At 34.1% G+C, this 144,179-nt stretch overlaps 2 protein-coding genes across 2 annotated transcripts; both read left to right on the forward strand.

The window, feature by feature from the left end:
- Positions 1 to 7,761: 7,761 nt before the first annotated feature.
- Positions 7,762 to 66,747, forward strand: LOC131056275 (borneol dehydrogenase, mitochondrial-like). The gene is made up of 2 exons (XM_057990624.2): positions 7,762 to 8,271; positions 66,022 to 66,747. Exons 1-2 carry the CDS (start codon positions 7,762 to 7,764, stop codon positions 66,745 to 66,747), a joined length of 1,236 nt encoding a protein of 411 aa, XP_057846607.2.
- Positions 66,748 to 109,822: 43,075 nt separating this feature from the next.
- On the forward strand, positions 109,823 to 111,097 carry LOC131056293 (short-chain dehydrogenase reductase 2a). The gene is made up of 2 exons (XM_057990642.2): positions 109,823 to 109,986; positions 110,182 to 111,097. Exons 1-2 carry the CDS (start codon positions 109,949 to 109,951, stop codon positions 110,957 to 110,959), a joined length of 816 nt encoding a protein of 271 aa, XP_057846625.1. The 5' UTR covers positions 109,823 to 109,948; the 3' UTR covers positions 110,960 to 111,097.
- The last annotated feature ends 33,082 nt before the right edge of the window (positions 111,098 to 144,179 follow it).

Below are 144,179 nucleotides of genomic sequence, written 5' to 3' on the forward strand. Positions count from 1 at the left end.
TTAGCGATGGATTCATGGATAGCCCAATGCCATAGAATGACTCCACACATGGGGAATACTATAAAAACCTTCTCTTGCATGGTTACCAAGGTTGGAGTCTTTGTTTTGTAAGATCAACAATCTGAAACTACTCATTTTTGGACCGTTTGACATCATTTTAGCTTAATTTACTCATATTGTGAATACAAAAGGATTGAATCCATTGATCCAATAATTAATTGATTTTATTTAGTGTTTTTTAGAGTTGTTGGTTTCAGTTCAAGCTTTTTAGTTGGGTTTTATTAGTTTTTTCTTGGTTTTGTTTGCAAATAAACAATTTTGGCTTGTAAATAGCATTTTTGAGTAAAATGGTTCCATGAATTCCCTCTGTGCTACCATCACAACTTGATGGGGCATCGAAGGAAACCACTTGTATAGTGTACATATATAGGGACAAGTTATGGAGATGAAGTTTGATATGATTGTCACCTTGTTCTAGGCGAGTCCAGGAGAAACCCGACTAGAGGAGACGGGGTGAATTTGGAGTGCAAAGTGCAGGGGTGGATGCAAGACCATAATATAACCTTTTGGATGGGTCCATGAAGTTCATACAGAGTTTCCAATGCAAGGATAATCCTTGACAACACCATTTGATGCCCAAACACAAACTTGACCAGTCACTGCCAGTTAGGAGGCCCAGAAACCCTTCAAAACTCTCATTTTTGGGTTGGGGCATTGTACCGTGGGTTGAGAGACCAAAACTACCTAAATTACTTGGGGATAGGTGTATCATTAAACAATATCAAACCTTGTTTTAGATTCTTTTGGACCGTTTTCCTCCAAGCCCTAGAAAACTGTATTTTCAAGGCCTAATTGGGGCTCATTCCTTGCAACCCTTTTCTAGGAAAAATGGTGAAATCACTAAGGAAGGAAATGAAAGAAAACTTCAATTAGACCCAAAAGGTATTTAAAATATGTTAGAATCCACATCCACACCTCTGCATCAACTCACAATAGTAGGAGGTCAAATTGAAAAGTTGAACCCAAGACAACCATAATGAGCACATGGGAAACATTGTAAATTGGTAGGGTTCCTAGATAAACACTTGAAGAAAACACCTTGAAATTGAGAAGAAGCAAGACCAAGAAGAGATTGAGAAGGAATTGGAGGTCTTAGAGCATAGCTAGGCCTGGAGAGTTGGTGGAATTCTGAAACACCAACTAGGTGAAGTGTGAGCATGCTAGATGAACCCCATCAATCCTCCTACGAGGTTACTCCTAATAGGGTATTGTGCTTCTAACAAGGCATATTTTTTAATCCTTTAACTAGATTATTCCTATCTAGAATTAGTTCTTAATAGGACTTATTGTAAAAATATAATAGGCTTTTCATCCTAAGAGGGAGAAATTCAGAAGTGTTCAGATAGCTATCCTTGTGAGTCCCATCTCACCATGATTTTTACCTATTTGGGTTTTCCACATATAAACATTTGTGTTAAGTGGTGAATTATTTTGTAGTTGTGACTTTACTTGTTGATATAGTTAATTGCTGATAAGGCATCTTAAGTAAAATCATTGTAGATGAATATATTGAGTTGATTAAGGATTGTTGATGTTTACATAGATGTTGAAGTTGTTTACTGTTAAAGTTGTGATAATAATTAAACTAGTTGATATCAAGTATTCTTATGACTATTGATCTTGACTGAGATATGTTTACTTTGTTTGACTGAGTTTGAGTTTGGAAACTTTGTTTCACTTTTTCTATATTCTAATTCACCCCCCCCCCTTCATAGTATTCTACCAGATACTTATTATTTCATCATACCATCTCAGATCCTCTTAATCTAAAAGCCTAACAACTTGAGAAAAATATCTTATAGATCATGATGAAGAAAGAAGATCTGAAGTTTAACAAAGATTACTACAGAATATGGAGTGATAGGATGAAGATTTACATTAAGAGTCTTGGTAGTCAATATTGGGAGCATATAGAAAATAAGTACACTACACCTATTGTACCCCTGACTGATGATCAAAAGAAAGAACAACAAGAAAATCACTAGGCATTACAAGCTATTATCAGTTCCCTATCTGATGTTGAATATGTAGATGTTCATGGTCTTGAAACTACATATTAAGTATGGAAGAAACTAGAAGATATCTATAGTTGTGATGAGCATGTCAATATTGCTAAAGAAGAGAGTCTAAGAGGAAAGTTTGATGACATGAGAATGTCTGAAGGTGAGAACATCCAACAGTATGGTCAAAGGATTAAAGAGATAGTTGATGAGATAAAGAGTGCAGGAGGGAAAGTGGAAGATCCCACAGTAATTAATAAAGTACTAAGAACTCTACTATAGGTCTACACTATCTAAGTTGTAGCTATTCAGGAGCTGAAATCCATTGATAAGAAAAAGGTAACTCTTGACTCTATTATTAGAAAACCTATTTCTTTTGAACTAAATGGCTATGATGGTAGTGTACAGAAATCAGAATCTGCATTAGAGCTTCTATCTCTAACACATCTATGAGAAGAAGTAGAGAAAGCGGCCATAACTATGAACCTAGATCCAGTAGAGATGTTGAAGATGATGACGGATTAGTGGATCTTGAAGCATTGCTGGCAAAATGACTTCCTAGAGGCACCATTAAATATAAAGGTAAGCTACCTTTAAAATGTTTTGCATGCAACAAGATTGGTCATATAGCAGAAAATTTCCCTAACGGTGAAAATGAATACAAGAGAGACAAATTTAAGAAGTACAAGGGTACAGGTAAGAGAGATTGTCTTATAGCTATTGATAGTAGTATTACTAATGAAGAATCTAATGATGATGATGGTGCAGATATTGTGTTTGTATCAATTATGTAAGAAATATCAAATCAGAAGGCACTAGTATCCAAAATGGATAACGCGGATGATTGGATCATTGATAGTGGTTGTTCACATCACATGCCCGGTGATCAGAGAAAATTTCTTTTCCTAAAACAATTTCATGGCCGTGTTGTCATATTGGGAAATGACACACCCTGTATGGTGAAAGGCAAAGGATTTATTTCTCTTAATGGGAAAAGCAATGCTGATGATGTCTACGGGGTTGAAGGCCTAAAGCACAACTTAATGATAGAGGATAGCCACTAGAATTTAGAAATGGTATATGCAAAATCTTTGACAACAAAGGAGAATTGACTGCAACTGATAAACAGACCAAAGGTAATTTGTTTCCTCTCAATTCTAAAGTTAGCAACTATTTGATTTCAAAGATGGGTGAAAGATGGCTTTGGCATATGAGATTTTGTCATATTAATTTTGACAATATTATTAAAGTAAGAAAGTCTAAGACTATAAGAGGTATGCCTCAGCTAGACAAACCAGTTAATGCTCTTTGTAAGGAATGTCAACTAGGAAAGATAACTTCTTCAACTTTCAAGAGAAAGTCCTTCTCAGCAGAGCACTTATTAGGTTTGGTTCATATAGATCTATGTGGACCAATAAGAACAAGAAGCATTCAAGGTGATAGATACTTTATGATCTTCATTGATGATTTTTCAAGGATGATGTGGGTCACATTCTTGAAGGATAAAAATGAAGGTTTTGGAAAATTCAAGGCATTCGAAGCCTTAGCTGGGAAAGAGAGTGGCAAAAATATTAAATGTCTGAGAACAGATCAAGGTGGTGAATTCACTTCTACAAAGTTCACTAAATATTGTTATGATAATGCTATCAAGTGGCAGCTTTCTGCAATATAGACACCACAGTAGAATGGTATAACAGAGAGAAACAACCAGTTAGTGGTTGAAGCTACTAAAACTATGCTGATACAAGGAGGTGTATCAAATTTTTTTTGTAAAGAAGCTGTAAGTATAGCTATGCACACAATGAACTAAGTTCTGGTAAAAAGAGGTAAGGACAAGACCCCATATGAGTACTAGTATGGGAGATCACGTGATGTTAGCTATTTTTAAATATTTGGAAGCAAATGTTTTATCAAAAGAGGTGATTACATAAGAAAGTTTGAAGCTAAGAGTGATGAAGGCATATTCCTTGGCTTTTCCACCAAGAGTAAGGCCTATAAATGATTCAAAAACTGAACACAACAAATTGTTGAAAATGTTGATGTTCGTGTAGATGAATGTCCTAAAATTTCAGAAGGAATCAATTCTAAAAAAAAGGATGAAGATCCTTTTATTTTCTTTTATAATGTGAAACTGTTAAATCAGAAACTGGCAAAGCAAATCCTAATGAAGTTGTTCAACCGGAACAAACAAATTCAGAGGAAGATGAAAATGATGAAGCTAAACCTGAAGAGAATGATCATGTTTTACCTAGGTGTGTGAGACTGATTCATAGCCCTGAATAGATAATTTGGGATAAGGATGCAGGTGTTCAAACTAGAAGGAGACTAAGAGAGTACTCTTCTATGATCTCTACCTTTAAACCTAGAAGTGCTAAAGAGGCATTTGGTGATGATCATTGGGTGAAAGCTATGGAGGAGGAGTTGGATCAAATTGAGAAGAACAACACTTGGACCCCGATACCCCGACTGACAAGTAAGAATGTTATAGGCACTAAATGGGTGTTCAAAAACAAATTAAATGAAAATGGTGTTGTGATTCAGAATAAGGAAAGATTAGTATGCAAAGATTATGCGTAAGAAGAAGGAGAAGATTATGGAGAAACTTTTGCACCAGTAGAAATACTAGAAGGTGTCAGAACATTGCTTGCATTTGCAGCTTATAAAAAGTTCAAGGTATACCAGATGGATGTAAAGTCTGCATTTTTAAATGGGATACTAGAAGAAGAGGTTTATATATAGCAGTATGATGGTTATGCATTGACAAATAAGGAAGACATGGTATGCAAATTGCATAAAGACTTGTATGGATTAAAGCAGGCACCTAGAGCATGGTATGAATGGATTCATACTCATTTGATGAAGATAGGCTTTGCTAGAATCAGTGATGACATCAACATTTATCTTAAGTCTGAAGGAGTTGATATACTGGTCAATGAAGTATTTGAAGATGACATTATATTTGGAGGTAATGATGACATGAATAATTGTTTTGCAGATGAAATGAAGAATGAATTTGAGATGTCATTAGTAGGTGCAATAAAAAATTTCATAGGCTTACAGATACAACACATGAAAAATAGTATTTTCATTACTCAATCCAAGTATGTGAAAGAGGTTTTGAAGACTTTCGGTATGAGTGACTGTAAACTAGTTGGAACCCCAATGGTTACAAGTTGTAAATTGTCCGAGGAAGATGCATCTAAGTCTGTAGATGAAAAGGAATACAGGTCAATGATTGGTAAATTACACTATGTTGTTCACAGTTTATAGGATATTGCCAATGCAGTTGGTATTGTTTCTAGATTTTAGAAGAACCCTAAGGAAGCACATCTGATGGAAACCAAGAGAATTTTGAGATATCTGAAAGATACTATGGACTATGGATTATGGTATCCATATGGCAGAAATTTTGATCTGAAAGCATACACAAATTTTGATTGGATAGGAAACATTGATGACCGGAAGATTTCTACCGATTGAACATTCTTTTTAGGAGGAAGGCTAGTCTCTTAGAGTAGTAAAAAGTAGAGTTGCACTTCACAATCTACTGCCGAAGATGAGTATGTAGTAGCTTATATGAATTTCACACAAGCTATGTGGATGAGGCGCATTTTGGAAGGTTTGAAGATGGAAATCTCTGAACCTATAAAGTTTTTTTGTGATAGTACAAGTGGAATAAATATTTCCAAAAATCTTGTTTTGCATGCAAGGACTAAGCACATTGAATTGAAATATCACTTCTTGAGGGAAAAATTTTGAAGTAAAGATGTTATCCTGGAGCATGTTTCTACCAAGGAGAAGCTTGTAGATATCTTTACCAAACCTCTTCCTAAGACCACTTTCGAGTATCTTAGAAGTCAATTGGGGCTTGTCCCTCTTCATGAATTTAGTTGAGCATGATGTTGATTGCATCAGTCCTTGATTTACTTGCAGAATCTAACATGGATTGATGAAGGAGTGGATGTATTCCATAGGGGGAGCATCAACATCACAGGGAGAGAAGAATTACATGTTTTACTTTCACTTTGGCATTGTTGTCAAAGGGGGAGAATAATTATGTGATTTGGGAGAAGAATTATGTGTCTGGTTAAGTGAACTAGCGATAGGTTGAAGACAAACAGAGCAAGGTGAACATTTGATAATGTAAACCAAGATTCCTATTTACCAATCTCAACATCAATCAAAGGCATTGATATTTGTATTGCCATCAATGCCAAAGGTGGATATTATTGGCATTCGAAGATTATTGGTATTTTGCAGAGAGAGTGCACTAATGATATGTTGTCATTGATGTCAATTGAACCGGTAATGGTATTCATGATATTGTTGATATTGTTGATTTTGATATGGGCTAGTAACTAGTATAAGAGCTTTGTCGAACATGTTGTAAATCGGTGAACCGGTATAAAGGGTTAAACCTTTCTATGTAATGTAACCAGTAAAACCCTATCAGCTGTTAAACACTAACTGACCAAGTTTGTCGGTTTATTATCTGATAAGTGGTAAAAAATTGTCATGTTTATTCTTGTCTAGGGAAGGAGCAAGAAGGAGCAAAGTGGATTGCATTTAATGCACAATGTGTGATGAGTTACAAAGTCTGATGAAGTGGTGATCATGGAGCAGTTGAAATTGTCTTGAAGAATGTGAAGAGATTGTCATGATTTTTAACAGTCAAGATTGTACCAACTTGTTTGTAATCTCGATAATAAGAATTAGGTTTTTTTTGTGTTATCGAGCTAATTGATTTCTATTTAAGGTCAATGAAGTTGTTTGTAAAGGTTGTGGCAAGGTTGGTAGAAAACCTGTTCAATGTGTAGTTGCCAAACCAGTTAATGGATCTGCACTTTGAGTGAAGGTAGATTGAAGGTTATAGAAGGATCTGATCAAGAAAAAGTAGTGCTATGCAGACACATCAACAAAACTATTGTTTTCTAACCATTACAGTAGAAGTTAAATCCCTTAACTCGGTGAGCTCTAACAAGCTTGGTTACTAATTAAATTTTCTAACAAGGTGATCCATTACTCCTAACAAGGTATTGTGCTTCTAACAAGGCCTATTTGTAAATCCTTTAAGAGAGTGATTCCTAACTAGAATTAGTTCTTAAGAGGACTTATTGTAAAGCTCTAATAGGCTTTGACTCCTAATAGGATGAAATTCAGAAGAGTTCAGATAGCTATCCTTGTGAGTCCCATCTCAACGTGGTTGTGACCTATTTGGGTTTTCCATGTATAAACATTTCTATCAAGTGGTGAGTGCTTTTGTGGTTGTGATTACTTGTTTATATGGTTAATCCCTAACAAGGCATGTTAATTAAAAGCATTGAAGATGAATATGTTGAGTTATGATTAAGCATTGTTGATGTTTACATAGATGTTGAAGGTGTTTACTGTTAAAGTTGTCATAACAGTTAAACTGGTTGATGTCAAGTATCCATATGAGTATTAATCTTGACTGAGATATGTTTACTTTGTTTGACTGATTTTGAGTTTGGGAACTTTGTTTCAGTTTTTTTATATACTGATTCACCCCCCCCCCCCAACTCTTAGTATTCTACCAGATACTTATTCTTTCACCATCAGTTTCGGCCTCTATCTTAAAAAGTTAGGCTTGTGTGCAAACTAAGTTGGCTGATGTGAAGTCACATAAGGAAAATATAGCAAAACTGGGACAAATGATGTAGGACAATCCCCGACGGCTAGTATGAAGGAGATGGAAAATTATAATCTTATTGATAATTCTCCCCTTGTTGCATCTAGCCAGCAACAACTCCAAACTAGCAACAGTGATAGTGATCAAGCTCTACAAAATCTATTGGAAGATGTTAAATCCCTTCAAAATAAAATTGCAACGAAGTTTGCAGCTTCTCTTTCCTTAGATTTTATTAAGGTCGGTGAATTTGGGGTGACTAAGGGTGAGAATATTCCCCCTCAGCCAGCCGATCCAAATGCCTCTAGTGATTTGGGCAAGAAAGGCATCACCACTGACTTGGAAGAAGGAGAAATTGATTCCTCTACCTCAAAATCGGAAGAAGATTTTGAACCAGTTGCCAACCTTATAATGGATAATACTGCAAAAAGTTTTGGGAAGACTGCTTCATATATTAATGAACCAAACTTTAAACTAAAGGGAAAAAGGAGGCGCAAATCAAGGAAAGCAATGTTGAAAATCGCAAGTGTGGCTAATGGGCAGTCCAAACATAATTTAGGGAAGGTGACCCCCCTTCCCCAGGATCAATGGGGCTCCTATCCTAGAATATCAGAAGCCTTAATGCCCTTGACAAATGGCACTTAACTAAGTACTAGATTGATGAGATTGAGGGAGATATTTGGGTATTATAGGAAACTAAATGGAGTCAGTCTGAGATGGAAAAAATGAAAGCATAGAAATAATTGAAAGGCCTATTGAGCCAATTCGAGGGGGCCTCTGGTGGTATGGGTATAATTTGGAATCCTATAAATGTTAAAATCACACTCCTTGGAGAAGATAAATATTGGCAACATTGTTTGGACACTAGTTTATGCAAAAATGGGAGTTTCAATATCTTTAATGTCTATGAACCTTCTACTGCCAATTACAAATGAGAGCTTTGGGCACTTTTATAAAAAAGATTCCAAAATATTTCTAAGGGAAGCTGTGTGTTTGTAGGTGACTTCAATGCTATCCTGGCAGGTAATGAAAATAAGGGTGGTATTCAAAGGATTGGTACAATTCATAAAGACTTCTAGGAATTTATGGAAATGAATTAGCTATTGGATGTTGCTCCTAAGAATGGTACCTTCACATGGACAAATAGGAGAACTGAATTCACTAACATTGTAGAACATCTAGACCAGTTTCTGGTGGCCGGTGATTGGCTAGAACAAAATATTATTCTCGAATCAACTATTCTTCCCCTTGTAGGATCATATCATTTTCCTATTTGTGTAAATGTGTCTATAGGACAATCTGAGGGTGGCAAACCTTTCCAGTTTGAGATGATGTGGTTTAGAGTGTCAGAACTACATGAATTGATAACAACATGGTGGAATGAGCCAGGACTAGGAAACAACTCAAGGTTGTTCATACTAAATAAGAAGATCAAGTATATTAAGATTAAAATTAAAGAGTGGAATTTGAGTAAATTCCAAAACATCCATAAGGAGAAACTCAAGGTCATGGCAGAGCTGGATGAAATAACCAATTTTGTTATAAACTCAAGCATGGATGAAGAACTTTTCAAAAGGGAGAGCTCTCTTAAGATTAAACTAAATGAAATTCTTTAGCGTGAAGAAGTTCACTAGAGGCAGCAATATAGGGAACTTTGGCTCGAGGATGGGGATAGAAATATAAGTTCTTCCATAGATCGGCTATTGCCAACCGAAACAGGAACAAAATATCGAAGATTGTAAGGCCGGATGGTAGTATTGCCAGGGACTATGATGATATTGCCTAGGAAGCTATAAAATATTTTGAATCTCTAATGAATGGTAAATGCCAAAGTGATCAGAAAATAAGAAACAAAATTTTAGACTCAATCCCTTCAATAGTCACTGAAAGACACAATAAAGAGCTCTTCAAACCTATTGACTTAGAAGAAGTCGGGAATGTTACCTTTTAGCTGAATCCAGATAAGACTCTAGGCCCTGTTGGTTTTCTTGCAGCCTTCTTCCAGCATTTTTGGGACATTATTGCCCAAGACCTACTCCTAGTGATAGAAGAATCCAAAAAAATAATGACTATACTAGGAGATATTAATCACACCTTTCTGGCATTAGTTCCAAAAAAGAAGAAACCTCAGCAAATGGGTGATTTTAGGACAATTTCATTATGTAATTCAGTCTACAAAACAATAACAAAGATCATTGCCAACATACTGAAACCTCTTATAAACCATATTATTTTAGATGAGTAGAGTGGCTTTGCCCCTCGATGCTCTATTGTTGAAGGCATCATCACTTCTCATGAAACACTCAACATTGCAAGTTAAACTAAAGATTCTTGCATGATTTTAAAGTTGGATATTCTGAAAGCATATGATATGGTCGACAAGGATTTTCTTGTATAAGTATTTAGGAAATTTGGCTTCTATAATGAATGGATCACATGGGTCAAGAATTGTTTATCAACACCCAAATTCTCAGTTTTGGTTAATGGTTCATCTCATGGTTTCTTCCCTACAACAAGAGGTATTCACCAAGGGGATCCTATGTCACCATTTTTGTTCATAATTATGGCTGAAGCCTTAGGTCAGTTGATTAAATCTCTTCACCATAATGGTCGTTGGTTGAGAGTCAATGTGGCTATAGGAGTTGAACATCAAACCCCCTTGCAATTTGTTGATGATGCTATTATGTCTGGAGTCTTTAGTAGAAGAGAGGCAATGACTATAAATACTTACCTAGATGACTATTGTAAGGCATCAGGGCAAAAAATCAATTGGAACAAGTCAAGTATTCTTTATCAACACTTTGCTGAATATGCAAGGTGTCCTATCAAGGATCCTCAATTTAAGAGTTGCAAACTTTCCAGGTAAATTCCTTGGGACTCCTCTTTTCATTGGAAGTAATAAGATTTTCTATTGGATGCAACTTATTGAGAAATGTAAATCTAGGCTTGAAAATTGCCTATTAAAAAATAAGTCAACCAAAGGGAAATTTCCCCTAATTGCCTATTAAAAAATAAGTCAACCAAAAAATGTTACGGGTGCTAGAATTCGACAGATTTCTATTATGATTTTGGCTATGGGAGAAAACTTGGTATGGGAAAATTGTAGAGGTGGTAATCAGAAGTGGGCAAGAATTCTAAAACACAAATATCTGGACTCACTTGAGCCTAAAAGGATTCTCATAGTTATCAGCCCACCTAGGGGTTCGACCATTTGGAATTTACTAGAATGCAGAGAAATCATAAGCGATCGGGTCACTTGGGATGTTAGAAGTGGGAGGAATGCATCCTTTTGGATGGATTCTTGGAATAGTGAAGAAGCCTTGTGTTGTAACCCCCCTCTTCAATCTATAATGATAGAAACATGTTGTCTTTGGGGTCACAAAGTTTGTAATTATGGTCATTAAGTTAAGGAGAATGATATTGGTAGATGGGTGTGGAATTTCTAGACCCCTTGAACTTAGTCCAAAATTAGAAAGACATTTTTGCCGGTATTCTAAGGAATCAAATCATTCATCCATCCCCAGATGAGGACATCATTAGTTGGTGTGGCTTTTCTGATGGTAAGTACAAGGTATGTTTTGGCTATAAATTGAAAGAAGATGTTGTAGATAAGAAGGATTGGCTAGTTAATCTATTTTGGTACAAACATCTACTTCCTAAAGCAGGTTCCTTTGCTTGGATGGCTTTCCAAAGGAAGAATCTAACTGGTGAAAGACTCTTTAAATTGGGTATTAATGGGCCTAGTAGATGTGTATTATGTCGAAATAATGAGGAGACAATTGATCACCTTCTGCTACATTGAAAATTCTCTAGCAACTATTGGTGGCATTTGATGGGAAAGTTAAATCTTGCATGCCCTTTTCCAAAAGTTTTGGATTATTGGTTTCTACTATGGCCTAAATCAAAATGAAAGGAATTATATGGGGACTTATTTGTCATCTTTCCCTCACTGCTGATTTGGGAAATTTGGAAAGAGAGGAATCGAAGAATTTTCTAGGATAAGGGCTAGATTGCCCTCTGTGGGAAAATTGAAAATCAGCTGGTTGAGCTCCTGAATGAATCAGCTAAGTCCAAATCGCTAAAAAGGAATCTATATATTGACTGGGATTGGAAGTTAAAGTTTACATTTCCAAATTTTACCATCCCCCCACGTTTTGGAAGTGGAAACCCTGAGATACCGGCTAATCCAAGATTGGATGTTAAATGGGAAGTCTGAGATTCAGGGTGGCTTAAGATTAATTTTGATGGTGCCTCTATAGGGAATCCAGGGCAGAGTGGAATTGGATATATTATTATATATTTTGAAGGCATTTGTATTAAGGAATTCTTTGAAGATATCAGTATGGCCACTAACAATGAGGCTGAAGTCCGAGTGACTTTAAGAGGTTTACAATTGGGGACTGAGTTAGGGATAAAAAGAATCCATCTAGAGGGTGATTCATTAAATGTTATCAATATTGTTCGTAGTAACCAAACCCCTAGTTTGCATCTTAACCAATGGCTTCGACTGATTGTTGATTTGTTAGAGACCGTTGAAGAATTTTGGATTAGCCATATATATAGAGAAGGTAATATGGAAGCAGACAAACTATCTAAGATGGCAATTCTAGATGGAGACCTTGATCCTGGGCATATGAATAGGGCATAGCTAAATTTTGATTATGGTAGTTAATATGGTTCAAGTGTTGCAACCTATCTTGGTAGAAGAATGAACCAACTTTCTTTCCCTGATGGTATTTGTTTCTATTAGTTTGTAGTACTTACGAGGAGATGAACTCTTACCAGGTGTGGGATTCTTTGATTGTTGTTTCCTTCTAGCTTCTACTGGTAGGGGTATCCCCTCGGCTACACAGTCTCTACCGGTTGGCAATGTTGTCAGTTGCATAGGTCTCTTGCATTTGTCTCTTATCAATATTTATTACAGTTCTGGTAATATGATCTTACTCGGGTCATTTACTCCAGTGCCGGTGTAGATGCTATCAGAAAGATAATCTAGCAAATTTTTTGAGCGTCTGCAATCAGTTCTCTCCTCAAGTCATCCTTTGTAGATGGAGGCCTTGATCCGGGACATACAACTAGGGCACAACTAAATTTTGATTAGGGAATTTATTATGGTTTAAGTGTTGCAACCTATCTTGGTCTAAGAATGAACTAGATTTGTTTCCTTGATGGTCTTGGTTTATACCATATTGTAGTACTTATTAGGAGATGAATTCTTAACTGGTGTGGGCTTTTCTATCTCCTATTGGTAGGGGTATCCTCCCTAGTTGTGAGGTCTACCAGTTGACTATGCTATTGGTTACATGGGTCTCTTGCATTTGTCTCCTACTGGTATTTTTAATGGTTATGGTAATATGCTTTTACCAGGGTCATTAACTCCAATACCGGTGTAGATGTTGTTAGAAAGATAATATAATGTTCATAATTACTTTTAGATATGATAAGGTCAGATGACAACAGACATCAAAGAGGAAATCAATTGCGAATAAAGGTGGCATGCTTAAGATGCAGTTTGTTTGTGTGAAGTAATTTGGCACAGTTTAGTCAGGTCTTCTAGTTCCTCAACCTTTATGAGTTGTCAAGATAAATTAAGGAAGGCCTGCTTATTTCAAACACATCAAACTCTTCCCCTTCCTTTCTCTGTTGTTATACGATGGATACACCGATATTGTTGGAGGCAACCTATCGTGAGATGGTGTTTCTAGGCAAAATTTCTTATAAGTGCTTGCAATCGGTTCTTTCTTCAAGTCATCCTTTGATTCTGCACTGCATAAAAATAATTTTGGGGAAGGAATTATTAAATGCATACCATAGATATAGAGCCAATGCAGACATTTTGGTTTTCTTTCTAGTGATGTTGCTCTACATGGGGACTAGTAAGCAAAGGGTGAAGATGCTCACTCAAATGGTGTTCAAGCACCTCTTCCTTGGGGAAATTGATGCCGTACTGGATAATGTTGACGGAAATCTTAGAATTTCCTTTCCCCAAAAATAATTATATGAGATTGGGAAATGGTGTTGAGGTGAGGAAAGAGGTGATAGTAACCTCTCTTGATTTAAATGCCTTTGAGGCCTCCTGGCCTAACATTAACAAAAATATTTAGTTCCTTTTCAAGGTTGTCGGAATACTGCCCAGATTCACGGTTGCTTAGAGAAGAACCTATATTCAAGATGAAGTGTTTTCAAGCAAAGGAGACACTGGTATTTTGGCCAACGATGGCATAGAAGATGGAAACTCTTGGGGTCTTGGTCATGGAGAAGAGTGGATTCCAGATGATTTCTGCCACCCCTGGGAAAAGGCAGAATTGATGAATCATGCTGGTGGTGGAAATGATTGCCTGATAATATTGGATGCTAATACTGCTCTTGCACTAGGTGACGATGCCCCAACTTCAAGCTCTAAATAATCTTGAAAGGTTTTGACCTCCTCGACTCTATGTGTTGGTTCTCTTTGTAATTCCATTTCTCAAGTTCTTGTACAGTTAAGTAGATTGTAGACCTATGGCCAAATTAGGCATAGTAACAGCCATCATTTTGTTCTCCTCTGGCTGATTTTGTTTAGTTGGTGGCTGCTAGCCGTGGAACTCTAGAAATGTAGGATTCTTGCCAGCTCAGTTGGTTTTTTGGTCATTGTTTGGAGCAATGGTAGGGGGTTTTCTTCTTGGTTCTTTCCCCCTATGGCTCTTTCTAAACCAAGTTTGTATTTTTCAAATTTTGATTAATACAAGGGTGCTTCCCCTCTACAGTTATTAATCTATTAAAAAAAACAAGTAAGGAGATTAATATTACATGATCAAGAACTGAAATATATACATACATTTCTATATATATATATATATAACAAGCCTCTTTCAAAAAGTTGCACAAACCCAAAGATTATTAATAAGGGGACATTATAGTACAAGTAGTATTAAAGAAGGTAGAGAGAGAAACAACTTGGGAACCTCTAAACATTTTCTAGGGGATTGCTCAATAGTCCTCAAAAATCAAAAGCCTACATGGATAATTGATATTAGTCATAGTCTACATTGAGAAGTAAATTCATTTCAAAAGACATAAAAGAAACCTACATGTTCATATATGAAAATGAAGCTTATCATTAAATATAAACTACCACTAAGTAATATATATCACCTAAATTATATGTGTCAATTTGCCATAGTGCTAGAGCTGTGTATATTAGCCACCTATTTTGGTATTGTTATTATGTGCTCAAGGATAAAGGCCTCTATTTCGACTAGAAATCAACACTATGGTGAGACTAACACACAACTTAGTCACATGTTTTATACTATATTTTACATTTAATGGTTGTGATTGAATAACATGTCACTAACACGTGGTAGGATTTGTCTATTCTTGAGCCTTGTTATTGACTAACTCCAACTCCAACACCAAGTGTCTTTGCTAGCCCAACAAGCCTTGTTATTGTAAATTGCATCATGTGTTATCCTTTGGCTTTACCGTTGTTAGCTACATCAAATCACAAATTGTACATGATCAATGATCTGAGAGGTTGTGTCTCTTCTAGCTCCAAAGTAGACAAATTGTATAGATTGAGTACGCCATGTTAGACAAAAGCATCCATCAAATACAAAACCTACGATTAAAAAGTTGCCACAAACATGGGGTGTTAGTCCCCCCATACTAATTTTGGCAGCCACAATAGAGGCATCCCATTGTGAGACTAGCTTGAGTTTCACGTTAGACATTTCTCTGACAAATGTACCAAGTTCTTGAGTTTGTTGCCTCTTCTTTATTAGGACCCGGAGGCAATTGAGAAGGGGGGTGAATTAGTTGTCTATTAATTTCAATCCAAATATACTTTAACCAAAATTGATACTTAATACCGGTAAACTAAACTTAATGTTGGTAAACAGATTAACAGTTAATAACAGTACCGGTGAAACTTAATGCATGAAACAAAAAGAGAAACAATATCCACAACACATAACATAGAGATTTGTATGTGGAAACCCTATAAGGGGAAAACCCATGGTGGGAAACCCTACCCATAATCAAATGATACTACTACAAATAGTATGTTTATACAAATGGGGTCTGCCCATGCAGATAGGCCAACTGCCTAGAGCTCACTACTTAATCACAAAATGAGAGTCACACTAACTACAATTGGATGATTAAATCCAATGATAATGTACTTCTCAAAGTAGCATCTCTAATGGTAGATTCAGTATCAGTTAAGCTCTGATTGTCTTCTTCAAACCTTCCTTGAATCTTTAAATGATGTTTGTGTAAGTAGTTTTTCTTATATTTGTATATATTGATCACAACCTTATATTACCTTTTTTCCTTCTCCTATTACCAATTTCACAATTGAGATCTTACATATATACCAAAACCTAAGACCAAATGTGTAGGTCAGCTTACTAAGAAGAACATAATAAAATCTATTACAAGTAAGTCAAGATGTGATGCATCATGTTGTCTCAACAACAATATTAATTGATTAAACCATCTCAATAACGCGTCATGCTGATATAGAATAGATAACCCTTGTCAATCCATAGCCTAGACCCATTTGCTGATAAACAACAAATATGTCAACCCGATTAGACCAATAACCAAATCTTCAAAAACCAAGTGTCTGAACCATGTCTTCGACATAACCAAGTGATCTCCAGATGATAACAAGTCATCCTCAGTGTTGGTGAACAATATAACCTGCCAGTGAACCAGATATCGGTGACTGTACATAAGTGACTGAGTCTTGTCAGTGAACAAAACCAAAGATCTCCAGAAGGATAACTATTGATAAGTGTTGACATCAATGACAAAACCAATGCAACATATCCATAACACCAACATTCTTCCTATCGGGATGTCATCTCAATGCGATTCCTTCATTCACAAGCTTTTAATGTGCATGTTATGCATAATAAATCTCCAGTAACCACGAAGCATGCCACGACCATCCTCTGGCATGTCCAAATAATTTAGAATGGGCCCAGAGGAGTGAAACTGATAACTTGACACCAACTCCACATCACATATCGTGGATTTGAGTGCTACGACAAGTTGGCATGGTATGCATGTCTTGAAAATGTATGTCGATGCATGTCATTGGTATGATAGGGCCACTATCGAGCCACAAAACACATAGCTATTAGGTATCTCCCACATTTATTTGCATATATGTTTATTCTGTAGTTTTTGAGTGATATTAGGTGTGTCCAACTTGTGTCAGATATCCCTATTTTGGCTTCAAAATGCAATTATACCAATGATATGCATCAACATACATGGGACACATCTATTTAGGCTCCAAACCGAACCTATCTTACCAATGACATTCATCATCATACATGTCCACAAATAAATATATATTCAAATACATGTAGCAAGCACCTAATAGCTACATGAAAGAGAAAGTGATGTAAAATGTTCTACTTGAAATCGAGCTTCTTTTACTTAGTGTTGACCTCATTTAAATGTTATGGTTTGCCTTTTGATACAAACAAACTTCTAAAAATCAAGTTGTTGACTGGTTGATGCAACCATTCCTTGACTACGCATCACCTACTCTTGTTTAGGAGTTGATTTGTTGTTTGTTGATAATTAGGAGTTGATTTGTTTTTCATTTGAAGATAGGAAACATGGCGTCCTTTTTATCTACCTAATGTAGAAAAAGGAAGACTAATGCGTGAATGAAAACATTATTGTTGAATGACTCCTTGTTGAAGCGGCTCGTGTCTATTTTGGCTCATTGTTGAAGGGGGATTTATGGGATTGCAATTTTTATGTTGTCCTGCGACTTGGGTTATGTTGAAATCCGCCTCTATAAGTTGTATTTTTCCTATTTCTCTTTAGGTTTTGTTTAAAATCATCAGGTTTTTAATTGTTTGTTTTAGTTTCTTGTTTTCCTCTATATGTATGCTAAATAGCTTCAGCCTATGTTGAATATTTGCCTATTTTAGCACCAGAATAGATGCATACCATCGCGTTAGGGTTAGATACCGCCAAGGTTAATTTTTCTTGTTTTGATCTAATGAGAAACTGAGAATAATGGAAACAAAGCATAATGTTTTCATAGTTTCTTTTGTCTGTGCTTTATTCTGTCTTTTTCCTTTGTATTGCAGAGGACATGTTTATTGAATTGGAGTGTCAGAGAATCATTTGCATCACCTTTAATATATATATGTGTGTGTGTGTGTGTGTTTTTGTCTATGTCTATGTGCGTGTGTGTGTATGTGTATTGCTTCATATTGACATATATATGTATCTATACTAACACACACCAAACTGCAAACAAACAATGCAAGCCCTAATCATTTTAAACAAAATCCAAACATACTTCATGCCCACCATGACATAGAAAAAAGAAAATCCACAAAATCCACCCTCAACAATGAGTCTTCAACAATCAAGCCTTCAACAATTGGGCACCCTTCAACAATTAGCCAGAATATATGCAGCCTGCCAAACCCCTATATATGTGTCTATATGAAGCAATACACACACACACACACCAGTGGTTGTTTATTTTTTTGGATTTTAATATTCCTGTATAAGAACAAGCATTTCATATTTAATAGATCAGCTCACTATGGAAAACTAACACATATAGCTATGGAAATATACATACCTTTAAAATCTTTTAGATCTTCTTCACTCCACCAACCCACAAATAGTGAACCTTGGTATCTTGACATGACCATGCTGCAAAATGATACCTTATTTTCATAGGAAGAACACAAAATGACATAGGAAATAAATAAAAAAATATTGAATTTCTTAGGGTTTCAAATTAATGCAACCATGTAAGCATCCAACCAAATCATTGTCCCCTTCACACCTCCCAAGGGCACATTCACAACCGCTTCTACGATACAAAAATGATAAGAAAATTTAAAATTGAAAACAAAGGGTTGAGGAAGGACTCATAAAACTATCATTATCTATTAGGGTTTGAATTTACCGATGCTACCATAACCGTACACAACAATCTTCAAATGTCCCACCCACCTGTGTACTATGATACCTCATCCTTGCACATGAAAAAACCCACATTTTAATAGGTGATAACAATATACCCATACAACTCATGTTATGCATGCGATCAGCTTTTTTCCTCCCCTTCGGAGCCACATATATTTTGACAATGCATACCTATAACTCTAATGGAATCATAGCTCCTTTTCTCAGTGATTCAACCAGGGACATTCTGATGCGATGATCGACATCGATTTCTTCAAATATTTTCCCGTCCATTGCATTCTGCATGGAGCTCCCATATAAAATATATCCAAAATTTTTGCAAAATCAATTTTTCATTCAAAATTAATTTTTTGTTTTGAAAATTGTGCCCATAACACGTGACCGTCCATGTTAGTCAAATTATGGATGCAATAAAGCTAGTTACCAAAAATGTAAACTATGTGGATAGTGGTATGTTAACTACCTCAGCCGATGTAACTACTGCATTACCGTGACATCATCTAGGAAAATGTTAACTATGAGAAATCTTTTCCATCAAATGTAAAAAGGCATCATCTAGGTCACCACCACGGAAAATAGATCTATGTCATCTGTGGGCCCTAGGAACGTTAGTCTCATGGAAATTTAGTACTTGATTGGTATGCCTTCGGCATCATGTAGAGGCATGTTGTTTTGGAGCTAGAATAGCTACATCCCTATTCTAGTTCTATGATGATAGTATTGTACAGACGATATGCATCTACTTGCATGCATATTCATATCTACTTGTGGAAAAAATACCATCCTCTTGCATGATGTTGATGATGCCATGAGACACATGTTCTGGGACCCACTAGTGACATGGAGGCATGTAACTATTCTGGTTCCAAAAATGCAACTATTGTGCTACAAATCTGAGTAATACGATAGTTATACATTGTTGATTTCATAAAGAATGACTGCAACTTTTTTGGAACAATCAAAAACATACGTTTATCAACCCTATTTTGGAGCCAAAATAGCTACGTCCCGACTACATGAGACTAAATTTGAAATGGTAGGTATAAACCAAATAAAAATGTTCCATAACTTGATAGCTTGAATCTTTTTGAAAAATTTTGAGCGGCAGGTGAGAGAGAGCCGAAAGGTCGAGGGCTCTAGTTGAAACACACACCTAGAATCATTGCATCCTTAAAAAAATTGAAATGTCAAGTGTAAAGCAAAAAAAAAGGCTGAATAACCCGACAGCTCAAAAATTTTCACAAATTTCCATGTGGCAGGAGAGAGTGCAATAAAATGTCAAGGGTTCTAGTTAAAACATGCAGTGAGGGAGCCAAAAGGCTCAGCTAATAGAACAACCTCCTACCCACCACCTAGGCCCTATGGTTTGCAATCAATACTAGCAAGCAATAATATCTCACAACCATTAAAAATAATACTTCTACTCAAGGTATTATATTCCCTTTCTAAGTTCTTTAAGTGCAATGATAAATAGATCACATTAGAGCCAACAAATTTGTACACCTAGAGTATGGTCCTTTTCCAAGTTGTTGAGATAAAAATAAAAATGCTTTCAAATTTGAGGATAGTTCTTGCAAGGTTACTGCTCCAAAGTGTTCATATAAAAAGCGAATAGAGTTTTATGGCCTATTTAGAGAGACTTAAGATGGACTACTAGCAATATTTCTTCTTTAAGTAAGCTAATGTTTTGTATGAGGATGAACATAAAGTAGAGGCCTAGGAACTGACAATTATAGCTTGTGTAGGTGTCAAAATATATAAGACAAGAAAGTAAAAATATTAAAAAAGTGGAATTTAGTGAGTTCATTACTTTTCTATTAGATCTAATAAATTATGTTCATAAATACTCTTTCTAACATTACTACTATACATATTATAGTTTTGGGGTTAGGAACTATACAATTGATAAATGATTGTATTGATTATTTTCTCTATGCTCCTAAGATTTATACCAATACACTCTATATATAATAGAATTTTAATACTAGGGATGGGCGAAATGAATTATTTCTCCCCACATGATTTAGTTATTACAAAACTACAACATCCTTAAACATTATTTCTTTAGGAAAAGTTTGCCATGGATCTAGATTGTATAGATCTCATACGTTTTAGTCTTCTTGTGGATCATCACAAGTCACTCATTACTCATCACCCATGTCTATTATTTGAGAAGACTTTGGGATGAGAGATTTGGACACCTCAATTATACATATCTCTCATAGTCTAATGCATAGGATATGGTACTTGCACTTTTTAAGGTTTTAGTCATAGAGGGAATTTTTTATAATGGTGTTCTTGGAAAATATTATCGAGGATTCTTCCCTAAGGGAAAGGTGTTGGCAACAATGCAACAAACTAAAGGGGGAGGGGGGAGATGAATTGGTTTGTTCAAAAACTTACTGCAACTTACACCACAAATCAGATCTAATAATTAAAAGTTAAAGCATGAAACCATACCACATCAATAACACACATAACACTAAGATTTTTGACATGAAAAACTTGGTTAAGGGAAAAACCATGGTGTGAACCTACCCAACATGAGATAATACCCTATTAGGAGTAAGTGAAATATTGCAATGGGTAATGCACATGCATTTAGGCACACTACCTATAGATCACTGCTCAAAACAAGAAACCCAAAAGGGCTACAACCCTTAAGGAAGGCTCACTTCCTTAAAGGAAGTGTCACTTACTTACAAAAGCATTTGGATTACATTCAAAGAATCATGAACTGATGAAATAGAATCTTCACATTCTAAGCTCACTGTCGGATCTTCTCTGCAACAAACTTCTTCACACAAATTTTCATATCTTCAATGCTATTGACTGATTAATAAAATATTTGCACATAGCATACATCACACAATGATTGCAATGCTTATTTATACAATTCATCAACCTATCTTTCAAGATAGGCTCACCACATGTTACCTATAACAAAAATATAATCACACACACTAGAACAAAAACAATATCAGCTAAGGCATAGTCTGGACATAAAAAACCACCACAAATATGAAACATCTCTAAGAATAATGCCTCAATCACTCGTAACACAATACAAGATCATGAATGAAGAACATTGAAGTAGAAAAGAAAAAGATTCAATAACAAATACAATGATCAATACAGACCACCAATATGCATAGCACACGATCTAGAAACATTCACAAGTAATGTGAATCACACCACAACAAATCTCTTACTAGAATCATCATCATCTCTCTACCGAAGCTCAAGAGAAGCAACACAAGAAACTATCAATCTCAAAGATTTGTTTGTGGATTTTAAAATCATGAACCAATCAAATTGGAGACACACATCAACGTCTAGAACACTTCCCACACATCCATAACTAAGGATATTACAAATCTAAAGCAATACACATAGTTTTACCAAACACTATCAATACTGAACAACTAAAAAAATAACTGTAATACTGGATCTCACAACGTGATCAAATTTCCATTCAGACATATGAAAATTATCCTAAATAGACTAGAGATAAGTATCTCAAAATGAGTTATTCTGCATCAACTCATCAATAAAATACATGGGATAACCCAACTCAATCAATCTGATTGCAACAATGAAATATTGAGACGAATATGTTGACATCAATGGCAACACATCCAAGAATCTCCCCCTTTGGCATTGATGGCAACATATTAATATGAGAAACAATAAATGGAATGAAATAATAAAATACCAATAATCTCCTCCTTTAATCAAATACTCAAATCTAAGCTCACCCCAAATTGCTTCAGGGTTTTTCACATGCTTCTCTCCTCTTTGACATCAATGAAAATGGAATAGGAATCGGGATTCTCTCCCCGTTTGAATTATCTTCACAAATCTATACATCTAAATCATACCACTGAACACCAACACTGACTACTTGTTGGAAGTAGGTCAGCATCCCTTGCAGGGATTCACGACATGGCTTAACAACCTCCTATGGATTCTATGAGTCTAGTGGTTATATTGGGCATTGATAGGTTGGTCTTTTGGTGCACCAAGAAACCCTAGCTTGTAACGAGTGGTATAAGAGCTTGTTCACAATTTCGAATCACACAGGCTGTAGCGAGTAACATTGGGAGGGGGATTGTTGGCAATGGGCCAGTAGCCCTGGTAGGGATTCACGACATGGTTTAATAGCCTCCTGTGGATTCTATAAGTCTAGTGGTTGTATCGGGAATGGACAGGTTGATATTTGGGTGCAACGACAACCATATCTTGTAACACTACTCCCTCTGATTAGCACCCTCACTCATCAATTGGGATCACAAGATATCTCTATGAAGTTCACCAAACTGATGCAAATGCATGCATCTTAGTTCTCAGCTGGAGGGACAATCACCGCTATCTTCTACCAGAGATACTCAAAAGTATCTTTAGATAGAGGCTTTGTAAATATATTTGCAATCTATTCTTTTGTGGATACATAATTGAATCTAACTTCTTTCTCATTCACCTTCTCTCCCAAGAAATGAAACTTGATTGATATATGCTTATTCTTAGAATACAGTACCAAATTATTTGAAACATTGATAGAACTTGAATTATTGGAGTATATGTAATAGGCTCATCATGACCAACTCCTATATCCTTCAACATTTTCTTCATCCAAATTACCCAAGTACAATTGCTAGCAATGACAATGTATTCAGTCTCTGCAGTAGATAAATAGATACTATTGTGCTTATTACTTGCCCAAGAAACCAAATTCTTAGCCAAAAAGAATACACCACTAGTTGTACTCTTCTGATCATCAACATCACCTTCCCAATCAGCATCTGTAAAGCACTCAAAGTAAAGCCATCATTCTTAAGATACTATAAAGTGGAAAATTGAAGTAGTCACCAGTTACAAGGGACCTCAAAGAGATCAATTTGGACTGGTCATCAAGAGTAAACATAACGGAAACACAAAGATATGGTGGAGGAAAGGTAGAATAGATCATTTTATTTCATGAAAACTAACTACAACCAAGCGGCAACAACCGGGTTATAGAAACCGGCTCATAAGCCTGCTAAAGCATGCTCAAAGTACAAAAGATGTCATAATTAGAGCCTGCAATCTTAAGATCTATCTTCTATGCTTAGTCTAGATACTTGATTGTTACTTTATAATGATTAATACAATGATTTATACAATCCAAGGGATGAAAACCCAAAGAACCAGACCTAGTATGTAAAATAAATAAGTTCGGCCTCTACCAAGAGATTCCTCTGGAAAATACAAAGGATGAAGTGTAGAGCAGGGGAAAAGGTCAACCACATGCCAAGGAACATCGGAATCAATGCTCATGTGTCCATATGGTATGAAAGGAGACTGGTAGATCACAAATGCAAATAGGTCCAGATAACCAGTAGTAGGAAACTGTCAACTGATAATAGGAAACTGTCATGGAAACCGATAGTGATAACTTGCCAGAAAATTATCCAAATGGTTTGTTGTTTGCGAATAAGGAAGATGATCAAGTCTTCAAGTAGAATCAACCTCTACAAAATCTAGTTAGAGAATCCAAGACACATAGAAAGACATACCAAAACTGCAAACAAAAAGAAAAATAGAAAGGAAAATATTTTTGGTTGATGCAAGATTGCTTTGAACCAGGAATGCTCCTGCATAAAAAATTTGAGGCTTAGAAAATTTTCTAGTGACATGGAAGGGGGAAATCACTAAGACAATTTTCAATTGGAGAACTATACATTCAAAAGAGGGGATGAATCTACTAGATCCAATCCTAAATGATGCAAGGATTGAATACTAAGTAGATTGTTTGTGTTTGGAATGTGTTTGACCCTATTTTGTGAGTTGAATAGGTAAAGTGCTAGGATTGAAGACAACATAGGCTAAAATAGTGAGCTACAAATTCGGGATTCAGTCTTGTATCTAGATCTGAGAAGTTTGAGACTATTCAGAGGTGCTCTATAAAATCTACGAAAAACTGCAAGGACTCTGTGTCTAGACCAGGTTGCCCTCCCATCAGTCCTCCTAACTTTATGTCCATCGAAAATGGTTTTCTATCTCAGAAAATAAAGCTTAGTTCTAGAAGTATAGTTGGACACATGTTTTCTACACATAAAAAGAAGAAAAAAATGGGTTGGGAATAGGGGTTTTCCTAAGTCAAACCTCAGTTTGGAATCAATCCTGAAAGAAATATTGCAAATGCTTAAAATAAATGATGGAAAGGTATACCTTCAGATTTGCAATGGATGATGATGTTGCTTTGGTTCTTAGATGTAATCATATATGTATGAAATGACATGAAAATGACAAAACCCTAACACACATACATGATTACAAATGAATGATGTAATGGTGCTCCAATGGATAGATGAAGAATGTGCAGCCTTCAAGAATGCTAAATCATGAAGAGGGAAAGACCTCCATATATACTTGTCGATCATCATTTTTTTAATTTTTTGACATAGGCTGACATGGGGAAGTAATTTTCTGCTCAAATTTGACATAGGGCATAGGTACCAAAATAGTTCCTAATTAGGGAAGACCAAGGCGTGGTGTTGTGGTCCTAGTGGGGACTAGGGTGTGGTGCCCTAGTCCTTCCCTAATTTAGGCTGAGGATAAGGGGCTATGCAACTTGTAAGATTAGAAAATGAAGTTTTGTTTCCTAGGAGTGAAATTTTAAAACATTACATTTATCCCCACATTAGTGGGTGTATAATCCTACGCAAATACTAATAGTAAAGTAGAAGTAAAGAGGTAAGGATGAGGAATGCAGAGAAATTTTGCATGGAGTGTAGGATGTCACTAATTTTGAGGAAGTAAACCCCCAATCTTCTAGGATCTTAACTCACTCAAGCTTATGCAAGGGCACACAAAACAAGCCAACCTTAACCCAGTCAGACATATGCAAGGGCACACAAAAAAAGACAAACAAAAAGATAAATAAAGACAAATAAAGACAAAAATAAAAGCGAAGTCAAAGACACAAAGGCACACAAGACCCAAAAGTGAAAGACCAAAAACAAGACCTCAATTCAACTAGCCAAAGAAACCTCAATATCAAATATCTGAACAGCTAATATCATTCTTGAAAATACCATCTCATGAGCACAAATGAGCACATAAAAGAGAAAAGAAAGCATCATCCATGAACTATCAATAGAAAAACTATGAGTTCATGAGAGGAAGAAGAGAAAGAGAATGAATACACACTAGATGTGTTTATCTGGGTGATCCATGAGAAGAATTATGAGAGCTCGAGCATGGACAACTCGCCCCCAGATGTTTTTATCTAGGTGGTCCATGGGGAGAAAGGGACATGGAAAACTTTCTCCAAGATGTATTTATCTAGATGATCTATGGGGAGAAAAGGACATCAACAACTCATCGCTACATGTTTTTATCTAGGTGATCCATGTGAGGATGAGAGTAAGAATAGTCTAGTTGTGTTTAGCTAGTTCAACCCATCCTTGTGTGTATGTGCAAGTGATGTTTTATATGAACTGTATATCCATGTAAGAATCTTTTCTCTTTCTTTGAGTGTGCTTCAACCTATTTAAGACATGTATTGTAAATAAAATTGCCAAGAGGTGATTGTGTATGCAAATGTGAACATGCCAAGTGGCAAAGATACATGCCTCATTTTGAGGCCATCTCGTTTGAGACTCCTATTTTTAGTAATGTGTAACCCCATATACACCATATATAAAAAGTTACATTTGGTTTCAAGTGTGAAGAAGACCACTTTAAGAGTATTTAATCTAGTTTTGAGAATGGATGCCCCGTTTAAGACATGCCAAAATAATGTGCAATAACATAATACAATATGGTACAAAGGGAGCAATGTGGGTGGCCCCCCTTAAGATATCAACATAGTTTTATGTTGATGTCTTAAAGAATATAGAGACAATGATACCTTACCTTCAACACCAAGGAGATATCCTTTATTCATTAATAACTTAAATCCATGATAGAGAGGGAATTCTCTTCAAGAAAGGATAAGATAGTTGAAAAACAGGTATCTTACAACAAGTGTAAAGGGGATCCTTGGAGGAGAAGATATCTTTTCTCAAATACATCTACCCTCAAGAAGATCTATCTTGAACAAACATAACATATTCTACAAGAAAGAAGGGAAGCAAAATAAGAATTCATACCTTTGTCCTATTACTAGGTGAATGGGATTCTCGATGAAGGATGACACACTTTTTACCTAATGTGAGGGGTAAATTTATGATAGGTATATATTTCCATGTGAAGAAGAGGTTGTATCCAAGGACTTATACCTCTTGTATAAGAGATAATCCTTGGGAAAAAAACAAATCCACATGAGGAATGACACCAAATCGTGAACAAACATCACTCTACAAAGGAAAAAGTAGATCCTTAGAGAGGAGAGAGAGAGGAGGAGAAATCAACCATTTCTCCCTAGTGTAAGGACAATTAGAAGAATTACAAAAAATTATAAGGAGAGATTAGTCATAAGAAAAATTCATAATAAACTCACATGAATGAATATTCAATGCAAGAAAAGACATTTGTATATACGAAATAAATCTCAAAAGAAGTGGTAATATTCAGAGAGAGAGAGAGAAAGAGAGAGAGAAATCACATATTCCCCTAAGGAGGGATTATTCATAAGAGACATACCATTGAAAGAAAGGATATCAACACATTAAAAATGCAACCCCTAAAGGAAATATTGATATATTATATAGAAAGAGAAGGTGAAAAATCCATCCTTGCTCCCCAAGCAAGAGGACAAACAGGAAAATTGCGCATGTTCTAGAGAGAGGTTATTCACAAGAGATGTGTCATTTCAAACAAATAATAGGTCCTAACCAAGGAAAAAATATGTGGTCGCATGAAGGATAGCTGTATGCAAGAAATAACATCAATTTCTGAATAATGCAATCACAAAGAAAATACCAAAACTTATAGGAAGACGAGAGAAGGGATAAATCATGTTGCTACACCAAGATATATGATTTTAAAGAAACACCGCCTATAATGATAAAGAGCCCCCAATTAAGTTAACTTATTACATCATAGAGTGAGGAGAAACATGAGGGTGAAAGGAGTGCTAAGACATTACCTTTTCACCTAGAAAGAGAGCAAGATCTGTTGAAAGACATATACAAGCATGATCATATTTTTCTTGAACAAATTCCTTAAATGCTTTACACTTTTAAAGAGAATGAGAATAAAAATTATGAAAAGGACAATTTAAATTACATTTCTTATGATTATAATTGTAATTAGGTGTGATGAAAGGAAAATAAATATTCTTATCATACTTCAGTCTCCAAAAGATTCAAGTTGCTAATATTTCTCGATCATTAATAGATGTAGGTTTATTATTTTGAAATCTAGGACAAGAGTTGTTATTAGAAGAGGAAGCATTTTCATCCATGATTTTAACTTTACCACTATCGATAAGTTATTTTGTTGAATTTTATAAATCAGGACAATCATCGGTATGGTGATCAAAGGTTTGATGAAATGAACAAAAATGGTTTTTTGAAGAAGAATCTCTTTTGAAAGAACTAATGGCTTGTTTCCTTGCAAGATGATTTCTCTAGTCTTGAATCCTATAGTTATTTGTGTAGGAGGGTTTATAGGGACTCGAATTCCTTGTTAAAATTTTCCATGCCCTTCTCCTCTAAAACATTGTTTTGATATTATGTTAAAGCCACTCATGTAAGGATATTTTAATTGGGAAGGTGAGGGAACAATATAATAAATTTATTTGAAATTTGTGGTGTAAGGATATTTAGAAGGAATGAAAGGATTGGTAGATGAAGAAATAATATATTGTAGAGGAATATTTTCCTTTCTTTCATCATGCATATCCTCTTTCGCAAATTGGGAATGAAGATCCTTATCATCTAAGGTCTCATATTTTCTTAATGTTATATGGGGAGAGAGATCATGAATAAATTGTATGACATCATATTATATACAAAAACTTTGACTTTTAAGATAGGCTTTAGTAGAATAAGGAGGATCTAAAGATATGGAAACACCAATATTTATATCTTTCCCACTTACGCAATGGTATGTGTATTAGAAGATGGGGCCATGTTTCTCGTCTATTCTTCCTCTCCATTAGAGAGATCACTAATAGGATTATTATCTATTTCTTGATTCACATTACATACCTTAAGGGAGGTACAAGTATTAGGTTTCTCATCGTCATCTCTAGGATTAGAATCTATAGAAGCTTTTAGGTGATCTACATATAAAATACATTTACCCAAAAACATTACCATAACACAACGTACATGATAAATGTGAGCTTTGAGATCTCACCTATGAAAAGGAACCAACATGGAAATCAAAACATTACAATATGTCCAAGTGCTATGAATGAAAATAAGTAACATGAAATAAAAGAGATGTACATAAAAAGCAATGTAATCAAATGTGAAATAGCAAATAGGTCAAGTCCATTAGTTGCCATGATGAATTTTATAATTTCAATCCAAGCAACTTATTTGAAAATAAATTAGGATTTTTAAAACCACTTAATTAAATTAAATTGATGAGATTCAAATTCAATTTTTTTTTTAATTTTGAAAAATGTGAAATGAAAATTTAAAAATGACAATTTGAAAGTTGAGATTTGGAAATCGGAATTTGAATAATTCAAAATTTTAGAAAAAATGGTTATTCAATTTTTGAAAAATTATGAAACCTCCTAGGACATTGGAATTTATAATTACGGCCTTGAAAATTACCTCTTAATTGAAATTTAAAATTAGCCACGAGAATATTTCACTTTAATCAATAAAAATTTAATTTTAAAATTAGGGCTTTGTTAAATAACCTCTTAATTTTCAAAATTTAAACTTGAAATTGTCCACAAGAGAATTAAATTTATAATAATAATCTTGTAGAAAGAACCACTTAATTTAAATTTTAAATTGAAAATAGATCTAAGATTGGAATTTGGAATTTGAAAAATTTAAAAATGCACACTTGAGATTAATTTAAATTTAGAAATTTGGGATTGTTTAATTAACCACTTAGTTTTAAACTTTAAATTTAAAATTGAAATTTGATCCAAGGTTGCAATTTTAAATTTGAATTTTAAATTATTAGTCCTTTGAACTTTTCGCACGTCAAAAAGGGTTTTTCCATCTCTATAAATAAATATTAATTTTAGAAGTATAGCTACGCACCCGTTTCCTGCATACAGAAAGAAGAAGAAAGGGGTTGGGAATAGGGGTTTGCCTAAGTCAAACTGTGATTTGGAGTCAACCTTGAAGGAAATACTGCAAATGCTTGAAATAAATGATGGAAAGGTATACCTTTAGACCTACAATAGATAATGATAATACTTTTCTTATTAGATGTAATCAAATATATTGTATGAAATGGCATGAACATGACAAAACCCAAACACACACATTCTTGCAAATGAATGATGTATTGTTGCTCCAATGGGTAGATGAAGAATATGTATTCTTGAGGAATGCTAAATGATGATTGCTTGAATTCTAAGTGCTTGAATGTAGTTTCCTTGCCTTCTCCACCTTGTCATGCTCTCACATTATGATTTTATTTTATACCAAATAAGAGGGTATGACCTCCTTATGTACTTGTTTGTCATCACTTATTTAAATTTATGACATTGGCTGACATGGGGAAGTAATTTCCCACTCAAATTTGAGATACTAGGGACCAAAATAGGTCCTAATTAGGGAGGACTAAGGCATGGAACCATGGTCCTAACCTAATTTAGGATAGGGAAAAGGGGCTAAGCAAGTTGCAAGTTAAAAAAATGAAGTTTGGTTACATAGGGGAAGCATAAATGTGCCCCGATCAAGCATGGGGATAAGACCAGTAAGCTGAGGGCCCAAAATATGGTCAAAATTGCATTGGGTGCAATTTTAGGAGGCTACAGATATGGTAAACAAAAATCATCTATCCTTTTCAAAAAAGTGAATATCCTTTTCAGAACAGTAACATGAGATTCCCTAGGATCAGCATGAAATCTAGCAACAAGACATACAACATTCATTATATCAGGGCTATTATAAATTAAATACAACAATCCAAGAATCATAGATCTATATCTAGTCGGATTTTCTTTCAAGGAATCATCTTCTTTTGTCAACTTTCATCTAGTCACCATTCGTGTACCAATTGGCTTTGATACATCCAAATCAAATTTCTTCAATAGTTCCTTCACATACTTGGATTGAGATGTGAAGATAGCATTATCCGATTGAGTAATTTGAAATCCCCAAAATAATTTCATTTCACCAATCATAGACATCTCAAAATCATTTTGCAACTCTTCAGCAAATTTCTTACACAAAATGTTATTCTGATTAATCTAGAAATAAAAATTACTGTCAGTAGTGTCTTTAATTAATTAGAGATTCATCAAATACTTATCCAATCTAGCATACTAGGCTATTAGTGCTTTCTTCAATCTATACAATGCTTCCTTCAGCCAAAAGACATGTCCTTTTCATCTATCAACTGAAATCCATCTGGTTACTCAATGTAGACTTCTTCTTCCAATTCACCATTAAGAAAGGCTGATTTGACATCCATCTGATTAACCTTAAAATATTTATAAGAAACTTATGCAAGAAATAATCTAACATCTTCAATTCTAGATATCAGAGCAAAAATCTCCTCATAATTATTACCTATCATCTATGAATATCACTTACAAACAAGTATAACTTTGTTCCTAACAAGTTTACCCTGTTCATTAAACTTATTCTAGAATACCAATTTCTAGTTCTAATTACATTCTTATCCTTAGGTCCAGGAACAAGAATACATATATTATTCTTTTCAATATGATTTAGTTCTTCTTCCATTTCTTTACCCCAATTTTCATCTTTACATGCTTCATCAACATCTTTGGGTTCAATCTTAGAAATGAAGAAAATTTATTCAACAAGTCTTCTTCGAGTCATCACACCTTTATTCTTATAACCTATGATCTAATTCTATAAATGATTCAACCTCACATACCTTAGAGTTTTAGGATTTTCTTGAATTTCATATTCCTAAACTCTTTCTTTTACACTAGCTCCTGCACCTTCTCTTTGATTTTCTAGCTCTTCTAGATGAATCTAAACTTGGTTCTAGGATCGCACTTGCTTTCCTTTATTTGAACTATCATCCTAATAATCAGAGTCATATCAACAAGATCTGATATGTCTTACGCTACTTTCATCAACCTTCACATTAGTACTTTCAACTATCTTTTTCACTCTTTTATTGTAACACCGATAGGCCTTCCTTCTAGTAGAATAACCAAAAAATATTCCTTCATCACATCTAACATCACACTTCCCTAGATCTTCATCTCTTTTAATATAGTATTTACTTCTAAATATTATTTAGTATCTAATAGTAGGAGCAAGACCAAACCATTAATCATAGGGAGTCTTATGAGAATCGCCTTTGGTATGCACCCAGTTAAGAGAAAATATTGCAGTACACTTACAACTTCTCTCCAATACACATGCAGAAAATTTCCTTCAATCATCATGGTTCTAGTAGATTTTGAATTGTTATATTCTTCCTCTCCACAACATTGTTTTTTTGTGGTGTCATAGGTGTAGATAATTGTCTCTTAACTCTATGCTCTTCACAATATGCATTAAGCTCACTAGAAGTGAATTATCCACTTTTATCAGATCTCAGACACTTCAGATTCAATCCAATCTCAATCATGGATTTGAAAATACTGAATTTCTCCAATGCTTTAGAATTATGCCTTAAGAAAGTAACCCACATCATCCTTGAATAATCATCAATCAACAACATAAAATACCTGTCATCGTGCAAGCTTCTCACTCTAGAAGGACCACACATAAATATGCACAAGATCACACAATCCATTATAACTATACTATTTTCTCTTATAATTAACTCTTATATGCTTCCCTAATCGACATTCCTTACATATTGGATTAGAAGACTGCATTAACTAAGGTAGATCTCTTACTACTTGAGTAGAACTTATCTTAACCATGCAATAAAAGTTTACATGACACATTCTTCTATGCCATAGCCAACTTTCATGAATCTGAGTAATCAAATAAGTTTTACCACCAACATTCAAGTGAAAGATATTACCTGGAGTCTTTGTAGCGAATGCAATCTCAATTTCAGAGCTATTCAAGATCTTACATTTGCCTTTTTTGAATTGCAAGTTATATCCCTTATCAACCATCTGACCAACACTCAAAAGGTCATCAGTCAAGCCTTGTTATTTTGCATTTGGATCAATTGAGGTGGCATCCATCTCAAGGTTAACCACCATGGTATCAACAGGAAAGGACTATCTTTTTCCCCTTGTTCTGGAGTGGGTGACTCTGACAGAATTTGTCTCTTCTTTGATTTGCATTGTCTTTTCTCTTTGTCCTCCTTTTACCTATTTCTGTGAACCTGTAGCACAAGATAGGACAAGAGAATTAGATATCAAGACCTTAGTGGGTGAGGTCAAGTCTTTCTTTGAGCTTTTTCTCAACCTTTTCTTTTTAAGTCACTTCTCTATTCATCGAATGACCAAGATTGTCCTAGTTTGAATCTATTCCTCCTCATATTTCCTCTATTTAATCTTTGGTATTAATCCTTGCTGCCTATCATGAATAAATTTGGGATCAAGAAAATCACTTTCATCATCAACTATGTTTGCAGTGTTTATCTTCAGGCCACAATCCCTAATTTGTTGCACTATGAGTCTTAGGTGAGCTCTTTTTCAGACTTCATACTCATCCACACAATCTGCCCAAAAGTCTTCTAGATCAAGTACATGTCAAAAATTATCCCTAAATGTAAAGTGTGTCATTGCAAATCCTTTAGTATCAAACTCAGTGTGGGGAAAATACAACTAAAAGTTGAACCTTTTGAACTCCAATTCCAAATTCAAAGCATATGAAACACTGTTACAAGTGTAATATGTTAGTTCAATGGGAAAGAAACCCATGTTTGGTGTTATTCCCCATATTTCTTATCTATATGAGCAAGTTGCATGCAAATTTCAATTAACACTTGCCTGTCAAAGACATATCTTGGTAATTTGTAGGGTTCTCCTTCATAACCACTAACCCTCAAATAAGTGAACTTGGAGAACTAAATACAGAAGCTACCATATATATTTATAAATTGCATATCTTCTTCAGTTAATCTCTTATGAATATCTCCTTTCAACTCAAATACTAACTTGCCAATAAAAATATTATGAACCTTGTAGCAATTTTCAGTGACCCTATGTTGTTGCAAATGTGGGTGATATTCATGTATCCTCATATCATTCTACCAAATTTCATGATATAGACCTACCCATTGACGGGTGCAGGCTAAACAATATATAAGGTAAGAGGACATATGAGATTTTTTATTTCCAAAACAACTCAAACCCTCATGCATTCTTTCTCTAATTAACACTGCCCAATCTATGTATCACTTTTCACCAAAAATGACTTGAATAAAGAAATACATCCAATCCTCCCAATAAAAGGCTATCTAATTTCCTCGCATTCTATGTAATAAGATGACTATATCCTTTACTTCCTGAATCAGATGCTCTTGGGTAAATGGGCTTGGAAATCTTGAAACTCCCTTTTAAAATTTCAACAACCAATTTCTTGCAATGACACTCCTATAACATGACTTCTTAGAGAAAAGTCCTTGCGACTTGCATACCATCCAGTCTTTATATTATTCATTCTCTGGTATTTTCATTATGGCAGAAATAACCTCCCAACTTATTGTAAGAAAAACCTTACCCTCTGCGTCTCTTATCCACCTTTCTACAAGATCATATTTGCTCATACATTCCAAAACTACTTCTAGACATGACACAACTGGAGGAAATGTTGCAGCTTCTACCAACCCACTATCTGATTTTTTCTGCATCAAAGGGGAATTAGCAGAATTATGTACTCTTTCATGGAATTCCTCTAAGTCTACTAACAATAGATAAGTATCTTCTATGTCAGGTAGGGAACTAACTAACCAAGACTTCTAGTCTATTTGAGGCACTTTCGATCTCATTTTAGCTTTACAATTAGGAAATGCACATCAGGAATAATTGACTAAACCGATTGAAAATATCAAATAACACTTTCAATTTATGAAAACCAACGAGAAAAGAGGAATAACTTGAGCTCACCTTTCATGTAGAACTAAGAATTTACAGAGTCGAGGGCAAGAAATGCTGCCTGTGCTAATCTTCTACTTACCAAATTGGGTAAATAATAAAGGCAAGTAGCTTGTTTTAAATAAAATAGATCTTAGGGATTGGCTTGAAATATCAGTCGCATGATTAGTCATGATTTGAATACTGCATACTCATTCGTGCCAAATCATGCCAAAAAGATCAAATTCTGATAGTTTATTAATAACAAGTCTTTTCTCCTCCATATACTTTACTTGAAATGATTACTTGGAGTGATTATTCCTAAGTACAAATTTTCATCACAATTCATTTTCTTGAGGTTCACCTTTTAAATTCAGAATATTCCCTATATGTTGACACTTGTCCACTTTATCTCCAAAATCACCAATCCTCGGATGTTGAACCTTGAACCTTGAACCTTTTGAGAAGAAGTTCAAAGTTTCAAGTTCAAAAAGCATAAGTACAAAACACACGAACATGCCTAAGCTTACCCTTTACAAAACATGACTTACACAAGACTTGTTTACATATGTTGAACCTTGAACCTTGAACCACTCTAAAGGTTCAGGGTTCAAATTCAATGAACTATGACCACCAAGACCTTAAGAGCCTTATTAAAAACAAAGTCGTTATACCACATACCATACTGGAATTTGAACCTAGAACTCTATAGCGATTCAAGAGAAGGGTTCAATTCAATAAAAATTGTAAAGGGGAAAACTTTAGAAGACATAAAAAAAGACTTCATATAAGCATGGACTAATAGTGACTGAACTAGAGTTGTTGCAAAAAGCTGATTTATACGGTGGCAAAATTAGGCCGAGCATTAGATGGAGGAGAAGAATTAGACAAAAAACTAGAATTTGGGATCTCAAGAAAATATTTAGCTGATGAATCTACTGAAAAGTCGACTGCTGAATTTGTTGTATTTGCTAAATTTTTTGTTGTCCTTGATCTCATCTGTTATGGTCATAATTCAGTATGCTCAATACGATCCTCAATTTGTCTTGTGTGATACTTTCTCATATGTTGTTAATACCTATTTTGCACATAAAACTAGAAAATAGAATCACTAGGTACTTAGAAAAATAACCTCAAAAGGTTGTAATACTGTTGTCAATACCAAAACAACAAAAAATGGAACTTTTTTGAGCTATAATGGCTCATATATGGCCCACCAGATGTGCTAAAAATTGGTGGCATGAAGGATTGCACCCATGATGCTAAGTGTGAAATAAATCAATCCTATAAAACATGGAAATACCTTTGAGGCTATGGGTTGCTCAAGTTGAAGGTTAATCTTAAGAGACCAAGCCATCTTCCTATCTTGATGGATCTCCTACAATTAACTTCTTATGAGAAAAAGGTAAAATGTCTTGCATGTGATGAAAAACCCATCCTAATGGAGGCGATACACCAAAATGATGCAATTATCCTTGTTGTCCTAAAAATATAAACAACTGCAACAAAGACCAAAATTTATTTCACAAATCAAATAAGATCATGAAATTTATAAACATTTCATGCGAAGCTTCAAAGTTATCCAATTTCTACATGTAGGAAAAGTGATTTTTCACAACACATGCAAAGAGTTGGAAACCAAATGAACACAACCCCCAACTTAAATTTACAATGAAATCTTCGTATTTGTGCAAAGCATAAATGAGACCAAAAAAAGGGATTTTAAATTAAATCACAATAACTCTATCAAATTATTCAAATGACAATGGAAAAAATAAGAATAATTGACAAGGAAACTGAATCTCTATATTGCAAATTGAAAATAATATCTATTACAATGTTGAAAACTAAAAAGGTGATGAGATACAATACTTTTTCTTCTATGTGTGTAGCATAAAAGAAAGAACCAGAGGGGAAAAAGAAGGAGAGAGTGAATAATAGAACCCATCATGTCCATCTCCTTCAAAATCCCTAATAGAAAAATCTATGTGAGAAAAATCCTTGGGGGAATTTTAAAAAATCTGCCACTGATACTACACGTAAAAGAACTCCCACTACCAAATACAAAAGTGCCAATCTCACCTAAAATAGCTCCACTAAAAATGAAAAATTGCGAGTGGAAAACATATGCATATCTATGTGCGAAAAATAGCTCTGAAAAAATAAAATCCCCCTCCTAAAAATAGAAGTCCAAGATGCCAAAAATAGTTGATAACTTAAAAATTCCCTCCTTTTGTAATTTTGCATGTTGCTCTGCCAAATATAGCTCTTGAACTGAAAAATAAACTCCTTGTCTAAAAATAGCATGGTGTGATGAGCTCCTTTCTTTTATAGTTAGATTAATTTATTTAAACATTTTAAATCTAAAACAATAAGTTTAATTATTTAAATTGCTAAATTAAATTATTTATTTCTCTTTTGATTAATATTAGAATTTAATATAAATATATTAAGATATTTATAACAGATATATCTTTAATAAATTTATATTAATTATAATTTAAAATTTATCTCAAAGAAATAATAAGTGCTCTTATTATAACTTAATATATATTAATTTAAGTTTTTGCTTTTATTATAACTTAAACCTTAATTAATATATATTAATTTAAGTTTTTGTTTTTATTAGAAATTAAACCTTAATTAATATATATTAGATTATAATTTACAATAATTCAAAGAAAGAAAAAGAACATGTTGTTCTTTTAGCCCTCATACTTACGAGATTCACCATGCTAGGTCTAATGATATGCATCGTTGAGACCTCAGGCATACATTACATGTATTATTTGTTTCTATAAAACAAATATAAAGCCCATTTTAGGGCATGTAATAAAAAGAAGACTGAACCCTAAATATCATTATTTACATCACTTTGTTTTGTGGAAATAACTCTGTCGCCATGCATGTGTGCCTTCTCTCCTACTTTGGAGCTCAAAACAAGGGCTTGAACATAGTCTTCTTTTGAACAAATTACTTCATCTGGTCGGGTATGTGGTGCTTTATCATTTCCTCTTCTTATCTCTTTGCAGAAGGATCAAATGCAGAAAACTTGTCTTGAGCGATGCATGTATTAGGGTTTTCAAATATATATATGTGCTTTCTTCTGGGAAGTGCCTCTTTGAATATTTCTAACCGTTTCCATTAATGGTTGTAATTTTTATGCATTTATCGCCCACGTCATTGATATTACTCTTCATTGATGCATTGGCTTGGCTGGTAACAATATCTCTATCTTCCTGCTCTCGGACATATATGAATATATTTACATATTTGATATGGTGTTTTGCCATCACTAGGGCTTCTTGATACCGTTATACCCAGATTTGGGTCTGCTTATAGGAACTTTAATCCATCTCAGATTACTCTTATCTAAGATTACTCTTAGCTTGAAATATGAAAATTACTGTCAAAAACCCCTCTCTCGGGTTGCACTGGGGTTTTTGGATGATATATTTTCTATGATGTTTAGTGTATCACTTCGATAATCATATGGATGTTGTAGCTTATTACTTTTTAATGCATATGATACGTCATATCTCTACCATGAACTCAGTATCAAATATTTCGTTCTCTTCTTTATACTATGACTACCAGATGATAGTTTGTTTTTGAAAGTAGTAGAGGACTACGATAGCTCTATTCATGATACTGGGGACATTTTGATATTTTTGTTGCTTTGTCCCTTTAAAATGGCTCTCTGAAAGCTTTATCACAGTTTGTTTTTTGATTGAGAACTCGTCACTGTAGCTGCATTCCCTATTTCTTTGACTGATGACTATATCTGGAAAAGATTCACTGTGATTTGCATTAATTGCTCTCATGTCTTTGACACTGGGTCTTGATGTTGGAAGTGGAGACACTCTGAGAGGGGGGGGGTGAATCAGAGTGTAACAATTTTAACAAGAACTCCTTCTCAACTTGGCAATTTTGTTTCACAATAAGCACAGATGAATGAAAGTTTGAAAGACTGAACAAATGAGACTTAACACCTTGATATAACACTTTTAACGAAGCAAGAATAAGACTAACTGAAAAACTTGATTCATGCTTTTCAGAAAATAAAATGTTATAGAGTCTTTTTATAAAAACATTAAACATCTAAATGAGTATTGCAAAGATTGCATCACATAAATTCAACAAAACTGAGTATGAAATAAAAAGAGCTAAAGACATGAAGTATCAGAGCATAAACCAGTAAGACAGACTGAGACAAGACAAGGCACATAACAACTTGATTTTCATGAGTGGAAAACCCTCCTGGGGTAGAAAAACCACTCGGTAAGATTCCTTATATTATTTCAAAGAGCACCAACTCAGTACACAAAATTTAGAAGCCACAAAGCCTCAAGGAGCACCAACCCCTCTCTCTTATCCAATAGAAACATTCCAACTCAAGCTACAGTCACTGGTAATTTTATGATTGCTTTTAGTTCTGCAGTCACAAAACCATCAGTGATTGGAGCGAGTATATATTACCAATCTGTACAAATAATTCTCTCTGAATGATTTTTGCAACAATATTCTTCATGTCTTTGTAACACAGATAGAGAATAATAACATCCTTTTAAAGAAATTAAACACTATCAGAGAGAGAACTCAATCTCTGAATCAACAAAATAATTTCAACCATTATAGCCTCATGTACTCTGCAACAAAATAGAGTAATACTCTAGAACCCTTCGACTATGAAAAAAAACTCTAATAATCTTTTGTTATACACAGAGCACTTTGTTTTATTTTTCAACAAAATCTTTGTTTTTCCCCTTATTCACTCAGCACGCCATGTATTTCAACACATTCTGTTTTTAAACTGTTCTCTTCCAAAAAAAAACATCTTCAAGAATAACCCTCATATAGGGTTACCAAACCCTTACGGGAATTTGCAAACTAAAAAAAAATAACCGATTAACTATGCAACGAAAAGAGAAGCTGAGTGATAAAGACATTACTCTGTATTGATCTAAACAAACTAAAGATGCTTGAATTTCCCAAATTTGAAAACCAAAAAAAATAAGGCTAAATCTGTTTCATTATTTCCATTTTCCATGACTGAAAAAAAAACCCCAGATTCGAAATACCTGAATCTTTTTAAGCAGTTGAACAAGAATATTACCTGTAATGCGCAACCTCATTGATAACTGAAAAGAAACTAACCAGAAATCCATTTAGCTCACTGTTAAGTCCACCCTTGCATCATTCTTCCCAACCAAACAAACTAACTCGAGCTTCTTTGCTACAGCGGCAGCTGCATCTCTCATGGCATCTAGGGTTTGAGATGGACTTCAACCAACAATAAACTTGTTCAAAACAAATGAAACAAAGTGATGCTTCCAAAAACTTTTAATATGTCGATCACATAGAGTATTCCAAGTATATGCTACTAGACCGTAGATATATTAAACACAATATTAACCAAAGATACTGTTCGTTAAATGCCAAGTCAGCGTTATTCACTATATCTGTGTCACCAGCCTGGCCCGAGAGAAAGGCTTTTTAAAAATATAACAAGTCAGCTTAATTCAATGTATCCGTGTCACCAGCCTAGCCCGAGAGAAAGGCTTTTTAAGAATATAACCACATGCTTAATACACTCGCCTCAAAATATGAAATTTAAGCAACACAACTTCTCCCTTTTTATTTTCTTGTCATCGAGGACAAAAGTATCAAAGAGCAACACTTGATTGTACTAATAAGTATAGACTATTTTAATGCTCTTGGATCTGTTATTCCCTGAGGCTCTACTTGTGTTTACTGTATCAGGTATCTCTAACAAGTGTTTTGGTCTCTATGGGTGTGAATATATGGTTACTCACATTATGACTTGTAAACTGTGATCTTCTTACTGTCTTTTGAACCATTTTTTGCAAATCTCGAGTATACAACAACCTTTGGTTATTAACATTGGATACACTGGTTTCTTTGTGACTTCTTATGCCACTTTTCATTGGTTAGGATTTAGACCGTATATTTCTCTCTGAGAAGGTTCAAATGATAGTATGATTTCCCTAAGATTATTGATGCTCTATACCCTGCATGATATAAAATTATAGCATCCTTATTACTTTGTTTTTTCATTTTCATTATAAAACATTCATACTACGAAATATGAAGCTGAAGGGTTTATACATGAAATTGAGATCACTAATCCACTGTGGGGTACATGACTACAACTACTTTGTGAGACCATGAAAAGGCTCTTGTATTGAACTGCAACATCGTATTGTAGTTTCAATCATACCTTTATACACTAACTGTAGTCGCTCTATTATGATATATGTTCTTTTAATTAACTGATGTCTATGAGTGTACTTTATTAACAAAGGACTTTGTGATCATGAGTCTCTCAATTCATCTCTTCACTGTTGACACTCCTTATTGATAGTCTATAAACATTTATATCCTCTACAAGAAGGACTTCTCTGTTATCAAATCTTTGTCTCCAAAGGTTTTGATGATTGTCTTTTTATTGTACTTTATGTATCCTTTGTCCTTGAATATGGTGATCTATGTCCTGATGTCCCAACTTGTCACTGCTTTTCTGCAAGTATTTGGCATTTTGTCATTCTATTTTATGGCTCTTATCAATTGTACAACTAGTATGATGTTAGTCCAATAAACCTTTGTGCTCATTCTCTGTTCAAACTCTAAAAATGTCTATTAGATGTGACTGTTAGAAGTCTATTATATTATTGCTCTGTTATGTCAACAAGGCTCATCTTTTCCTGAAGATGATTGTGTTTGTTCTCTTGATCATTAGAATATGTATTTGACTATGATAGTGGCTGATCTAGGGCATTATATCATTGTATTTCATTGTGGTATTCCCTCTTCACAGTCATGCATTGTATCCTCTTTAAGAACCCTCTTGTGATGATCACTATCATAACTATTTTCTTGTATTCTTTTTCCATTTCTATCTTTTGCATGCAAAGGAGCTATCAATGAAACTCTTTAGTTCTACTTTCTGTTTATTGCAGTCTGCTTTATTTGGGACTATCAAAGACTTGACTCTTAGAACTCAATGCCATTGGGGAACATTAGAATCTTTATCTTCTATTATTCATTAGGAATTCTACAAGGATCTCCATATTTCCTCTATCTTTGTTCTTGATATTTTCCTTCTATATCTCAGAGTTACTGCTTGTTCTTATTACATAATGTCATTGTCTTCTTGGCTTAATGCTTACCCTCATGGTAGTGAGATATCATTTCATCATGTCGTGTCTTCTCTAATCTTTCAAAAAAATGAAAGTATCCTTTACTGTGAAAATATGTCATGTTAGGTCACTGTCTTAAGCCTATATTCACTTTCACAAATTTCTCGTGCCAGGGTGAATCTATTGTGTTATGGTTGTGTGTTACATTTTATGAGCATGTTTACATATTCTTAAGATACTAGGCATAGTACCAATATATTTGTACAAGGATCTCATGCATCATTGAATGTCAAAATATGGGAACATGGATACAACTATGTCTCATATATTTTATAGTTGATTAGTGTAACCCTATGAGTAGTGAAAGGTATGCTGAGCTCCACCCCTTTAGGAGCCCATTCCAACCCACATACATGATGAATAAGAAATGAAAACTTATATCTGCACATGAAACAAACAAGTTCGATAAAAACATTTTTCATGCAGACTTCTCATGGTATCATATCTGCATGATTTTTCTTCTATTGTGAATATTATATAGTAGTGTAGGCACACTAGGAGTAGCATTATGTGTGTAGGAGTGAAAGGTATAACCTGAAACTCTAACAAAATCTTTGTCTCTCTCTTTTAGGTCATCACATGGAGCGAACAATGGGATTCTTGGATCAATGAAGTTAATTAGAAGAATCTTCTTTAGAACTCATCAACCTATCTAGGCAATGGTGGGTTCTTTCTTTTCCTTCTCCATACATTCTTCTATTTCTTTTGTGTTTACATTTCTATGATCAATGAGATCTTTTTTCAAATATTCCCATAGCTTGTGTGGAATCTTGTAAATAGTTTGTTTTCATAAATAAAGATGTTTTTTATGCAATATTAAATAGGAATTCTCTTATTTTGTTTAAACAATTGCACATCTGAAAATGAATACTTTGTATAACATACATGGTTATTTATGAATGCAATTAGAAATTTGAATATTTCCACATCTCTCCAATGCAATCTTCTATTACTACATTCAAATTCTTGCATATCTTGAAACAAACTTTTGACTTTCAAACCATGATGTAAAGATGGAGAAACTGAAAAAAATTATGTACCTCGTTCAACTACAATGTATAAGGCCTGTAACAGTTCATGGATGTAGCATCGTAAATTGTACGCACTCGCTAGGGTGGTACAATTTCACACCTAGTTTAGCACCCGCCTTAGTGCATTTTGAATTTTCCATTGCATTTCTCCTTAAGCACTTAATTAATCAAATTAATTAGGTCTAAGGTCCTATTTCATCATTCTCTACATCATAAAGTTGGGCCCTTTCACTAAAGCATGCCCTTCGCATTTTATTCCTCCAATACATCACTTAATCAAAAACCCTAATTAAGTCCTATTTCGAACTTGGGGGCTTGGTTTTGGGGTCAAAACATCTCGAAATCACCTGTAACTTCGGGATTCTCTCTAAAATCATCATATCCGACAGCCCTGAAAATTTGGTGAAAAGTTGTTGGGACTGTGGCTCCCGGAGTGCACATGGTCCCGGACATTTTTCCCAAAATTTTGGGAGTACGATCCAATCATAAAATAAAGCTTAACCCCAAGAAATTGGCGGGATATTCAATCTCTAGGTCGGCCAAAAGATGAATTTACGATCTAGGGTTTCCTACATAAGAGCTCTCTTTCTTCATTTGAAGGGATCCGATTTTTATTTTTAGGAACTTCATATGCAGCGAAAGAGAAGATCTTTGAAGACTTCAACAACATTCAACATCCTTCTATCAAGCATCTATCAAATTCATTCATCCACTTAGGGCTTGGAAGACATTAAAGAACAATAGGAGATTACCGACTGAAGATTAGCTTGTACTCCTCCCTTGAGGGTTGGGTATGGTTTCATATTGTTTTCATGTCTTTACATAAGCTTCAATACATCATTTATTCATGCTTTAGATCACATTGCATCTTGATTTAGAGCATTTACATTATCATTTACAAGCAATTAGGGTTTACTTTCTAGGTTGCTCTAGTTTGCTTTCTTGCATTTTTGGACCTTGCACACACACTAGGTCTGCACACACACAATACATTTTACAAAACAACTTGGCTATTCATGGAGGTGGAAATCACCAAAGTGGGGGTTTGACTAAGGCAAAACCCTATATAGCCGCCCATCCCCCCTTTTTCAGATATCATTGCAGGTTTTGGGATTCGGACGATGCTACGGGATATAGATCCGGAGAGAGAAGATCGAGACAGCACTCTGTGTCAAGTTGCAGAGCAGAAGACTGGGACAGGGGTGCTGGGCGCCCTGGTCCTGCCAGGATAGGGGCGCTGGGCGCCCTGGTCCCTGGGACAGAGGCGCTGGGCGCCCTGGTCCTTCGGACAGACAGCTTACAGACAGCTTCCCGACAGTGTTTTAGAGTGCGAAACAGCAGTTTCCGGTGCAGTTTCAAGACAGTGGCACCCGTGCCTCCATCCTGAACATTTTCAGTCTGATTTTGACTCTAGGTACACATCTGCATTCTTATTTCATCCTTGTATTTACAGCTGTTCATTGTTCAATCTCAATTTTGCAATCTTGTTATTAGTTCATACTTGCATTTTGGGATTAGGTTTTGAACTTGCATTACTTGATCTTACAATTTCAACAAGGGAATAGATATCCTAATAGATATCCCGTGGCTCTCTCTTTCACCAAAAGAAGTAGCCAATTGTGTGATATCTCTAGGCTCTTTCGTATTCCGTAATGTGTGTCAAAAGGTAGGATTAGGGCATGTTAACCTAGTCTCGCTTTTTCCCCTACACAATGGAATATAGGTGTGATACAACTTTGGTAACATATACCAGGCTTCAAATTCAAGGGGCATCACTTCTCAAGAATTTACTATCTCTAATTGAGGGGTACAAGAGAGGTTACTTCGGCATGCATGTATCACAACTCCTAAGTCAACAAATAGAGGGATTTTGGTCTCTAAACGTGAGAGGTTTTAGTCAAGGCATCCATTCGAGTGGGAATAGATCCGGCAAATTTAATCATCATTATGTCATTCCAGAACCCATTGCTTACAACTTCTGTTGCAAACACAATTATTTAGATTGATTTGGAAGAGTTTGGCCTTAGCCCATCACCAGTTTGGGTCATTCCCTCTCACCAATGCATATGCAAAGTACCAGGCAAATTGGGAGGAAGGACCACTTCTATGGGTAAAAACACAAAAGAAAAATGAAAGAACACATGACAGACATTGATTGTTTAACCTTTAGCAAATGAAATGTTCATTGATCCATTTGCATCCTAATTAAGACTAGATGAGATTAATTCCATCCTGAATTGAAAAGAATTTGATCAATTTGAGCCATTATTAAATGCAATTTGTTGTTCATAATAAACCATTTGCATGCATGAAATATGACATTTTTTGTTCTTTGATCGAAATCCTAATTAAGACTATGTGACAATTGTAGGATTCATTCAAATGTCCAAATTAGGCTATGTGAAATTTTGGTGTTCATTAAAACCTCCTAATAGGCTATGTGAAAAATTGTTGTTCATTAAAACCTCCTAATTAGTCTATGTGAAAAATTATTGTTCATTAAAACCCCCTAATTAGGCTATGTGAAAAATTGTTGTTCATTGAAACCTCTTAATTAGGCTATGTGAAATTTTTTCTTCCATTGCATGTTAAGAAATCCTACATGAATCATTGTTTATGAGTCATAAAAGCTACATGCAACAAAAGATACTCATATAAAACCTACATGCAAAAAAATATACTCATATAAAACCTACATGCAACAACAAATTAGTCCAAAAACCTACATGCAACAATGGATTAGTGCAAAAAAAATTGCATGCAACAGTAGATTAGTGAAAAAACCTGCATGCAATAATAGACTAGTGAAAGAAAACTGCATGCAATAATAGATTAGCACATAAAACCTGCATACAAATAGATTCAAAGAATTGTTAGACTTTTCATGTTCACGTCGGGTTCACCAAAAAATGTAACTAGGAATTCAGAATAAAGCATTCAAAGCATACAATTAGGAAACCACAAACCTAAAAGATTCTGAAAATAACTCCTAATTCAATCAATGAATGTATGAAGACAAACACAATCAAATTAAAGCAAACCAATGGAGATGTCTGCTTCATGTGATTCCATTATTCTTCTTTCTCCTTCAAATGGATGTGGCTCTCACCTACAAAGAAAGTGTGTTAATAACAAGATAATGATGAAATGGTAGAAAATTGGAAGTGTAAGGATACTACAAGTGTGGTTCAAAATCCATGACAAAATGGCTCAATTCATAGAAAAATTGAGGATTTATTGGATGGCTAAGATTGAAAATATTTTTGGTTAGATGGACGGACCCTATTGAGTGCACAACAAAGGTGTCATCTTTCCATAATTAAAAAATATTAAATATCTTCATTCAAAAAGATAAATAGAAAAATAAAAAATAAAATTTCCTCTCACAAAAAGAAGATTTTTGAAGATGCATACCTCATTTTTTAATTTAAAAATTAAGATTAATGAGATATTGTATGAAAAGATTAAATAATTTAAAATCTCTATATAAGAAGATAAGACGGAAGAATAAAAAATTAAGAAGAGAAGGAAATATCCTCTCATGAGAGGATAAATAGATATGATTAATTATGTCCTCAAAAAACAAATAAATTTGAATTAATAAATAAAATTTATTAATTTTTATTTTGGAGGAGCATAAATATGATAAATTAATAAAAATGATTTATTAATTTATTGCTCTTATGAATTAGTTAATTAAATAAAATAAATTTATTTAAGTAATAGAATAAATAAGTTGTTAAATTTATTTATTTAGAATTTGGAAGAATTTTTAATAAAAGGGGTTTAATTAAAGACACTATATGTTAAAAAATAAGAGACAAAGTATTGACCATTTTGTTAGTGTCTACAATTATATGATGGTCTTTAACAAATAACCATATTTGGACTAACCAATTTTACTTTATCTTTCAAAACCAACAAAACATCCATAAACCACACCTTTTAGGTTTTGTAACTAACGTTTTAAATTTAAAATCACGTGTGATGTAAATCAATGATTATTTCCAATAATTTTGTTACAAGATTCTGAGTTATTAAGATAATTTGTTTATCCTCGTGGGAAGCGCTTTATTGACTTTAAAAGTTAAACGCTATCATGGTCTGCAATAAACAACATTTTTTTGTTTATTGATATCCTTAATATAAACTAAAGCCAAAACTATACAACTTTTAATATAAATAGCATAGACATGTTTAACATGATTCGCATCTATATGCATATTTGTCCACTTGGTGGAGGGTTTAATAATGATCTCAGGGTTTAATAAAGACTTTGTTTTGGGTTATTTTTTTAATTGTTATTATTATGAGTATGATAGTTTTTACAGATTTGATATTTACATGATGATGGATAATAAGGACATGGTTATCTATATATATATATATATATATATATATATATAGTGTTGTAGAAAGTGATTACGTTTGTTGTGCATGTTAATTGTTGAAATCAATTAATCTATCTAATATCTACATTATGACTAAGTTAATGTTTAAAAAAACATCAAAGACATTGATCTTTTTTATTAAACTTTTCATTGGCAATCAATGTCTTAGGGTTGGTGTTAAAAAAATATTTCAGGAGGTCAATTCAAAGTATTTAGAATGCTAGTTGATCAATAAAGATCAAATTATTTGCATCTACTTAAATGTATAATTTAATAATCTAAAAAAATAGAAAAGTCTTAAAATTTAAGTAATTTGGTCACACCAATTTTACATTGATTCAGATCTAGACTATCAATGAATCAATGTACCCTTACTCATTTGTTTTTAATCAAACAAAAAATATTACTCTAAATTACATAATCTAATATTATAAAATCTAATCTAAATTAAAATAAATTGATGTATGGGCTCTTGGCCTATTTGTGGAGTTGAAACATTCTTAATAGGCCTACAAGTGATCAAGTCTTACAAAGTCCATGGCTCCTACATATGATATTTCTTTGAGAATGAATTATTTTTCTAATATTACAAATTCAAATCTAAATTAAAATAATTTGATGTCAATGAGCCCTTGGCCTTTTTGTGAACTTGAAATATTCTTAATAAACCTACAAGTGATCAAATCTTGATAAATCCAAGACTCCTATATCATCTTAAAAAAAAATTAATAAAAAATATATATGTTCACAATTATATAAGCTTACAAACAAAATAAATCAAATTGAACTATAAAAACCAAAAGTAAATATACAATAACAAAAGGTCAAAAGGACAAGATGTTCTCTATTATCGTGCAAAATATAATACATTATATAGCTTTAAGTAATTTGTACCTATCCTCCAAGCATCTTAGACCTCTTGATAATTTTAGATGTTGTTTAGCTTCACTAAAAAAATGTTCATAGGATACATGTCAGCTATAAAGCCGGCTCTCGGAAAGCTAACACTAAAGGGTATTTTCTAGCTCAAGAACATGTCTACAGGAGACGTTGCAGCTGCTCTCCGGAGAAGGGTTTTTCCTTTATTCTCTTTTTAAGATTCTTCACGCTTGTAATGTTCTGATAAGAAAATATTGTCTTCTGTATACCTTAGGATGTTTTTTAGTCAACATATATACTGATTTTACACTCATAAACATCTCTGTATTTCTGTGAATGCCAAATTTTCATTCTAACATAGGAACATAAAAAATAGAGATTGGGAACTCTCATGAACTCATGGTATATTTATAACAAAAATGTACGTGCTAAATGAAGACTGGAAGGCAAGGTTGCAATAATTATAGGCAGATCGAAGGGCATTGCGAATAATTCAGAAAGAGACACACTTTTCATCAGAAAGCGAGAAAGGCGTTCACATTCAATTGTCAACACAATAAGAATGCTACAAGATAATTAGAATAAATGCAAATCTCACAAACTTAAACCTTGAGCATTTCAATTCAATGTAAAACCTATTTCACCAAGCATATTCAATATAGCATAAATGTTGATCGATACTCGCTCATGCCTCACTGGCCAAGGGGACCAAAATCATTTAAACTTATTTAAAAAAAAATGTACCACTAATTCTCTTAAACAATCAATTCAGAGACTTATGAAGAACTGACATTGAAGTAAAATATTGTGTACACAAGCATACATCCCAATAGAGATTGCTCTATCATTCAAACGCACAGATTTGAAGATCATACAAAATATATCATTCCATTCATATATCAAATGTCTACACTAGAATTCAAAGAAGATTAAGTCTTCTCATTCAAATCAAAGCTTTTTTTGGACCCTCAACAAAGCTTTCTTAATTACATTCATAGGCTCTAGGCCAATAGTTCATTCGAAAATAACCCTCAACTCTTAAACTCTACCCTAGAGTTAAAAAGAAACTATTTTCTTTGAAATGGATAAAACTTAAATGAACAATGACCATGGACAGGATGACAACTTATCCATAAAACGATCAAGACCCCATCGTGGAAGAAGAGATTACTAATTTGTCCTATTTTATCGTGGCACCACACACATTTCGCCACTCCAGATGCATTGTTGACAAATTCACGATAACCTGATAGTGCAGGATTCCAATGTGTAGGATGCACTGCTTCCAAACTTTTTTGTCCATGTTCACCTGCATAAATTTCATTTTATGCACTTCTAAGTGATCGAAGCAAACTGCTAACATTGATTCTATCCTTGCCACTTTCGAAAAGTCATCTATAGTTAGAGACTTCATCTCCTTAACAAGATGCACCCTTTCTTTAAATTTTTTGACCATATCCATTGTTGGTTCAATCGTTTGTCCATCCTCCTTCAATATTTGTATGTCGATACATTTTAGATCTTTTTGCATCGTATCAATTAGTTATTTTAATCCTTTTAGTAACTTGGTAGTTTCTTCATGACCCCTTTAATGATAGAATTTCTCCATTCAAAATTCTTTCTTGAAACATACAGCACATTGTCATGCAAGTTTTCCACCAGCTTCTCAGTTAGAAATTTCATAACACCAAATTTTTGCACATCATTCATCTGCAGCACAACTTCTACCCATTAGTTCTTTCTTTTTCCCTTGCGGTAGCTTCCAATTCCAGCTCTTTACTCATAGTTATAGCATTATCATATACCTTGATTAGGCTAGAAATATAGTTTGTGCCCTGGTGCACTATAGAATCAAGCCACTCATCAAAAACTTCAGCTATCAAGCAGTTTCTCTGGACTTGATCTAACAGTTTTTGATTCACTGGTGATTTAGGATCAAAGGACAATGTCATATGTGTTAGGGGCTGAGGACTTGGGTGATGTATGGCATTATTATACTTTGCCATCTGGGTAACAACTTGTTTCAACTCTCGTTTATCCTTCTCATCTTTCCAAGTCCTGGATATCATTCTCTTTGTAGAGGATTCTAAATGTTTAGCATCTATAGCCCTTGAAGCAACTCCCAGGCTGATCTTCTCAATAATAAATTCATTCGCAGTGGATTTTTTTGGATCTCTATCGTAGATGGGCTTACCTACTTCCGCTACCCAGTGGTCTATTTCATCATCAAGTTCCATCATTTGCTATTTTTTGAGCTTCATGGGTTTAGATATTTTCCCAAGGCACTGTTTTGAGCTTCATGGGTTTAGATATTTTCCCAAGGCACTTACTTACCATATCCTCCATGGGAATTGTAATAGGAACAATACTACATTTCTTTCCAATTGAAGCTCCAAGTCATCGAGAATTGCTGGAAGTTTCTTTAGGTGATGAAGGTGTGTGAGCATCAGGTTGGTTGACAAAAATTAATGCTCATGGGATGTGGATCTTCTTCAGGTTCTTTGCCTGCATCTGTATCCTGCACTGAAGGGTTGTTTAACACTTGTTGATCCATGATCACTTGGGTTTCTTTGCCTTAATCCAATTCCACAACAATTTGATTCGCCATTGGTTCTCTTTTTTTCTTTTTGCTCCTTGAGTGAGTAACTTGAACTATTGAAGAACTCTGTGGGGACCTCTTTTATCTTCTGGTTTGAACCTCTCCAATAATAGACCTTGTATCACCTGCAACATCAACAATTTTGTTAGAGGAGGAAGTGGGAATTTGTGTTGTAGCAAGTGGACCAACTATTAATTCATGAGTGACAATCGGCTCCTTTCTAAAATTTTGATCTCTTAACCACTTCTCTGTTCTTCTTATGACATTGAAGGATTTGGCTTGAATATTTTCCTTTTCTCTTCTATCCCAGTCAATTTCAGGAATAGGCTATCCTTGAACCCTTTCATTGAATTTCGGATCCAATACATCTTCCCCTTCCTCTTCTTGTTCTCCAGACACATTAATGGACAACCTGATTGTAACAATGTACTGCAAATTAAATCTTGACCACAATCGCCTCCTCACTTCAAATTCATCACACCAATTCTCCCAATTTTCTTCTAACTGCGATTCATGGAAGAAATGGTCATCAACATTTAGATGTTCTACAGCCTATCCCCCACTATCAAATTTACGTCTAGCAATATAGGGCTGCACATTCATTTTCTTGAACTCTAATTCTAGGTTCAAGGCATCAGATACAGATTTACAACTATACTATCCAAGTTCAATCGGGAAAGAAACACCCGATTTACCCTTAGTCCCTAACCTTTTGTCAATTTAGGCTAATTGTATGCAAACTTCAATAAGCACATAACTGTCAAAGGCATACCTGTGCAATTTGAATGGTTCACCTTCAAAGGCCCCACTCTAATGTAAGTAAACTTGGGAAACTAGATAAAGTAGCTTCCATATATACTAACCATCTCCATGGCCTTGACTAACATTCTCTTATTTATGTCTCCCTATAGTTTATAGGCAAGCCTTCCTGTAAAGACATCATTCCATCTTGAGAAATTTTTTATATGTCTATGTTGTTGTAGGTAAGGTTAATAATCATAAACCTTCATGTCGTCCACCCAAGGCTCATTATGAAACCCTAGCCATTCTCCGGTACAAGCCAATATATAAAATAAATATGAGAACATGTAAAAACTAGACATTGTAACATAGTTGCTCAAACCCTCATGGAGTCTTTCGCCAATAACCTACACCCAGTCAAGGTATTTCTCACCAGCTAACAACAGCTGAATATAGAAGTACATCCAATCCTCCCAATAGAAAAAGTGTGAGTCCCCTTTGAGTCTGTTTAACAAAATTATAATATCTCGCACTGTTGTGATGAAATGTTCTCTGGTAAGAAAGAGGCTTGGGTAACCAAGACCCCCCTTTCTGAATCTTTTGAAGCCAATTCCTTGCAATGACGCTTCTATATGTCCTTTTTTCTCAAATAAAAATGCATATGAGGTTCCAATTGACCAGTCTTTGTAAGAATCTTTATGAGGGATTCCCATTGTAGCCATCATCATTTTTGTCTTAATTTCCACTACAAATTCACCACCGCTGGTCCTAATGCACCTGCTATCAGCATCATATCTATTCATACATGTTATTACTAGATGTAGACAAGGAGCAACAGTTGGGAAAGCAACAACTTCAATTAGGCAACTTCTAACTATTATTTCCATCATCGAATCTGCCCTAAGGTTTTTAGCTCTTTCTAAGAAATCTCCTAAGTCATCTTGGGCCAAAGAAGTATCACCCAACTCTGGAAGTATACTAACTAGGCATGACGTGTGACCAAGATTTGGAAGAGTCAGCCTTATAACGACTGCTTTTACATTTATCAAACAGTTCCTAATTAGGACATAAATCTATACCAAAACAAAGAATTTTCTACACTGACTGACTTTCTGAGCTAGTAACACAACGAAGGGAAATTATAAAAAATCACTTGTTGCCACCATGAAATCTATGAAAACCTCGGAAGTATGGTGTTGAAATTACCTTCGGCGTCTTTCACGCCTTCAACAATAACAACTACTACTTGCTCGATTTGAGAATTCACATGTTAAGAAGCGAAAAAAAAACTAAGTAACATCTACACACGCCTCATAATAATTCATCTAAACATGTGAGATAACCAAAAATTTAATGGGAACGTAACAAATTTCTTATTTACACATCAACTCCACACAAACCATTTACGTTTTCATGATTTCTTTCTGAATTTAGAATTTTAAATTATAAGATGGTAAGAATATTTCTTTTTCCCCGCCACCTTTAGTTTTATTAATTTCCTCAGGGCCAAACTTGGAATGAACCTTTGATCTTTTAACCATCTCGCAAGGAGTTCAATGGTTCAAGTTCAATTCAGAGAAAACAAAAGAACTCTCAACTTGCAGCTCAACACAACACCGGGAATGAGCGAAGTCCCTTAACAAAAATAAAGAAAGTCTTTGAACCTTGAACCGATTTAGAAATGGATCAAAGTTCAAGTTGAAGAACAACTTAACATGATCATGCTCACTCGCTTAATAACACTGTAAAGCCATGATCCACGTAAAGGCACCAGATGAACTTTGAACCTTCAACCTATACATAGGTTTAATGGGGTAGAAAAGGTGAAGCATAAAGGAACAAAAGGTGCATGATTAAAGACAGATCAAACCGAATGAGGGAAACAAAATTTGTGAGATTTTTCCAAGATCAAGAGGCAATGGAAAGAACAAATAAGAGAGACAAAATTTATGATAGGAATAAACTGTATTCTATCAAGATGAAAATACTCATCAACTCGATCATTAAGCATTACATACAATGAATATGAGCCTGCTTATATAGGCAAGGCTATATGGATATGTGAGCACACAAACATGACATGTGGCTCAATAAGAAACAAGGGTAGGTACGAAATAGGTGTGGGTAGGTAGGAGAAACAATAAAACATTCCACATGAGGTGGATCACCCACTGGATGTGGAGTGTAACAACAAGATAAGTCCACAAAAGGTAGAAATTCTCCTACACACACTGTCCCAAGTGTCTCATACCCAAACTACTATGGAATGCATTTCCTAAGTAAAATTAAGTAAGGTGTAATAATATCCAAGATGAATAATTATTTACAACAACATCCCCCCTTAAGTGAAACTTAGGGGAATGCACTTAAGTCTACACTGCAACTAAGCAATACCAGATGGGTCCCAACTACAAGGCCATGTTAGGTACCCATGTACAAATGCAAATGCATGCAAACCAATGCAATGAAATCACTCACAAATCGGGGAAAGAGAGAAAAACCCAATGGGAAAAAACCCTCCCCCAAAAGAGAGATGAAAACTAGATACAAAGAAATCTCATAGAAGTGTGCGAGGAGCAAAACCCCATGTGAGGAAAAAGTCCCCCCCCCCCATATGAGAGAAGAAGAAGAGAGACTAGGAAGCCCCCCCTCAATGTGGAATCTGCACCAATGATAGAAGCTCGAAGATGAATGAAGAAACTGCTCCATGAATGTTGAACCACGTTCCTCCCCTTAGGAAGAAACAAAACCAAAGGTCGATCTAAAAAGTCTCCCCAATCATGAAGGGAAGATGAAGCAAAAATACTCTTGATGAAATGAATATCTGAAAACTACTCAAGTGTCCCCATGTCGATGCTAAAAGGTACCCCCTCCAAAGGTGGTAAATTGTGCCACACTGCTGAAAAAGGAACTCCATTATCTAGTGGAGATGAATGTAGAACAATATCCAAAGACTCATATGTCTCCTCAAAAGATAAAGAGACCCCTCCAAGTGTTGTACAAAAGTATCCACAATCATGTCAACCTCTAAAGTTTGATCATGTAGAGAATGCCCAAGAGGGTCAGAGTGATCCCTCGCAATAATCAAAGAAGGTTCATCTTCATCAAAGAGAATATGAATGTCATCAATTGTCTCCTAGATCTGCAATGTAGGAGACCACAAACAAACCTACAATGTCTGTCAAGTAGGCATCCTAATCAACTGAAGCTAGAAGACATTAAAAATCCTGCTGCACTGAATCACAAGAAGGCAAAATTGTCGCACTAGCTACATCATCAAGTGCAATAGGTGGTGTGATATCAAGAGAAGGAGATGAAATGCAAGGCTCAAGAATGGGGTCACAAGTGACAATCCCCAAGTTCAAGTGCCCAATGTGATCCTCAAAATCTAAATCATCAACATAGGAAGTATCAACCTCATCAATAGGACCAAAATATAAAAAAGAGTACAACCAAGATGCATGATCAACCACCCCAGTCGCAATGATAGCTCCATTCTCCAAGTCTCTAATGATAACTGAATTAGGTGTGAACTCCACAGTTTTCCAAGTTGCCCCATGTGTGATTTGATAAATGGAAAGAAGATTGTTTGTCAAGTGGGGTACACACAACACATCATTAAAGGAGTTCTCCCCAATGGAAATAGATACTTTCCCAATCACATCCATGTATGTATGACTGCCCATCAAAATCTTCAGCATGTGAGGCTCAAATGTAGAAAACATAGACTGCAAAGATGCCATATGATGAGAAGCCCCTAAATCTAGAAGCCATCTCCCTAAATCATGATTTGTAGTAGCATAAAGAGCTTGTCCCTTTCCTTTATTTGTCCCAAAAGTATGATCCATTCCTTTATCCTTGGAAGATGAAGCCGATGTAGACATTCTAGAAGGTAGGTTGATTTTCTTCTTCTCAAGAAGATTCTTCAACTCATCAATATACTTCTTGTAACAATGATGCTCGTCATGTCCTGACTTCTTGCAATATCCACAAAAAATATTGTCCTTATATGATTTCCTCTTAGGTGAGAATGGAAAATCACCTTGTTGTGGAGAGGAAGATTGTGCTCCATCTTGATGTGGTTTTGACTTAGGTTGCTTTTGATTCTTGCCTCTTCCTTGATTTCTTTGATTCCCATTATTAGCCACCAAAGCTTGTGACTTTAAATATTTGAGAATCCCCATCATGGTCAACTTAGATTGCTCAAGTATCAACATCTCCATGAATGAATCAAATGAGGGAGAAGAGTATGAGGAACCTGTTGGCATTATGTGAACTGGTATGAAGACATGATGACATTGTATGTTGTCATTAATGTCAATATGTTGAAGAGGAGAGAACTGGTATATGTGAGAACCGGTATGTTACCAAGAACCGGTATATGTGAGAATTGGTATAACACTATGAACCGGTATTTGTGCCAAAGTGAAGTGGTGTGTTTTCTTAAGGTGAACTGGCATGTGGTTATGGGAACCGGCACATGGAAGCTTTGTATGACTACCGGTTGGTAGTCTCAACTTCAGGGTTTTCGGTTGAAGTGCCTCAAGCCTATGTGACTCAATCAGTGACTTTGTGTGATGAGTTAGCATTGTAACAAAGAACAGATCATGTTGCCACATCAGCTTTGTGCATGTGAAGGATCTTGGATGAAGGAGATTGTCCCTATCTACCTTGGGAATGTGCAAAGTCTTTAAATGGTGATAACATGTGATGGGTTATCAGCCGCCATGAAATCGGTGGGAAAAAAATGATGGAGAACATCTTGAGATTGGCTCAAGACTGTTGCATTTAATGCAATGTACTCAATGGTCAGGATTGAATCATTTGAATTGCTTAACCTAACAGGTTTAGGGTTTAAGGTTTAAGCTACCAACCTATCTGTTTCCTATAAGGTCGATGTCGTGTTTCTTTCTGAGGTTGTTGGCAAAAGTTGTGTGTGCATATCCAAGAGAAGAGATATGTGATTCTTGCCAAACTAGAAGAGAGAAGTGATACCTGTAGAGTGTAAGTGCAGAAGGTGAAGAGGAGGTAAAGTGGATCTGCATTGGCAATTAGTGCTACTACCAGATCATTGTAATACCTATTGATCTCTAACCACTTCAATAGTTGGGAAATCCCTTAATAGGGTAGCTTTAACCGGCTTACTGTAAATCCTTTAACAAGGTGACTCAAAACCATTGAGTTCTTGAAATCCTCTAACAAGGTAACCTTTAATAGGGTTTAACCCTTAACCGGGTATTCTAGCCATCCCTTAACCAGGTGATCCCTAACAGGATCGGTTCCTAACAGAACCTATTGTATTAGTCTTTAAATGGACAAGGTTCCTAATAGAGCGGACTTCTAAAGAGTTCAAAACAGCTTGTGGGTATTCATCCCCATCGTTGTTTTTCCCTATTGGGTTTCCACATGAAAAATATGTGTGTTATATGTGATGTCTTTTTCATGTGATGCTATGTTGTTTTCTATCAAGCGATGAATCATGTTGATCGAGCTGTTTATATATATATATATTTATATCTTTTATGATAGATTACCTTCTCATGCACTAGGGTGAAATGAAATGAAGTATTAGATTGTATGAGAAGATAAGTGTCAACCGGTTTATGATTGTCTCAGTTATTCTAGGTTTTGCCAATTGTACTTTGTTTGAGAACCGATATTATTGTTTGTCTGCCTAAGCATAGTGTCTGCCGACAAACCAGTTTAAGATAGAGGCTTTTGTCTGTACTGATTCACCCCCACCCCCCCCCCTCTTAGTACCTATTTGGTACTATCCATTCATCATTGAGTTATCAATTGGTATCAGAGCATGCTTAAGGTTATCTATCTTATAATCTTAACCGCTTGAGGTAAAGATCTCAGTCTAATGATGAAGAGGGAAGGTCCAAAGTTTAGCAGAGAAAATTTCAGTATATGGAAAGACAGAATGAAGATATACATCAGAAGCATGGGTGCTCAACACTGGAGCTATGTTGAGAATACCTATGTTGCCCCTACCGATACTCTCACCAATGAATAAAAGAGAGAGATGCAGGAGAATGGGCAAGTCATGGAAGCCCTAATTAGTAGTTTATCTAACATTGAGTTCATTGATGTCCAAGATAAGGTAAATCCCAAAGAGGTATGGGATACTCTTGAAAATATCTATGGCAGTGATGAGCATGTAAAACAATCTAAGGAAGGAATCTTTAGAGGTAAGTTTGAAGACATGTGGATGGTTGAAGGTGAGACCATTCAACAATATGGAATAAGAATCAAAACTATTGTTGGAGATATCAAGAGTGCAGGTGGTAAAATGGAAGATTCCACTATGGTAAGCAAAGTCCTGAGATCCTTATTACCAGTCTATGCAATAAGGGTTGCTGCTATTCAGGAGTTGAGATCAATAGATAAGACTAAGGTATCCCTAGACTCCATCATTACAAAGTTGACAACCTATGAGCTAACTAGTTTTGATGGCAGTGTTCAAAAGATTGAATCAGCTTTTAAAGCTTCTGTTGTACCATCCAGAAAAGGAAAAGAAGCTAGCACCAGTGGTAAACCAAGACAGAGCAGAGAAATGGATGATGAGGAGATTCTGGTGGCATTTGAAGCTCTTCTTGCCAGGAAACTCCCTAAAGGAACCGGCAAATACAGAGGTAAGCTCCCTTTAAAATGCTTTTCTTGCAACCGGATAGGACATATAGTTGTAAACTATCCTAATGGTGACAATAAGGATAAACCAGAAAGATTCAATAAATTCAAAGGAGGAAACCGAAGAAACTGCTTTGTGGTAGTTGATGAAGGTGTCATAGATGAGGAATCATAAGATGAAGAAAATGAAGATATTGTGTTTGTTGTTGGCAAGGAATATGTGTTAGACAAGAAGGCTCTTGTCTCCTGGTTTGATAATTCCAATGAGTGGATTATTGACAGTGGCTATTCTCGCCACATGACTTGTGACCGGAGAAAGTTTCTATCCTTGGAAGAGTACGATGGTGGTGTGGTTCGCTTTGGCAATGATGCACCATGTATGGTCAAAGGCAGAGGGTCCATCTCTCTGAATGGAAAGAGTAGTGCTGACAATATGTATTGGGTTGATGGTCTCAGACACAACCTTCTGAGTGTTGCCTAGCTGAATGATAGTGGTCTCACTCTGGAATTCAAGAATGGAGTTTGTAGAATCAAAGGAAAGAGTGGTGAATTGGTGGCCACCGGCATGCAGACCAAAGTTAATCTATTTCAGCTGAACGCAAATATAAGTACACGTCTTATGGTTAAATTTGATGATAGTTGGATATGGCATAGGAGAATCTGCCATGTAAACTTTGATAATATTGTGAAGGCCAGTAAGATCAAGGTAGTTAGAGGGTTGTCGATGCTAAGAAAACTGGATAATACCTTGTGCAGAGAGTGTCAATTGGGGAAAATATCTTCCTCAACCCTTAAAGGTAAACCTTCCACTGCTAACAATTTGCTTGATCTTGTGCATACTGATTTGTGTGGTCTTATGAAAACTAGGAGTGTGCAGGGTGATAGGTACTTCATGATTCTCACTGATGACTGCTCAAGAATGATGTGGGTCACATTTTTGAAAGATAAGTCTAAAGCTTTTGTTAAAGTTCAAAGCTTTCAGAGCATTAGTGGAGAAGGAAAGTGGTAAAAGGATCAAGTGCCTGAGAACTGATCAAGGAGGGGAATTCACTTCCGGTGAATTCAACAGGTACTCTGAAGATCATGGCATCAAGAGGCAACTGTCTACCCCCCAAACTCCACAGCAGAATGGCCTAACAGAGAGGAATAACCGGACTGTGGTTGAAGCGGCTAGAAGTATGTTGATTCAAGGAAAGGTAGCTCACACCTTTTGGAGAGAAGCGATGAGCAGTGCAGTCTACACAATGAACCAGGTACTCATTAAGAAAGGCAAGGATTAAACTCCTTATGATTATTGGACTGGTAAGACACCTGTGGTTAGCTACTTTAGAGTGTTTGGTAGCAAATGTTACATCAAGAGGAGCGAACACCAGAGCAAATTTGATGCGAAATGTGATGAGGGAATATTCCTAGGGTATTCCACCAAGAGAAAAGCTCTCAAGTGTTTCAACAATAGGACTCAGAGAATTATGGAAAGCATCAATGTAAGAGTTGATGAAACCTCTGAGAAAACTGAGGAAACCGGCAGTGAGCAAGTGGTAAATGAGCCGGTTGTCAGTCAACCAAGTACCAGTAACAATGTTCCTACACTGGTAGATGTAGATGTTGATATTGATGGAGATGAGGATGAAGAAGAAAAGAAAGAGGAATCTATCAAGACCATTCCTCGGTATGTCAAGCTAAATCATGATCCTAAGCAGATCATAGGAGATAAGGATGTAGGAATTCTTACAAGAAGGAAGATCAGAGAAAACTCATGTATGATCTCTAAATTTGAGCCTAATCATTCAAAGAGGCACATAAAGATGAAGACTAGATCAAGGCAATGGAAGAGGAACTTGACCAAATAGAGAAGAATGGTACATGGTCTCTGGTACCCAGACCGGAGCATAAAAATGTCATTGGTACCAAATGGGTTTTTAGAAATAAGCTAAATGAGGATGGCATAGTGATTAGAGACAAAGCCAGACTAATGTGCAAAGGATATGCCCAAGAAGAAGGAAAAGACTATGGAAAAACCTTTGCTCCTGTAGCCAGATTGGAAGTAGTTTGTATGCTTCTTGCATATGTAGCTTTTAAAAGATTCAAAGTATATCAAATGGATGTAAAATCTATATTCCTAAATGGTGTACTTGAAGAGGAAGTGTATATAGAGCAACCGGATGGGTTTTCCCTATCTGAAGATAGTGACATGGTGTGTAGGCTACATAATGCCTTATATGGTCTAAAACAGGTACTTAGAGCATGGTATGAATGCCTACACTCCCATCTTGTGAAGATTGGATTTGAGAGAACAAGTGAAGATAGCAATATCTACTTGAATTCTGAAGGAGATCAGATCCTGATCTATGAGGTATTTGTTGATGACATTATTTTTGGTGGAGATGACAAGATGAGTCATGAGTTTGTAGATGAGATGAAGAAAGAGTTTGAGACATCACTCATAGGGGACATTAAGTTTTTCATTGGACTATAGATCCAGCAGATGAAAGATGGAATCTTTATCACCCAGTCCAAGTATGTCAAAGAGGTGTTGAAGACCTTTGGCATGGAAGATAGCAAACCGGTTGGTACACCGATGGCGACCAGTTGTAAACTATCCAAAGAGGATGACTCGGCATTGATTGATGAGAAGGAATACATATCAATGACTGGTAAGTTGCATTATGTAGTGCATAGCAGACTAGATATTGCACATGCAGTTGGCATTACTGTAAGGTTCTAGAAAAGTCCATGAGAATCCCACTTGGTAGCGGTCAAGGGGATTCTTAGATATCTAAAGGGAACTATTGACTATGGGTTATGGTATCCATACAATAATGATTTTAACCTGAAAGTGTGGATTCTTTCTTGGTGGTAGACTGGTCTCATGGATGAGTAAGAAGTAGAGTTGTATCTGTCAATCTACAACGGAAGCAGAGTATGTTGCAACTTTCATGAACTGCACTTAGACAATTTGGATGAAGCATGTATTAAATGGCTTCAAAGTTCCTGTATCTGAACCGGTAAGTATATTTTGTGACAATACTAGTGCAATTAACATCTCCAAGAATCCAGTTTTGCATTCTAGAACCAAGCACTTTGAGCTTAAGTATCATTTCTTGAGGGAAAAGGTTTAGCACAAAGAGATTACACTGGAACATGTTTCTAGTAAGGAGCAGTTAGCAGACATACTCACCAAGCCTCTCCCAAAGGCTACATTTATGTACTTAAGAGGTGAATTAGGGCTGCTGCCCCTTCAGGAAGTAAACTAAAGGTATATGCTCCACATCAGTCAAGTATTGCATAGTCAAATTTTTTTTGGATTGATGTGTTGAAGGATGATACTCCTCAGGGGGAGCAGCATAATGGAATAGGGAAGCTTGTGCCTCAACTTTGGCATTGTTGTCAAAGGGGGAGAAGAAGAGAAGCAGAGAAGATATTTGTAGAAATTAAGAGAGATGATGTGAAGTGGAGAGATATCTTTGTATATTGCCATCAATGCCAAAGGGGGAGATTTTTGGCATTATGTGAACCGGTATGAAGACATGATGACATTGTATGTTATCATTGATGTCAATATGTTGAAGAGGAGAGAACTGATATATGTGAGAACTGATATAACACTGTGAAACGGTATTTGTGCCAAAGTGAAGCGGTGTGTTTTCTTAAGGTGAACCAACATGTGGTTATGGGAACTAGCACATGGAAGCTTTGTATGACTACCGATTGGTAGTCTCAACTTTAGGGTTTCTAGTTGAAGTGCCTCAAGCTTATGTGACTCAATTGGTGACTTTGTGTGATGAGTTAGCATTGTAACGAAGAACAAATCATGTTGCCATGTCATCTTTGTGCGCGTGAAGGATCTTGCATGAAGGAGATTGTCCCTATCTACCTTGGGAATGTGCAAAGTCTATAAACGATGATAACGTGTGATGGGTTATCAGCCGCCATGAAATCGATTTAAAACGAATGATGGAGAACGTCTTGAGATTGGTTCAAGACTATTGCATTTAATGCAAAGTGCTCAATGGTCAGGATTGAACCGTTTGAATTGCTTAACCTAACAGGTTTAAGGTTTAGGGTTTAAGCTACTGACCTATCTGTTTCCTATAAGGTCGATGTTGTGTTTCTTTTTGAGGTTGTTGGCAAAAGTTGTGTGTGCATATCCAAGAGAAGAGATATGTGATTTTTGCCAGACCAGATGAGAGAAGTGATACCTGCAGAGTGTAAGTGCAGAAGGTGAAGAGGAGCTAAAGCAGATCTGCATTGGCATTGAGTGCTGCTACCAGACCATTGTAATACTTGTTGATCTCTAACCACTTCAACATTTGGGAAATCCCTCAACAGGGTAGCTTTAACTGGCTTACTATAAATCCTTTAACAGGGTGACTCAAAACCATTGGGTTCTTGAAATCCTCTAACAAGGTAACCTTTAACAGGGTTTAACCCTTAACTGGGTATTCTAGCCATCCCTTAATTGGGTGATCCCTAACAAGATTGGTTCCTAACAGAACCTATTGTATTAGTCCTTAGCTAGACAAGGCTCCTAACAGAGCGGACTTCTAAAGAGTTCAAAACAACTTGTGGGTATTCATCCCCATCGTGGTTTTTTTCAGTTGGGTTTCTATGTGAAAAATATGTGTGTCATATGTGATGTCTTTTTCATGTGATGCTATGTTGTTTTCTTTCAAGCGGTGAATCATGTTGATCTAGCTGTTTATATATATATCTTTTATGATAGATTACCTGCTCATGCACTAGGGTGAAATGAAATGAAATATTAGATTGTATGAGAAGATAAGTGTCAACCAGTTTATGCTTGTCTTAGTTATTCTGGGTTTTGCCAGTTGTACTTTCTTTGAGAACCGGTATTACTATTTGTCTGCCTAAGCACAGTGTCTGCTGACAGACCAGTTTAAGATTGAGGCTTTTGTCTATATTGATTCACCCCCCCCCCCTCTCAATACCTATTTGGTACTATCCGTTCATCATTGAGTTATCAGAACCTTGAGCTAACCTATGGGTGTGAAAGCTAGATACAAAGGCTGGATACTCTGAAGGAAGCTTGTCCAACAAGTTATAAACCGATTGAGCATCTTTTTTGTTAACTCCACAATACTTTAGCTTTGGTCTTATCTCATTTGTTTTTGTGACATAATCCTAGATTGTATCAAAATCTTTGGGATCCAAAATTGTGAGTTCACTATCAAGCTTGTAGCCTTTAATCTCATCAACTTGACCATACAATTTCTGAAAAATATCCCAAGCCTCTTTAATTGTAGTACACTTATCAATGTGAAAAATGAGGTCATCTGATACATACTTTCTAAGAGTTCCAAGTGCCATAGCATTCTTAGTAAGCCATTCAATTTGAGCATTAGGATTAGCCTTAGGATCGGGTGGTGCTATAATAGTTTCATTTACATAATAAATGAATCATTTTTCCATTATTTTACTCCATGCCTTAATCTTTCATGATGCATAATTATGATGAGTTAAAAGTGGAAATTTAGGAGAACCCATAGCACAAAAATGAAAAAAAACACAAGATAGGGAGAGGCACAATCACACAATACACCCCCCCAAAATACTCAATCAAGAAACCCCCCCCTAAAATGGTGATTTAGCACTTTATACTTAGTGCAAATACAATGGGCCACTTGAAAAACAAGGCAAAGTGGACTTCTGATTTCAATTTACAACTTCTGAAAATTAGATATAAGAGACTTCAACAAATACTGCTAGTGATCACTACAAACTAATGGCAGATTATGAAAGTAGACAAAAAATTATGCACTCTAAAAGAAAATGGCACTTGAAAAGGAGTCCATATGAGCCCAAATGAAGCCTCCAAAGTTGTAAAAAATAGGATTTCATGATTTCCGAAACACCTATATCCGCAAAATAGAAAACTCCTGCACCACTATATAGATCACAAAATTCTACCTCAAAACTAAATAAATTGCTTGAAAAATGGAGTCCAGATGAGTGAGATATCACTATTTGAAAATTTACTGCAAAATTATAATTTCTGGAAAATTTCCGCCGCAGCTTCAAACTTCAAATGCCTCTAGATTTGGCCTTCGAAGTCTGATTTGGATGAAACATAAGGCAAAATTGACTTTCTTGGACTTCCCCAATCCATTGGTAACCCCATATTTGACCCAACAAGCTCCAATAAAAACCTGCAATAGAAAGATCCAAAATGCAAACCCCAAATTTCTCTCAATTGGCAAACCAATGACACTCTAATGGCTCTGATACCATGTGAGATTTTGTCAAGATCAAGAGGCAATGGAAAGAACAAATAAGAGAGACAAAATATATGATAGGAATAAAGTGTATTCTATCAAGATGAAAATACTGAACAATTGGATCATTAAGTGTTACATACAATGAATATGAGTCTGCTTATATAGGCAAGGCTATATGGATATGTGAGCACACAAACATGACATGTGGCTCAATAAGAAACAAGGGTAGGTAGGAAATAGGTGTGGGTAGGTAGGAGAAACAATAAAATATTTCACATGAGGTGGATCACCCACTAAATGTGGAGTGTAACAACAAGATAAGTCCACAAAAGGTGGAAATTCTCCTACACACACTATCCCAATGTGGCACAAACACCCAAGTGTCTCATACCCAAACTACTATGGAATGCATTTCCTAAGTAAAATTAAGTAAGGTGTAATAATATCCAAGATGAATAATCATTTACACCAACAAAATTAAATACACATTATTTTGTTCAAAATAAATAATGGGGTAACAATTGATAAGTAATCATATAAATTTCTAAAAAGATCAATTCGAAGACGAGATCTTTTATCTAAATTAGGTGATATGATAATAAAGATGATCATGTGAAGAAAAATAGATCTAAACGTACTTAATATGCAAATTTATAATCTAGACTATTGGGTCCCAACAATTTGAAATTGATTTAAATCTAGACTATTGATTAATCAATATGTCCTTATTGAATTGTTCATAATTAAACAAAAATAGATTATTATAAAATATATAATCAAATATTACAAAATGTAATCTAAAAATTAAAAAGAACTCTATATCTATCTCAAATTACAAAAGAAAAAAAACAAAGCAGCTTATGCAAAGCAGTACTCAATACAATATTGACAACATCACATGAAAAACAAAAACTAACTCGATGGCAATCCACCAATGGGAAAAACAAAAATCTCTATCTATAGTAGATAAGGATGGGTAGCCGATGAGCATGAAATTAGAAACTATTGCACCAGCACTACTTTGCAAGAGAACAAACTAGGTTTTCTAGGTTTAGAGAGATTGGCTCCTTCTTGTCGCGTTCAACAAACAGTCCAAGAATAAACAAATTTATGCGAGAACCTTTACATAATTTGTACATATCATCTCAGAGCTTGCGATCCTTTTAGATGCTGCTAGGCTTCACTAAAAAAGGGTCATAGGTTACATGTCCCCTATAATGCCGGCTCTTGGAAAGCGAATACTTGAGAGGTTTCTTTCCTTTCTAACTTTAAACATTGTTCAGGGTTTTAACGAGCTGATATAAAAATGTTTTCTACATGCCTTCAAGTTCATTAATCATCATATATTCTGATTTTACTTTCATAAACATCTCTGTTTGGCTGTCAATGCCAAATTTTAATAATATCATAGGCACATAGAAACAGAGACGAGAAACTATCATGAACAATTTTTTTTCGAGGTCTATTTAGAAATAATATTGTATTTGTTAAATGCAGACTACAAGACAACGTTGCAATAATCACAGGCGGATCGGGCGGCATTGGGGGAGGCTGCTGTTCGGGTATTTGCAAATCATGGAGCCAAAGTCATTATTGCAGACATTGCAGATGAGGCTGATCTGAAAACCGCTGAATCCCTTTCTTCCTCAGCGACATATATCCACTGTGATGTGACAAAAGAGAAAGACGTAAGTGCAGCAGTGGATTTGGCCATGGAAAAGCACGGAAAGCTTGACATAATGTATAACAACGCAGGAGCTCTGAAAGTCGAGAAAGCAAGCGTGGGAGAGTATGATATGGAGGATTTCGATCGAGTGATGAACACAAATGTAAAAGGAGTAATGCATGGAATTAAGCATGTGGCTTGCGTTATGATCCCTAAGAGAAAGGGCAGCATTATCTCAACGGCTAGTGTTGCAGGAATAGTAGGAGCAGCTAGTCCTTACTCCTACACAGCCTCCAAACATGCCATTGTTGGGCTGACTAAGAATGGTGCAGCAGAGTTGGGGAAATGTGGTATACGAGTGAATTATGTTTCCCCTGCTTTAGTTGCCACAGATCTGGTACTGAATTATGCGGGAATGACTCCTTCACCAGAGGCAAAGGCCCAGTTGGAGGCCGCGGCTCAGATGATAGTGCCCTTAAAGGAAGCCATTCTTAAAGCAGAGGATATTGCAATGGCTGCTTTGTATCTGGCCAGTGATGAATCCAAATATGTGAATGGTCACAACATAGTGGTAGACGGGGGGTAACAGTTGCAAACAACAGTTGGGGATTGTATTAGATAACATTAAATTTCCTTTTAACTGTTAGAATCGAGAAGTTATGATGGGAAATCTGCAAGAGAAGTTGTAAACCTAAAGTTATAGTTCTGTAACTTCTCAAATCAATGAATAAGTCCTATTGAATTTTTCAAATCAATCTCAAATATCTTTGTACAATATATTATTAAAAAAAGTCGATGACAGAATTGTACATCATGAAACTCTAGGTTGATGTAAATAACAAAGAGAAAGTTGTATTGTACTTTTGGATTCAAGTGTATAGTCTTTATGTGGATTCAAAAAGAAAGTTCAAAGAGTGAAGTTAAAATATAACATACAAAAATTAAGTAGTTAAAATAATAGATATAAGCAGGTTGTTTAATTATCATCAATAGACTCTAAGCCAATGTATTTTTCAATTTCTTAAAATGATACTATTCTACTAAGCAACTTTTTGTAGACGAACATTTTTACTCTACAAGAGTAACATATGGACATTAAAGTTAATTGTTGGGATGAACATTTTATTGTTGGAATACGAATTTAATTTAGATATTAATAGAGTTTAGTAATTGTGTATTTTAATTTTTTATTGGAAGCTTTTGAGTCGTGTCATTAAATATAATATTTAGGATTTAAATTTGATGTTTAAATATGTTCATATTTAGGAATATTTTGTCATAAAAATATCAAAATTTAAAGAAGACTATATTGTACAAAAGAACATATTTGAATAGACTCAAAAATTATATAAGATTATTCGTATCTATATTTATTTTTCATATAATTCTATTTATAGTAAAATGTTGAAATATTCTAAGAGCAACTTTGAATAAAAATATTTTCCATCAAACAATTGTTTGATAAACATAGTTAAGTTTCAAATTTAGTTTATTCATCAACATGTTCTATTGAAATGTCATTAAAATATTAGACCTACATTTGTGCACTTAAGTCATTTTTTTGGTGCATCCATGTTATTGGGATTATGCAAGTCCCAATGTGTAACAATTCTTTATTTAATATTTTGTCTATTTTATAGTTTGTTTACTATGTCATATGTCGAACTTCATAATTAGGTGTGTAAATATATTTTTAAAATAATATCTTGTGATAAAAAATATGTAAGAGCATTTATGACAAAAATTATGCGAGAGATATAAATACATAAGAACATGATTGTAAGATGTGACAAAATAGACTATAAATTTTGGTCATTATTATGTGTAATAAGTATATGTGACATTGTAAGAAGTGTATGACAACATAATTAGTGATGTATAATGGTTGCTTGTTCTTTTTAGAATTGAGGGATTTTTCATCTTATCCTATAATAAGTTCTTTTTATTCTCTATTGAAGTTGGATGCTCAAATTCATGAAAAAGGTCTAAAGCTTCTACAAAATGATTGTAACCCTTTGACACATGTTATGAGGTCTCAATTGCATTAAGCTAATTTAGTCATGGAATTAGCACTCAATTTAGATTACCATTTATGATGTCATGAATTATATTTGTCTATAAATTGAAACTTTAAGATAATGATAAAAGAAAAAATTAGAAAAATATCACGTGTTTAGAGATTAGTTCAAATCAACAAGATGATCATTTGCCTATATATTAACATTGGAGGATGATTACTTGTTAGATATTATAGGTTTATTTAATACATCTCACACTCCAAACATTGAGAGCATGATTGGCGATATTCAATTCACCTTGGATGGTAGATTGACCATTCTCATCATCTCATCTTCATCAGTGCCTTTTAAGGTTGTTCATTTGGTATCCTCAAATTTTTATTTTTTTTCTTCAATTTGTTTGAAATATCTTGATTCAAATATGCATGAATAGTTGAGAAATCTTCCATGACACACCTTATGATACTATTCCTTCCATCTCATTTTATGGAGTTTCCTCTACCTTTGATATTGGATCTATTCTATCCCATGGGAAAGATCAAAATTCGCTACTCTTGGATCATCATCAACATTCATCTTTGAAAATTCACCATTGACATTGGAACTTCCTCATTATGGGTGTAATTCATGATCTCTTTTGTTTTTTCCTATTGAGTGAAAATAATTGTACTTATGTGACTAGTTCAATACTTATGGAGACATCTTGAGTCCTTCATTCTTGTCACATGTACTCTTTTCTATTTATTTTCTCTTCTTAAGGGAGGGGTTTCTCCCACCACTTTTTCTCCTTTAAACTGGCTATGAGAATTTTTATTTGTTTGCACATGGCCACCTAATTAGGCTTTTTTTGTCTAGACACTTTCACGCGTGCATTATTCATTAGCTCTTTATCTTATCAATAAGTTAATCTCAAGGGGGTTGTTGGAGTAATGAAGACATTATCTAATGGTGTTGTAGTAATGAAAACATTATCTAGTTAATTATATTATCAAGTCCTTTATTACTTTATTTAATTAGGCTAGACTTAGGTTCTTTTTACCTTTTATTCGAGAGAGCTAATAATAGCTCATTTTGTCTCATTCATGATGATTGATACTTAGCATTAGTTGATTTAATTTTCATTTAGGGTTTGCATCTAGAGTTTCATTAATCATTTTCATAAGGATTCATTCATTCATTATAATCATAATTTTTTGTGCATCAGTACAACTCTTATATTGTTGAGCAAATCTATCTTTTCTTGATCTCCATTTGTGATAGGGTTTTTTGCCTATGGGTGATTCAGGGCATGTAGAGTTGAAAAAATAACACTATCAAGATAGAGTAAAATGAATATTTTTTCTTCTTATCAAGCACTTTTAAAAATTAATTATTTTGTCAAATTTATAATTAGGACCACTTATGTTTTATCAATTTAACATTTATTTATTTGTATGTTTGTATAAAATCTCAAATTCAAATTTCTAGTATATTTTATTATTAATATTTAATTCATTTCTTTAATGAAAGTTAAATTGTTCTTGATGTTTTTATGTTTCATATAGAACAATCCAAACACCATCTTAAAAAGATTGCTAGTATTTAAATATTAACTTCTTGACCCTTCTTCATACTCAAAAAATAAAATGATATCATTTGATGACCTTTAACCAATAACCATATTTTGACTAACTAATTTCATTCTATCTTTGAAAACCAGTAGATCCACAAACCACACCTTTTAGGTTTTGTAACTAACGTTTTAAATTTAAAATCACTTGTGATGTAAATCAATGATAATGTCCAATAATTTTGTTACAAGATTGTGAGTTTTTAGTAAGGAGTCATTAAAAGTTAAACGCTATCATGGTCTGCAACGAACAACATTTTTTTGTTTATTAATATCCTATATATAAACTAAAGCCAAAACTAAACACCTTTTAGTATAAATAGCATAGACATGTTTAAGATGATTCGCATTTATATGCATATTTGTCCACTTCGTGGAGGGCATACTCCGGAAATAATTCACACTTACACTATCTTAGGGTTTAATAATGATATTAGCTAGTCATATCTAATGATAGATTCTATAGATTTAATATTTACATGATGTTCGACAATAAGGACATGGTTATATTATATAGAACATTTTTTAATTATAATTGTGAGGGCATACTCCCGAAATAATTCACACTTACACAATCTTAGGGTTTAATAATGATATTAGCTAGTCATATCTAATGATAGATTCTTTAGATTTAATATTTACATGATGTTCGACAATAAGGACATGGTTATATTATATAGAACATTTTTTTAATTATAATTGTGTTCTATATAAGGTGATTAAGTCTTTTGTGCATGTTAATTGTTGAAATCTATTAATCTATTTGACATCTACATTATAATTAGGTTAATGCCCAAAAAAAAAATTATTTTAGATGTTGATTTTTTTAATTACTTTTCAATGACAAAAGAATATTTCAGGAGTTCAATTCAAAGTATTTAGAATGCAAGTTGATCAATGAAGATCAAATTATTTTAAGTGTTATCTTTAAAGGATGTTGTAAATATAAAATGTACTTTCAAATATACATTTAACATTTGTTGTGTGGGTTGAAGTGTAAAAATTACTTGAATGCAAGTCAAGCCCATTTCCTTGTTTCATAAAGGTTGTTAGTGTTAGAGTATGCAAAAGACCTAGACTATTATTTGTTTAAAAAAATGTTATTTACTACTAAAATTTCTTAATGATTGTTAAATTCATCTTGGTTTTAATTATAAGATTCAATGTCTTCAATTTGAAATGTTAGATGCATTTAGATCATAATTATATAAATTTCTATAAAATTCAATTCAAAGACAACTTCTCCTTTTTTTATCTAATTGATATGATATAGTCATAGAGATGATTATTTCTAGAAACATAGATTTGCATCTACTTAAATGTGGAATTTTAAAATCTAAAAAAGTAGAGAAGTCTTAAAATTTAAGTAATTTGGTCACAAATTTGACATTGATTCAGATCTACACTATCAATGAATCAATGTACCCTTACTCATTTGTTTTTAATAAGACAAAAACATATTACTCTAAATTACATAATCTAATATTACAAAATCAAATCTAAATTAAAATAAATTGATATTAATGGGCCCTTGGCTTATTTGTGAATTTGAAATATTCTTAATGAGCCTGCAAGTGATCAAGTCTTGCAAACTCCATGGCTCCTACATATGATTTTTCATTTAGATGATTTATTTTTCTAATATTACAAATTCAAATCTAAATTAAAATAAATTGATGTCAATGAACCCTTGGCCTTTTTGTAAAGTTGAAATATTCTTAATAAACCTACAAGTGATCAAATCTTAATAAATCCAAGATTCTTACATCATCTTAAAAAAATAAATTAATAAAAATTATATATATTCACAATTATATAAGCTTGCAAACAAAATAAATCAAACTGAATTATAAAAACCAAAAATAAATATACAAGAACAAAAAGGTCAAAAGGACAAAAACATGTTCTCTATTATCCTGAATAATATAATAAGTTATATAGCTTTAAGTAATTTGTATCTATCCTCCAAGCATCTTAGGCCTCTTGATAATTTTAGATGCTGTTTAGCTTCACTTAAAAAATGTTCATAAGATACATGTCAGCTATAAAGCCGGCTCTTTGAAAGCTAACACCCAAGGGGATTTTCTAGCTCGAGAACATGTCTACAGGAGAGGTTGCAGCTGCTCTCCGGGGAAGGTTTTTTCCTTTATTCGCTTTTTAACATTCTTCACGCTTGTAATGTTCTGATAAGAAAATATTGTCTTCTGTGTACCTTAGATTTTTTAAGTCGACATTTTTGCTGATTTTACGCTCGTAAACATCTCTGTTTTTCTGTGAATGCCAAGTTTCCGTTCTAACACAGGCACATATGAAATAGAGATTGGGAACTCTCATGAAGTAATGGTGTATTTATAACAAAAAAGTATTTGTTAAATGCAGACTGGAAGGCAAGGTTGCAATAATTACAGGCGGATCGATGGGCATTGGAGAGGCCGCCGTTCGGCTATTTGCAAATCATGGAGCCAAAGTCATTGTTGCAGACATTGCAGACGACGCTGGTCTCAAATTGGCGGAATCCCTTTCTCCCTGGGTGACATATATCCACTGTGACGTCACCAAAGAGAAAGATGTATGCGCAGCCGTGGATTTGGCCATGGAAAAGCATGGAAAACTTGACATAATGTACAATAACGCAGGAGTCACCGACATCCAGAAAGGGAGCGTGGCAGAGTATGATATGCAGGAATTCGAGCGAGTGATGACAATCAATGTAAAAGGAGTAATGCACGGCATTAAGCAGGCAGCCCGTGTTATGATCCCCAATAGAAAGGGCAGCATTATCTCAACGGCTAGTATTGCGGGAATAGTAGGAGCGGTTGGTCCTTACGCCTACACTGCATCCAAACATGCCATCATTGGGCTGACTAAGAACGGTGCGGCTGAGCTGGGGAAATGTGGTATACGAGTTAATTGTGTTTCTCCTGCTGCAGTTGCAACAGATCTGGTGTTGAATTATGTGGGAGTGACCCCTTCACCAGAGGCAAGGGCCCATGTCGAGGCTGCGGCTGAGGCCATAACCCCATTAAAGGAAACCTTTCTTAAAGCAGAGGATATTGCAGAGGCTGCTCTGTATCTGGCCAGTGATGAATCCCAATATGTCAGTGGTCACAATATAGTGGTGGATGGAGGAATAACAGTTGTAAATAACAGCTGGGGATTGTATTAGACAACATTCTGCTTTTTCCACTGTTAAACTTGGGAAGTTGTGATTTTGAAGCTATAATAAAAGTTGTAAACCTAATGTTGTAGTTCTGTAAGTGCAAAGCAAGAGATATATGTTTCTTCAAAAAGTTCCCTAGATTATAATATAAAAAATAAGAATAAGGTTCTTTTTTTTTGTCATTAGCTAGCAAAGGATGAGAAAAATAGATTCCAAATGTGTCAGCTTATTTGGGTCTTCTGCTGTCTTGAAAATGTATTCAGGGCGGTCAGCTCGCCGGCCTTAACGCACTCACCTGTAAATGAATAGGACGGCTGTTTCCCACGGCCACCTATGCTCTATATAATGTTTAATATTGAATCTGGTTGCTCGTTTGTGGAGTTTTTTTACTCGATTTGTTTTTCGATTCTCAAGAGAGGAGGGAAGGAAGCACAACCACTCATACTCATCTTTTCATATTAGTTTTAATATAATTGTACTATATATTGTAATATAAGGTGGATGATAAAATGGTAAATCACAAAAGTCTATTTGGGATGCAGTCAGAAAAGTTTAAAAAGTCCAAACATAATGTACAAAAATTTAGTTGAAACAACAATAAAGGGGTCTAACATCATCAAGGAACTCTCAGCCAATATAATTTTCAAATTCTTTAGACGATAGATTTCTACTGTGTAATTCTGTTGTAAAAAAAAAAACAAGTAGATGGATTTTTTTTAATTTTTTTTTTTTTGATTGGTTATGAAGATATTTCAATGTCAAAGCCACACATATAGTTTGTTTGAATGAATGTTTTATTATTTGAAAAGGAATTTGATAGAGATTTATATTAAGGATTTAGTAATTGTGTATTTTAATTTTGTAATTGTTTTATTTATATGGTAATTTTGAATGGTTAAATTTTTCTAATAATTTATTTTGAAGTTTATTATTTAAATTTACTTATTTATTATTCATGTCTTTAAATGTAACATTTAATTTGATGGTCATATCATTGTATATACATATATTTTATCATAAAATATAATCAAAATTTGAGGAAGAATGTAATTTATTATCATATCAAATAGATAAGAGCATCTATGACAAATATTGTTTAAGAGATTAAAATGTATAAGAGGACAGTTATAAGTAGTTACAAGTGGAGTAGGCATTTTGGTCATCATTATGACGTGTAAGAAGTATATGTAATATTACAAAATGTGTAAGAAGTTGGTTGTCCTATTTAGACTTAGAGAGTTGTTATTTTATACTATACTAAGTTCATTCAAATTCATGAAGAAGGTCTAAAGAACATATTAGCTACTACAATAATGAAATTAACACTTAATTTTTATTACCATATATGATATATTAGATTATATTTTTCTTATATAAGAAAACTTTAAGATAATGATGAAAGATAAAAATAACTAAATTATAAATTATAAATTTTTAGAAAAAACTATATTTTTACAATGTTGATATCCATAAAGAAAAAAGTTCTGATATTGTAGTTTAACATGTTAGAACAGTTTCAAACCTAAATTTGTTGTTCTGTAACTACAAAGCCCATCAATTACTTTGCCATTGTAACGCAGGTAGGAAATAAATGTCTCTAGGGTTTCCTAGATTATAGTATGGAAAAGAGAGCAATTTTTTGTCGACCGTGAAATAGCTAAAATGAAAAAATAGATTCCAAATGTGTCAGCTAAATTGGCTCTTGTGCAGTCTGGAAAACGTGTTCAGGGCGGTCAGCTCGCGGTCCTTGACGCATTAAAGGTCGCACAGCATATGCTCTTTATAATGTTTAATATTGAAGGTGGTCACCTGCTTGTGGTATTTTTCATTTGATTTGTTTTGGGATTCTGTAAGAGACCATGTTGTCTCATGTGTAGCACTAAAACTTTTCTGTCACTGAAACCCATGAATGTGGACAGCATGCCTAGGATGCTCTCTATATTAAATTAAAATCTTGGATGTTGAAGGCAATAACATTTTTTCAATGAATTAAAACAAAATAGATAGAAAGTAAAATGACAAAGACAAAGCTTAAAATGTGAACTCAGAATATAATATAAAAAATTAAGTAGATAGAGTTAGAGCAATTAGATAAGGATCTTTATCATCAAGTTTTTTTCAAATATTATTGGAAAAGGATTATCATTAATTGTCTCCCTGACAATGTGTTATTCAAAATTTGTAAATGATGTCAATGGGCTCTTGGTCTATTGGTGAAGTTGAATGGCTCCAAATGAGTCCACGAGGAATCAAGTCTTCTTGAGTGCAAGGCTTCGACATCATCAAAAATGTTTTCTTTTTTAAAAATTGTAAATGAAAACTTTCTTCTTTGTAGTGTAAAAGAAAAGTAGATGAACATTTTTACTCCACAATAGTTAACATATGGACATAGATGGGCATTAGAGTTAATTGTTAGGATGAATGGCTTAATACTAGAATAAGAACTTAATTTAGATCTATATTAGAATGAGGGTTCACTGATTATGTATTTTAATTTTTCATTTCTTATATTCATATGGTAATTTAATATGATTAATTTTTTATATTATTTATTTGAAAGTTTACTATTTAATTTTTTTTTTCAGTCATCTCATAAAATATAGTAGCCATTGTTTAAGTTTGATGTTCATATGATCATATTTAGTTTTTTTTTTTCAAAATACAATAAATTTTTTAAGAAGAGTATATCCTACTTCAGTACAAATTTTGGTAATATATGAAAATATAAAATGGGTATTCGGATTTATATTTAGTTTATATAAATTTATTTATTAAAAATATGTTTTAATATTTAAAAATTGACTTTGAATAGATAAATACAACCAAAAATTGTTTGATTAGTAGGGTCAAGTGTCAAATTTAGACCCTTAATTAGTGTACTTTAGTTGAAAGTGTGCTACAAAATCCTCAAGTTAAGGTTATTCGGGCTATATATATGCATTTAAGTCATTTTTGTTTTGTACATCCATGTTTATTGGATGTGTTATGTCATATTCCTTGCAAGTCCTAATGTTCTAATTATTTTAGTAATCAAAGATTTTTCTACTTTATGCATTGGTCATTATGCCATACGCGGCTAACATAATTTATGTGTATAAATATATGTATTAAAGAATATCTTACATAAATGATATATGTAGTGCATCTACGATAGAGGTTGTTTAATAGATATTATAATGCATAAGCTCTTGACTATAGGGAGTTACAAAGTTGTCTAAATATTTGATTATAATTATGATGGATAAGAAAGACCTTTGATGAGTTGTAAAATGTGATTTGTCCTTTTTAGACATGGATACTTGGTTTTTTACCATATGGTAAGTTATTTTTATTCTTTAGTGAATTTAAATGCCCACATCCATGGGGAAAAGATATTGAATTTTCTATAAGATGCTTGCAACTTTTTGACACATGTTAATGAGATATCAGTTACATGTTTACTACTTGGGTCATGGTATTGATATCTACTTGAGATATCAATTGAAGTTATTTTTATTCTCTAGTGAAGTTAAATGCCCACATCCATGATAGAGGTATTGAATTTTCTAGAAGATGCATACAACTTTTTTACACATGTTAATGAGATATCAATTGCATTACTACTTGGGTCATGATATTTGTAGTTAGCTTATATTATCATTTATGATATCTTGAGGCCCCGAGATGGTGGTAAAGGAGAAAATATGCAATTTTTTTTGTAGGATAATATTGCAAAATTTTACTATATGGAGTGGATGTTGATCTACATGATGGAAAGATTTTGATATTGTATTGTAATTATACATTTATTGTTTCTTTAAATTACATTGGTTTAATATTTCAAACTCTAGATTCTTCTTGAAATGATTCTCCTAGGGTACAACTTAGTCTTTCTTTATGTTATATTTGATTTCCCTTGTATCTTTCTCCTTCTATATTTTATATTGGTTGTTTGCATGCATAATTTATGCTAAAACTTTCATATATTTGATTATTACTGTAACTTATTCTCCATAAAGAGTTATTGTGAAAATATCTCCATTGGTAGGTAATTATCTAATTTTTTATTTAATTAATAAGGGGTTTGTGGGTACAATTTTATAGTGTCGTATTAGAATAGAGAAATTTTAATTGTTTTGCATGTGATGGACCCATGGTAAGTTAGTCAAAAGATTAAGAAGATTATCAACAATTTTCTTTGGATGTCTTTCGATGACCACAAAGGTTTCCATCATGTGACTTGGGAGTATTGCTATCTCCTATGATATTATAGTGGGCTTGGGCTTCTTTCTACTCAATATCAAGGTTTGTGCAACATAATGTTTAACTGAAGTAAGTAAAATACATAATCTTTTAAGAAACTTATAAAAAATTAAATTTTAACTAAATGCATCTATATTTTGTTTTTAAAGTGTAACAGCTAACTTTGTATTGCATTAACATTCTTAAACATGATTAACCTATTGAATGAAAGCATGAAATTAGAAGATTAAAACATATTCATATTTCTAACTTAATAAACAATTGCATCGTATAGAAAAAAAATAGAAGAGTTTCAAAGTCTACATTGAATTTCTTAAATAGTTTGATGGCTTCATAAAAGTCTCGGTTTGGTATTGTTGAGAAAGGACATCATATAGGTACATTAACTCTAACCATAGACCCGACAATCCCAAGCACACTTTCCTTGCAAAAGTGGCCTTATCCTTCACAAGGGTGTAGACACAAGGTTAGATCTAATTGTCATCTGAGCTTGGTGTTTTGAATCCTACACAAGTCTAGTCGATCACACACTATAGGTACCTCTTAACTAGGATGACCTCTTACTAGGAAGTGTATTTGATTTAAGTGAACTGATTGGCATATGCAAAACCTTGCATCACCTTGGTCAATGGTTACAAGCACATAGAACATGTAGTCATGGTTAACCACCTCACTTGACTTCTTTTTGTTAAACTCAATTTCCTAAGGTACATCTGACCACTATGACATGGTACTAATGTAGTGTAGGTTTCAACTTCTTTTTTTTCATAGAATGGTTAGTTTTATCTTTTAAATAGATGAATTATACATTCAAGTTATCATGGTCTTGACTCTTCCATTGATTAGGATCACTTCCTAATCTCTTAGAGTGAGACTTTATGCTTGAAGGCTTAGGGTTTCTCTAGAGTACCATCTCATTATTTAACATACTTACAAATTCTAAATTTAATGTACTTGAAGAAGGTGAAACCTGACATATTGCATACATATATGCATTTTTCACTTCTACACCTTGTTAAGATATTATTAGATATAATTGAATTTTCAAAACCCTCTACAAATTGGTTTTTATAGAGTTTACAAACCGGAAATCTTAGTTCAATTAGAAAAGGAAACACTTCATAGTGTTGAAACTAATCTCAGATAATAAATTAGAGTCACCATAGCTGCAAAAATATAATATGTATCCCTAGTTAAGTACACAAGAGAGAGAATGTGTCAGTGTCATAAAGATATTTAGATAATTATGAACCTCTTATCATACAACTATATTCAAATTTTTAGCTTGTTTCTACTATACTTTTGACCAATGAGGGTTAACCTTATCACTGGTTTTCATTCTATATTTAATTCTATATCAAGTTATGGTCATTATCTTGACTTATTAGAATGCAATAATTTAAGGAAATTTGGGTCTAGAACTTGCATCTATGAATTCATTTTTACCCTTTCTCAGGTTTAAACAAATTATTATGACCTAATATGATATAGTCTATTCAACTATCCATGTTAACCTTCATAATTTTAGGGTTTCTCAGATTTATTAAGATGTGTTTCAATAAAGTACAGAGTAGTATATTTAATTGTTGACAAACTTGAGTCGTTCCCTATAGTGTCTATTTAAAATCTTCTAAATGCATATTATTATGACAATCAAGTTCTTACTCATGTGTGTTAAAGCTTTCATATTTATGATATGCAAGATAATCTCTTGAAACTCTCGACTAGTTTTAGAGACTTTAAAGACACAATTAGTATTTCTTGAGCTTAAGCAAACTAAAACAGAAACATATGTATGAGATGCAGTTGAATGTCATTGTGAAAATGCTTTTCCTAAGTTGTGACATCAAGCTATCTGCTCTTCCACTCTACTCAACCATTAACTGAAGCATTTTTCCCAATATTTCTTCCCTTACGAACTTGCTAATAAAGAATGCCTATTAAAGAATGGGTTTTGAAATATATATCTGTGGATTTTGAATTCCATCGGATATGTTAAAACCAAGTATTTATTTATCACCAAATGCAAATGCATATGAAATCTCATTTCAATTCATTTACTATTTAATTGAGGTCATAACTTATATGTTTGAAAAAGATAAGCTTGATTTAATGCCGATAAGAACTAATAGTTTCTCACTTATTATATGATAACGAGACTTGGCTATGCTAGTCTCTTTAAAGTTTAAACCAATCAAAAATTTATCTTCTTATTAATTTCAAATCCCATAGGACAATTTTGCATCTAAGCTTATGTATAAATAAGAATTACTAAATATATGCATGTATATATGTATGTATGCATGCATGCATGTGGCTATATTACTATATATGTAAATGTATACATAGATATATATGTACTTATACATGTCATTCTTATTGACACATATTCGTGTACATTTTATTTAATGCTTGATTAAATTCGACAATCACCACATTACTTCAAACTCATGATGATGGAAAAAATACAATACAGATTAAAGACACAATGAAGTAAATCTTATTGGTTTGCGACTTAAAATGGTCTTGATGTTCCAATAGCCTAGACATCAACACAACAATACTAAGGCAAAGACAACCCTAGACAAATTACTTAAATTACAGGCTCTGTATCGTTCAAGTGGAAACTTCGACCTCTCCTCAACTCTATGTCCTCTCCTTGATGATACTCTCCCTCCTTCATAATGGTTGTTAGGGTTCCCGCATCCACTTGGTCAAAAAAATGTAGTTAGCTGAAAAGTTATATAATTTCAACAATAACATAGCTTTAGTTCTCATTGTTCTACAATCAATAACATTCTATCAAATGAAACCATGAATACATAATTCACATCGAGTTCATAACAATATCATATTAAACATTGCATTGCAGCACATCAAAAAATTTTAATGAAAAAGAGGGATGTAACAGTTTGACTCTTTGTGTTAAATGAGTAAACTATGTCATCTATGGCAATGAAACCTAGAGAGTTCTTCTCTAATATTGTTTTTTTTTTTAGCTTTTTAGTCAATTAACCTACCTAGAATGAGATAGTTTTTCAAACCCTTCTTTTAATGAAAGTGGACTTTTATGGTCACAACCATGTGGTGTGCCTAGAAAGCTATTAAGTCTTAGCTTTTATGGTTTGGGTCTAGTTTCAAGGACAAGCTATCTTTCAAATAGAAAAATCTTTGGGTGTTTGCATTGATTGAATATCAAGTGATCCCTTGGTGAAGGATTCATTGGGTTAAAGTCTTGTATTTCCATAAGAGAGAAATTGTCATTCCTTGAGATTTATTTTTCAAAAATACCATGAGCCTTTTCTCATTGAATGATGTGTGTGTTTCGTTTGATCTCTCCTAGCTAGAACAAGAGATATATGACAAAGTCAAGATGGTTGTCTATGTGTATATGAGTTAAAAAATTGGTGTTCATTTTTCTAAGCCTTGGGGGAAGAATTGATGCTGGATTCCTAATACTATTTTCTGTAAGTATATGCCACATGTGGGATACTACTGGGTTTCTCCACATCTGCCCATGGTGTCAATTTTAAATGTGAGATGATATTTATAGTCACTAGTCTTAGTCTTGTCATGCATATTTTACAATATCTAGTCAACATTTTTTAGCCTAATATTACCCACTTTTATTGGTGTATTCATTTCCAGGACTTTGTCTCAATCATATGGGTAGTCCATATTCTTGTCACCCATTCTATAGGAAATTAGACTCATTCAAACAACTTTTCTAGTTTTGTTATAGAGCCCCCAAAAAATTCGAGTTGGATTCATGATTTTTTTGTCCTTTCCTCTTAAAGCCTCTCTCCTAGAATATGGCTCTTTGGGAGACTTTTCTTTCATTTTCTTAAAGTATACTCAAATTTTGCATGCTTATAGGGTACAAATCCTTTTAAATTTATGAAAAGATAAAAAAAAATTAGTTTCTTCTCACTACTTTGTTGATACAAATATTTTACTTTACTCTAAAGATACTTTTAGCTCAAGTGTTCTATTATAGATTCAAAGATAGGCTACTAAGGTGGTTTTAAAGTAGTACCACCTTCATGAATTGCTTGATCACTAGGTAAATGCCCCTTGCAATGTTATCATCTACCTCCAGACCCTTTCACATCCCATTAAGGTTCTCCTCCTCATGGTGAACATAGAGAATGGAGTATTTCAACTCATCTCTCCTAGTCTCTTAGTTCCCAAGCTCCTTTTTGTCACTCTAGTAGCTATAGTGGCTTGGGTCAACCTACTTGACATCAGTCCACCTCTCCCTTGGGGGTGCCACTTCTAGTTTCCCTTTTGTGGGTGTAAGGCCATGGACTGGTGGTGGTTGTGGTTGGCCAACTCTCGATACTTTCAAGAGGTTCTCTTGAGTCAATTTTGTGTTTTCTCATACCTACAATAAATACATGTAAAAAGACAAAGAAGTTGAAGGGTGGTCTACTTCTAATGTCACCCAAAACCTCACTAGTGTATGGAGTAAACTAGATGACAAAGATCCTCTCCTCCTCTGACTAGAGTTACTCTCACCACTTACGCAACCTTTCTTTTTTATGTTTCTATAAGATTTACAACAATTTGTTGAATAAGTATGGGGGTGTGACTTGTACAATTAGAGGTGAATTTTCAATAATATTATTCAATTAGGTGAGTAGAATTTATACTAAAGGGATGACATGGTTGTGATAACCAAAGAAGTTAAATAATTGCATTGCATAACTACTCATAATAATGTAATATTCTAGAATTTCCCCTCCTAATAAATTGTTCCTACATATGTACCCTTGAAATTGTAAAATTTACTTTGCTCTATGGACTCTCCCATCCCCCCTTAAGGTTTACACACCCAAAATTGTTGATTACATAATATGAATGCATATTTTTAAGAAAATATTTTGCTGAAGAAGCAAATCCTAAACCAAGTGGGGCTCCATCAGGATATCTCTTTACCATTAAAAAGGTGTAGCTTTGAGATATGTTCTTGTGTCAGTCCCAAGCTCCCAAATCACAATGTCATGAATTATTCAACAATAATTCCTAAGAGATACAATAGATCTATTATTGTCTAATGACCACGAAAAGGGTATAGTTCTAGATCATATACTCTAAATCTTATTGGGAAACAATCCACAATGAGCTCAAAAGAAATCCCATGCCTGTCTCTAAATCATAACCATCACAATACATGTATTCTTCAAATATATGAGCATTAAAAAGAAAATCTATATGAAAGTGAGGAACCAAAAAATGCCAAAAATGCTTATCATGTGAAGCATCATCTCAACGTGAGAAGATAGGTTTAGATGATTGAAATTCCTCCACCTTCTACTACCTCGGGCCTCCATGTTTCATATTTGTTAGTCCTTACCCTTCAAATGTAGCACTAGAAGAAGTATTACAACCTCCCAAAGAGGGGCAATATATACAATAGACTCTTGAGCAATCATTCCATTGACAAGCTCGTACTCTAAAGTATCCATTAAAGACATGTGAATTTCTATATAATTTTTTTTCCATGTAATATTAATTAGTATTATAACAACATTTATCTTGTGAAACCTTACTTATTTTTGTTGATGCAACAAAATGTGAATATTAGGCAAGTTTCTTTTCACTAGTTCCTAGTACCAAGACAATGGTTGCAATTGATGTGCATGTTCTTAAATCAATAGTGGAAACATCTAATATGTAAACACAAGGTTTTAGCAAAGAAGCCCATGATTTCACTTCCCCCTATTGCATATGAAGTACATTTTATTTTGACATAAACAAAACCATTATAGGATAAGTAGGGCCTAATACACCTAATGCGATAAAACAAAACAAAATTTCATTAGGCCACTTGATATTAGAATGACAAATAATAACTATGAAAGAGATGTTCCTACCATATAGGATATAAGATAGGAGAAGCTTTGATTAGCAAGGATTAAGCTATGTTTGATAAGGAAGTTGCTCTAGAAAGTGAAACAATGACAAAATAGCTTACTAAGGAAAATCTTGAAATTGGAGTAATACTCTTTAGTGCACATACACCTCATACTATTCCCTTTGAAGACTCCTTTTACAGAGTTTGGTAATATTCAATGCATGATTAGAGGCCCATTCATTCTTGTTACAACATTCTTCATGAAACTTATAGTAACTTACCTTTAGCATCATACTTCATACATCAAACTTTTATCTTGGATTGCATATAAACCATTACATAAAAAATTATCAATATGACATGTTCCTCTTCTTTCAAGCCATTACAAATGTACCAAAATAAATCGTTATACTAAAACTTATGTAGAAACTTCGAAGAGGCTGTATTAAATAGGTTAGATTAATCAAATTGGATATCGTGATACTATAGAGGACTATCTATGATCAGGAAACTTTTGAGAGTATTAAACTATTTGAAATGAAAGACAAACAAATATTCTATCAACAATATACTCACTTGCTCACATGGCATCTCAAAATCCTCTTCAACCAACAACTTCAATCTTGGCACTTTATCATTGCAAGAAAATATTCTATTATATGAATGTAAAAATGTCAAGGCTGTCTAGGGGATGACCTTGCAATGCAATGGTATAGTGCTTTCTTTCCTTAAAGGAGGTCTTGTATTTGAGTCACAACATGTTGATATGCTATCTCGAACCTTCTATGCATGGTTAGATGCTTGTCAATAGTGGTTGCAGGGAAAAAAGGTGGTGACAAGTGCAAGGATGGGTAGCACCAGTAGTCCAAAATTGTAGTCAATGGTGTCATGAAGGTGTATGGGTAGCTTGTTAGCGTAGAGACCATGCCTAGAGGTGGAGGATGCCAACTCAAAGATAGTTTGACTAGAACGTCCAACACAATGGAGTGATAAGGTCGATGGGCTAATGTGGAGGGGTAGAGTGATAAGGAGTATGGAGAGATAAGGGGAGGAGGGAGATATATGGGGTATGGTGAGTAAAGGATTTTGAATGGCTAGTCAAACATCTACAAAATGATAAGGAGAAGAATAGATAGGATGGCACAAGGAGATAAATGGATCTTAATGTCGAACATACCTAAGGATGAGGCCCCTAAAAAAGTGTAGTCTCAATGGTTCGTAGCTCCAGTCAAAAAGAGATTCAGATTTTGCCCCTTATTGAACCAAAAAAATTGATGACTATCTCAACGGTTATTGAAATATCTTCAATTCTACAATGTCTCCATTGCAATCGGTATCTTCCTTGTCTTGCATAACAAGCAAACCCAACAAGAGAAGACTAACTCACTTCTATTATCATTCAACCCATGGTGGATAATGACTTGCAAATAGCTTAAACACCTTGTAAATCATATTATAGATCACATGAAAGTCACAAAAAAATTTAGGACATCATTAACTAGTGGACTCTTCGCTGATTATTTTCACATTCATGAGTTTATTTGATACCAACTGTTAAATTAGAGGTCAACGTTCAATAATATTATTCAATCATGTGAGGAGAATTTATACAAAGGGGATGATGCGGTTGTGATAAGAAGATCACATAACTGCTCATAACCATATAATATATCAGCATGATCTTGTATCCATCCAATAATTTTTGGCAAAAACATGTGTACTTTTATTACTATCTAATAGGATTTGATGGTCTTATATAAATAAATAAATAAATAAAGCAATAGATAATCTTGTACTAGAAGAGATAGACTCTAACAAATATGTTTCGATCAATTCATGATATTAGTGTGTGATATTATCTTTATTTTCATATATTTCTTGATTAGAAATGATGGAAGATGAGAGTTTTGTGGTTGATATGGTTGTCACTTGATGAGTGTCAGAAATTTCTAGTTGAGTTCATAAGCTACATAGGAATTAGTTACCATTGTATGGTTATATCCATGATAATTTATTCACTATTGATAGTGTTTTTTCCATATTTTGAAGGAAAACAATAAATGGAACAATATTTGGATTAGGTGTGTCATATACCTTACATGTCCTAATATTTTGATTATTTTTTAATTATTGTTCTATCTAGTTTATGACATGACGATTATACCATGTGTAGTTACTGGCACTTATACACACTTATACATATGTAAAATAATATTTTTCATGAAGATGTATGAAAACTATCTGATAAATATAGTGGTAAATGATATTATGACACATAAGAGCATGATTATAAGGAGTTACAAAGTGGATTAGGAATATTTTGCATCATATGATACGCAAAAAGAGTCTATGTCATTGTAAGAAATGTAAGAAAGCATCTTGTATCATGTGGAAGCAGTTGCTTATCATTTTTAGACTTATGAAATTATTATTTTATCGTCTACTATAATTCTTTTATCTTGTACCAGGCTTTTATCCTCTAGTAAAATTAGATGCCCAAATTCATGAGAAAGATCTTTAAACTCCTATAAAATTCGTGTAACTTGTGGATACATGTTATGAGGTCTCCACTCCATGATGACTACTGAGACCGTGATATTAGCACTTAGTTTACAATACCTTTTATAGTGTAGCGTATAATATTTTATTGATATGATAGATACAAAAGTGACTATGCCATCATATAAATAGCCACAGACACATGTATGAAAATACGCATGAGAAATGTATAGCTCTTATATATCAGTCTATTTATATGACTGCAGAACGATAGATAGAAGACTGTTTCCACCAGTTCATCACAGCAGAAAACGATAGATAGGTAGGCCCGCCCTTTGTAAATGTGTTTTCTCTTTGCTTCGATCGATGCCTAGTTAATTTTCTCCACCCTTACCAACGAAACAGGTTGTTGCACTTGAAGAGACGGATTGACCCACAATTCCCACAAACGGTTGGTCCACTAATGGGATCGTGGGTAATGGTTCCTTCAAATTTGGATTAGTAGATTAAAAATTAATTTTAAAAATAATTATAGGGTATTATTAAAACTTTTATTCATTTGAATTTTTAAAAAAATTAGTATGTTCGAAAGTTAAGACAAAGTTTGATGTCATCGTAGTATAAAAACAATGCCATAAAATATGTAAACATAATGGAGAACAAAACATAAATTTAGAAGTCTAATATGTTCCAACTGTTAGGCTCAAATATCCAAGCAAAATGTAAATATAATGAGTGGGTAATTCCTAAGTAAGTGCAGAGCTCATGAATGTATGTTTTAATGTGCTCATATTTCTATTCATACAAAACAATGGCTATCAAAACATAAATCATATTGTTTATAGTCAATATGGGTATATACCCATACATGGATGGATAAATGTAGGTCGTCAATTAAATATTATTTAGTGGTGCAATTAAATTTACTAACAAAATATTAGGGAATTGATCATATAGGAAGACAACATTTCAAGTCGTGTATGGGAAATATCTATAATGTGTCACATATCCTTAGGAGGAAGGTGCATGACTATAAAGAAATGATTTCTTGTATCACATGAAGAAGATTCATGCACAAGTAAATAAGTATCTAGGGAGGGGAAGCACAAGGTATAAGGTAAAATATAGATAATCATTAAAGAGAGTATAATTACTAAATGATTAAGTTTGTCATGACATCTATAAAACATAGATCTTCTCTAAAAGAATGAAAAATAGGCTATATTTGAAGAATGTTAGTTTATGTCACATTTAGTATATATTTTTTGAAAAAAAAATATTAAGACACTCAAAAGGTTTAATATATCATTCATAATTAACCTACCTTTAGTATGTATTCATTCAATACCCATGATATGGGGTCCTAAGTCAAAATAATTTTATTGACAATGTTTGATAAAAGGGTAACTTTGGGTTACCACAATATTGCATCATCTGAAAATATATATTTTGTATACAAAATTTTAACACTCGTGTGTCTTATAGTGTGGTAGTTCCATGTGCTAGCTTAGCTATGCATGATTTTTGTGTTGTGTTAGATTTTTTTGGTGTACTGCAAATGACTTTGTATATTGGCATGACTAAATTCATCTATTTTGAGTGCTTGTTCTTTTTTTACCAAAATTCATCATTATTTTCAAGTCACGCACACACACACACACACACACATCACATTGAGTTGTCACCAAGTAGCGTATTAACACATGTACATTACATTGACCATCCAATATTACATGTCAGGGATTTGATCATTCCCTTATAATTATTCTATCAAATGGTCAAACATGGATCATGTAATGGTGTAGTACTTCTATCTCATCAAATGAATTTCAAGTTTCACTTTTATTAAGAAAATATTGATTGTTCTTATGTCAAATAACACCTTGTTGGTTGAGCTAAATTCTACGCATGCACCTTTATTTAGTGGAAAATATTTATCCTATGAAACAACATAGTTGCCACGACCTATATGATGTTAATATTGAGTCATTTAAATGGTGGTTAGGGGTTGGTTCAACTAATTCAACCAATTGATATTGGGTTGGCTAGCTTATCTATTAATGAATTGGGGTTTAAGTAAATAATTAGATTTATTTTAATAAAATAGTAACCAAACTTTGATCATATTTCTCCATGGTATTTGTTATTATAGTGTGAATAGGAGAAACATATTGGTGCCCCTTTTTAATCATTCATCCTCTTCAAATAAAAGTATTGCTTCCTTTAAATTGACCTTTGTGGTCATCATTGTATCTCTTCTATTATGTACTCTATATGTTAATTTGGTAGTTGTTTGATTGATCCTTGACCTACTATTACCCATTTTTCACATTAAGGGACTCTGTGACTTTCTTCATAATACCTTTATGATAGTGAAAATGGGATCGAATAGTTTAGGACCTAGTCACACTTTCCTCCACACATTGGAATATGAAAGAGCCTAAAGAAGTGATTCACTTTGACTAGCTCTTGTAAAAGAGAGTCAAGGAATACTCTTAGGGTTTCTATTCCTTTGCTACTATGAAGAGGATAATGAGCTAAATGTGCATTTATGAGAAACTAAGCTAGAAAGATGAAGGAAATGACTAGGTAAACTACAATGATAGAGAAATAAAAAACTGAAGCTCAGCCACAAAGTATAGAGTTGAAGAGGAAATTTTGGTATGCACCTGATATTAGAATTTGGGTCTGATTGGGATAGACTAGGGCACTCAACACTTTGGTCCCCCTTACTGTACTAAGTTGGACTTCTAGAATTCGTGTTTTGAAGCCTTGAGATGCAAAATTGTCACAGAATGCTAAAAAAAAGTAGAGGGCTAGGGCATTGGGCGCTTCGTTCCTAGTGATCTAGGGCTTGCTTTTGGATCTAGACCTTGCTTTTGGATCTAGACTTGTGATTGTGAATTCTATCTTTCTCGAAGATTTCAGATCCACCAGAATCCTTTACCTACACTTACACCTTAAAAAATGGTGTTTGCATGGCTATATAGGGTTTTGCCTTATTCAAACCCCTTGTTTTGGTGATTTCCACCTCCACAAATAGCCAATATTGTATTGAAATGTGTGTGTGCTAGAATCTCATGTGTTTACATGATCCTAAATGAGCTAGAATGCAAGAATTAGAGTTCCACCCTATGTTATGAGTATAAATCCTAGATGTAAATGGAGTGCTTCAAATCACAAATGTAATAATGGATCTAAAGAAATAGCATAGATCTGAGAATGAATGTTGTGAAACTCATATAAAGATATGAAAATAACATAAAACCATACCAAACCCTAAAAGAGAGGTAAAATCCAATCAATAGTCGATGATCTCTCATTATTCTTCAATATCTTCCAAGCTTCAATTAATGAAGAAAATGATTGATGTAGACTTGGTGAATTATTGATTTGCTGATTGAAGACTTCACATAACTTGCACTTTCACTTCATAAGAGGCTCCTTCAATTGCTAGAGATGTTGGATCCTTCAAATAAGGAAAAGAAAGGTTACATGTATGAAACCCCAACTTTTTTTTTTTTTTTTATCATAGGCTGACCTATAATTGATATATTTTCATGTGACTTTGGATTTAAACATTATAATACCACCAAAACATGATCCTAAAATTCAAGGAGAAAAAGTTGGGACCAAAATATCAGACTCAGGTTTGGCCAATATTTTTCCAAATTTTGAGAGATGCATGATATCATGATTACAAAGTCAATCCTAGCTTAGTGCACAATTCAAGGTGTTTAGATATATGAAATCAGGCATTGAAGGTTGAAATAGGACTTAATCATGGTTTTTAATGAATTGATTAATTGAAAGGATAAAATAAAAAGGGGCAAACTTAGGATTAAGGGCCCACTTTTTATTATGTGTGGAGTGATAAAAGAGGACTTTAGATTTAATTAAGTTAATTAATTAAATACTCAAAAGCAATTTTAAATGCAAGATACAACAGACTAAGGCGGGTGCTAACCTAAGCATGTAATTGTATGACCCAATTAAGGGTATACAATTTACAATGCTACAACCTTATGATTTAGTTCCTAGATCTATGTTACCACTACAAACCTAAACATGCCTCACCTCATCCATTGTATGCTCATCCTAAAAAATGTCACATTAATATATGTCTGGCCTAGTATCCTATGTATCAACATAAATTGACTTGGTCACTATATGCCACACAAAGTTTTCATTTACCCATGCTAAGAAAAGCCTTACAAATTTAGATTCTTATTTAACTCATATAATTCTAATGACTTATTATTACATATATATGACCTACTTATTACCTAATAAATTTATTATAGTTAGTACTTTACATGGGTTACATTATTACATGCTTCACTTAAATTATATTTTGTTAACTATTTGTCTCTCTCCTCCAATGCCATGAACATAATGTATACAATTAAATTTGAGGGGAAATTTACTATCATTAACACTCCTTTACTAAGCTTTTAGCTACTAATAAATGTGAAAGAGAAATGCATTTCAATATACACACATAGCTAAATATCTTATTCCATGACATAGATTGATATACTAGACAACACATTATACCACTTTTTTGTATAAGTGGAACTTCCTAACCTAATTCCTTATTTTCATGAGATTTTCAATTTCCTAGATAGTTACATGCATATTTATTATTAGTTTTATTAAATCTATGAGATAAAAGCTACTTTGAGAAATGAATAGAAAAATTAAGTTGTATACACTAAAAATAAAAACTCATAAACATGTCACACTTGATAAAGGAAATGACCAACAAAAATATAAATTTTGAGTTTTATCTTTCCTAGAAGTAATGTTTATATTTTAAATTTTTTAAGAATTATTGAAAGTGAATCAACAAATTATAGTTTTCATGAGATGCTATTTTTTGTCTATTTTCTTTTACCATTTGTTTTTAACATATACCCTTTTAAAGAAGATTCTTTCTTCAAGTACACCATATATATATATTTTTAAAAATTTAAATATATTCAATATAATTTTTATTTTATTTTTTATTAACCTTGATTATAATAAGATACATGCAATATTATAAACTTAAACTCTATAAAAAATAATAGATTCTAAACATAAGCTCTATGAAAAGGTATTTTCCAATTTTCATGAAAAATATTTGACTACATAAATTTTTAAATTAAGTATAAGAGACTCACATTATAGATCTATAGATTAGTTTCTCAAACTATAACAACTTGAAGTATATATGAGCTAATTAGTTTTCAACTGTCAAAATATGACTATCTCTACCCTATACATCTAATGCTATCATAATCATTACAACATTCTAAGATAACATCAAAAGATTATATCATAAATAGATTATAGGTTTTGTATATAAGACATGAATTCTAAATATCATCCCTTGTCTCTTTGAACCAAGTTGTCCATCCAAATGGACCCTCCATCCATTTCTAAACTTTTCCCCAAGAGTTGGGGATCCTCACAATCTCTTCCATGGGTACCTCTATTGTTGCTGCAATTGGGAGTATTGGAGATGCTGCAACTAGGAATCCACCTACTTGAGCCCTATCCTCTCTCTTTCTCTTCTCTCCTAGCTTTGTAAAAAAATTGGTAAGACCAATTTCAAGGGGGGTTCTTTCCACCATTTGCCTACGCCATGAAAAACCATGTGATATTTTCCATGTTAATACCTTGGTAGTTCCATCATGTAGTAGTTTCTCAAACTTTTCCTTTGACAATATCATAATCAATGTGACCTTTCAATAAACATTATGGGTTATGAGTCTCCTTAGAGACTCAGTATGCATTCTTACTCTGCCACTAAATACATCATCATTCCTATATTTCCAAATCAACCATATAATTTCAATGGAAAGAAGAAACTGAAATAGATTAGTATCTTTCTTGAGGTTTGACAAATAGCCCACTACAATATCCCAACTACAAAAAGCACCATTGATAGACATTCCAAATATATTCTAGAATTCTTTTGCAAAAAACAATCAAAGAAGATATTCTCCAAAGTCTCAAGCAATCTACATGAAAAGAAAATATTAGGATCCCCATCAGGTTCCAGGATACGTAGATTATGCAGAAAGAGATGCCATATAAAGAACTTTTTTGGTTCAACAGGTCTGCTACAAAGGTTAACAAGAGTTATTCTTACTATGGGGAAGGATCTCAGTTAAAATTCTAGTAGTTATTAAGGTTATAAAGGCTATCCTCATTATCAACAAGCTGGCTATAGATGGAATTATCCTTAAAATAGGGTAGGGGAGTCCCATCATGCCATTTGAAAAGAGTTAACCTATCATCAACAAAATCATAGGTCTTAAGAAGGGAGGGGGAATCACAAGCCTTCGCAAGGATTGTAACTAAATTAATTTGGATATGAAGTTGAATTTCTGTAGAAATTTCCCCAAAAAGTGGTTAAGGTAGCACACAAACAACTATGGGGAAATATATTTTTATTAAAATGTTTTTTTAAAAAAATATTTCATAAAAATAATCTATGTAAATTCAGTTCTCTCTCCGTTTTAAAATTAAACTAGCAATTGCACCTTGGTGTGCAATGGGTATGCCGAATAGGTGTGGAGGGTCAATGAAGGGGGCAGGGAGATATAATAGAGATAAATATAGAGATGGAGAAGGAGATGTAAAGATAAAGAGATAGAGGAGACAGGGATAAAATGAGAGAGTGAGAGATAGAAAGATAAATATAGAGGTATAGGAAGTGATATATAAAGAGATAGAGAGATAATGAGATAGCTAGATAGAGCAAGACATGGACTTAGAAATCTAGAGAGTTTGAGATAGAGAAGGAAAGAAATTTAGAAACAGAGCTGTAGGAAGAGGGAGATGGAAAGAGATGTATCGATAGAGAGAGGGACACATGTCTAAAGATAGAGAGGGGGGGGAGGAAAATAGAGGTAGAGATGAAGATATAGTAATAGGGGAAGAGGGAGAAAAATTGATAGAGAGTCAGAGATAGAGAGGGTAAGATAGAGAGGAAGATATATATAGAGAGATATAGAGGAAGAGGAAGAGGGAGATATACAGAAAAATATATGGTGAGATATAATGATAGTAAGGTAGAGATAAAGGAGATATAGAGAGGGGGAGAGGGAGACAAATATAGAGAGATAGATAAACATAGATAGAAAATAGAGATAGAGAGAGGAGGGGAGAAAAATAGTGGGAGATAGAGAGCAAGCGATAAATAGAAAGAGATAGAGGTAATTGGGAAGGGAAAGAGAGATAAGGATATATGGGAAGAGAAAGGGAGAAAGAGAGATATAGAAGTATAGATGGGGAATATATATATATATATATATATATATATATATAGAGAGAGAGAGAGAGAGAGAGAAATATATGGAGAGAGAAAGATAAAGAAAGGCTGAAATCTATTTTATTATATAAATTAAAATATAAAATTTCTACAATAATTAAAATTTTAATAAAATTTTAATAATTATAAGCTAAATTAATTCTAATAACTTGTCATTATTATTTTATAGTTTCATAAAAAAGAAAAATAATTAAAATAAATTTCAAACTTCAATATTTTTAATTTATATAATTTTTTTTTTCTATTTTGATATTAAAATTATTAGAAATCAACTTTAAAATCACTTTTATATTAATCAATATAGTTATTTTTATATAAATTAATATTAAAATTCAAAATATAATCATTCTTTAATAAATATAATTTTAAAAAGATAAATAATTATAAATGAATTTGATTCTAATAAATTTTAATTAGTATTTAAAATTTCATAAAATAAATAAATAAATAAAATAATTTTCAAACTTAAATCATTTTAATATATATTAGGCTTTCTATTTTAACACTAAAAATTATTATACAATTAAATTTAAAAAAATTTAATATTCATGGTACTTTTGAGAAATATCATTCTTAGATATTAGAGGTGATCACGATTATAAAGATCCTAAATGTGAATTTCAAGGTCATGGAGAAAGGTCAAATTAATATGTAGAATAATTAAAATTTCAAGTGTGATAATCATAACTACAAATGTGAGACTAAACCAGAACAAAGTAAAGATTCTCAATCTAGAACAACTTCAAAATTTCAAGATAAATAAATTGAAATTAAAATTGAATTATATGAAAAGTTATTAAAAATATCATTTTAATCACATATAAAACATTAACAGGTCAATAGAAAGAATTAAAAGGCAATAGGCCTATATATAATCAACCAATAAAAGAAGATACAAATTAAAATACAAGAAATTGTTGATGCCATCCAAAAGCTAAAGGATAACAAAGCCCCGGGCCCCGATGGGATTCCTGCTGAATTCTACAAAGCCAATATTGAATGGGTTTCTAAAGACCTCCATGATTTATATCTTGAGGCCTTCTCGCATGGCACCCTTGGATCTGTTATTAACACTGGTATCATTAAGCTCATCCCTAAAGAAGGGGACAGAGCTTTGATTAAAAATTGGCGGCCTATCACTTTACTTAACGTCTCCTATAAAATTCTTGCGAAAGCGTTGGCCTCCCGGTAAGAAACTATTCTTCCTAAGTTTATCTGCTCCACTCAAACTGGCTTCATTAAAGGACGATTCATCTTGGAAAACCTCATTTCCAGCTGGGAAGCCATGGAATGGGCCAATTCCTCTCATCAAGAGGCTGCTATGCTTCTCCTTGACTTCAAGAAAGCCTACGACAGAATTGAGTGGGACTTCATCTTGATGATGCTAAAAGCCTTTGGATTCCCTGATATCTTTTGCAATTATATTCAAATTCTTTTAAAAGATGCTTCTGCCATGATTGATGTCAATGGATCCCTAACCAATCCCATTCCTTTGTCTCGGTCTATTCGTCAGGGTTGCCCTCTTGCTCCTGCTCTTTTTGTCATTGCTTCCGATGCTCTTCATTATATCCTTAAAGATGATACCATCTCCCCTAAGGTGCGTGGTATTACTCTTCCTAATGACTCCGAGCTCCTCAATATTCAATTTGCCGATGACACTTCTCTCTTTCTTGAGCTCAGTTTTCACAACCTAATCTGCCTTTGTAATAAACTTGATATGTTTGGTAAGGCTTCTGGAGCTCGTATTTCCAGCTCCAAATCCATTATGCTGGGATGGAGTGATCATCCTCCGGACTGGCTTTGCCAATTCGGTTATTCCTGGGGAGGACCTAACCAGATTGTTAGGTATCTTGGTATCCCCTTTTCTGTCAAGCCTTCCCTCAAAGATATGTGGTTATGGATAAACGACAAGATTTTCAGAAAACTTAATAAATGGAATCATAGACTCTTATCCCTTGTTGGAAGAGTCCAGGTTTGCCAAAAGATTCTCTCCTCCTATAGTATATATTACTCTTCTGTCTGGATGTTTAGTAACTATCAGATCTTGGAAATTCAGAAAGCCATCAGGCACTTTCTTTGGTCAGATGGCAACGGTTCTAGGAAAGCCCATTCTGTTAAATGGGACTGGTGCCATCTTGAGAATAGTCTCGGAGGGCTTGGTCTTAAAGATCTTAAACTTCAAGGAATGGCTCTTGCTTCTAAATGGATCCTTCAATCCCTTATTGGTGACGAGCCCTGGAAAGTTCTTGTCAGAAATAACATTCAGAATGGAGTGCCTAAAACTGCTAAATCTTGGAAACATCTCCCCTTCAGTGATTTGGTTTTTGGCAATTTCCCCATATCTGTGAAGGGAACTTGGGTTTTCCGTTCCTTATGGAAAGCATGGGAGAACATTCGACACTATATTGATAACTCAGCCTTTGATTATCATTATACTCTTCAAGGTGAGCGATCAATATGGTGGAATCTTCTCCATCAAGGTAAACCCCTTGCTTTGACTAAAGGCTGTTCGGCTAAATTTTGGGCCAACAAGGGTGTTAAGTATATCATGGATATCCTTGATCACAATCAGCTCATCAGTTGGGAAGACCTTGCTAATCAATTTGATATCCCTGCTTCTCATAAGGGAACGTATAACCTCATCAAAATGGCTTGTTCTCACCTTAATCTCCCCCATAATACTGATGTGGATTCTCACTGATTTCTCTCTTTTCGGTGGCAGGATGGTACTCACCTCTCTTCTATCAAAGCTAAAGATATATACCGATTTCTTAACCATGATACCTCTATTTCTCAACATCTTAATGTCATTTGGTACTCTTCCTTTTCCTCCTCTGATTGGCATAAAATGTTTGATAAGCTCTGGAAAGCTCCTATTCCTCCTAAAATTCAATGCTTTAAATGGTTGCTCCTGTTGGACAGCTGCCCATTAGAAACTAGCATGCCACCCTTGATATTTGTTCTATCTGTAGAGTTCTTGAAACTATGAGACATATATTTTTTGATTGTTCCTTTGCCGTGAAGTTTGGCTCATGTTTGGTATTTGCATCACTCGCTATGTTTATACTTTGGATATTATTACTAGTTTTATTGATGGCCTTAGAAAAGATACTAACTTATTTTGGCAGGTTCTCTCATCTTTCATCCTTTGGCATATATGGAAATTTAGAAATGATTCTAAGTTCCAAGGTTTTACCAGATCTCTTACTGGATTTCATAGAAATCTCATATATTTTAAAATTGCCTCACAGGTCTGCTGCGTGCTCAACCTGGAAAAAAGGAAGTTGCTCAGATTTTTGCATGATGGTCGGGCTACAATGTTTATATATGAGATGCAGAATGGTTATGAGTTAGCTAGTGTGCTAGACAACCAGATGGCGTTTGATGAAGCCCTTGCCAAGCTCATGCAGGAGATCCAAAACAGCAAAAACCCCTCTGTTGATAACCTTCAGGTCTTTCGTCAACTGCTGGAACAGAAAAAGGCTATCTGGATGGAGGGAGCCCTTGGTTGGACATCCTGGGTCAACAAATTTGAAGATGTTTACCCATAGAACTAATCCTTTTTTGGTTGCTCTTCTGGTTCTCTTGTACTCTGTTGCTTCTCGGCTGTATATGTATCTCGGATAGTTCTTCTCTTTGGTGGTTCTCTTTCATTGCTGCTCTCCTTCTAGCTAGTTGAGGCTCTGCCTCCCTCCTTTTTGATGTACTCTTTTGAACTCTCGATTTCTAATATAAAAAAATATATATATAAACTTTCTATAATGATTAAAAACTAAATTAATTATAATAATTTGTAATTATAATTTCATAGTTTCATAAAAAAGAAAAATAAGTAAAATAAATTTAAAACTTCAATCTTTTTAATGTATATAAATTTTTGTTTTCTATTTTGATATTAAAATTATTAGAAATTAAATTTAAAATCACTTTTATATTAATCAATATTTTTATTTTTACATAAATTAATATAAAAATTCAAAATATATATTTTTTTTAATAATTATAATTTTAAAAAGATAAATAATTATAAATGAATTTGATTCTAATAAATTTTAATTAATATTTGAAATTAATATATATATTAAGCATTTCTATTTTAACACTAAAAATTATTATACAATTAAATTTAGAAAAACTTGAATATTCATCAATCTTTTATAAATATAAACCAAATAATTCAAAGGTTAGTGTTGTTATATTAATTGAACATGGTTGCACTTGCATGCCATGGTTCACTTATGTTACAAGATAAAAAACTAAAATTGCAATTATGAAAATAAAATATTTAAAACTACATGTAATAAATAAACTAAAAAAAACATATAAACTAAATTTTATGAAATAAAAAATATTATATATATCTTTAAATGGTTTAAATTAATTTTCAATTTTAAAAAAATCATTATAATTATTTATAATATTTCTTTTAAAATATAAATAATTATATAATATTATTAGATATCTTAAATTTAATTATAATCCATAATAAAACTAAAACTAATAATGTTAATAAAAGAAAAGATTTTAAAGAAAGTTTCAAAGATCTCAGAAAAAACTATACGTAAAGATTAAATTAAAGAGAGTCTCGTGGCTTCTTAGAATGCAAAAAATACTTGGTGCTTTATGCCAATGACATCACATGTTGACCTAGAAACGGTTGTTTTAAACGAAAACAGTGTTTCGCCCGTTTCAAGGGTAACAAGGGAAAAAAACGATGAAAATAATCTGACAACTGTAGGCGTCCCTATAGATGTGACCATTTATCTGGCCACTTGAATTTTAAACCAATCTTGCATTTACGACGGACAAGAAGGAAAAACAGCGAGAGATCGGAGGGAAAGATGACGATGGATGAAAAATCAATGGTCAACGTGTTTTCAATCGTCTTGCACGCTTCTAGAAAGATGTAAATCGTAGATTTCTAAAGTTAGTCTATCTTTCTCATATAAGGAACGCCTTCGGCGTAATCAACGTGTTTTCAATCGTCTTGCACACTTCTAGAAAGATGTAAATCGTAGATTTCTAAAGTTAGTCTATCTTTCTCATATAAGGAACGCCTTCGGCGTAAAAATATAGATTTTGAAGAGAAACTTTTTGTTTCATGTATGTGATGGACGTAGTTCTGGGTAAACTATTTTAACCAAAACTAATCTGGCAAAATTATTTCACCTAGAATGTACATAGTTATGAACTTTTACCCACTACTAATTGCACTTTTATGTCTAGTTTATAAGTTCTTGCAAACCATGTAAAAAAAGGATGATAACATGCAATTACATGTAGAGGGTTTCATTATTTTATATGGATACAATACCCCTTTTATGTTAGATTATATTATTTCATGCATATTTTGTGAGTAATTGTATAATTTGAGCTACATAATACTTGTAAGATTCAAAGGCACCTCAAAATATGGGCAAAATGTAGTGATAGACTTTGAATACCAATGTCAATTATCATTTAAATTGGGTCCATTTGGATATAGTTTCTTAATGTAATAACATATCCACAAATGTTGTGATTTAGTGAAGAGTTTGCTCAATTCTCTAATTATTCAAATATCCCCACTTTTACTCCTTTTATATTGGTATGGTATTATCTAATCTAATTCTATGCATATTTATATACACCTAATATAAAGTTGGATTAATTCCTTAAGTATTGACATATCCCCACCTTTACTCATTTTATCTTGGTGTTTTCTTATCTCATCTAGTTTTACACACATTTATATATACCTAATATTTATTGCATCCTCCATGTTGGACATTCATTTTCCACATTGATATCACTACACCCTTACCATAGATTAATCTCATCGATGCATGATTGATCTTGCATTTATGGATATATCCCTTTTTGATTGAAATCTCACATTCAAATTTTCTATACTCCCACCCACTTTGTTCTTGCAATGAGCTGAATTATTATACATTTCATATTATTATTGTTAAATATTTATATTTAAAGCAATTTAATTATATTTATTTTATCACCCTATAATAAATTGACTTCTAAGACTATTCAAGGGGTATTTGTTAGATGAATACTTCAATTGATGCACTAAAATGAACACCTTTTACTTCATAACCATTATCTATGAAATTTGTATGCCTTGTTCCTAATAGTCAATCCTTAGGATGTCTATAAAGTTAGTCTCTCTTAGGGGTTGACCTAGGAAACCTTGTCCTTGGAAACTAACTATCTGCTTAAGGCTTCTTAATTTTTTTAAATTGCAAAAAAGCATCAAGACTACAACAAAATTAAATAGAACATAAAAAAAATACATAGAAATCATTGAAGATTGAAAATAAATAAAGATTTTAGTAAATCAAAAGTTAGGCATTTCTAATAAAGAGTATCAAATCTATAGAATAAAATATATTTACACCCCAACAACGTAGATTCAACCCAAAAACAGTCATAACTTAATAAAAAACACTATTTCTATATATTAGAATAATTCAAATTCACGAGTCATCAAATTATTAATCTTCAGTCATTCTCAAAACTAAACAAGAGACACAATGCATCAAGTTCCTACCAATATCATGGTTAGTGTAGAGTAGATAAAAGTAGAGATGAAGATAGAGGGGAGAGGAAGAGGGAGACATTTAGATGAAGAGATAGACAGACATAGAGGGATAGATAAAAAAATATAGAGATAGCAATAAAGATATAGACATATAGAGAAGAAGAGGTAGAGGTAGATATAAATATATAGAGAGATAGAGATAAGGAGATATATAGATAGATAGGGAGAAACATGAAGCATGTGTGTGAAAGAGAGAGAGAGTGAGAGAGAGAGAGAGAGAGAGAGAGAGAGAGAGAGAGAGAGAGAGAGAGAGAGATGTTTCATCTCTATGAGCATCACCTAGGTGCAATGGGTGCTAAGTGTACCATTCATTCTCATGAGAGATGGGTTATTTTCAACAACTACTCATGAAATATGGGTCAATGAGTTTGACTCAAAAACTACATAATTTAACTTGTTGTAAAAAATATATCTTACTCATCACTTTTCAACTTGCCTAGATTTTAATTTTAGAATTTTTTTAGATGTTCTTAAAGATATATGGTCTTGTCACAATATAGAGGTTCTTTAAATAATCATCTTCATCTCCCATTCTATCATTGATGAGATATTATGATCTTAAGAAAATAATTGTCATTTTTATCACTTACCCATTTTAATGTAGCAGAGAATGGATTTTCTATAATAATTTTATTGTTGAGTACTTTTAATATTCTCTAAATCTTCTCTCTCTAGTTGTTTATTGGTGGTGTTCTTTTTTTGCCCAAAATTCTCTTAAATATTTTGGTCCTCATCTTTGATGGTTTGATAATATCTTGTATTATACAAGATAAACCATTCAAATTATGAGCTTAATAATTATCATTTTCATTCAAATTACAACCTTAATAATAATGTTATTAGTTGAGTTAATTGATATTTAAAAGCTAATCAATTAAATGTTATTTTTTAAAGTAGTTGGAGAAAAATAAAGGATGTAAAAATATATTATTTTTTTCTTTTAATTTAAACTAATGATCTTAAAGATAGTTTTTTATTTAAAAAACTAAGTTTTAAGTTTTGATTTTCAAAGTATTCTATGTCTAGTGTTTATGTTTTAAATAAAAATAAATTCAAATTTATTTATATCAAAAATTTAGTTCTTCACTCATAATTCAATGACCTAGTTGTCAACATAAAGGCATGCCTCACTTGTTGGTTAAGTGGTTTATTCAAATCAATATTTAAAAAATATATATTTTTAAAATTACAAATAATTTAAAGATAATATTAATTTATGATTTCTAAATAATTGGCTTACTTCTATTTTTAAATTCAAAAAATTCTCATGGGTTTACCTAGGACTGAATGGGAAGTAATAAGATACACTTTGAGCAGGCATTAATGAAATTTATGCAGGAGATGGAGGCAAGACAACAGAGAGAGGACTTCACTCAGATGGAACTAGAAGGACTATCTACCCACCCTTTTAGAGACTAGTTCATCGAGGGACATGTACAGGTGTGGTGCGAGGGTGAATTGGGATGGACTACGTGGCTCCCCCCTTTGGGAGATAATACTGATCCCGACTCCTCCTTCCTTTTTATCTAGTTGATAACCTATTCCTTTTATGATATACTGCTAATACGGGACCTCCAATGTTGTATTTTAATAAATTTTGGGATATATTATGTATTATTTCCTATGCTTCATCCGTAACCTGTATGTTATGGACATATGATATAGGTTGTGGGTTTTCTAGCCATGGTTTTTTGATACTGAGAGTCCTATCTAATAGATGGATGTGTGTCTTCTAGCCAAGACTTTTGAATATTGTAATGTTGTTCTATGATATATAATACAAAAAAAATTCAAAAAATAATTTTCATTTTTTTAATATGTATTATTAATTTTTTTTATATATCTTAGGATATTTAAGGAATGATATTTCCCTTTAAGGGAAATGCATAACTTGAGATAGAAATAAAATATTTTTATTTCTTTTTAGATATACAATATTATCACTAATATATAAAACAAATAAATTTTTGGTGCATATTTTATGTATTATTATTTTTTAAAATAAAGGTATTTATAATTCAGACATATATTTTCTTGCATAATTCTTTTATATAATCTAAGCTACTATTATTTTTGTTGAAAGGGTATTAGTGCAAAAAATAATCTTATTTCCTAAAAAAAATCCCATTAGACATAATATGTTTTGCATTTATCCAAAACACATCTTTAACATAAAAATATAAATAGAACTAAATTTAAAAAATTTAAATTTTTTATATTAAAAATCGAGAGGCTACAAAACAAGGAGGCCAGGCCTCAGCAAAACATAGTTGTCACCGCCATGGGACAATAAAAGCCAAAGTAACAACAAGGTGTGAAATCCACACAAAAGAGTACTAACAAACTAACTGCATCATGAGAAGTCAACAAAAGCATCAAGAGAGGATGTAGTCATGGGTTTCAACCCATTCCGCCCATCCCTGAGGTCCTTCCATCCAAACAAGGTCTTCTGGCTCTGAATCTGTGTCAGTATTTCAACTTGGGCGTAGGAGGGCTCCCTATTATCTTTAATTTTATTGTTCAGCTTCTTAAGAGCCTCCTCAAAGGATGATAGGTTGTCCATGTTGCACCTCCACTCATAACCATCCTTCATCTCATAGATGAACATGGTGGTGTGACCATCCTTGAGGAACCTTATGAGCTTGTGCCTCTCAACGTTCATAGTAGAGGCAACCTGCATGACAATTTTGAAGAATATGAGTCTTCCAAAAGACTCAGTAAGGGTCTTGGCTTCAACATTCCTAATTTTCTAAATATACCATAGAATATTGGTAGATAAAGTAAACCAAAAGATATTAGCATCCCTTTTCAATCCTTGAATGTGCCCAAAAATAATTTCTATAGTATTCACAAGATCAGGGAGAGAAAAGCCAAACCTTAACCAGATTTCCTTAGCAATGGAGCAATCAAAGAAAATATACTTGCTAGTCTCAGGAAGTTTACAAATAGAGCACAAATCATTATTATCATAATTCCTCTGGAGAGGAAGTCTATTAAGTATCATAAGCCATTTAAAGCACATGATTTTTGGCTCAATCGGACTTTTCTAGAGCCTGTTGAAGGTCTTTTGCCATTGCATAATAGGCAGATCAAAATACCATAATATGTTAACATGATTAATAATGGAAGCCTCATAAGTCAAGACAGAGTAAATGTTACAAGCCTTAATTTTAGCCAAAAGAGTACCATCAGCTCATTTAAAAGACAAAAATCTATGAGAATCAACATCACAATCTTTAGGAAGACCGAAATCAATACAATCCTGCTTAATCATGTTGTAGGTTCTTTTTTGAGTGGAGGGGAGGTTAAATTTTGAGCTGAGGTCTTCCCACGTGATAAGAGTATCATGTTCCAAAATGTCAATAAGATATTTGACTCCTTTGCTGGCCCAGGCTCTAGCTGAGCATCCCTAAGTAAGGGTCAGGGGTTTGCCAACATGGAAGAGGTTCCACCATAAGGATCTCTCGCCATGAATCAGGTCACCATTGTTGACACTAGTGTTGACCAAAAACCCCCTAACATGTTCCCAAGCTTTCCAAATAGACTTGAACACACAAGTGCCCTGGATAGAAATAGGAAAACCACTAGCCTCGAGGTCGGTGAGAGGTAAACCCTTCAAATACTTAGCATTCTTAGGGACAACCCTCTCAATATTGTGTCTGATTAGAACCTTCCAAGGTTCTTGACCTTTGAGAGAATGGAAGATCCATTTGGCTGCAAGGGAAATACCTTGGATCCTAAGATCTTTTAATCCAAGGCCACCAAGAGATTTATCAATATGGCACCACTTCCAGTTAGCAACGTGTAATTTATTATTACCTTTGCCAACAGACCAAAGGAACTGTCTAACAACCTTTTGAATTTCAAAGATCTGATAGTTGCTAAACATCCAAGTAGAGGAGTAGTAGATATTATAGGAGGAGAGGATTTTTTGGCACACTTGAACCCTCGTAGCTAGGAAGAGGAATCTATTGTTCCATTTACTAAGTTTCTTATCAATTTTCTCCTTAACCCAGAGCCACATATCTTTGAGGGAAGGGGACATCGAGAAGGGAACTCCAAGGTATCTAACAATTTTTTTAGGACCACCCCATTGGTAGCCAAGGTGTTGAAACTAGTAAGGGGGTGATCCATCCAGCTAAGCAAGGTAGACTTGGTCTGGTAGATCTGAGCTCCAAAAATTGACCCAAAGCATTGGATTTTAAGTCTAAGGTTATCCATGATTTGCTTGGTGAGCTCAACAAAAAGAGTCATGTCATCGACAAATTGAATATTCATCAATTCATTATCATCAGGGAGCCTAATCCCATTAACCTTTGGGGAGAGGGAGTTATCCCTAAGGAGGTAGAATAAAGTGTCAGAGGCAATACAAAGAGAGCAGGGGCCAAGGGGAAGCCCTATCTAATGGATCGAGAGAGCATAATGGAAGAGGAGAGGGAGCCATTGACATCAATCTGAGTAGAGGCATATTGAAGGAGGACCTTGACATAAGTACAAAATTCATTAGGAAAGCCAAAGGCTTTAAGCATCGAAATAATAAAGTCCCATTCCACCCTATCATAGGCTTTCTCAAAGTCAAGGAGAAGCATAGCAGTGTCTTGACTAGAAACTTTAGACCATTTTATGGCTTCCCAACTTGTGATGAGATTTTCGAGAATATACCTACCTTTAATGAAGTCATTTTGGGTGGAGCAGATGAACTTGGGCAGGATCTTTTCTAGCCGGACGACCAATATTTTAGCCAGGATCTTATAGGACACATTAAGAAGGGTAATGGGTCTCCAGTTCTTAACGAAGGCCTTGTCACCATCCTTAGGTATGAGTTTAATAATGCTCTTATTGATAACATTGACAAGGGAACCCTTACCCAAAGCCTCATTGTAGATATCAAGAAGATCAGAGCAAATCTAGTTAAGGTTGGCTTTGTAGAACTCAACTGGGAGCCCATCAGGCCCCAGAGCTTTGTCGTTGTGGAGGGAGTTGATGGATTTCTGAATTTCATCAATTGTGAAATTCTTCTTAAGGAGGCAAGATTCCCCCTCGCAGATCCTACAGGGAATGATGGATTTGTATTTAAGTCTAAGGGCCTTGGTAGACTCAGAGTCTTTAGAGGTGAAAATTTTTTGGTAGAAGAGGGCAAAGGCCTCTTTAATGTTGTCCAAATCAACAATTTCTTGATTATCAACAATAATTCTATCAATATTTTCTTGGATTTGCTTATGTTTAAGAAAATTAAAGAAAAACTTGGAGCCTTTATCGCCAAATTGGAGCCAATGGCTACGGGCTCTAATCATGGCCCCCTTGATCTTAACTTGCTGATGCAATCTAAGGGCATCCCTAGTTTTTGCCACTTGGTTGGAAAGGTCAGGGCAGGAAGGAGTCAACTGAATTTCATTTTCAAGGTGAAGCAGATTAAGAATAAGAGTCTTTTCCACAAATCTGAAGTCTTTGGCCCTTGTTTGACCAATAGTTTGTAAGAGTTTTTTTCCAGGAAACAACATTATAATTCCACCTATTAATATGTGAAGCTAAATTCTTATTATCCTCATTTAGGAGTCTAATGAGATTAGTGGCAGCAAGAACATCAAGATCTTTCAGTAAATTAGTGTTAAGAATGAACTTCTTAGGCCCCACCACATTAGCAGGTAAGGAGTTAGCAAGTTTGATGTGAGCAGTAAGAGGGTGGTGATCCAAGAGATTAAAAGTCCAAACAATAATAGAATTGCCATAGTTACTAGGGATAAATGAAAAAACATCTTTATTGGTGTAAAAACGGTGAAGTCTGCAATAAATTCTATTACAACCTTTTTAGAAATTGCACCAAGTGTTCCAAAGACCCCTTGTATCGGCCTTATTACCGAGAAGAGGATCAAACAGGTTTTTCATTAATTTCATTCTATTCCAATGGGATTTTTTAGAGCCTTTCCATTCAAAAGAATTACCCCCCCAATCATATTAAAGTGTCCTCCAAGGATCTAGGAAAATATCAGGTAAGGATGCAATCCAATCCCAAAGGGCACTTCTTTCCTTATAGTCACTTGATGCATAGATAGAGCACACCCCAATGAGGGTGTTGTCAATATTAATAGAGGCCCAAACAGTCATGTTATAGAGGGAGCAACCTTTGTCAGTAATATGGTTTGACCATCTGGGATTAATGACGAGTCCAACACCACCTTTACCCTTGAGGTGATTGAAGCAAAATTTGATGGAGTCTTTCCAAATGAAATTAAGGTTAATATCCAAAGTAAAATTAATAGTTTTAATCTCTTGAAGCATCAGAAAATCCAAGTCTTTATGAGAGTCCAAGAAACGTTTAACAATCCGCTTTATGTCTGGAGCTTTTAGACCTCTAACATTCCATGAGATGTATTTCATGGTAAATGGGGGGGGGGAGTAGGGAATTACAAGCACTTAGCAACATGAAGGCTGCTATCACAGGCAAGGAGACCCTTGCCCTTCTTTTTCTTGTCAAAGGGGGGCTTGTTCTTTGAGCCCAAGGGGCATCCTCTTCTATTGGGTTTGGAACAACCCTCAATTTGATCATCATGGTCTTAACTAGAATCATCATCTCCTTGAGAGACATTTCCAGAAGGAGGTTCTGTATAGGTAGTAGCTTGGACCAGGGTATCGTTCACTACCATCCAAGGCATTTGTGTGGAGGATAGATTAGAGGGAAAAAAGACAGAATTTCTATCAACCCTAGTATCAGTAGTGATGACCTGAATCACGTCATCATCATCAAGTTCTTTGGAGACTTTCGGAGGCAAACTCCCACTAGAATCACTAGTGATACCAATACAGGGGGTGGGATCGACGAAGCCGAGGTTATCAGAGATACAATTAGGCCCCGGAGAAGTCACAAAGCCATCACCCATATTGAAATCACTAGTGCATCTACTTGGGGTTTCAAAATTATTAATAATACTCTTAACATTTGAAAAATTAGCATCAACTATGGGTGGGGCAAGATTGACATTATTCTGAGCAGGGTTAACACCAACATTATCAGACCTAATCTTATCAATGGCTAATTGTTGCACATTCTTCCTTCTGCGCTTCTTAGACTTGTTTGTAACCATTTAAAAACTATCTTGATGTTCCACACCTAGCTGTTCTATGTTATCTACAATAAGGGAGCAGGTGGGGACCCATATTGGCTTGAGAGTTTTTAGGGCACGTATCCGATATGGGTAAGTTAGGAATAATAGCAGGGGTGCTACCCATGACAGGCTGGACCATAGGGGAGGATGGAGTCATAGGGTTAGGGGGGACCAATGTTATCCGTATGGGTTCTCCATGAGTTCAAACTTGAGGATTTCTTATTAAGAATAGGGCAATTTTTACGAACATGGCCATCTCTTTTATAGAGGAAACACACATTTAAACCCCCTAAAATTTCCAGAGGGCAGGAGAAAATAACTCCCTCAATATTGAGATTGAGAATATTAGGACGATGAATCCCAGGTTTAATGGAAATGAGCACTCTGGCATCGAGATGGGGTACGAGCCATGGAGAGTCATCCATACGGATGAATTTACTGATGGGTTCCACAATTTGAGGGATAAATTTCAACAAAAATGGAGGAATTTTATTGATAATTACTCACCTAAGGCACGACAGAGCCAAGATTTTTTCAGAAATCACCTCAAGAGACCAACCTAGGGAACGAAACGAAGTTTTACCAACATTCCAATATAATTTCTTAAGAACCTTGAACTGTATTTCATGAGTATTAAAAAAAGTAATGAACAATCCTTTCTGAATTTGCCTACAGAAGGAGATTCAAAACCCTAATTTTAAATTCCAGTAGTTATGAAACCAATCATCCATAAATTTTCAAGGAGGGCATTTATCAACATCCACGCAAGAAAAAAAATTGCAGAGTCTTTCAACCTATTTTTTTCAATAGCAATTTCATTGTCCATAGAAACATTAGGCGAAATGGAGATAGAGTTAGAGTTGAGGCCAAGGTCCATACCATCTGGACCCGCTCCACCATCTCCATCGACGGCAACGAATCGGGTATCCTGGTCAATTGACGATGAAACCCTACCCATGACTTCACTGAAGGTTTATTTTGGTTGTAGAAGGGGTTGGGAAGAGGTAGGAGAAGGATGAGACTAAGGGTCTCCATCCGTTTCCACCTCCATTAAGGCAAACAAAAATTCGCATGCTCGGCCTAAAGAAACAATTAAAACGGAGGACACAGAGTAAAGAAGAACATTAAATGAAAAGTATAAGGAAGAATTGTCTGCAAACCACGAGGAGGATAAAAAAGAAATATTTTTCTTTAACTGTTAGGTCCTGAAGACAACTGAGACAGGGGGGGGGGGGGGGGTGAATCTGTTGTCAAATAAATTCAAACCAAAACAACTTAACCAACTTCAAGGAGAAACCGGTAAGACCCCTCATGAACTATGGTTTGGTATTACTCCTACTCTTAAATATTTCAGAATATTTGGAAGTAAATGCTATATTAGAAGAGATGAGTATATTGGCAAATTTGATCCTAGAAGTGATGAAGGAATATTTCTTGGTTATTCATCTAAGAGCAAGGCATATAGATGTTTTAACAAGAGATTGTAGAAAATTGTTGAGAGTACAAATGTGAAGATTGATGAACAATTCAGAGGAACTTCAAGGTATATAGACTCTGAACTAGCAACAGAGATTTTGACAAATGAATCTACATTGAGCCCACCGGTATAGAATGAAGATCCAGTTACACCGGTATCATCTGAAAATTCCACTGTAACTGAGGAACAACAACAAACAAAGACACCTTGGTATGTAAGACTAAATCACTCTAAAGATCAGATAATTGGAAGCAAGCATAAAGGAGTTATGGCAAGAGGAAGACTGGCAAAATGGTCAGCGCTCCCCTTGGGATTTGTGACAAGGGACTAACCGCCTCCTGTGCAATCCATATCTCTACAGTTTGTATCGGGTGTTGATAGATCGATCTTTTGATGTAACAGCAAACTGGGCCAACAAATGGTTTCAAAGCGTTGGGTCACAGGTTCGAATCCCCTCAGGTAATGCTGAGGGGGAGATTGTTGGCAAAATGGTCAGCGCTCCCCTCGGGATTCGTGACAAGGGACTAACTGCCTCCCGTGCGATCCATATCTCTAAAGTTTATATTTGGCATTGATAGATCGGTCTTTTGACGCAACGGCAAACTGGGCCAACATTAACATCCCAAGATCCATGTAGGGGATAAATCCTAATCCCCTCCTCTCGCGTTTTTATCACCTTTCTCAATGCGGTTTTCTACACAAATTTTCAATTTGTTTTTGATATAATGTTTTGATAATTTGTTAGTTGTCATAGGGAAAATAAATTAAAAGCTACCTTATGTCATTTCATTTTTTTAGAGGAGTAAATTTAAATTAAATGTGTCATTGTTATTGTAAAAATTGAATTTTTTATTGTAATGATTAATTTTAAAAATTAAAAAAAATTATAATTATTTGACATAAAAATTAAATATAAATTATAAATTTTTTTAATTTTTAATTGTATAAAAAATTGGTTAAATTAATTAAAGAATAGAATTAAATGAATGCAATAATTTTCTTCCTTGATAAGAATTAATAATTTCCACATTTCCACTAATCAAATAACAAACATATTTAATGTAAGGTGAAGAGTTCATTTAATTATCCTAGGAAAGGTATTATTTTCCTTTACACTTTTCAACACATAGGGGAAGAGCATTAGTTACCAAGTGCATGATTATTGGGAAAAATTAGGAAGGTATTTGTGCATAAGTATTGACAATTTTAAGTCCATGGTTATTGGAGCATTTTTTAAGTAGGTATCATATGACACTTTGGAAAGTGTATTTTTTGACCTTTACATGCATTAAGATCCAAAAGGTGCCTTGTTACTATGGAATAGATACCTAGAAGCCAAAACAATAATTAGAAACAACAACAAAAAAAATCCTCAAAATAGCTATAACCACTACCCTATCCGTATGTATCCCAACTACTACCCTACCAGTATGTATCCCAACCACTACCCGTATGCATCACACAGAGATCACATTTATGTTTATGGTGTCCGTCAAATCTCATTCTCTAGTCAATTGGTCCTTGGTCTACTGGTGAAGTTGAAATTCTCTAAATGAGCCCACCAAGGATCAAGGACAACTAGCGGACTTCATGCCCTTGCTGGACTGTGCTCGCTGGACCTCCTCAAAAAATCCAAAAAAAACCCCAAAAAAACCAATCTCTATATGCACCTTATCTAGAACTAAAAAATAAAAACTAAAAAAGAAAATCTCATTCTCTATCTGCGCCTTATCTAGACACGTGGCACGCACTCGAAATTTATAATGGGAAATGAGGATTTTCTCTACACGATGTACTTTCCTATCCTGTAAAACTTACCCTGCATAATTTACCTCCCTATCCTCTGCACAATCTACTTCCCTATCCTGTAAAACTTCCTCTGCAGAATCTACTTCAAAAAACAATGTCTACGGAAGATACAGTGGCTATTGCACAGCGAAGGTAGGGGAGCTTGTATTTGTTCATTATTTTCAAGTCTTTGATACGCAATCGTCTTAATGAAATTCTATATTACCTGCGATTTTGCTGCCCTTTTAGCTCTTAAATCTACAGAGGAGGGTATTTTTGATAACAGAAATTGTTTTTGTAGCAGAGTCCTATATTAGATTTAATAATCTGCTGCCATGTTTATCACAGATTAGAGGGCAAGGTTGCAATAATCACAGGGGGTGCGGCAGGCATCGGAGAAGCAACAGCTCGCCTCTTCACAAAACATGGGGCCAAAGTCATAATTGCAGACATCGCGGAAGAAGCAGGAAAACACACGGCTCAATCCCTTTCTCCAATGGCGACATTCATTCACTGTGATGTTAGCAAAGAGCAAGACGTCAGCGCAGCCGTGGATTTGGCCATGGAAATCCACGGCAAACTGGACATAATGTTTAATAACGCCGGAACAGGAGACTCCCAAAAGTCGAGCGTTGCAGAGTATGATATGCAAGAATTTGAGCGAGTGATGAATATCAATGTAAAAGGAGTAATGCACGGCATTAAGCACGCTGCTCGCGTTATGATACCCAACAAAAGGGGCTGCATAATTTCTACAGCCAGTATTGCGGGGACTTTGGGAGGAGCTGCTCCTTACGCGTACACAGCCTCAAAGCATGCCATTTTAGGGCTAACTAAAAATGGGGCGGCAGAGCTGGGGAAATATGGGATCAGAGTGAATAATGTTTCTCCTTCAGGAATTGCTACAGGTTTCACCATGGAGTACTCCGAGGAAAAAGATAAGGCCAAGCTGGAGGCGTTCTGTGACAGCGTGGGGAACATGAAGGGGCCCACGCTTAGGGTAGACGATGTTGCAGAGGCGGCCTTGTATTTAGCGAGTGGGGAATCTAAGTATGTGAGCGGCCATAATCTTGTGGTTGATGGCGGGTCAAGCGTAGTGAACCATGAGTGGGGTTTATACCGCTAATCAGATTGGATTCTTGTCTATCTCTGTGATGTCAGCATACAATGATCATATATTCTGCGCCTTATCTTGTTATGTTTAGTTAGCTGATTGGATCAACTACTTGTACAATTTTATGGTCTTCCCTCTTTGTTTCGTGAACTGATTGGTCCAGCACTTGTAATATGGTGTACTGGCATCTTGTTAGTCTTACTTTTAGACTATCATTTATTATTACTTGTTGTTAGGCAATACTATTGTAATGAAAATTCATTTGTTGTGTATATATGGTTATTAAAAAAAATTATTTAGATCAATGAAAATCAATTATTTTTCTTTCTTTAAAATTTTTTAACTTATTTTATAGTATACATGCACATAATTTACAAAAATTATTTTTGTTGCAAATGATTGGCTAATATTATTTTGCCTCTTATATTTTAAAAATATGTATTATATTTAAAATATTCTTTAATTTATAATCAAACTAAACTAAATTTCAATAATATTTTTTTTGGCAAAAAAGATAAATATCCATATTAATTTAATCTTTAATTTAATTTAAACATAATAATTTGTTAAATTTAATATGAAATTAAACAAATAGAAGAAGGATAAATATTATGGACTTTTCTAACAATTTATTTTAAAAAAAATTCATAATTTAAAACAAATTTAATAGTATTAATATTTTTTTATCTATAGCTTTTCATTATTTAATTACATAAAAATAAATAATTATTTATAATTTGAATTTCTTATTTAATTTAAACATAATAATTTATCAAATTTAAAATGATATTAATCAATCTTTCTAAACAACCCACAACATTGCCTCATTAAAACATTTAATTTCTCCTTCATCCCAACCTATCTATACTTCCTTTTGATTAGTATCTTCATACTAGCATTATCTTTGTAAACACTTTTCCCTTCAAATATCTCAAGTGTTCTAACTATTATAACCTCTTATATTTATATGTCTACTATCTATGATAATAAAATCCAAAATAGATTAGTAGATCCTTTTCTTGTCCACTTTCCATTTACATTATAATTAGCTTGTCTTATTTTTTCAATGATAAGTAAGTAGTTATTTTTCATACCCATGGTATGTTGATCACATGAATGTACTCAATCTTTTCATTATATCTAACTTTCAATTTTCTAAGGATTAACTCGGTAACTGTAGAAACCAAGGGTTAGATGTAACATAATCCTCATAAATTGAGAATAAAATTACCATAGAATTTTAACTTGATCTTTAACTTCCTCTTTTCTCTTGACCAAGATCGTAAGAGTATTTTTACTGTAGACCTAAACAACAAATGAAATAGGGTATTTTGTGCTCCCGTTCAAGGCTTTTCACCCATTGAACCAATGATCCTATAATCAAGGTTCCCTTACTTCACAATTTGTCTAAGAGGACGAGGATCAAATGCTTTAGTTTGATTGTCCCTCCTACCATTACTTGGTATCATATCTCTGCAACAGACTTAAGATGAATAAGTTTTAGTGAGATTCTTGTAGGAATTAAATAATTACATTTACAGTATATATATATATATATATATATATATATATATATATATATATATATATATATATATATATATATATAACAAGTCACTTTTTTGTTGCATTTTCTGAAATCTTAATTAGTATACGACATTTGGACACCAAAGATCATAAAGTCTTCATCTATACACTATAATGTAGAACCTCCACATAGCACAATTCAAATATAGTTGTTAATGTGCTATTCACCAAATATTTTATAATTATAGCCACATTAATGTTGCACTAAGAGAAGCCCTCATGTCACACAACAATGATCTAAAGTGGCCCAAAATTGCATGTACTATGATAGAGTTTATAATAGACATAAAAAATATAACTCATGCATCTAATAGTAAAACTATTGGATGCTTGCACCATATAAATGCTATAGGACTTCTACAATTTGTAAAATAATCACTAATATATACCTAGTCAATAACAATTTAATCCTCGCATAGCAAGAAGGTTATCTACCAAAAAAATTGTAATTTATCATAGTCCAACACTATATTAGTTATATAATTAATAAAAAAATTCAATAACTATAACAAAAATTACTATTTCAACTACAAATCAAGAGGCAAGTACTTGCCACTATGTGGCACTTGTTTTATTTGTTATTATGCTTTTATTGTTTTTCTTTGCAGTCCTACTTTTAGATTATAATTTATTTTATTTGTTATTATGCTTTGATTAATAAATAAATAAATAGTCTGTTGTTGCATTGAGAATAATCATTTTTTATGCAGTAGGATAATTTAGATGCTTCAATAATATTTTCTAATAGGAGACAATATTTTAGCATGAGATAATGATTATGGAAGTCAATTTTTTTTTTAAAAATCTAAAAGGAAAAGCCTACCATCTTATTATCTAATATTTTTTTTAAAATACTTTATAATTTTGATGGACATAGATAATAACAATCTTTAACATTTATCTCTAATTTATTCATATTTACTATTGGAGTTCTAGTGTCTAGGCTTTTTCCCATTTACCATTTATTTAAATTTTGTTGTGCATGTTTGTCATGATACCTTTGAGAAGGATAAATAACACATACCATATGATTAGGGTATCAATATATTAGTTGAAATGTTATGTTATTCATAGGCCTTTCTCACAAAGAATTCTCTCTTGCTTTGTTCCACAATTGTTCTTTTCCATTTTGCCTCAAATTGTTAAAAAATCCTACATCAGATTTTGGTTCTACTAATAAGTTTTTGGCTTTCAAACTCTGTGAAATACACATGATTCTTCAATTTGTGATTTCCTCTTCCCTCTCGCGCATGCTTACTATTTTTTAAGCCATATCTTCTTAACAAGATGATATTTTTAGTTCCTTTATTTCACCTCTATCCCAAGATGATGGTTCCAAAATAATTAATATTCAACATGGGTGACCAAATACCATCCACACAAGAGATGTAATAGAAATAATTTCTATATTGTTAGAAATAAATATTATTTATATGATACAAGGAGATTCGGTTGGCCCAAAAAGGATCAAATGTTGAAGGACAAGATTAAACATGTAAAATGAATAGGTCAGCCTCCACCAAAGAGATTCCCCTAGAAAATCCAAAGGATGAAGTGCAAATCAAAGGGAAGTTTGGCCACATGTCAATGAACATTGGAATCCATGAAATGGGGCCCACAATCTATGAAAAGGATCTGCAAGATTCACCAATAGAAAATAGGTCCAAGCGGTTTCGAGGTTCTCAGCCAAAAAATTATCTTAGAATCCGAAATTGATAACTTGATGAAAAATGATCCAAATTATTTGTGGGTTAGAAATAAGGAAGATGATTATGTCTTCAAGAAAAATACAAATCCACAAGATCTAGTGAGAAAATGCAAGGAAATGTAAGAAGAAATCTTGAAACTACAAAATAGAAAACAAACTGAGAAGAAATGTTTTTGGTTGATGCAAGATTGTCAAGAATCGGGATGCTCCTACATCGAACATCTAGGGTTGTTGAAAAAGTGAGTCTCACTTTGCTAGGGTCGAAGGAAAACCAAGATGGTCCACCTCTTCATGAGAAATCCAAGATGAGTCTTCAACTAGTTTGTCCTTCCATTTCACAAGATACTCCATGTACTGACTGCTCTGGGTATTACGTCCAATCCTTCCATCCAAAATTTGTTCAATCTACTCTGGTTCCTTCTAGGGCAACTGTTTCTCCAAATATACAATACTATCTTCCCTAAATTCCAATTCATGATACTGATGTAGATTTGCAATGTTGAATATAGGTGAAATACTCAAACTATTTGGTAACTCCACTTCATTTGCATTTTTGAAACTCAATTTTTTCAAGATATTGCAAGGTCTAGACTTTCTCATCTCCAACTTATTATAGGCTCCAACTAGAAATCTTTCTTTTCTCAGATACACCATCACTTCATCACCAACTTTAAATTCCTTGGGTCTTCTCTTCTCATATGCTTTCTCCTTATATTTAATGTTCATGTCCTCCAAATGTTTTTTAATTTGAATATGTAAGTCCTTCATATGATCCACAAATTCTTCTTCCTTTGCACTTCTCTTGTCTTCATTACTAATATCTCTTAATTCTGATATACCTCTAGGGTGTGCTTCAATAACAATTTCAAAAGATTCTCTTCCAGTACTCCTGTTTATTGAATTGTTGTAGGAAAAATCTACTTGTGCAAGAATAAAATCCCAACTTCCGGTCTTTTCTCCAACCAAGCATCTCAACAAATTTCCCAAGCTCCAGTTTACTACTTCTATCTGTCCATCAGTCTATGAGTGAAAAATAGAACTCAATTTCAAATCTGTCTTCATCATTTTTCAAGTGTTCGCCAAAAATAACCAACCAACTTAGTCTCTTTGTCTAAAACTATGCTCTTAGGTAATCCATGCAATCTCACCACTTCCTTGAAGAATAAGTTAGCTACATGTATTGCATATGATGTCTTCTTACTAGCTATAAAATGCACCATCTTAGAGAATCTATCCACCACCAAAAATATAGAATCATTCCCTCTATGTCTTAAGAAATCCAATTATGAAATCCATGCTTATATCCTCCCAAGGTCTCTCTGATACTATCAAAAGTGTATACAATCCCACATTCTGACTACTACCTGTTGCAACTTGAAAAACTCTAAAACTTTGCACAAATTAACTAACATCCTTATGAATCTGAGGCCAAAAGAAATGTTCACTCACCAATGCTACTATTTTGTCAATAATAAAGTGTCCAACTAATCCTCCATTATGCTTCTCCTTTATCAGATTCTCCCTCATAGAAATCTTAGGTATGCACAACTGAACTCCTCTGAATAACATTCCATCTTGAATGAAATAATCCAATCATTGCCTTCTGTCCACTATAACAGGTTCTCTACATTCTTTCCAAGGTTTATGCAAAATCTGGGTAATCAACATACAATGTTTTCAACTCTTCAAATCCTAACACTGTCACTCACATCTCTGTTAGCAAATTCCTTCTCCTACTCAATGCATCAACTACTTTTTTTGACTTTCCACTTCTATGCTTCAACACAAAGGTGTAACTCTACCAAAACTCTACCCATCTCATATGTCTTTGATTCAACTTACTCTGACTATTTAAATACTATAAGGCTTGATGATCAATATACAACACAAATTCCTTAGGTAAAAAATAATGTCTCCATTTCTTCAAGACTTGAACTATGGCATAAAATTCATGATCATACACTGAATATCTCCTTCTTGCATCATTCAATTTCTCATTGAAATAAGCTACTACTCTCCCTTCTTGAATTAATACTACTCCAATTGCATTCCCATTTGCATCATAGTCCACTTGAAATACTTTGTTGAAATCCAGTAAAGCTAACACACACTGCTCAGTCATCTTCTGCTTTAACAGTTCAAAAATTCTATTTTCTCTGGTGGTCCACTTGAATTCCTTCTTATCTCCTCTAATGGTCTCAGTCGTAGGACTGCAAACTAAACTAGAATTTCTGATAAACTTTTAGTAGAAACTAGCAAATCCGTGAAATAATCTAACCTCTCCAATGCTTTCTAGTGTAGGCCATTCAACAATTGTTCTTACCTTATCAGGATCCATCTTTAATTAGTTCGTAGATATCATAAATCCCAAATATAGTAGCTCTTCCTTCATGAAAGTACACTTCTTTAGATTTATCAGCATCTTCTCCTCTCTAAACCTCTGCAAAACTTGTCTTAAATGCAAGAAATGCTCCTCTTTTGCCTCATTGAAAATCAGAATGTCATCCAAATATACAATAACAAACTTACCCAATAATCTATTCAATAGCTCATTCATCAACCTCATGAAAGTACTTGGTGCATTAGTCAATCCAAAAGGCATCAAAAACCATTCATACAATCCCTCATTTGTCTTGAATGTTTTCTTCCACTCATCTCCTTCTCTAATTCTAATCTGATGACATCCACTCTTTAATTATATCTTTGTGTAGTATTTGGCTCCACTCAAATAATCCATTACATCATCCATCCTAGGTAAAGGAAATCGGTACTTCACTATTATCTTTTTTTTTTCTAGAATCAGTACACATCCTCCATTCTCCATTCTTCTTAGGTGTTAACACTACAGAAGGACTCAAACTCTCTCTGATCAAACCTTTCTTCAATAATTCCTACACTTGTTTATTTAACTCTTCATTCTTTGTCAGTGTCATTCGGCGTGCATCTTTGTTAGGAAAACTAGCTCTGAGAATCAGGTCCATGCAATGGCTGATAATCCTTATAAGTGATCATCCATCATGAATATTATCTGAAATGATGTCTTCATACATTATCAGCAACTCCCTTATCTCCTCCAGTTTTTCTTCCTGCTCTGGGTTCTAAGTCTTCTTAGGAACTAAGGGAAAACACGCATTCTCATGTCTCATTCCATCTAGGAATTTTCTTCCCTCCACAAAATAGATTCTAGCATTCATACAAACTTCACTCTTCAGCGGCTCCTCCAAGGGTAACAAGGATTGTTTCATCCCATTTTCTACAAGTGTATAGGATGAATAGCACATAGAACTTCATCATGATAATTTTTGGTTTTCAATTTCATCAAGGATGCGAGCGAGAGGTAGAGACATAGTTCTATATTTTAGGAGAGAGGGGATAGAGTGAGATAGAGAGGTAGAGAGGGGATATAAGGGAGATAAAATTAGAGAGGGAATGAGGGAGGGGTCGAGAGAGAGAGAGAGAGAGAGAGAGAGAGAGAGAGAGAGAGAGAGAGAGAGAGAGAGAGAGAGAGAGAGAGAGAGAGAGAGAGAGAGAGAGACAGAGACAGAGACAGAGAGAGATAAAGAGAGACAGAGAGAGAGAGAATGTGTATAGAGATAAAGATAGAGAATAGAGAGTTAAGGATGTGAGAGAGAGGTAGAGATAGGTCTATATTTTGGGAGAGAAAGGAGAGAGTGAGATAGAGAGGTAGAGATGAGATAGATGGGAGATAAAAGAAGAGAGGGGTTGAGGGAGGGGAAAAGAGGTAGAGATGGACAGAGAGAGATCTCAAGTGGAAGTGATATGTATGAAGAGAAAGATAGGTTTGTAGTGAGGGTGAGAGAGATATGTAGAGAGAGAGGTATATTGATAGGAAATAATGCTTTAAAGCCACAAATAAATAATCTATTTCCTACATAACCCATGAGAGAAAAGCATGCGTACAAGCTTATATAATCACAATAATGCAAAGTGTAGACACCTAAAATCGTCCTTTTTAATTAAATAAATATTTTTTATTTACTTAATTATTTTATCCAAAGTCTTCTATTAATTAGATAATTATGTATTTATTTAATTAATTAATTTATCTTCTTCTAGCCCTTTTCTCATTTAAATAAATATTTTTAGTTATTTAAAATATCTTCTCTTAAATTAAATAAATATTTTATTTATTTAATTGGTCCCACTTATTCTATTAATTAAAGAAAATTTTATTTATTTAATTAATTCATTAGATTTTTCCTCTATGACACATGCCATTTATCTCTTAAATTTCCTCTACTTACCCCCTTCATTATTCTATTATTTCTTCTACCTACCCTTTAAACTTAGTTGACTATTTATTTATTTCACCTCTTAATCTTATCCCCCCATTTTCTAAAGTGTCTTCTACATAAGAGGATACTCTTCATCGTCTACAACCCTAATCAATAAATTATTTAATCAGTACTTTATGCAATCAAAATTTCTTATGATCAAGTGACTTCACAACCAGAATCTGTTTATTGTTGAACTCCTATGCACATATAATATCTGAGAGAAAATATATCAAACAAGATCAATGGAGATAGGAGGAAATAAAGTTTGAAACCCTACATTGCATGTGAATGGTAATATTTCTTCATTTGTTGATTTGCATGTTCTTAGGTATCTTCATTGGTGTATGGTGAATGTTCGATTGTAGAACTAGGGTTTATTGTGGTTTGATCTTTGTGGTTTTACAATAGTTTATCATCATCATCATTTTTTACTGTATGCATTTTGACATGCGTAATGGGACTCTTGTCCCTTTTTGTTTCTAACATTTTGTTTACAAATTTAGCTTTTTGGCGAAGTTGCAGGTCGAATTGATGATGATTGTGATTTATTGTGTGTCTGTAACTGTTCTTCTCACGTCTACATCCTGATCTCGCGTCCCTGATCTATGTTTTAGCGTCTTTATCAATTTTGTAGGTCTCAGATCTTGAAATCATGTGTGTGCATTATATTATCATGTATGTGATCTGAAACCATGTCTGGGTTAGGTATTTCTACATTTTGTCTTTTCTTTCTATTGCATCTGCACATTTCCATAAATCGCGTCTGTGACTTATCTTATCGCGTTTCTATCCAGAAACTGTGTTTGTGCTTCCTACTGTCATGTCTGTGTTTAGATTTTTGTTTTGCAGGTTTTAGATCTTAAAATCACATCTGTGCCTAATATTTGCACATCTATGTTAGGAAAGCACATTTGTGTTCAGTATAACTGCATTTTTGTTCTCAGTTTTTCATTTTAGGGTTTTTTGATTTGGTTTTTGTCTAATCCCCTTACTTGGACTAATGAAGTGGCATAGCTATTTGTAAAAGGAGAAAACATCGCATTCTAGAAAGGCTCCCTTTCACATTTGGACTTAGATTTTTAAAATCTACCTAACTAGTGTGCTTGTAGGCAGGGGTAATTTATTAAAACTACTAATCATTTGTTGTAGGGGTAATCTAGGTGTATGTCTTTAATTTTTAGTCTAATTAGGGTCCCATCTTTTTCATTTGGTTTTAAAGAACTTGTTTGAGGTGTTTGGTGTGCTTTACACATTTTATTTTTATAACCCTAGAGGTTATAACAAAAGTATCTTCTCCCCTCGCCTTCCATTGGATCTTCGGTGTAACAGAAATTGTTATCATCTTCTATTTAGGTAGGAGGGCATTTCTCCAAGGTAGCCCATAAGGAAAAGTGAGAGATCATGATCCAAGTGGTACTTCATCTACCTGCTATATAAATTAATATGTTAGGCGAAAGGCACGACGACTTGGAGATGCGTATCTACCCCGATGGTTCTCCCTATTATCTACACTTGTGTTGGATAAATTAAAAATCCTCTATGGGGACTAGAAGTCTGTTCTTAAATTATTCATCATCGTATGGGTAGACACCAAGGATTGTAGAGGTTCTCCCACTAAACACCTTTTGTTGTAGAGGCCAAAAATCCTTACATTTGATTGTTCAGGGAGTGCGGATAGTACCTCGTAGATACTCCTCATGTACCCTTTCATGTTGAGGCAGGAATCCCTCATTTAATTTTTGATCTTTTAAGCTAAGAATATCTAGTATTCTCAAGAAATGAGTGTCATGGTGGAGGAGCTAGTGCTACCTTAATCTCTAGCTGCCCACTTGTTTGAGGTATTTTATTGTTGCAGGGGCCCCATTGAATGGTTTTTATTTCCAGCCTAGGTTGTGTATGTTTTCAAGTGTCTTCAATTTGTGCTATAACAATGGAAATCTTTTGAACATATACCTTTAGACATTGCATCTTCATTATTTTCTATGTTTTCTTGCCATAATACATTCAATATCAAGATTTGGTCACATTCAACAACTTCACATTCAGATAGACTCAGAAATTTTCTTAGAAACCACATCTATATCAATCTAAATTGCATCTGGGTTGGTAAATCATGTTTGCATAACATAGAATCACAACTTTTTATCAAGAGAGTAAAACATTGTCAGTAATAGCAAGAAATCACATATGTGATATACATAATCACATCTATGAGATTGAATAGTGTGTTACTTAAAACTATATCTAGGTTAGGAAATTATGTCTATGCAAAACAACTCCATGTCTGTGTTCTGAAATAAAATTTTGTGAGAAGAGAAAATATGCTTAAATTTTGAGGTTTGAAGAGATTCTAAGGAATTTCCTATAGGGCCTCATCATTTTTAGTGAACCAGTATTGCTCACATAGTTGTCCATCATTTTCCTTTATTTGCAATCTCTTAAACACATTTTCAAACTAGAGTCAAAAGGTTGCTTTTTTCTCCTTATCATATCTTGCAAAATTACTACAACATATCAGTAGGTGGTTCCCATATCAGATCAATAATCTTAGGGTCCCACTTGGTCCACTTTAGTCAAGATTGATTTACCTCATCAAGAGATCTATCATCTCTTTGGAAGCCACACCTTACTTTAGATCACACATATCTTCAACTTACATTTTTGGACATTGCAAGACAACCCTAGAATTTTCCATCTCATATCCTTACTTGATCTTCCATAGTCTTCACATTTTCTTCCCTTCTTCATTTTAGCCAAGCTTTAGTTCATGGTTGAAATATGCTCTCAAAGGTCTAGAAGAGAAGCCCAAAAAATCTCTAAGATCTCTCAACATGAGTACCTATGAGTTTGATGGAAATGTATTTTACAACCCATTTGAGAGTTGCAGTAATATGCCAATGAAAATGAGAAGGACAATGATAATGACAATGCATCTATCACTTCCATAGACACTGAAGACACTATCATGGAACAAAGATTAAATACAATGATTAATGAAATCATGAGAAAAGATGGACAATAATTCTTTTAATTCATGACACAAAATGGGATGAAGCTACCTCATGATTTTGATGTGTCACAAATTTTATAAGAGGATCATAATCAAATGGTTCAAACAAATGCAAATCCTAAAGGACATAATGGTGGAATAGGAGAGAATGTTTCATGCGTGAGTCACCCTCATCCTTATTTCAAAAATGAGAAGTTCCCAATACCCATACTCACACCGATTTGGCTAGGAACTCTAATAACAACCCCACAGTCATCCTTTCTTATGGAGAAGAAATGCGAATACACATGCTTGTGATAATACCCAAGATCATACCAATGCATACAATTGCACTCAAGAAAACATTCAAAATCATGACACAAGGAGACCCCATGTCAAATTTGGGGGAAATATCAAAGATCATTCTTATGATACCTCCTATCATCATGGTCATGACATGTATCGACCTAGACCTAGTGCTCATGATTATAATACCATACCAAGTGGTCCATATGCTAGCTATAATTATGTCCCTCCTCCATTTGAACACATTTATGATCAATACCATCCATACATACATTATATCCCTCCTCCTCCGCCTGGTGGCTCAGGCATGGGAATTGACATCGATGAGAATATTTTGAAGCCAATGCTTGATAAAATAAATGAACGAACTTGTAAAAGAATGGTTAAGAGAATATAGCAACATTATTTTAAAAACTTAAATCAAACTAGAAGATGCCAATTAATTGTTGAAATGATTAAAAATTTGAATTTTTGAGAGATAATGAAAATTATAGGCCTACGATCATCCGAAAGTAATAGTGAAAGAACTATTGTGAGAAATCTATTTGATGCATATCAAGCTATTGGTTTAATATCATGTACTAAAGATTCTAATGTTACTTGATGTGTTATTACATCAACTATAATAATAAAAAAAATAAAAAAATATCGTTTGATTTAAGCAAAACAAGTAAGTCATTAAACATAAGTAGAACAACATTACGTAAAGCATTAGAGAGGTGGGAGAAAATAGACAAAAACCCAAAATTAACCATTGCAAGCATGAGGGTGCTCCCAAACCACTCACATTGATAGATATAAAGGAAAGGAATAAAAAACATCTAACTTGATCATCACCATGGATCAAATGTGATCACTACCATTGAATTTCATTGTGATTGAGGCAAGGAGTTTTGTAGGGTTAATTCAATATTTTAGAAATCTTATCAAATCACATTATTTCATTGTAACCCATGATTGTAGAAAATAGATTTTTGTTGTTTACATTCATATTGTTCATTACATAGGCAAATATTCATTTAAGTTTATAAAAGGGCAGTCATGAAATACACTGAATGGTTGTCTAAGTCTGATATCAAAGACTAGCCAAGTCTATGGAGTAGTTGAGATCAAAATTTATCAGACAAGGGTCCAGCTACTATTAGGAATTTAGTAAAAGTGGAAGCTATTTTGAAGTTATCCAAAACTTTCATTGTGATTGAGACATGGAGTTTTGTATGGGTAGTTCAATATTTGAAAAAGCTTATCAAATCATACTGCATAGTTACAATGCTTCATATTCGATGATGGCAACTGTTGTCTTTTATATGGGGAAGAATTTAGCAAAAGGCATTTGTTTAGCTGAAGTAATTGATTAGCAAGACACTCGTTTTGGCAATACCTAGCTTGCAACTACTATTTTAGGTAGAGACAAATTTTAATTATTGTGTGTTGGAGGCTCTTTTATTATAATTTTGTAAGCTTGTTTGTTGTCATTCAAACTTATTTCGTTGAATGCTTTGGATATATTGCTCACATAATGAATTGTATGTCTTTGTTTGAGCAAAAATTAACTATATCAATTATAAATCAACATTTATATATATCAAAATGAACAATAATGAACACAATGAACAAATCATGTATGTATCGAATATCAATATCAATATCAACAAAATACACAATAATGAACATAATGCACATTTATTGGATCAAATATCAACATTTATATATATCAAAATGCAGAATAACTATGTATGTATAAAAAAAATGACATATATGCCAAGTAAATAAAAGTTTTACAAAAATATGGCATATGCCATGTCCAGATCAATATACAATAAAAATGTACACTGTATCTAGATGTATTAGTCCTTCAATAACCACAAGTAACACCATATGATCCTATAGTTGTGGTGGATCATCAAATGGAGCCTCTTTGATGTAGTACATGGCTCTGTAGATGGCTGCACAACCATAATTCAAAAGCCAGTTTAGAATCCTTTTGTACAAAATAGTTCACAATTATCAACATAACTATATATTCAGCTATAATTTCTTTGCAATTGAATTGTAGATTACCTCATCTACTGATTTGGGATCTACCATCTTTTCTTTCATTGCCTTGTCAAACTTAGGAGTCCTCTTAAAATGGAACTTGAGAGGATCCGCATTATGCCCAAACTAAGAAGGGGCCTATTGTAGGTTAAATACAATTAATAGAAGGTAATAACATATATATAAATAAAAAACACTAAAAATCTACACTATATAGAACAAAAGTGTAGTGAATCCCGAGATGCTTCTCTAGTAGAATTAGGTGGGCTCGCCATTGATGAAGCAACTATGGCTATTTCTTGTATGAAAAATGATAATATTAAATACAATTAATATAATGATAAGTATTGTAGGTTAAATATAATTAATACAAGGTAAAAACATATATAGATCAAAAACACTAAAAATCTACAATATATAGACCAAAAGTGTACCAGAGCTTGGGATGCTTCTCGAGTAGACTTAGGAGGGCTTTCCATTGATGAAGAAACTATGGTTATTTCCTATACAAAAATGATAAGATTATAATTTATATAAAGTTCACATGTACATGTGCATATAATCATCAAATCAAGAAAATAAAGTAGAGATGCATAACTCTTCCCTCTCTTGATCCTCTGGCATATTAGGTGCATTCATCAGTTCTACAAATCCCAATTGGCATTGTATATAAAAGAGACAAAAAAGACTAATCAATATACAAGTTCTAATTAAGACAATTTCAACCTTTTCAAACAATTATGTCAATTAAAAATGTGTTCAATTACGTTTTGACGTTTAGGCATCATTGAGGATTTCTTTCACCAAGGATGTTCCCTAGACACATGTGTGGTACCCTAAAAGAAACAAAATTAACACAACTAATATTAGTAGATAATATTAAATATAATTTAACAAATCTAAATTTAAATGACTTTCATATTCAATCAAAATAATACATAAAAAGAGGTATGCAAAATATGATACCAAATAGCTTTCAATGCCAAAATTGATGCTCGGGAGCATGAAATTATCAATCTGGGACATTCAATCCTATTGGTGTAAATAATTATTCATCTTGGATATTATTACACCTTACTTAAGTTTACTTAGGTAAATGCATTTCATATTAGTTTGGGTATGAGACACTTGGGTGTTTGTGCCACATTGGGATAGTGTGTGTAGGAGAATTTCCACCTTTTGTGGTGTTGATCTTGTTACTACTCTATCATATCCACTTATTGTGGAGTGATAATTCCACCTTCGGTGGGTGATCCACCTAATGTGGAATATTTTATTGTTTCTCATACCTACCACACCTATTTCCTACCTACCCTTGTTTCTTATTGAGCCACATGTCATGTTTGTGTGCTCACATATCCATATAGCCTTGCCTATATAAGCAGACTCATATTCATTGTATGTAACGCTTGATGATCCAGTTGATCAGTATTTTCATCTTGATAGAATACAATTTATTCCTATCATCTATTTTGTCTCTCTATTGTACTTTTCATTGAGCTCTTGATCTTGGCAAAATCTCACATGGTATCAGAGCCATTAGAGTGTCATTAGTTTGCCAATTGAGAGAAATTTGATGCTATTTGGGGTTGTGTATTTTGGAGCTTTCTATTGCAGGTTATTATTGAAGCTTGATGGGCCAAATTGGAGGTCACCATTGGATTGAGGAGGTCCAAGAAATTTAGTTTTTCCTTTTGTTTCATCCAAATTGGACTTTGGAGGCCAAATCTAGAGGCATTTGAAGTTTGAAGCTGCAACAGAAATTTTCTAGAAATTATAACTTTGTAGACAATTTCAAATAGTGATATCTCACTCATCCGGACTCCCTTTTTCAAGAAATTTTTTTTTTGGGGGGTAGTATTTCATGATTTATACAGTGGTGTAGGAGTTCTCTGAATTTTGGATACAATTTTTTCTGAAATTGTGAAACCCCGATTTTTACAACTTTGGAGGCTTCGTTTGGGCTCATATGGACTCCTTTTTAGGTGCCTTTTTTTTAAAGTGCGTAATTTTTTATCTACTTTCATAATCTGCCATTTTTTTGTAGTTATTTTGAGTAGAAATTGAACTTTCAGTATTTGGTCTTTTTTTGGCCTATTTGGTATTTGTATTTTTCTTGGATCTCAGTTTAAATCACTAGTAGTATTTGTTGAAGTCTATTATATCTCATTTTGAGAAGTTGTAAATTTGACATCAGAAGTCCACCTTGATTTGTTTTACAAGTGGCCCATTATACACGCACTAAGTATAAAGTGTCAAATCATGATTTTTTTATTTTTTTTTGGGGGGGTTTCTTGGTTGAGTAATTTTGGGGGGTGTCTTATGTGATTGTGCCTCTCTCTATCTTGTGTTTTTTTCATTTTGGTGCTATGGGTTCTCCTAAATTTCCACTTTTAACTCCTCATAATTATGCTTCATGGAAGATTAAGTCTTGGAGAAAACTAATGGAAAAATGACTCATTAATTATGTAAATGGAACTCTTACAGCACCACCTAATCCTAAGTCTGATGCTCAAATTGAGTGGCTCACTAATAATGCTATAGAACTTGGAACTCTTAGAAAGTATGTCTGAGATGACCTCATTTTTTACATTGAGAAGTGTACACCAATTAAAGAGGCTTGGGATATATTTGAGAAATTGTATGGTCAAGTTGATGAGATTAAGGGCTAGAAGCTTGATAGTAAACTCACAACATTGGATCCAAAGGATTTTGATACAATCCAAGATTATGTCACAAAAGAAATTGAGCTAAGAGAAAAGCTAAAGGATTGTGGAATTGATGAAAAGGATGCTCAATTGGTTTATAAATTGTTGGACAAGCTTCCTTCAAAGTATGCAGCCTTTGTATCTAGCTTTCACACCCATAGGTTAGCTCAAGGTTCCTCATAAACTTCTCCCTCATTTGATTCATTCATGAAGATGTTGATATTTGGGAAATCTAAGTTGACCAAGATGGGGATTCTCAAATCTTCAAAGTCACAAGCTTTGGTGGCTAATAAAGGGAATCAAAGCAATCAAGGAAAAGGCAAGAATCAAAAGCAACCTATGTCAAAAGAACAACAAGATGGAGCAAAATCATCATCTTGACCACAAGGTGATTCACCATTCTCACCTAAGAGGAAATCATATAATGACAATCTTTTTTGTGCATATTGCAAGAAGTCGGGACATGATGAACATCATTGTTACAAGAAGGATATTGATGAGTTGAAGAATCTTCTTGAGAAGAAAAAAATCAATCTACCTTCTAGAATGTCTACAACGGCTTCTTCCAAGGATAAGGATAAAGGAAAGGATCACTCTTTTGGGACAGATAAAGGAAAGGGACAAGCTCTTTGTGCTACTACAAGTCATGATTTAGGGGCTTCTCATTATATGGCATCTTTGAAATCTATGTTTTCTTCATTTGAGCCTTGCCACATGCCATAGATTTTGATGGGCAATCATACATACATGGATGTGATTGGGAAAAGATTTATTGCCATTGGGGATAAATCCTTCAATTATGTGTTTTGTGTACCCCACTTGACAAACATTATTCTTTCCATCTATCAAATAACACATGGGGCAACTAGGAAAACTATGGAGTTCACACCTAATTCAGTTATCATTAGAGATTTGGGGAGTGGAGATATCATTGTGACTGGGTGTGTTGATCATGCATCTCGGTTGTACTCTTTTTCACATTTTGGTCCTATTGATGAGGTTGATTCTTCCTATGTTGATGATTCAAATTTTGAGGAGAACTTTGGGTACTTGAACTTGGGTACATTCTCACATGTGACCCCATTCTTGAGCCTTGCATTTCATCTCCCCCTGTTGATATCACACCACCTATTGCACCTAATGATGCAACTAGTGCGACAGTTTTGTCTTCATATGATTCAGTGCAATAGGATATTTCATGTCTTCCACCTTCAGTTTCATGGGATATACAAACATTGTAGGTTTGTTTGTAGAGTCCTACATTGTAGATTTGGGAGACAACATTGATGACATTCATCTTCTCTTTGATGAAGATGATCCTTCTTTGATTTTTGTGAGGGAACACTCTGACCCTCTTGTACATTCTTTACATGATCATTCTTTTGAGGTTGACATGATTATGGATACTTTTGTAAAACACTTGGAGGAAGTCTCTTTATCCTTTGAGGAGACATGTGAGTCTTTGGGACTTGTTCTACTTTCTTCTCCACTAGATCTTGGAGTGCCTTTTTTAGTAGTGTGGAGCAGTTTACCACCCTTGGAGGGGGTATCTTTGAGCAGTTTTCAGAGACTTCATTCATCATGAGTATTTTTCCTACATCTTCCCTTCATGATTGGAGAGACTTCATGGATACACCTTTGGTTTTGTTTCTTCCTAAGGGGAGGAATGTAGTTCGAGGTTTATGGAGAAGTTTCTTCATTCACCATCGATCTTCTATCATTGGTGCTGATTCTAAATTGAGGGGGGGCTACCTAGTCTCTCTTCTTCTTCTCTCATATGGGGAGGACTTTTTCCTGACATGGGGTTTTGTTCCTCACATACTTTGATGAGATTTATTTGTATATGGTTTTCATCTCTCTTTTAGGGGTGGGTTTTTTCCCATTGAGTTTTTCTCTCTTTCCCCACTTTGTGAGAGATTTCATTGCATTGGTTTGCATGTATTTGCATTGTACATGGGTACCTAACATGGCCATGTAGCTGGGACCCATCTTTGATTGCTTAGTTGCATTGTAGAATTAAGTGCATTCCCCTAAGTTGCACTTAAGGGGGGGTGTTGGTGTAAATAATTATTCAATATAGATATTATTACACCTTACTTAAGTTTACTTAGGTACATGCATTTCATACTAGTTCGGGTATGAGACACTTGGGTGTTTGTGCCATATTGGGATAGTGTGTATAGGAGAATTTACACCTTTTAAGGTGTTGATCATGTTACTACTCTATCATATCCACTTATTATGGAGTGATAATTCCACCTTCGGTGGGTGATCCACCTCATGTGGAATATTTTATTATTTCTCCTAACTACCACACCTATTTCCTACCTACCCTTGTTTCGTATTGAGCCACATGTCATGTTTGTGTGCTCACATATCCATATAGCCTTGCCTATATATGAAGGCTCATATTCATTGTATGTAACACTTGATGATTCAGTTGATCGGTATTTTCATCTTGATAGAATACAGTTTATTCCTATCATCTATTTTGTCTCTCTATTGTACTTTTTATTGAGCTCTTGATCTTGGCAAAATCTCACAGATCCCCTAACAACGCTTATAAAATGAAAAATAAATATACATTAAAGAGAGTTAATATATCTTATAAAAAAAAATTGAATTCAGGGTACTATTCTATTTTAACATGTTACAAAATTTATACCTTAGGCATCGAAGTTGCAGCTGCAACAATTGCGAGAGGAATATTAGATGGTGTATTAACACCCACTGTTGCATCCTGAAATGGATATTGTTTGTATCAATTTAAATTGATCTATAAATAAAAATTTGTTTACATTTATAATTTTTAAGTGATTATTAAATAAAATATTATCAATTCAAATTAGCATAGTCGTGTCTACGTGTGGACACCAAACACCATATCCATCAAATCATGAGTCAGTGCCACATCCTCTAGTAGTAGTATAATATATACTCCCACAAATTGTACACAGATGGGATGTGGAACCAACTACACTGGCCTCAACATCCATCCTAGAGCATATAGCTGAACAACTAGGACACACATGCTAAATGGGCTCAACAAGGCCATATGGTTCAACTACTCAACCATTATTCAGTCCAAGAGGGTGTGATAACTATGTATCATGCTAAATGATGACATCAGTCAATGCAGTGGCTTCCTGAAGAGTTTGTAGCTCGATCAACTCTTTTAGGGCCACTGGGATCATGACATGGACCACAAGTTTTGGTGCTAGGGGAATGCGACTTTCAGGGTTTAGTACCCTCTGAGATCCAAGTCTATCTTGGGTAGATCCACAACCTCTACCTTGGAACTCTCTCATATCAAAATAGTTTGGCCGCTCAGTGAGGATAAACTCACAATATAGTTTCCTCAAAAAATATAATGGAACCACAAAATTATTACAAGGTGGTTGGTCAAAGACCATCCACCACCTATCCCCAAAAGTATTTTTCATCTGCAAATGGCTACACCAATGTATAGGAAACCTCTTTTAATTAAGAGGTAAGGTCTCAACCTTTTTGGCATCAATAAAAAGAGCACATATTTGTGCTTTACTTATGTTTTTTTTTAGTTCATTATATGATAACCCACTAGATAAAAAGGATGACATCGATTCCTATAGCTTCCCCATTTTGTAATTTGATTGGAAACTTCATTGACACTACTATTAGGATAACTGGTGAACAAGTGAGAGAGGAAGGGTGAATCAATTGTTCACAGATTATATCAATTAATCCACTTAATAATCTTTAACCAAATTAAATAAACATTAAGTACCAAAATAGCAAAAACAAATACCGATAAGCAATAAAACTTAACAATAAAATAGATGATCAACAAAATGCAACCATACCACACAACACCATGATTTGTATGTGGAAAACTCGAAAAGGGAAAAACCACGGTGGGATGCCTACCCACAGTCAGATGATACTTCTACAGAAAGTATGTGATGCAATGAGGGGCATGCACATGCAAGAAGGCACACTGCCTAGAGCATACTGCTCATTACAAAAGAGTCTCACTCACTCCAGAGAGGTTATAACCACCTCAAGGTAAATGGAAAACAATTCAGAATAATGCACTACCAGTGCTAGCATCTGCCATGCCTGATTACAATCCTGGTTAAGCTCAATACCAGAGGCCTTTGACCTCTTCCTTAATCCCAATTCGATCACCTATGATTGACCAAATCTCCTTCGCATATGATATTATATTTCAAGACCACAATACACATATTTTTCTGATTTCATGATCTATAATGAGAGCTTACATCATTTTATACCAACCCTAAGGTCTAAACACTTTAGGTCAGCCACCTAAAAGATATTACAATAAGATCATTACATACATCCATATTACAATGATATTCCATGTCGGCTTAAGACCAAAACAACAATAACCAATCAATAAATTATCCCGGTAACATGTAGAGAACGTGTTAACATGATACCGGTCCATAACCTAGATAGTCACCGGACCTAATCTGGGTCCACCACACCAAACAAATGTCTTCAAATAGTTGAGGCATGATCAAAGAACATCTTCAACATCCTGAAATCCATCTAGAAGCCGCACCAACACCACTTATGCATCCTGTCAAGATTTCTCAGTGAAAGCTTTGTCGGTTAAATCTTAAACCAATGTTGGTAAGGGTTTACAAGAGTGTATGATAGCATCTGATTACCATGTCAATACCTAATGACCAAAACATGCTCCAGAAGCATGTAACACCTAAAACTAAACATGCTCCATTGGTCCAAACATGCCAGAAGTGTCCAACAGATAGTCTCTTCTGCCGGTAACACTAGATCTTCTATCGGTAACCAAAACCTGTCTGTCGGTAACCAAAACTTGTCTTTCAGTAACCAACCATAACAAATAGTATTGACATCAATGACAAAACATCAATGCAACACATAATAAATTCATCCATAATGCCAACAATCTCCCCCTTTCGCATTGATGGCAACACTAGATGTGAAGAAACATCTAAGTACCAAGAAATGCCAAACAAGTCTCCCGTTGTGGAAGAGAACCAGCAATTTCCTGAATATCAATGACTCCCCCCTTGTGAATGATATCTTTGAATTTATTTTTCACATCACTATCTCTCCCCCTTTGACATCAATGCTAGAAATCTGACAAAAATATCAAAACAAGAATATAAACCTTTGAATCTCAAAGCTGACTACTCCCCCTAAGTAGTAGCACCACTCATCAATGTCAGAATTAGTAGTATATCTAATAAAGCATATTGGACTGATGGCAAACTGCATCAATCAAGTCTCTGCCAAAGGGGCAGAAACCCCTAACCTATCTCTTAAATGCTCAAATGATTCTTTAGACAATGGTTTAGTGAATATATATGAAATCTTCTCTTTAGTGTTCACATAAACCAATTTGATTTCCTTTCCTTCTACCTTCTCCTTTAGAAAGTTATACTTTACTGATATATGCTTAGTCTTAGAGTGAAATATCGGATTCTTAGACATGTCAATAGCTGCAGAGTTACCACAATAGATAACTACCAATTTACTACAATTTACCTTGATATCCTTTAACATTTGCTTCATCCATAAGACTTGAGTGCAATTAGTTGTGGCTGCAACATATTGAGCTTCTGCAGTAGATAAAGAAATGCATGACTATTTTTTGTTGATCCATGAAACCAATTTCTTTCCAAGAAAGAAAGCTCCACCAAAAGTGCTCTTCCTATCATCAATATTTCCTTCCCAGTCTAAGCCAGTATATGCACATAAAGTGAAATCACCATCTCTAGAATACCATAAGCCATGTTCTGTTGTACCTTGCAAATACTAGAATATCCTCTTTACTACACATTCATGATTTTTTTAGGATTACTTTGATATCTTGAAACAATACTTATTGCATTCATAATGTACAGTCTAGTATGAGTTAGATATAACAAGCCATCAATCATAGACTTATACCTTGTCCGATTTACCGGTGTAGAAGTATCCTTGATAGATAGTTTCTCACTTGTCACCATAAGAGTACTTACCGGTTTGGAATTATCCATACCAAACTTCTTCAACAATTCCCTCCGATACTTAGTTTGATTGATAAAAATGCCTTGGTCAGTTTGAGTAATCTGCAAACCTAAGAAAAATCTCATCTCACCAATCATGGACATTTCATATTCATTCCTCATATTATTAGAAAATTCCACGAACAATTTATCTTCTCCTCTGAAAATGATATCATCAACAAGTACTTCAATAATCAGAATATCATCATTAGTGATCTTATAATATAAATTACTAACACCACTACCTTTAGTAAACCCAAGCTTAAAAAGATATTTATCCAGCCTTGCATACCAACCTCTATGACCTTGTTTCAATCCATATAAAGATTTCTTCAATTTGCAAACCATATCTTTATCATCTGTCAGTGAAAATCCATCAAGCTGCTCAATGTATACTTCTTCCTCAAGTTCAACATTCAAAAATGCACATTTAACATCCATTTGATAAACCTTATAGTTCTTATAAGCTGCATAGGCAAGAAATAGTATAACAGCTTCAATTCTAGCAGCAACTGCAAATGTCTCACCATAATCAATTCCTTCCATTTGACAATATCCTTTACAAACCAATCTAGCTTTGTTTCTTACAACTTGACCATCCTCATTCAGTTTATTCCTAAAAAGCCATTTAGTTGCAATAGCATTCTTATTTTTAGGCCGGGGAACTAAAGTCCAAGTCTCATTCTTCTCTATTTGATCTAATTCATCTTCCATATCCTTTAACCAATATTTGTCTTTACAAGCTTCAATAACAAATGTCGGTTCAATTTGAGAAATAAGACATACCTCTTCATTTGTCAATCTTCTTCTTGTCATAACTCTCTTGTTCCTATCTCCAATGATTTGATCTTCAAAATGATTTAATCTTACATACCTTGGTGTGTTCTGAACTTCAAGTTCACTTCTCTGATCTTTAGTCACAATTGAATTTTTTGATTATGTCGGTATAACTATCTTAGTTTCCTGTACCGGTTGAGGCATTGCCAGTTTAGTTATGCTCATTTCTACTATTGGTTCCCTATCATATGATATAGATTGATTTCTATATTGCTCATCCATTTTCACATTAGCACTCTCCATAATTTTTTGCAATCTTTTGTTATAACATCTATATGCTTTACTTTGAATTGAATAACCAAGAAATATCGCTTCATCACATCTAGGATCAAACTTCCCAATTGAATCATCCCTTTTGATATAAAATTTGCTTCCAAAAATTTTGAAATATTTAACAGTAGGTGTATGTCCAAACCATAATTCATAAGGGGTCTTACCGGTTTCACCTTTGATGTAAACTCTGTTGAATGTGTAGCCCATCATCATAGATCTTGTTGCATCCAAAATGGTTATGTTCTTTCTTTCCACTACTCCATTATGTTGAGGAGTCTGAGGTGCAGATAATTGTCTCCTAATTCCATTGGTCTCACAATAACTATTAAATTCATGAGAAGTGAACTCACAGCCTTGATCCGATCTTAGACATTTGATTTTCAATCCAGTTTCTGTTTCAACCTTTTCTTTAAAGATCTTGAATTTCTCAAAGGCTTCAGACTTCTTCCTTAGAAAAGTCACCCACATCATTCTACAATAGTCATAAATAATCAACATGAAATACCTATCACCTCGAAAGCTTCTAGTCCTTGCTGGACCACATAAGTCAATGTGAATCAAATCAAGTACATCATTAGATTTATCATGTATGCTCTTAAAAGAAGTTCTAACTTGCTTTCCCGATTGACATTCCTTACATACTGGATTATGAGGCTTCATAATCTTAGGTATATCTCTAACTACCTTATTTGAACTGATCTTAACAATACAATCAAAATTAACATGGCACAACCTTTTAAGCCATAGCCAAATCTCATCAATATGAGAAATCAAACTTGTCTTAATTACTAGTGTTCAAGTGAAAGATATTACCTCTAGTCTGAGTACCAGTTGCAATCTCCAAACCAGTTTTGTTAATGATCTTGCATTTTCTATCTTTAAATTGAAGTTGGAAACCCTTGTCCACCAATTGACCAACACTCAAAAGATTATGCTTTAAACCTTATACATAATATACATTATTAGTATTATGCTTACCATCCAGAGAAATAATACCTCTACCTTTGATCATACATGCTTTGTCATCTCCAAATCTGACTTGACCACCATTGTATTCTTGGAGGGACAAAATTTTTATTTTATCTCTAGTTATATGATGTGAGCATCCACTATCAATTACCCATTCATCATTATCTTCAAATTTTACTGCCAAGGCCTTTTCTTCATTCATGATAGCTGGTTCTAGTTCATCTTCCTTTAAAGCATAGAACACCCAATCCTTTCCATTTTTAGATCTAGTAGCAAAGTTTTTTGCTAGTTCATCCTCAGAGTCATCACTTACTCCTTCCTCATCCACTATGTAGCATTGTTTACTATTCTTGAATCTATATCTATTTTGGTTAGGCTTAAATGATTTCTTAACTCTCTCTTCAAATCTTGCATTCCTTTTAGGACATCTAGATGCAAAATGGCCAATCTTATTATATGCAAAACATTTAAAAGGTGTTTTTCCTTCATAGTTACTTCTTGTCAGTCCTTTAGGTACTATTCTAGCAAATAAGGCTTCAAGTTGCTCAAATTATTCATCTTCTTTCCTCATATCTTCCAATTCCTTTGCATATAAGGCTTTCCAATCACTTTTACTGGTAGATGATGATGCACGAAAAGCAGGCTTAGACTTTGCAACTCCAGAAGATCCAAATTCTACAAGCTCAAAAGCAGATAATTTTCCAATCAGAATGTCTCTGTTAACTGAAGTGTTTGCCATTGTTCTCAGCTTATTAAATGCAGTTGCCTTCATCATGTAAGCCGGTGGAAGGGCTCTCAAGACTTTGGAAACTATTTCATCTTCACTCAGAGATCCTCCACAACATTGAATTCCCATAATAATCTCATTTACTCTTTCCATAAATACAATAATTCTTTCATTATCTCCCATCTTCAAGTTTTCATACCTTCCCTGATAACCATAAAGTTTAGCAATTTTGACAGTAGGATCACCTTCATTCAGAGTTTTCACTTTATCCCACATAACCTTTTCCGATGATTTATCATTCAATCCCATGATTTTCTGATCAATAAGTGCACACAAGAGGGCTTCTCTAGCTCTGCAATCATTTTCAATATTCTTATCCAAGTCTGCAGGAGTAGGATTGCCAGATGCCAGATCATAAGGTGTATATCCTTTCTTAGTGATCTCCAAAATATCCTTGTCCAAACATCTAAGATGAGTCTCCATTCGAATTTTCCATATCCCATAATTTGTTCCATCAAGCTTAGGGATTTCTTTTCTGAAAATAGTTGCTGGTGGATTTGAAGTGTTAGCTACCATAGGATATACCTCAAGTGGTGAAGCTTTTGCAAAAGAGGATCAAAGCTCTGATACCAATTTTTAGGATAACTGGTGAACAAATAAGAGGGGGGGTGAATCATTTGTCAACATATTATATCAATTAATCCACTTAATAACCTTTAACTAGATTACATAAACATTAAGTACTGAAATAGCAGAAATAGATACCGGTAAGCAATAAAACTTAACAATAAAATAGATGATCAACATAGTGCAACCATACCACACAAGCTAGAGTGCACTCCTCATTACAAAAGAGTCTCACTCACTACAAAGAGGTTATAACCACCTCAAGGTAAATGGACAACAATCCAGAATAATGAACTGCTAGAGACAGCATCTACCATCCCTGATTACAGTGTCGGTTAAGCTCAATACTAGAGGCCTTTGACCTCTTCCTTAATCCCAATTCAATCACCTATTATCCACCAAATCTCCTTTGCATATGATATTACATTTCAAGACCACGATACACATATTTTTCCCATTCCATGATCTACAATGAGATCTTACATCATTTTATACCAACCCTATAGCCTAAACCAATTAGGTCGGCCACCTATAAAAGATATTACAATAAGATCATTACATACATCCATATTACAATGATATGCCATGTCATCTTAAGACCAAAACAACAATAACCAATCCATAAATCATCCCGGTAACGTCTAGAGAACATGTTAACATGATACTGATCCATAACCTAGATAGGCACTAGACCTAAGCTGGGTCCACCACGCCAAAGTAATGTCTTGAAACAGTTAAGGCTCGATCAAAGAACATCTTCAGCATCCTGAAATCCATCTAGAAGCCGCACCAACACCACTTATGCATCCTGTCAAGATTTCTCAGTGAGGGCTCTGTCAGTTAAACCTTAAACCAATGCCTATAAGGGTTTACAAGAGTGTATGATAGCATCTGATTACCAAGTCAATACCAACTGACCAAAACATGCTCTAGAAGCATGTAAAACATTAAACCAAACATACTCCATTGATCCAAACATGTTGGAAGTGTCCAACAAATAGTCTCTTCTGCCGGTAACACTAGATCTTCTACTGGTAACCAAAACCTGTCTGTTGGTAACCAAAACATCTCTGTCAGTAACCAAAACATGTCTGTCAGTAACCAACCATAATAGTTAGTGTTGAAATCAATGACAAAAAATCAATGCAACACATAATCAATTTATCGATAATGCCAACAACTACTAGCCAATGATTCTAGGGCTATGGTGAGGGATGCATGATGCTCATGCTCAAATTAATTCAATCTATTTGCTAGTCTAGTTATTTTGGCTTGTGAATGGTCTACTGAAGGAGCTAGAGGGTTTGTATCTTGAGGGTTCTCCTGTGGGTTCTCTTGTGGGTTTTTCCCTAAGTTTTCAAGAGGTGTATCTTGCTGGGGGGCATTATTTTCTGCTTCTAATATGCATTCATAAAAAAATAAAAAAAATAAAAGAAAAATAGTGAATTTACATTCTAATTGAAAATATAATTTATCAAATGCATATAATAGATGAAAAAATTTGATCTCATACCTCTTTCCATTGTGCATGTGTTTGAGTTTTAAAAACCATGTTCACGTATTGTGTTGCTTGAAACCCTTAAAGTCCTTTTTCTTGCAACCACGGGTGAAAATGATGCAGCAGACATAGTAAAAAAAAAATTGTTGATAGCAAAATGCATACGGGGTTTTTCTTATACTAAACACATAAACGGTTTAGTTTTCAAAACCTCGTACACAGTTTTTCTTCATTTAGGCTTGAAAAAATGAGCCAAAATGCATACAGGGTTTTTAAAATTTTAAATAACCCATGTGTATTTTGTGTTTTTCCAACTTTTTTGGGGGGGTGTGTCCACTTTATTGCACACCATCTTGGTGCACACACCCTTATATTTTCAATAGTTTAATAGTATTGATGTGTTGTGAATGTGTAGCATGATGATGATGACCTTGTGTAGTAAGATGATGATGGTGATGATTAGGATATATTTTTCTTATGCCTAACACTCTTGTTTAGGATAATATTGTTTCCATAATGTTTGCAGTATGATGAGATGTGATATGCAAGAAATAGTATTTAAGGTCTTTATATAAAAATGCTCTACATTTCTCTAAATTTAAGGATTTGGTCTTGTGGATTTAAACATGATGTTTATGCTTTGTGAATATTATACTTCTATCCTTTCAAGTTCTTGGTGTTGTAGTTGAAGTGGCTTGTGATTGTTGTTTGTTAAAAATCTAGTTGTCTATCAGAATTGGATTTGATTAGACTAAGAAACACTATGAATTTCTCCACATTGATTTTTCAAGTGTTACGACCTAGAGGACATGCTCGTGATATATAGGTATTTAAAAGGGACTTCAAATTATGGTGAATGGTAAAAAAGAGATAATAATTTTAGTCTCATGGATAACATAGATATTGATTGGGCTCTTTGTATTGATGAAAGAAGAAGTACCAATGGTAGTGCATTTTTCTTAGGAGGTAGATTAGTCTCCTAGTTCAGCAAGAAGATGTTGGTATTTTGGTATGGTTTTTTCATTGATGTCAACACCTACTAAATCCTATCAACTCTAACACTTTGGAGAATCGGCAACATTCACCAGCAAGCAAGTGACTTATGCACAATCACCGGTATATGGTACACCAGTAGGATATAATGACCACCGACACTTGGAATGGCATGGAAAACACTTGGTTATATCGAAGACATCGTTTGGACATCTTGTCTTGGAGAATTATTTATTAGTATATTCATACTTGCATATTTGTTGTTACCGGCAAATAGGTCCAGGTTATGCACCAACAGGTTTATCTTTTCCAAATCAGCACGGCACGCTATGGAGATGATTTATTATTGTTGTAAATGCATCAAGCTGACATGTTGAATCGGTTATTGCATCGAATATTATTTTGTTTTTAAAATGAATCTATTGTAATATCTTGTAGAGCCGACCTACTAAAATTGGTCTTAGGTTATGGTATAAAAGTAAGATCTTATTTGTAAGATCAAAGGTGGAATGCGAAAAGAAATTGTGTGAAGGATTATGAGAGAATAAGCAGAGCTATACATGTAAACATCATTTGAAGGTGAAGGAAGGTTTTGTGAAAGCATATTAGAACTACACCGGTACTAAATCCAGCATATGAAGATGCTATTTTGAGCAGTACATCCTTATTGGATTTAACCATCCAATTGTAGTCAGTGTGACTCTTATTTTGTGTTTGAGTAGTGAGCTCTAGGTGCTTGGCCTTTCTGCATATGCAGACCCCATTTGTATACACTTACTAGTTGTAGTAGTATCATATGATTGTGGGTAAGGTTTCCCACCATATTTTTTCCCCTTACAGGGTTTCCACATACAAATATTGGTGTTATGTGTTGTGGATGACTTTGTCCTTTTGTTTCATGTATTAATCTTTATCGGTATTGCAATTATCTGATAAAACTGTCCACTGGTATAAAAGACTGTTTCACCGGTATTAAGCAAAAAGTTGATTAAGTTGTTTTTGGTTTAAATTTATTTGACAATTGATTCACCCCCCCCCTCTCAGTTGTCTCCGGGACCTAACAATTGGTATCAGAGCCTAGTCCTCTTTTGCATAAGTTTAACAACTTGAGGAGATCCAATGTCTACTAACTATTTTAGGAAGGACAGTCCTAAACTTGATGGAACCAACTATTGCATATGGAAGATCAGAATGGAGACACATCTAAATTGCATTGGAAAGGACATCTAGGAAGTTACAAAGAATGGCTATACTACTCCCACTACCGGTCAGCCTAATCCACCTAACTTGACTAAAGATGAGGAAAATGATTGAAAAGCAAGAGAAGCCCTTTTGAGCGCATTAACGGATCAGCAAATCATGGGATTGTCAGACAGATCAACTTCTAAAGCTATTTGGGATCATTTGGAAACATTGAATGAAGGAGACTCCACAGTCAAAATTGCAAAACTTGAAAGCTTCCAGGTCAAGTATGAAAATCTGAAAATGGAAGAAGATGAAAGGATTTCTGCTTTTATGGAAAGAGTTAATGAAATTGTTTTGGGTATTAAATGTTGTGGAGGAACCTTAAGTGAGGATGAAATTGTTTCAAAAGTTTCAAGAGGATTTCCACCAGCATACAAAATGAAGGTTACTGCTATAAATGAATTATGAACAATGCCTAATACATCAGTAACTAGAGATACATTGATTGGAAAACTTTTAGCCTTTGAAATTGAGGAATTTGGTCTTGTTGCTACTATAAAGATAGATTTAGCCTTTAAAGCATCAACATCATCTGCATCATCATTTGACAAATCTGATTGGAAAGCCTTTTATGCAAGAGAACTTGAAGAAAGCAAGAGAGAAAATGAAGAACTTGAAGCACTATCTGCAAGGAAAATGCCTAAAGGTCCAGTTGGAAGTAAGTATGAAGGTAAAGCACCCTTTAAATGTTTCAACTATAATAAGATTGGTCATATGGCTTAAGATGCCCTGATAGACATGCTAGACTAAGAGAAGAAGCTAGAAGGACATACAAGCCTAACCCTAAATATCAGAGATACAGATTTAAGAAGAATAAAGACAAATCTTGTTATCTTGCTGATGAAGGAGTGACTGATGATTCTGATGAGGATCTGACAGACAATGGATGGGTTTTTGTTACTATAACAGAATATCAACCGACACCTACAGTCCAACTGGTAGAGTAGGCCTTGGCAGCTAAAATTGAAGTAAAGGATGAGTGGATCATTGATTCAAGATGCTCACATCATATGACAGGAGATAAAGGTAAATTTTTGAACTTTGAAGAATATAATGGAGGCTTAGTAAGATTTGGAGATGACAAAGCTTGTTTGATCAAAGGTAAGGGTACAATATCTCTTGATGGTAAGCATAATACTGACAATGTTTACTATGATGAAGGTTTAAAACATAATCTTTTGAGTGTTGGTCAATTAGTTGAAAAAGGATTTCAGTTACAATTCAAAAATGGAAAATGAAAAATCATGAATAGAACTAGTTTGGAAATTGCAACCGATAATCAGACTAGAGGTAATATCTTTCATTTGAATAACAGTGAAAAGACATGCTTGATTGCACATATTGATGAAAGTTGGCTATGGCATAAGAGACTCTATCATGTAAACTTTGATTGCATGGTAAAAATCAATACTACTAAGGCAGTTAGAGATTTACCTAAAATTGTCAAACCTCACAATACAGTATGTAAGGGATGTCAATTTGGAAAACAAGTTAGAGATAGTTTCAAAAGTATTCTAGAAATATCCAATAATGCTCTTGATTTAATTCACACTAATTTATGTGGTCCAACTAGAACTAAAAGCTTACAAGGTGATAGATATTTCATGCTAATCATTGATGACTATTCTAGAATGTGTTGGGTTACTTTTCTTAGAGAAAAATTAGAAGCACTTGGAAAGTTCAAACTGTTCAAAGCAATGGTTGAAAATGAAATCGGTAAGAAAATCAAATGTCTAAGATCAGATCAAGGAGGTGAATTTACATCTAAGGAATTTAATGCATTATGTGAAGTAAATGGAATCAGAAGATAGATATCAGCACCTCGAACACCATAGCAGAATGGAGTTGTTGAAAGGAAAAACAAAACTATCTTGGATGTAGCTAGAAGTATGTTATCAGAAGCAAATCTACCACATGTATATTGGAGAGAGGCAATAAGTACATCGGTCTATACATTCAACAAAGTTCACATGAAAGGTGAAACTGGTAAGATCCCTCATGAACTATGGTTTGGTATTACTCCTACTCTTCAATATTTCAGAATATTTGGAAGTAAATACTATATTAGAAGAGATGAGTACATTGGGAAATTTGATCCTAGAAGTGATGAAGGAATATTTATTGGTTATTCATCTAAGAGTAAAGCATATAGATGTTTTAACAAAAGATTGCAAAAAATTGTTGAGAGTACAAATGTGAAGATTGATGAACAATTCAGAGGAACTTCAAGGTATATAGATTCTGAACCGCCAACAAAAATTCTAACAAATGAACCTACACTGAACCCACCAGTACAGAATGAAGATCCAGTTACACTAGTATCATCTAGAAATTGCACTATGACTGAGGATCAGCAACAAACAAAGACACCCCAGTATGTAAGATTGAATCATTCCGAAGATCAAATAATTGGAAACAAGTATAAAGGAGTTATGACAAGATGAAGATTGGAAAATGAAGAGGTATGTCTTATTTCTCAAATTGAACCATCATCATTTAATGAGGCATGTGAAGATAAATATTGGACTAAAGCTATGGAAGAAGAATTAGAACAAATTGAGAAGAATAACACTTGGACATTAGTTCCCTGGCCTAAAGATAAAATTGTAATTGGAACAAAATGGGTATTCAGAAACAAACTTAATGAAGATGGTAAGGTTATCAGAAATAAAGAAAGACTAGTGTGTAAAGGATATTCTCAGAAAGAAGGAATCAATTATAATGAGACCTTTGCACTAGTAGCCAGAATTGAGGCAGTCAAATTATTTTTGGCTTTTGTAGCACATAAGAACTACAAAGTATATCAAATGGATATTAAATGTACTTTTTTGAATGGAGATCTTGAAGAAAAATTTTACATTGAACAACCTGATGGATTTTCTTTGACAGATAACAAAGATATGGTTTGCAGGTTAAGGAAATCTTTGTATGGATTGAAACAAGCATCCAAGAGCTTGGTATGCAAGATTGGATAAGTATCTTTTGAAAATTGGTTTTTCGAAAGGTAATGCTGACAGTAACTTATACTATAAAGTGACTAATGATGACATCTTGGCTATAGAAGTATTTGTTGATGATATAATCTTTGGACAAGAAGATGGATTGTGTAAAGACTTTTCTATTAAAATGCAACAAGAATTTGAAATGTCTATGATTGGTGAAATAAGATTCTTTTTAGGATTGCAGATTTCACAGACTGACAAAGGTATATTCTTAAGTTAATCCAAATACTTAAAGGAGTTACTAAAGAAATTTGGGATGGAGAACTCTAAACTAGTAAGCACACCTATGACTACAAATGACAAGCTATCACTAAGGGATGAATCTACACCTGTTAATCCAACTAGGTACAAATCTATGATAGGAGGTTAACTATATTTGGCACAAACCAGACCTGATATCATGAATGCAGTATGTATTGTTTCAAAATTTCAGAGTAATCCTAGAGAAAATCATGAATCAATAGTAAAAAGGATTTTTCGGTACTTACAAGGCACTATAAATCTTGGATTATGGTATCCTAGAGATGAAAATTTTGAACTATGTGCATACACAGATGCAAATTGGGCTGGAGATGTAGATGATAGAAAAAGCACCATCGATGGAGCATTTTTTCATGGAAGCAGACTAGTTTCCTGGTTGAGTAAGAAACAAAGTTGTATATCCTTATCAACAGCAAAATCAGAATATGTTGCAGAAGCAACCAACTGTACACAGGTACTATGGCTTAAACAAATGTTCAAAGACATACAGGTTAAATACAAGGAACCTATAACTATCTATTGTGATAACACTCCAGCAATTGATATATCTAAGAATCTGGTACTACATTCTAAAACAAAACATGTTTCCATCAAACTGAATTTTCTAAGGGAAAATGTTGAAGCAAAAGAAATTAAACTGGTTTATGTGAATACTAAAGAGCAGATGTAGATATTTTCACTAAACCTTTGCTTAAGGAGACTTTTGAATATCTTAGAGAACAACTTGGGGTCATACCCCCACCGGTAGATACTTAGAGAGCTGATATTTGTCATCAACCGACAGAATTAATAGAGAAATCTTTTACTCTGATTTTGATGAGGAAGCTACTTCTCAGGGGGAGTAGTTGGTATACTAAATTGGTTGGTATTTTGTATAAGAAATTGGTTTTGTAGTAACTTTGGCATTTGATGTTAAAGGGGGAGAGATTGGTATGGAAAAACATGGTACACAAGGAAACACATGTTACTCTCAGGGGGAGAGATTTGTTAGCATTTGGCATTATAACAAACAATGGAAGATTGTTGGCATTTCAATAATGATATTGAGAAGGTTGTTGATGATTATGGATATAACTGATTAAGGATGTTTACAGTCTTGATATTATTATTTTGTCATTGATGTCAA

The sequence above is a fragment of the Cryptomeria japonica genome, chromosome 7, assembly GCF_030272615.1.
Source record: "Cryptomeria japonica chromosome 7, Sugi_1.0, whole genome shotgun sequence".
NCBI lineage: Eukaryota > Viridiplantae > Streptophyta > Pinopsida > Cupressales > Cupressaceae > Cryptomeria > Cryptomeria japonica.

Bases quoted from the DNA above. Each gene is read 5' to 3' on its own strand.
- LOC131056275 (XM_057990624.2), top strand. From the start codon at position 7,762: ATGAAGGAGATGGAAAATTATAATCTTATTGATAATTCTCCCCTTGTT. The intron at 8,272-66,021 runs GTGACCCCCCTT...CAATAATCACAG, and splicing joins CCAAACATAATTTAGGGAAG to GCGGATCGGGCGGCATTGGG.
- LOC131056293 (XM_057990642.2), top strand. From the start codon at position 109,949: ATGTCTACGGAAGATACAGTGGCTATTGCACAGCGAAG. The intron at 109,987-110,181 runs GTAGGGGAGCTT...TGTTTATCACAG, and splicing joins GTGGCTATTGCACAGCGAAG to ATTAGAGGGCAAGGTTGCAA.